This window comes from Erythrolamprus reginae, chromosome 10 (genome assembly GCF_031021105.1).
Source record: "Erythrolamprus reginae isolate rEryReg1 chromosome 10, rEryReg1.hap1, whole genome shotgun sequence".
Lineage (NCBI taxonomy): Eukaryota > Metazoa > Chordata > Lepidosauria > Squamata > Dipsadidae > Erythrolamprus > Erythrolamprus reginae.
The window spans coordinates 6176110-6293651 of NC_091959.1; the positions used below are offsets into that span (position 1 = coordinate 6176110).

The following is a 117542-nucleotide window of genomic DNA, read 5'->3' on the forward strand; positions in this document are numbered from 1 at the left end:
TTTTTGACAGATGGCAGTCTTCTGGAAAGCTGCCAGCTCCCACAACTTCTGAACCCAATTTCTGTTGATTGTCCTCACTGTGAGAAAACTTCTCCTTATTTCCAGGTTGAACCTCTCCTCAATCAGTTTCTAAGCATTATTCCTTGTCTGACCTTCAGGTGCCTTCAAAAATAGCTTGGCCCCCTCCTCTTTCTGGCAGTCCCTCAAATATTAATAATAATAATAATTTATTAGATTTGTATGCCGCCCCTTTCCGAGGACTCCGAGGATATTGGAAGACTGTTAACCTGTCTCCCTTGGTCCCTTGCTTCAGTAGACTAGGCATGGTCAGTTCCTGCAACCACTCATCGTTGAGTTGACAAGTTCTTTAAAGGTATGAAATAGACATTTTTATGCTAGGGTTTTCTATCCCCATTGTTATCTGGATCAACTGGATCTTTATCTTATAGCTAAGCTTGAATATTATGGCAGGAGTCACCTCAAACAAAATATGCCATCACTTCTGCTGTTATATTCCAAGCTCTGTATTTTTGATTTTTAGTGAAGAAGAAAACAGCGTTGACATCCAGTTCTATACAGATAATTTCAAGATTCTTCTTACTTATTTATTTATTGTTAGAGTTGAAAGGGACCATGAAGACCATCGAGTTCAACCCCCTGCCCAAGCAGGAACCCCTATAGTACACCAGTCAAGTGGCAGTTCAATCTTCTCTTAAAAATGTCCAGAGTGTTGGAGTTCACAACGTCCGCTGCTGGTAGGTTGTTCCATTGGTTGATCGCTCTGACCGTTCCTCCTTATCTCCATGTTGAATCTCTCCTTGGTCAGCTTCCAGCCGTTGTTCCTCGTCCGGCCTCTGGTGCCCTGAAGAATAAAGTGATCCCCTCCTCTCTGTGACATCCCCTCGTATACTTGTAGACTGCTATCATGTCCTAGACTGCTATCATGTCCGCTCTGGCCCTCCTTTTCTCTAGGCTATCCATGCCCAGTTCCCTCAGCCTCTCTTCGTAAGTCTTGGTTTCCAATCCCTTAATCATCTTGGTTGCTCTTTTTTGCACCTTCTCCAGAGTTTCAATGACTCTTTTGAAGTGTGGTGACCAGAACTGAATACAGTTATGCTTGATACAGAATCACTTTAAAAAAAACCCACCCAACTGGACATTGCCTGAAGTGTTTTACAATTTTAAAATTTCCATTTCAGTAGTGGCTCTTTTCCCCCTATGCAATTGGACAAATACACTTCACGTACAAGGATAGTGTAGATAAATTATGTTGCTTTCTTCTGCTGTGGCTGGAGGCAAGAGCTTTTTTTAAACTCCCAAACTGTTCAACCTCAGAGGGTCCATGAAAAGGCCAGGGGCCTTAAATGGCGTTAGTTGGGTCACACACTGTTGTGGTTAGCTCTGGCCCAGCTCCTGCCCCAAGGACTGTGGATGTGGGGGAGACATCCACATGCTGCAGGCCTGTTTTGCCCCCGGTGGCATCTGCTGATGAAGGCTCCTCTGACCAAGAAGACATGAGTGACAGGGAGGAGGAGAGTGTGGCAGACAGCTCAGAAGGATATCAATTATCTAGCTCCTCCTTGGATTCAGAACAAGAGTTAATGATACAGCCACGCATGCGGAGAGCGATGCATAGGCAGCAACAACTGAGAGATTATTATCAAAGAAAATAAGGCCACCTGTGGTTTGGTGGGGCTGTGGTAATTAGTGAGGCTGCTATAAATAGCAGCCTGTGGGTTTGGCCATTGTGGAGGATTATCTGATTGTTGTGTTTCATGACTACTTTACTGACTTTGACTTTTTGTGTGCTGATTTTTCCCTGCTTTGAAACTAAACCAGAGCAAAGTGTGTTTCACTTTGTGAAAGAAGAAGGACTGTGAATTGCCTCACAGCTGCAAGCTAAGTATCACAGGACTGATAAGGGACTTGTATAAATTACCAGTTTGTTTGGAGACGAGTGCTCTTTGCTCTACAAAAAGAGGGCTTGGTTTAAGTGCATTTTCATTATAAAGAACATTGTTTTGAATTTTCAAACGTGTGTGTGTCTGAAATTTGTACCTGTGAATTTTTGGGAGGATTCTACCAGAGAGCCCGACAGAACAAGTTCTAGGCTGCATTAACCGATTTTTTTTGTCTAGCTTCCCAGTCCATTAACCATCGATGTAGACAACAATCTTCTCAAAGCATCCACTCTCCAATTAGCCAACAGCAGAAATCCATCAGTCCTGACAGTCAGGTAAAACTTCTAAGAGAAATCGGTTCTTTAAGTTGAGAAATTAAACCAGCTTCTCTATCTGTAGAAATAGAGAATCTCCATTTGATACTGGAATGGAAGCTACCAAAATTAATCTCACCTCTCAGGGCTTCTGGGCTGTCTATCAAGTTACAAATAGACCATGATCTAAAGAGTGGCATACATGTATAAATGACTCGGTGAAAGAATGACATTTCTAAAACCAGGGATGAAATAAAGTGACCATTCAGGCATTAGCTCTGCTCTTGATGTCATCAAATATTCAAGCCGACACCAAAAAATGTTGATGGACACAATATTAGATCCTACAAACATAGAAACATAGAAGATGGACGGCACAAAAAGACCTCCTGGTCCATCTAGTCTGCCCTTATACTATTTCCTGTACTGTATTTTATCTTATGTTTATCCCAGGCATGTTTAAATTCAGTTCATGTGGATTTACCAACCACGTCTGCTGGATGTTTGTTCCAAGCATCTACTACCCTTTCAGTAAAATAATATTTTCTCACGTTGCTTCTGATCTTTCCCCCAACTAACCTCAGATTGTGGCCCCTTGTTCTTGTGTTCACTTTCCTATTAAAAACACTTCCCTCCTGAAACTTATTTAACCGTTTCACGTATTTCAATGTTTCGATCTTGTCCCCCCTTTCCCTTCTGTCCTCCAGACTATACAGATTGAGTTCATTAAGTCTTTCCTGATCAGTTTGATGCTTAAGACCTTCCACCATTTTTGTAGCCCGTCTCTGGACCCGTTCAATTTGATCCCATCTCTTTTTGTAGGTGAGGTTTCCAGAACAGTTTCCAACCTCAGGTGCATCCTGCGTTCTCCGTGCAAAGAGAGCCTGTGGACCACAAATGGTCCACCCAACATGGGATTTTCATGCAGGCCTCGAGCCCACGGCTTCTGAGCCCTTTGGTGCAAGTCACTGCTCTGCGGCCAGGCAGTTGGAGGGCTGAGTAGAGACTGGGTAGAGCAAGGACATGTGTTCAGCTCCTTGGATGGGCAGCTTGTGGCTGACATAGTGGTGGATGACTTCTGGAATGTTGTTGAAGGGAGGGCTGTGCTGGCCCAAGACAAACTTGTTGTCTTCTGTCTGCAGGAGTTTCATGTGAAGGAACCCTTGGCTGCTCCTAGGGAGAGAGAAAGAAGAGGAACACAGCACATATCAGATATTGCATTTGAGGAAAGTAGCCTGTTTGTGCCCGAGCAGCAAACCAGTCCAGCCAACCCACAAACCCAACCTGCCAGCCAGCCACAGACCAGTAGAAAGGGAGTTGAAGTCTTCAATGAAACACAGCAGCAGCAGCAGGAAGTTTGTTTGTTTGTTTGTTTGTTTGTTTAATTTATTTATTTTATTTATTTTATTTATTTTATTTATTTTATTTATTTTATTTATTTTATTTATTTTATTTATTTTATTTATTTTATTTATTTTATTTATTTTATTTATTTATTTTATTTATTTTATTTATTTTATTTATTTTATTTATTTTATTTATTTATTTATTTATTTATTTTATTTTATTTATTTTATTTATTTTATTTATTTTATTTATTTTATTTATTTTATTTATTTTATTTATTTTATTTATTTTATTTATTTTATTTATTTTATTTATTTTATTTATTTTATTTATTTTATTTATTTTATTTTATTTATTTTATTTTATTTTATTTTATTTATTTTATTTATTTTATTTATTTTATTTATTTTATTTATTTTATTTATTTTATTTATTTTATTTATTTTATTTATTTTATTTATTTTATTTATTTTATTTATTTTATTTTATTTATTTTATTTATTTTATTTATTTTATTTATTTTATTTATTTTATTTATTTTATTTATTTTATTTATTTTATTTATTTTATTTATTTTATTTATTTTATTTATTTTATTTATTTTATTTATTTTATTTATTTTATTTATTTTATTTATTTTATTTATTTTATTTATTTTATTTATTTTATTTATTTTATTTATTTTATTTTAATTTATTTGTTTGTTTGTTTATTTACTACTACTACTACTACTACTACTACTACTACTACTACTGTCTACATAAAATAAACTAGTATCTTACCTTGCTACAACTATCTTAGTTCAATAACTCACAGGAACCAACTTTTACAGTGTTACAGCTTCTTCAAAGCATACTTCCACAAACAGCACACAGCTAACAGCGAACAGACAGAGAGAAAGAGCAGGGAACTCTTGCCTAGTTAAATACTTTTCACATAATTGCTAGGTTGCTGCAGGCTCAACTGCCTCTGAATGACTCAGCATTCTGAACTGAGGCCTACTTTCTGCATTAGGATATTACCTAGGGATTTTTAATTCCTGACAGCACGTACCCCCCCCTATTTTCCTCACCCCAAAACTAATGTGCAGTCTTATACTCCATTGTGTCTTATATTCCGAAAAATACAGAATGTGTGATCAAGGCCACAGCCATTCCCTTTAATGATTGTAATACCCCCTCCTACCAAGAGGAGGCATCATTTGTATAATTACACTCACTTGAGGGAGAGGGAAAAGGCATCGTGGCTACTTTCACTGTTCCGAACCAGGTAACTGGCTTCCCGGCAAAGTCGGAGAAGGCTCTCAGCATCCACCCGACTCAAGGTCCCATGATACCATCTGCAAAAAGAGAGAGAGAGAGAAAAATTCTCTTTTTTTCCCTTAAAAAAAAGTATTCAAAAAGTTGAAATGCAATATTTTTTTCCATCGTAATCAGTAGTGGGTTGCTACCGGTACGGTAAAGAATGGCATACCGGTAGCGATCGCCATATTGCACTCGCACTTCGGTTATCTTGCATGTATAGAAACATAGAAACATAGAAGATTGACGGCAGAAAAAGACCTCCTGGTCCATCTAGTCTGCCCTTATACTATTGCCTGTATTTTATCTTAGGATGGATATATGTTTATCCCGGGCATGTTTGAATTCCATGTCTGCTGGAAGTTTGTTCCAACCATTTCTGCTGGAAGTTTGTTCCAAGCATCTACTACTCTTTCAGTAAAATAATATTTTCTCATGTTGCTTCTGATCTTTTCCCCAAATAACCTCAGGTTGTGCCAGTGTTCCCTCTAATTTTTTGGGGGGGTGGGCGGAAAAGTATAGTGTCTGAGAGGCAGTCCCTTTGGGACTGGGCGGCACAGAAATAATAAATAGATAGATAGATAGATAGATAGATAGATAGATAGATAGATAGATAGATAGATAGATAGATAGATAGATAGATAGATAAACAAACAAACAAACAAACAAACAAATAAAAAACCCACCCTGTTTTGCTTCAGAGAATTTCAAAATAAATTACTGTACTGTGTGTCTATAACAGTGAGCTCATAATAGGGCAACTCTATCAATATCAAAATGCCACTTAAATAGTTGAGCTAGTTTCAAACTAGATTTTGATTTTCTTTCTCTCTTCCTTACTCCCATTCTTTTTCTTTCTCTTTTCCTTCCTCTCTTTTTTCTACCTGTTTCTCTTCCTCTCTTCCTCTCTCTCTCCTTCCCTCTCCCTCTTTCCCTCTCGGCTTCTGGGCAGGTTTGGAAAACTCTGAGTTGATGATGATTTTTAAGTGAGCGATTGCTCACTGCTCAGCTTAGAGGGAACTATGGGTTGTGCCCCCTTGTTCTTGTGTTCATTCTCCTATTAAAAACACTTCCGTCCTGAACCTTATTTAACCCTTTAACATATTTAAATGTTTCGATCATGTCCCCCCTTTTCCTTCTGTCCTCCAGACTATACAGATGGAGTTCATGAAGTCTTTCCTGATACGTTTTATGCTTAAGACCTTCCACCATTTTTGTAGCCCGTCTTTGGACCTGTTCAATTTTACCAATATCTTTTTGTAGGTGAGGTCTCCAGAACTGGACACAGCATTCCAAATGGGGTCTCACCAGCGGTCTATGCAGCAGGATCACAATCTCGCTCTTTCTGCTTGTTATACCTCTAGCTATGCAGCCAAGCATTCTACTTGCTTTCCCTACCGCCTGACTGCACTGTTCACCCATTTTGAGACTGTCAGAAATCACGACCCCTAAATCCTTCTCTTCTGAAGTTTTTGCTAGCACAGAACTGCCGATACAATACTCAGATTGAGGATTTATTTTCCCCAAGTACTGTACATTATTTTACATTTGGAAACATTAAACTGCAATTTCCGTTGGTTTGAGCACTTATGTAGTGATTTCTCTATGTAGGTCAGGGTCTCCCTGGGAGTGAGGGGTGGTGGTTTTTAAATCATCCTACTTACCCTTGGCTCTCCAGTGGCAGTGCAGGATTGACATATTCGCCAAAAGCTGCCCCATCCTCTGGGCTCAACCAGCAGGGGGCGCCCTTTCCCTCTGTGCATGCCGGCACATGGTTCTTCACGGCACCTTGGAGCAGAAGCACACAATGGAATGTGAAAGGTGGAGTTGTGGGAGGCGGCTGCAGGACAAGAGGGAGAGGCAGGATCAGGCCCCGGGGGGGTGGGAGAATATGGGAAGGGGGGAGCAAATGAGACGGAGATAAAAAATATAGCCAATGCGCTGAGGATTTGGCAAACATGGGGGTATGTGCGGCGGGAGCAAGAGGATCTTTACAATTTTTTATTATTGGATTGTACATGTTGTTTTTATTATTGTTGTTAGCCGCCCCGAGTCTACGGAGAGGGGCGGCATACAAATCCAATAAATTATTATTATTATTATTATTATTATTATTATTATTATTATTATTATTATTATTATTAACTGAGCTCCCCACCCCTTTTCAATCCATTGCACATTGGAGAACTGTGTACAGTTCTGGTCACTGCACCTCAAGAAGGATATAATGGAACTGAAAAAGGGGCAACAAGAATGGTCAAGCGAATGGAACCCCTCCCTTATGAAACCAGGTTGCAACGCCTTGGTCTCTTCAGCCTTGAAAGACGGCGTTGAAGGGGTGACTGGATCGAAGTGTATAAAATCATGCATGGGATAGAAAATGTGGATAGAGGAAAATTCTTTTCTCTATCACACAATACTAGGACGAGGGGGCCCTCCCTAAAGCTCACAGGTAAGAAAGTGAGGACAAATCAAGGGAAATATTTCTTCACCCAGAAGGTCCTTGGTTTATGGAATTCACTTCCAGAAGAAGTCACAACAGCTGTCAGCCTGGAGAGCTTCAAGGCAGGATTAGACAGATTCATGGATGCCAAGTGTATCCACGGTGGTTATTGAAATGGATGTCCAAGTGCTGCCTCTATGTTGCTTGAGGCAGGCAGGATTCCCTTGAGTACCATTTGTTGGGGGTCAAGGGAAAGGGAGGGTCTTGCCTTCTCTTTCTGCTCAAGATCCCCAAGGACAATTGGTGGGCCACTGTGGGACACAGAATGCTGGACTCGATGGGCTTTGGCCCGATTCAGCATAGCTCTTCTTATGTTCCTATGTGTTAGGTGAGGAGGTGGATTCCCTCGGACAGAGGGGCTGCGTTATGAAGGAGCAAGAGGCAACTGAGCCCAGAGAGTTTGTGTGAGAGAAAGAGGGCGAAGACAACTCCTCCTCAGTACATTTCTCATATCACAGATGCAAATAGCAGAGCCTTCAGTCCGGCAAGATTCTGTCTATCAGTGTGGAACAATAAATAACTCAGCTGGGTCAGAATTGTCATGTGTCTTTCTTGGTTTCGGGCCATTCTTGGTTACAGTGACTGAGGTGTTGTGGGACTTGAAGTCCACACACATGAATTCTGGGAGTTGAAGTCCACCAATGACGTGATAGAAGGTAAGAGGATGAAGACATCTCCTTCTCAATAGGTGCCAGAGTATATTGTAGATGGAAAGAGGAGAGTCTTTAGTCTGGCAAGATTCAGTCTATCGTTGTGGAACAATAAATAACTCAGTTGGGTAAGAATTGCCATGTGTCATTCTTGGTTTTGGGCCATTCTTGGTTACGGTGACTGAGGTGTTATGGGGTTTGAAGTCCACACACATGATTTCTGGGAGTTGAAGTCCAACTATGGCATGATAGAAGGTAAGAGGATGAAGACATCTCCTTCTCAATAGGTGCCAGAGTATATTGTAGATACAAAGAGAAGAGTCTTTAGTCTGGCAAGATTCAGTCTATCGTTGTGGAACAGTAAATAACTGAGCTGAGTAAGAATTGCCATGTGTACAAATCAGAGGCGACAGAGTGCTCAGTTATATTATTTTAAGGGCTGAAACACACATACATACACCTTTCTTCAATAGGCTTACTCACTATTGTCTTCCAGAGGAGAAGAGTCTGGAGCACTGGCACCGGCATTCTGGAGGCCCGGCGGAGCATCTCTGGTGCTTTGGAGAAGGAGATGTTTCTCGGGCTCAGAGTGGTTAGTCGAACCATCCAGCTGTCCCACCGGAGGAGGCCACGGCAAGTCCTTGATCCCTTCAATCTCCACTGGGTTGAACCATCAAGAGAAAACAATTTCAGGAGGAGGAGAGGCTGGCTGAAGACATTCAGAGAGCAGGAGGAGGCCACCGGGGTAGGTAGCCTTGTGACCACGGGTGGGACAAGACCACCCGAGTCCAATTCTCAGGACCTCTCCCATTCAAGACCAAATGAAAGAAAGGTGGAGAGAATCAGAGGTGGGTTCTGTAAGCTACAGGCAACATATCTTGCAATGGGGTGGGTGGGGTGAGGAGGGAGGTTAAGTAGAGAACGGACAAATTGGTGGAAGGGTTTTGGCCTCCGTTTTATTCCTGCTCTGATCTACACTTAACCAGAGATGCCTTGTGGGAGGGAGGGAGGAGGAGGAGAAGGAAAAAGAAGGAGGAGGAGGAGGAGGGAGGAGGAGGAGGAAGAAGAAAGAGTAGAAAGAAGAGGATGAGAAAGATGAGGAGGAAGAGGAGAAAGAACAAGAATAGGAGGAAGAGGAGGAGGAAGAAGGGAGGAAGAGGAGAAGGAGAAGGAGAAGAAGAAGAAGAAGAAGGGGGAGGAGGATGAAGAGGAGAAAGTTGAGGAGGAGAAAGAAGAAGAAGAGAAAGAGGAGGAGAAAGAAGAAGAAGAGGAGGAAGAGGAGGAGGAAGAAGGGAGGAAGAGGAGAAGGAGAAGGAGAAGAAGAAGAAGGAGAAGAAGAAGAAGAAGAAGGATGAAGAGGAGAAAGTTGAGGAGGAGAAAGAAGAAGAAGAGAAAGAGGAGGAGGAAGAGGAAGAAGAGGAGGAGGAGGAGGGATTCGACATCTGGACTTCTACTGGTCCCTCAGGTACTAACCAATGGTGGAGCATCTTATCTTGGCTCACCCGCAAAGACTCTGGAGATCCTCTCCTTCTTCCATTCCCACGGCTGGTCATACTCCTCTGGAGGCCTCTCGTCGTCTTCCGGCAACCAGGAGTAGCGACAGGAGACGGCAGGCTGGGAAGACGGCTGGTCCTCTGGGCCCGATTCGTCCTCCGGGGCTTCGTAGGGAGTGTCATACAAAGGCAGAGGCTTCGGAGTGGCAGGTTCTTCCTTGGGGCCATCCTTCTGAACCTCTAGGTTGCAAAGGGGAGAAGAGAGTCCCGGGCCTGGTTATGCACGATGTTCAGTCGGTTTGAGTGTGTAGTACATAATTTTTTTTATAACAATGTGTTTTAAATTAGTTTTTTAATTTTTTAACACTAGATTTGTATTTATAGTGTACTGATGTTATGTTGTGAGCCGCCCCAAGTCTTCGGAGAGGGACGGCATACAAATCTAATAAATAATAATAAATAATAATAATAATAATAATAATAATAAATAATAATAATAACAACAACAATAATAAAACAACAACAATAACAACAATAACAACAATAATAATAATTAAGAGATAATAACAATCTCTTTATTGTTGTTGTTGTTGTTGTTGTTGTTATTGTTGTTGTTGTTGTTATTATTATTATTATTATTACAACACCAACTCTCCCCTCCAAATAGAACTTCTCGTAGTATCATGGAAGGACTTTCAGTGGTGGTAGTGGAGGAGGAGTTAAAGGAGAACTGTGGGCCCCTTGATGTTCAAAGCCCCTACATAGCATTGTACCAGATTATTTATGAGACCATCTTCTGCCTCACATATCCCAGCAACAGGTTAGGTCGCACAGAGTCGGCCTTCTCCGGGTCCCATCGGCCAAACAATGCCCACTGGTGGGACCGCAGGGAAGGGCCTTCTCTGTGGCGGCCCCAGTCCCCTGGAACCAACTGCCCCCAGAGATTCGTACTTCCCTGACTCTCCTTCCCTTTCGAAAGGCATTAAAAACACATCTATGTTGCGAAGGTAATCTGGTCCTAAGCCTGGTAGGGCTTTATAGGTTAAAGGTTAATTAAAATGCCTCCCTTACCTGTCAGGAGCTTCTGAGCATCAAACGGTTCCATGTACCCTTCGTTTTTATCTCTTTGCTGCTCCTGCGTCCGACTAGGAGTGTCTTGCCTCGTGTCGAATGGGTCTGAATAGTCTTGCAGGATGGTCATCTACAAAAGGAAAGGACCATTTAAACTGTGGATTCGGCCATATCAGGATGGGGAGGCTCCGAGTCTGCGGAGAGCGGCGGCATACAAATCTAATAAATAATAATAATAATAATAATAATAATAATAATAAGTAGCACCCTCCAAGCCAAGATGCATCCCTGTCTTTAACTCCGAGAATCCAATTCGACTTATTTTATCCTGACCACGCCAGAGGATTTTGAGATCTAAGGGAGAAGTAAAATTGCTTGTCCACCCTTTTCATTCATCAGCAACTCAAGGAGAGATACTTTAAACTGCAACAACATCGCCAAAAAGGCTTCAAGAGTTGTTAACCTAATCCTGCATAGCTTCTGCTCTGGTAATCTCACACTACTAACCAGATCATACAAAACTTTCTCCAAGCCAATCCTTGAATACAGCTCATTTGTCTGGAACCCACACCTCATTTTGGACAGAAACACTCTAGAAAATGTCCAGAGATACTTTACGAGAAGAGCCCTCCTCTCCTCCACTCGCAACAGAATACCCTACTCAATTAGACTCACTATCCAATGTTTAGAAAGCTTAGAACTACGTTGCCTTAAACACAACGTAAGCATAGCTCATAAAATCATCTCCTACAACGTCCTTCCTGTCAACGACTACTTCAACTTCAACCACAACAACACATGAGCACACAACAGATACAAACTTAAAGTAAACTGCTCTAAACTCGACTGCAGGAAATACGACTTTAGTAACCCAGTAGTTGATGCATGGAACTCACTACCGGACTCTGTAGTATCATCACCTGACCCTCAAAACTTTACCTTTAAACTATCCACTATTGACCTCTCCTAAGAGGTCAGTAAGGGGCGTGCATAAGTGCACCAGCGTGCCTTCCGTCCCCTGTCCTAATGTTTCTCTCTTACTAGTATCATGTATATAAATATTATTATATCTTTGTATACCACCAATACTTACTTGAAAAAATAAATAAATAAATAAGTAAATAAGTAAATACGGTGAGTAAATAAGTAAATACGGTAAGTAAATAAGTAAATAAGTAAATACGGTAAGTAAATAAGTAAGTAAGTAAGTAAGTAAGTAAGTAAATAAGTAAATAAGTAAATAAGTAAATAAGTAAATAAGTAAATAAGTAAATAAGTAAATAAGTAAATAAGTAAATAAGTAAATAAGTAAATAAGTAAATAAGTAAATAAATAATCACTAACATGGAGGCAAACTTTATAGTAACGGAACACCTGTTTCTGCCTGTCCATTCAAAAGAAAGGCCCACAAATAGGATCCCTAAAATCTACAAAACTTAAAAGAGCTACAAAAAGCTACACAAAATAGCTAAAAGAAACTTAAGTGGTTTGTGCAACTCCGGGCTTGGTCTGTGCATGTTGTGTGAACCAGTCTGCCACTTCAAGCTACCAGATGTGAACCCAGCATTGGTGTTTTAAGGAAGATTTAGCTATCTGAGCCCAAGAGTTTATGGGTTGTTAGGGGGTTTTTTTTAAGATAAAAGGATGCCTTTAATTAATTCATGCATGTAAATGCAGCCCAACTGTGTTTGTTTTGGGTTTGCTAAAATGCAAACAAAATACCTGATTTAATTTGGATTAATTTGGATTTAATTTGGAATGTTTTTCCAGTTTTTCTCCCCCCCTTCTCAATCTGTTTAATTTGTCTATAAGGGTCGTGCATAAGTGCATCAGCGTGCCTACCGTACCTGTCCTAATGTTTCCCTCTTATTAGTACCAATATCATGTATACAAACCATGTTATTTCTTTGTATACTTATTTATTTATTTATTTATTTATTTATTATTTATTTATTTATTTATTTATTTATTTATTCATTCATTCATTCATTCATTCATTTGTCCAATACACAAATACATAGGAAGAAAAATGGACATGTGGTAATATATATGGTAAAAGTGAACTTAGAGGAGAGGATATATGAAAGGAAGAGAATATACTGTATATGATAGGTGGAAGAGAGGAAAGACAATTGGACAGGGGACGAAAGGCACACCAGTGCACTTATGTACGCTCCTTACTGGCCTCTTAGGAACCTGGAGAGGTCAATCGTGGAGAGTCTAAGGGAGAAATGTTGGGGGTTAGGGGTTGACACAATTGAGTCCGTACCATTGAGTACTACCAACATGTACTTGACAAACAAACAAACAAATAGAGAAATAAAATTTAGCATGCCTCCTCTTTATTTTGCTTTCCGGAGCAGCCCTAAAACCCATCATCCACACTTGAATTCCAATCCATGCATCCAAACCAACACACCCCCTACCCACACCATTCCTTGCCCACTAACCTCCTTTCTGCCACAAAGGGGGAGTGGGCGTCAAAAATATGGCAGAGTGTGCCCTGCCCCAAATGCTTTCCAAGACCAACTCCATAGACCCTTCGCCTTTAGCAGTGGCCCATGGAGCTTGGAGTCACCCAACCGCTCCGCCTCTGGAGCAGCCCAGCCAAAAGAACCCACAAGCCCCAACATTTTTCCCTTAGACTTTCCACGGGTGACTTCTCCAGGTTCCTTAGAGGTCAGTAAGGGGCGAGCCTAAGTGCACTGGTGTGCCTTCCGTCCCCTGTCCAATTGTCTCTCCTACATTTTATATATCTTTTCTCCCATCCATATGTCCTTCCTCTACTCTTCATTGATGTACAGTATTCTATTCTCATATCTCTTCTTCGATCCCTTCCCTGATATTTACTACTACACGTTTTTATTCTCCTTAACTTTCCATTTGTATTGGACAAAATAAATAAATAAAATAAATAAATAAACAAGACCCAATTTGCCCCCAGCCCTGGAAGGCGAAGGGGGGTCTTCCCACTCATCCCCTCCAGGGAGAAAGGATGCCCAGCCCTTCCTCTTCTTCCTCCTCCCTTCCCTAGACCCCCACCCCTCAAATTCAAGACCTTGTTCTCCTTCTGGTCCGTCCCGGGGGAGGGGGCGGCCCTCTCGGCTTCCACCCGGATGAGCCTGCGGCGAGGCGAGCGGCAGCGTCGGGGGGCGGCCGGGGGGGCCTCGTGGGAGCCCCCGCCGTAGGGGTCCTCGAAGTCGCGCTCGCGTTGCAAGCGGTAGGCGGCCAGGAGGTCGGGCTGCTCGGGACCCGCCGCGTAGTCCGGCTGCGGGGGCTCCGGCCGGGCGCTGCGGAAGAGGAGGCGGTCGCGGAGCCAGCGAGCCATGGCGATGCGCGGAGCGAGCGCCGGTCCGATCCAGCCCGGGCCCGGTTCCGAAGCGCAAAGGGGCTTTTAGCCGGCCGGTTCTTCCAGTAGCATCACTAGCAGCAGCATCCCTGATTCTGGCTGGACCACTCCAGCATCACCACTAGCAGCATCTTTCCCCGATTCCGGCTGGACCGCTCCGCTGCGGACCCCCGCGGGGACTGCTCCGCCCCCGCCCCGGCCGCCCAACCCACCCACTCTTTGCCCACCCGTCTTTTCAAACCCGCATCCTCCGCCTTTTACTACCTCCCGAGATGCTGCCCCGGACTACAAAGCCCGGCAGTCCCAGCGGCTCTTGGGTGAGGGATGATGGGAGCTGTAGTTCGTCAACTCCGGAGGGGGGGGGGTGTCTTCCCATCCCCGGGCGCTCAGCAGAAAATTGACGGCAGAAAAAGACCTCCTGGTCCATCTAGCCTGCCCTTATTTTATCTTAGGATGGATCTATGTTTATCCCAGGCATGTTTAAATTCAGTCACTGTGGAGTCTTCCTTCTTTCTTTCTTTCTTTCTTTCTTTCTTTCTTTCTTTCTTTCCTTCCTTCCTTCCTTCCTTCTTTCCCTTCCTTCCTTCTCTTTTTTTCCTTCCTTCTTTCTTTCCTTCCTCCCTTCCTTCTTCATTCATAGAAGATTGACGGCAGAAAAAGACCTCTTGGTCCATCTAGTCTGCCCTTATAGTATTTCCTGTATTTTATCTTAGGATGGATCTATGTTTATCCCAGGCATGTTTAAATTCAGTGACTGTGGATTAGTGGTTCCCAAACTTGGCGACTTTAAGACTTGTGGACTTCAACTCCCAGAATTCTCCAGCCATCCATGCTATGCTATGCTGGCTGGAGAATTCTGGGAGTTGAAGTCCACAAGTCTTAAAGTTGCCAAGTTTGGGAACCACTGCTGTGGATTGACCAACCACGACTGCTGGAAGTTTGTTCCAAGCATCTACGACTCTTTCGGTCAAATCACATTTCCTCACGTTGCTTCTTATCTTTCCCCCAATTAACCTCAGATTGTGTCCCCTTGTTCTTGGGTTCACTTTCCTATTAAAAACACTTCCCTCCTGAACCTTATTTAACCCTTTCGCATATTTAAATGTTTCGACCAACTCTATTATTCCATTCCATTCCATTCTATTCTATTATTTCATTCCAAAATCTATTCTATTCTATTCTATTCTATTCTATTCTAGTCCAGTCCAGTCCAGTCCAATAATTATTCTATTGTATTCTAATTATTATTTTATTCTATTAATTATTATTCCATTCCCTTAATTTATTCTATTGCATTCTAATTATTATTCTATTCTATTAATTATTCCATCCCATTCCAGTCTATTAATTATTATTCTATTCTATTGTAATTATTACTCTACTCTATTAATTATTATTCTCTTCTATTCTATTAATCATTCCATTCTATTCATTATTACTCTGTTGCATGCTATTAATTAATCTATTCCATTCCATTCCGTTCTATTTATTATTGTATTCTAATTATTATTCTATTCTATTAATTATTCCTTTCCATTCCATTCCATTAATTATTATTCCATTCTATTAATTATTCCATCCCATTCCAGCCTATTAATTATTATTCTATTCTATTGTAATTATTACTCTACTCTATTAATTATTATTCTCTTCTATTCTATTAATCATTCCATTCCATTCATTATTACTCTGTTGCATGCTATTAATTAATCTATTCCATTCCATTCCGTTCTATTTATTATTGTATTCTAATTATTATTCTATTCTATTAATTATTCCTTTCCATTCCATTAATTATTATTCCATTCTATTCATTGGCCTTAAATGGGTTAAATAATCTTAAAAATAGCAAAATGCACACCTCCTGAGCAAAACGCAGCCGGGGCTTTTTGCGCCTTGCTTTCCAGCAAGTTTACACCGATATTTCCAGCAAATAATGCCCGCAAAACATACACTCCGAATCTAGAAGGGGTTTCTGGCTGTAATCCAAGTTTCCTTTCTGACCCGACGTTGGGCTTTATTGCTGCATTGAATTTTGCAAGAGTCTTCCTGTTTTCCTTTGCTGTCGAATAATTTTAAAAGCCCCCAAAAAAGTCCCTTGTTATTAAACATTTACAATCCGAATTCAGAAGGAAAAAAGGAAATGCACCCTTGCCGTGACTCGGATTCGAACCGAGGTTGCTGCGGCCACAACGCAGAGTACTAACCACTATACGATCACGGCGAGCCACCCAAGTGCCTGGGAAATAGCTTGGCAACCGCCTTCTTCATTTCTATGGTCCCCTGACGTCATCGCTTCTTTGAATGGGGATTCGTGTTTGCTTCGCACAGCGCCACCTTTGGTGAGTAGGCTGCAAAACAGGATGGAAGCAATTATTAAACTGAATTTATTTTTATTTTTTTTGGACAATATATAATTTTCAGTGGCCGGCAGTGACTTTTAAACAGTACAGTACTGCAGAGTCCCGAAGGGATTCTTTGTATCTTTCCGTCCCTGCAATGATTATTTCCCCCTGCATCTTTAAGAATTTTGCATGCTTGGCTTTGCAATTTGGCTGTTATCTAAAGAAACCTAAAGTCAAGAAAAGAAGCAACCGATGGAAATTAATCAAGGAGAGCAGCAACCTAGGACTAAGGAGGAATTTGCTGTCCATGAGAATAATAAACCAGTGGAACGACTGGCCTCCAGAAGTTGTGGTTGCTCTAACACTGAAAGTTTTAAGAAAAGATTAGATAGCCATTTGTCTGAAGCGGGTTGGACTAGATGACCCTTAAGGTCCCTTCCAACTCTGTTATTCTGTTATTTGCAAACACACTGCTAAAGTTCAAGGCACTTTACTCAGGGTGGAAATATACATCCTCCTCCCCTTTACATACACATTCTCTTCATTGTCACTTATTATACCTATGACAGCTTTGGAAAAAGCCAGTCTCAGATGAGGATTTATCACAAAGAATTTAGCTGTAACTTGTGTAATGATACAGATGTCTACTTTCTACAGCTTTTCCCTTGGTGGGTTGCGATGCTGCAAATTGCTTTTCCATCTCTCTGCAGAAAAAAAAACAATTGCTGCCAACCTGCCTTCCATTGAGGACCTGTGTACGAGTCAAAAAGTGGCCCGTGAAAATATTTACTGACCCCTCGGATCTTGGACATAACCTGTTTCAGCTTCTACCCTCAAAACGTCACTACAGAGCACTGCACACCAAGACAATTAGACAAGAACAGTTTCCCCCCGAATGCCATCATTCTGCTAAACCAATAATTCCCTCAACACTGTCAAGCTATTTACTAAGTCTGCACTACTATTACTACTAGTTTCATTCCCATCATCCATTTCCTCCCACTTAGGACTGTATGACTATAACTTGTTGCTCGTATCCTTAAGATTTTTTTTATTAATATTGATTGTTTCTTCATTGCTTATTTGACCCCTATGACAATCATTAAGGGTTGTACCTTGTAATTCTTGAGAAATCTATATTTTCTTTTATGTACACTGAGAGCAGATGCACCAAAGACAAATTCCTTGTGTGTCCAATCACACTTGGCCAATAAAATTCTATTCTATTCTATTCTATTCTATTCCATCTATATTCTATTCCATTCTCTGTCCTATCCTATTCTATTCACTATCCTATCCTATCCTATCCTACTCTATTCTACTCTACTCTACTCTACTCTACTCTATTCTATTCTATTCCATCTATATTCTATTCTATTCTCTGTCCTATCCTATTCTATTCACTATCCTATCCTATCCTACTCTACTCTACTCTACTCTATTCTACTCTATTCTATTCTATTCTACTCTACTCTATTCTATTGTTTAACAAAAATATTTGGGGCTTTATTGTGGTCCTAAGGTTGAGAACGACAGGTACCTGTACCTGTGAAGGTACAAGGTTGGGTTGTGAGATTGATTAAGAAACCTTTTTTTTTTATCTGGGTGGCACCCAAACATAAAGTCTACCAGACATTGTGGCATCTAAAATTGATATGGGATGTGTTTCAGTGAGTTGCACACATACACACACACACACACACACACACAGAGACCTTTTAATGGAGCTGCTGGGTTGCACTTCTGGTATCTGGTTGTTATCTCCACTGTCCAAAGTTGATGGTTATGAAGTTGGCACCTACAACATGCGAATGAAATCCTGCAAGGAAGCTTTGCTGCATTGCGTTCTCCTTCAGTGACTATCGAGAAGCTTAAAGGTCACTCTTTGGCTTCTGATTGCATGTTTGTGTTGGTCCTTATCATTTTCTCTCGAATGCCCTTTGATGCTAGTCATTTTTGCAAGCCAATGTTCAATTTTTCGTATATTCATCGTATCTGGCCTTCGTTTGGCATGCCACAGCCTCCCGGAACACATAAATATTAGGTACGAATACTACGGTAATAAAATTATGGCGCGTCATCCTATAAGTGAGAACTGGCCTAGAACTGGGCTTTATCCCACGCAGGAATAAAGTTTATTTGCCTTCTGATTGTTTTCAAGCTATCCGAGAGTTGCGTGGTTTAATGTGTAACAAGAACCAAGGTTCTTGTTGAAACCTCAGCATGTTTTACACTTCCCAGAGTACAAGGGGGCACACGCTTGTCCTGTTGAGCACATGGTCTAAAATTATGGGATTGTGGTGGTTTAGAGGGATTTTTTAAAGAGATCCAAGCATTGCAAGAATTACTGGAATTCCATTTTATTTGATTGATAGATAGATAGATAGATAGATAGATAGATAGATAGATAGATAGATAGATAGATAGATAGATAGAGACAGACAGACAGACAGACAGACAGACAGACAGACAGACAGACAGACGAGAGTGTGTGAGAGAAATAGAATTATAATAATATACTGCTCAAAAAAATAAAGGGAACACTCAAATAACACATCCTAGATCTCAATGAATGAAATATTCTCATTGAATATTTCATTTGCACAAATATTCCATTTGCACAACAGCATGTAAAATTGACTGTCAATCAGTGTTGCTTCCTAAGTGGACAGTTTGATTTCACATAGGTTTGATTTACTTGAAGTTATATTATGTTTTTTAACTGTTTCAAATATGTTTTTGAGCAACGTATCATCTTGAAAACCTGCTGAAGTCTACTTCTATTCCTTCTTTCACCAAATAAAATCAAGGCAGGGTTATTTTACTTTTCTTTTTTTCATGCTTTCCATTTACCCAAACCTGAGTGGGTTTTTCCCTTAATTGCTCTTGGGTATTGAGGTGACCTTGGAAAGAAAAGATCAAGATGATTTTTGCCTTTTTCTACAAGGGTTACACCGAAGGCGCTGCCTAAAATATAACCTGGAGAAGATCACAGAGAGCAAAAAATATTGACATCCGTTCTAGCCCTTCTCTGCTTATGACCCTAAGTTATTTATTTGTTTGTTTGTTTGTTTGTTTGTTTGTTTGTTTGTTTGTTTGTTTATTGATTGATTGATTGATTGATTGATTCATTCATTCATTCATTCATTCATTTATTTATTTATTTATTTATTTATTGGATTTATATGCCACCCCGCTCCGTGGACTCGGGGCGGCTAACAACAGTGATAAAAACAATATATAGCAATCCAATAATAAAACAACTAAAAACCCTTATTTATAAAACCAAACATACATACAAACATACCATGCATAAACTGTAGAGGCCCAGGGGGAAAGAACATCTCAGTTCCCCCATGCCTGACAGCAGAGGTGGGTTTTAAGGAGCTTACGAAAGGCGAGGAGGGTGGGGGCAATTCTGATCTCTGGAGGGAGTTGGTTCCACAGGGCCGGGGCCGCCACAGAGAAGGCTCTTCCCCTGGGGCCCGCCAAACGACATTGTTTGGTTGACGGGACCCGGAGAAGGCCCACTCTGTGGGACCTAATCGGTCACTGGGATTCGTGCGGCCGAAGGCGGTCCCTGAGATAATCTGGTCCGGTGCCATGAAGGGCTTTATAGGTCATAACCAACACTTTGAATTGTGACCGGAAACTGATTGGCAACCAATGCAGACTGCGGAGTGTTGGTGTGACATGGGCATGGATGTATTGTTGGCCTTTATCCCTAGGTAGCCTTTCCTTCTTCTACCCGTTCTGTATTTAAGGAGTAGGGTCCCTTTGCTGTCTAAAACCAGGTGTGCTTCAAATCCAGGTGTGTTCAAAGGACAACAAGAAGACCTCAGGAGAACCAACAAGTCTCCAGCAAACCTTCCTGGAGATTTTTTCCTGCCATCTACTATGTCCTCTCCACATAGTTGTTGGGAAATGGATTTTGACTTTCACTCAATTGGGATCTTGCCTCTCAGTTCCCAGGGGGGAAGGAATGAAGTTATTCCTGGAAACAGGTAAGTAAAAATAGTGGGATGTTGAAACATAATAAAACTCCCAGGTGGGTGAGTATGGGGAGGAGCAGGGTTTTTATGAGCTAATAAATCTATCGCCAGGTCTTTGGACTGTGCAGTTAATTGATGACCGATTTACGATCCGGTCTTAAGGATAAGTTGTAAAAGCAGGACTTCTTGGGTTCTGAAGGTAAGTTGGGGAGAGACTGGTTTTTTTTTCTGGGAGTTCTTTACCATGGATATGGGTAGGATTACTGTCAGGATTGGGGAGAGAATTAGACCCACTAAAGGGGGATTAAGGGACAACTGGTTCGCCTAGACGAAGGAGCCAGACAGCAAAAACTGTGGGGGCTGGCTTGGGACCCCCAGAAGTGTGGGAGGAATTACAGTGGAAAGAATCGTGGTGCGTTTTGCTGGCTGAGAAGGAGAGCTGCACATTGGCGCAACCAATTCACCATCCGGTATGCTCAACTGAAATAGGTAGTGTCTGGTAATTGATTAACTCATCAGGTTTGTAGCCCCTGCAGAGCTTTTCGGCCCATGGACAGCCGGACTCTACCTGGAACTGGGATTATAGGATTAGAAACATAGAAACATAGAAGTCTGACGGCAGAAAAAGACCTCATGGTCCATCTAGTCTGCCCTTATACTATTTTCTGTATTTTAGCTTAGGATGGATATATGTTTATCCCAGGCATGTTTAAATTCAGTTACTGTGGATTTATCTACCACGTCTGCTGGAAGTTTGTTCCAAGGATCTACTACTCGTTCAGTAAAATAATATTTTCTCACGTTGCTTTTGATCTTTCCCCCAACTAACTTCAGATTGTATCCCCTTGTTCTTGTGTTCACTTTCCTATTAAAAACACTTCCCTCCTGGACCTTATTTAACCCTTTAATATATTTAAATGTTTCGATCATGTCCCCCCTTTTCCTTCTGTCCTCCAGACTCTACAGATTGAGTTCATGAAGTCTTTCCTGATACGTTTTATGCTTAAGACCTTCCACCATTCTTGTAGCCCGTCTTTGGACCCGTTCAATTTTGTCAATATCTTTTTGTAGGTGAGGTCTCCAGAACTGAACACAGTATTCCAAATGTGGTCTCACCAGCATTCTATATAGCGGGATCACAATCTCCCTCTTCCTGCTTGTTATACCTCTAGCTATACAGCCAAGCATCCTACTTGAAGTGCTCTGGGGAGGGAAGGAGTTGGGAAAGACAGGGGGTGTGACCATGGTTATTCTGACAACAGGAAGATGCTCTGGGATGCTACTTGCCAATTGACAGCTGATCTTGTCTTCCAGACTCAGCAAGGGGGGAGGTAGCAGCTTCTGAAGACGATGGACGAAATAAAGAGTTCGTCCAAAAACAGCCACAAGGGCTTGGAAAACCCAGCATATGAGGATATGGTAAATTTTTCTTCTTCTCTTTAACTTTGTCCTTCTACACTTTCCCCAAAGATGGTAATGGTGTTTGTGGTTTTGGCAGGAATCAGAGACAAATGGAATAGAAGAAGTCAAGAATTCACCTAAAAACAGCCACAAGGGCTTGGCAAACCCAGGATTTGAGACTACGGTAAAAAAAAAAATCTTCTGTTTAGCTTTGTCCTTCACACTTTCCACAAAGATGGTAATGGTGTTTGTGGTTTTGGTAGGAACCAGAGACAAATGGAATCGAAGAAGTCAAGTATTCACCTAAAAACAGCCACAAGGGCTTGGCAAACCCAGGATTTGAGACTACGGTAAATTTTTCTTCCTCTTAGTTTTGTCCTTCATACTTTTTTTATATATATATAAAAGTTTTTATTTACAAGTATACAAAGAGCACGTAAAAGACAATGATAACAGCTGACAATTGAAACCTAATACATTACATCGTGAATTTGAACGATATGTCTGAATATAAAAATACAACAATCAGTAGACATATAGACTTACAAAGAAAGGATAGAAGAGAAAGTAGAGAGAAGAAGAAAAAGGAAAAAAAATAAGGCAAAAGAGAGGAGAGACAAAGAAAGTAAGAAAAGGGTGGGCGAGTGTACAGTGGAGCTGTGTTAAGAATATGAACTAGTTTTAAATTTAGTAGCTCATTACCTTACATCAAGATTGGTAGTATGGATAGGTAGGAGCTAGCGTTGAATAAATCACGGTATAGAGATTTTTAAAACTAGAAGTTATATTTCATATTTGTATATCTAATATTTCTTACAACAGTCACTCATGCCCTCATCACCTCGAAGCTCGACTACTGTAACGCTCTCTACATGGGGCGACCTTTGAAAAGTGTTCAGAAACTTCAGATCGTGCAGAATGCAGCTGCGAGAGCAGTCATGGGCTTACCTAGGTATGCCCATGTTTCACTAACACTCCGCAGTCCGCGATCAGTTTCCGGTCACAATTCAAAGTGTTGGTTATGACCTTTAAAGCCCTTCATGGCACTGGACCAGAATATCTCCAAGACTGCCTGCTGCCGCACGAATCCCAGCGACCGATTAGGTCCCACAGAGTGGGCCTTCTCCGGGTCCCATCAACTAAACAATGTCAGTTGGCGGGCCCCAGGGGAAGAGCCTTCTCTGTGGCGGCCCCGACCCTCTGGAATCAACTCCCCCCGGAGATTAGAACTGCCCCTACTCTCCTTGCCTTTCGTAAGCTCCTTAAGACCCACCTTTGTCGTCAGGCATGGGGGAAGTGAGTCATCTCCCCCGGGCTTATACAATTTATGGATGGTATGTCTGTATGTATGTTTGTTTAGAAAATGGGGGTTTTAAAAATATTTTCAAACTGTAATTTAGATTTGTTGTAAATTGTTTCACTTTGTTGTGAGCCGCCCCGAGTCTGCGGAGAGGGGCGGCATACAAATCTAAATAATAAATAAGTAAGTAAGTAAGTAAGTAAGTAAGTAAGTAAGTAAGTAAGTAAGTAAGTAAGTAAGTAAATAAATAAATAAATAAAAATAAAAAAATTGGAAAAAAAGAGGAAAGGTTTTATACCAGATTTGTATCTAATCTAATATATACAGTTCATTCCATTAAGCAAATTGTTCTCTTTTTTTTAACCACCTGTAGAAGGGATCCCAACAATTGTTAAATGAAGACTCGGTTTCATTCTAACTGCCATGGTTAACTTAGTCATCTCTGCACAGTATTTAATTTTCTTTACTATTGCATCTTCTGGGAGTATATTCTTCCTCTTAGTTTTGTCCTTCATACTTTGCTCAAAGATGGTAATGGGGTTTGTGTTTTTGGCAGGAATCAGAGACAAATGGAGTGAAGAAAGTCACGTTTTCCCCTAAAAACAGACACACGAGCTTGGCAAACCCAACATCTGAGGCTACGGTAAATTTTTCTTCCTCTTCTTTGTTTTGTCCTTCCTACTTTCCTCAAAGATGGTAATGGTGTCTGTGTTTTTGGTAGGAATCGGAGACGAATGGAAAGGAAGCGCTATCTCTTGAGCTTGGGGAAGGAAATCCTGTCCAGGGCAGTCATTTTGCAAGGTACTAACTATGAAATGACCGGTAGAGTCAACTGTTGTTTAACACTGTAAGATCTCCAGATGTTCCTCTTCTTAGAACTGCTGTTTTGTGTGTGAGACCTTGTAGATGGGCAGTCACAATCTTGAGATTCTGGTTTGTCTTTTCATCCCAACTCTTGTAAGAAAGAAAGAATAAGTATTTATTTATTTTATTTATTTATTCATTTGTCCAATACACAAATACATAGGAAGAAAAATAGACATGTAGTAATATATATATGATTAAAGTGAACTTAGAGGAGAGGATATATGAAAGAAAGAAAATATATATGATATATGAGATAAAGGAAAGACAATTGGACAGGGGACGAAAGGCACACTAGTGCACTTATATACGCCCCTTCCTGGCCTCTTAGGAACCTGGAGAGGTCAATCGTGGAGAGTCTAAGGGAGACATGTTGGGGGTTAGGGGTTGACACAATTGAGTCCAGCAATGAGTTCCACGCTTCGACAACTCGATTGTTGAAATCATATTTTTTACAGTCAAGTTTGGAGCGGTTCGTATTAAGTTTGAATCTGTTGCGTGCTCTTGTGTTGTTGCGGTTGAAGCTGAAGTAATCATTGACCGGTAGGACGTTGCAGCATATGATCCTGTGGGCAATACTCAAATCGTGTTTTAGGCGCCGTAGTTCTAGGCTTTCTAGGCCCAGGATTGTTAGTCTATTTTCATAGGATATTCTGTTTCGAGTGGAGGAGTGAAGGGCTCTTCTGGTGAAATATCAGTACCTCTCAGAAATGCTGTAGAAATATGATAGCTCCTTTGGATATTGTTTATTATTATGGGCATTGTTTGCACGTTGCTCAATTTCCAGAAACTCTGAGCTGTTTACTGTATTAATGTAGTGAATTTTTTAAAAAGAAGAAGAATGAAGTCATGGGTTTAATCAATTTGAAGTGGCCCTATATGGAAAGAGCCTGATTTTATTCATCTTTGGAGAAAGTTCTATTTTAATGGCTCACCAAATATGTTACAGTGATGGATTGGACCAGATCTTTGGAGGTTAAGCTATTACACTAGGGGTCTTCCCATTTTTAAACTTGAAGAGTTGTGGACTTCAATTCCCAGAATTCCTCAGCCAGCTCCTAAAGTTACCAAGTTTGGAGAGCCCTGTAATTACCCAGTAGGGACAGTAGAGAAGAGCTCTTACAGAGGAGTCTCCGAAGATGTTATTTCACTGGTGATAGGATCTTTAGCTATCTGTCGCATCAAGACAAACAAGGCAAATAGATTCATCTTGCAGAGCACAGTCACTGAGATATACAGGCAACCTAACCTTGTCTAATCATAAATATCTGAAATGGGACTCCCCAAAATTATCACATTTTTTGGGACTAAAAGACACACCGGAGTACAAGATGCACCTTAGTTTTGGGGGAGGAAAATAAGAAAAAAAATTCTGTCTACCAACATCCGCCCCGAGTCTTCGGAGAGGGGCGGCATACAAATCCAAATAATAAATAAATAAATAAAATAAATCCATCTGGCTAGAGTCCTGAGCAAATAGCTTGGAGCAGGTATATTAGCCTTGCAAAGCTCCGTTTGAGAGGTTGTTTTCAGCCTCCAAAAACTTCATTTGAGAGGATGGGCAAGGCTACATTCAGTGTATAAGACACACCCAGATTTTCGCCCTCTTTTAGGAGAGAAATAGGTGCGTGTTATACTCCTAAAAATACGTGGGTTTTTTGTTTATAAATTTCTTTATTGAGTTTTCACATATAGTTCAAATCACACATTATTCTGTTTTGCAGATTATAAACCATCTCTTTTAAAATTCTTATAATAAATTTTTACCTGTTACATTCCATTATATACATTATATTTCATACTTTTATATTCTAATATTTATTATATTCAATAACTGGTAAATAAAACTTTTTGCAAGGTAGCTGTAGATTGTTTCCATTGTACTGTTGCTTCTTATTATATTGTTTCTATATTCTCTTTTGAACCCATTCATGCCATTTTTGCCATGTTCGTTTTGATTCCGTGATTTTGTTTCCCTTAATTGAGTTAGTGAGTTCATCCATCTCCACGCGTGTATATATCTTATCTATAATTAAATCTTCCATTGGGGTCTGGTCATTTTTCCAGAGTTGTGCTATTGCAATTCTCGTTGCAGTGTTTATGTGTGTTGTAAGAAGCATTGTTTGTTTTGAGTAGTGTTTTTTCCAAACTCCTAATAGCATAGCTTCTGGAGTGAATTCTATTTCCTCTTTTGTAATCTCTGAAAGCCAAGTATTTTTATGAGCCTTGGTGGCACAGTGGTTAGAGTGCAGTACTGCCAGCTCCTTCTGCTGACTGCTGGCTGAAGTTCATCAGTTCAAATCTCACCAGGCTCAAGGTTGACTCATCCTTCCATCCTTCCAAGGTGGGTCAAATGAGGACCCAGATTGTTGGGGGCAAGAGGCTGAATTCTGCAAACCGCTTAGAGAGGGCTGTAAAGTCCTGGAAAGCTCTATGTAAGTCTAAGTGCTATCACTATATCCCTTCCAGATGTTCTGTAACGTTGATTTTCTTGATGTGCCTTTCAGCAGGTTCAAGAAGGTGACTCAACCTTTCTCTAAAGCACAGACATTTTACAAGGCTCATGATAAATTATTCAGAAAGGTCATCTACAGCATCTTATGCGCAGGTAAGTCTTTCATTCTCAGGTCAAAAATGGTGACCCCATGACTCTGGGAAGCTGCAGCTGTTATAGATACAGTATATTTATTTATTTGCTGATTTGTTTCTTTCGTCAAGCAATTCAATAACTGGTAAATAAAACTTTTTACAAGGTAGCTGTAGATTGTTTCCATTGTACTGTTGCTTCTTATTATATTGTTTCTATATTCTCTTTTGAACCCATTCATGCCATTTTTGATTCTGTGATTTTGTTTCCCTTAATTGAGTTAGTGAGTTCGTCCATCTCCACGCATGTATATATCTTATCTATAATTAATTCTTCCATTGGGGTCTGGTCATTTTTCCAGAGTTGTGCTATCGCAATTCTTGTTGCAGTGTTTATGTGTGTTGTAAGAAGCATTGTTTGTTTTGAGTAGGGTTTTCTCCAAACTCCTAATATATATATAAGATTACAGAAAAAGTAGAAACATGATTGGGAATATATAAAATGTACAAACACGGTTACAAATACATTTATTTTATTTTATTTATTCATTAGATTTGTATGCCGCCCCTCTCCGAAGACTCGGGGCGGCTCACAACAGCAATAAAAACAATATAACAGTGGAACAAATCTAATATTAAAAACATATAAAACCCTATCATTACTTAAAAACCAAACAGCAACATTCATACCAAACATGAAGCAAAGTATAAAAATAGCCTGGGGGGAAAGTGTCATGCTGTGCGAGGCTCCACACCGCCTGCCTAGACGCTGCCATTTGGGTTATTTTACCCTCTGAGCATGCACAGAATGCTAAGTGCTATTGCCTTCGTTCCTTCGTTCCTTCGTTCCTTCGTTCCTTCGTTCCTTCGTTCCTTCGTTCCTTCGTTCCTTCCTTCCTTTGTTCCTTCATTCCTTTGTTCCTTCCTTTGTTCCTTCCTTCCTTCATTCCTTCCTTCCTTCTTTCTTTCTTTCATTCGTCCGTTCGTTCCTTCGTTCCTTCCGTCCTTCCTTCCTCCCTCCTTCCCTCCCTCCCTCCCTTCTTTTCTTCCATCACACTGGTTAGAATGCAGTATTGCACGTTGACACTGCCCACTGCCAGAAGTTCAATCCTGACCTGCTAAAGGTTGACTCAGCCTCCCATCCTTCCGAGGGTTGGTAAAATGAGGACCCAGGTTGTTGGAGGCAATAGGCTGACCCTGTAAACTACTTAGAGAGGGCTGTAAAGCACTGTGAAGCGATGTATACCTCTAACTGTTATTCCTGTTCTCATTTTAGGCTACCTGGCCTACTTCATTTATGCTTGTTACCTGGACTACCATCGAGCCTTGGCGCTGATCATTCTAACAAGCCTGGTCCTTGCTTTCTTGGCTTATAGCGTAGTCAAAAAATGGTTGGGAGCCACAATTATCCAGATGTTGAGCCCCTGCAGGAAATGCTGTCAGAAGGCCTGGCCGTGGCTGAAATGGTAAGGGGTTGACTGACTGCACCGGTCAGTTTTATGATCAGGTCTTTTTCAAGAAGCTGCGGTGAGCCAATTGTCACTTTGCTCCTTGGGACATTAGAGCATTTTATAGCATTTCTAGAGCATTGAGCTGGTGGGTAGATAGTCAAGTCAAGTCAAAAGTCAAAAGTCAAAAGTCAAAAGTCAAAAGGCAAAAGGCAAAAGGCAAAAGCCAAGCCAAGCCAAGCCAAGCCAAGGCACAATGAAAGAAATAATATAAGTGAAGAAACATAAACATAATATAGTTGATTTTAAAAAGGTTTAAATTGCATTCTGCCCTAGGATCCTCAGCAAGTAAACACCAATATTGTGGAAAGTAAGATGGGATAAATTTAAATACTGCAATAAGGACTTTTTCTTATATCCCAAACTATTATCTTTTGTTCCTCCTCCTCCCCAAGGCTTATCAAGAATGTATATTTAATAAATGGCTTCTTGTGGACGTATCTTTGACCATGTATACATTATTCTGCTCCCCCTATAATTTTCCAGGGTTTTGTGCGCCATTCTTGTCATCGCTTTGATCGCATGGCTGGTTCTGGACATGTCCCAGAGGAAAGAGCAGCTGGTCTCACTGGGCGGCTTCTTTGTTCTGGTCTTCTTGTTATTTCTCTTCTCCAAGCATCACATGGCGGTAAGCACCATCATCATTATATATATATATATATATATATATATATATATATATATATATATATATATATATTTATTTATTTATATTTATTGGATTTGTATGCCGCCCCTCTCCGCACCTTTGGCACCTTAAACCTAACCAAGATTCAATGTAACAGGCTTCATCTTTTGTGGTTGCTTGTTTCTTCACTCTACCTCCAGCCATACTTCACAGAGCAGTCTTTAAATTGGGGATGGGAGATGAGCTTTTGACCTGGATGTAATCTTAAGGGACCTTAGTTTGGAATAAATCATACAGAATCCCAATTGGCTTTGTTAATAAATCGGACCCTGCGCTAAAAAGCATAGACATGGAAGTTGATTTATTTCTCAGATGCTATTTGGTTCGCTGACAATCAATTCCAACGTAAGTCTCCCGAAAGCTAAGATGAGGAAATAGGATGAAGTGTATGTAGTGCTTGGCTTCACTGTGACTATGGTGGGAGACGAGGAAAGACCGCTATGTTTACTGTGTCTAAAAATGTTGGCAGCATACAGCATACAAATAAATTAAGGCGCCCACCTTGGCCATGTCAAACACCCTGGCCCACCCAAAGTCCATACAACTCTGATGCGGCCCTGAATGAAATCAAGTCTACATTTGATGGTTTAGAACAGTGTTTCCCAACCTTGGCAACTTGAAGCTATCTGGACTTCAACTCCCAGAAGTCCCCAGCCAGCATTCGCTGGCTGGGGAATTCTGGGAGTCGAAGTCCAAATACCTTCAAGTTACCAAGGTTGGGAAACACTGTTCTAGAAGATGTTCACAAAACGTCTTGGGTTGCAGGTATCGTGGAGAGCTGTTTTGTGGGGCCTTGGCCTACAGTTTGTGCTTGGACTCTTCATCATCCGAACTGAACCAGGATTTCAAGCTTTCCAATGGCTGGGCAGTCAGATTCAGGTATGGTGGAATAACGTTTGACCACATTATATCCAGGGGTGGATTTATTTAATTTATTCATTTGTCCAATACACAAATACATATGGAAGAGAATAGACATGAAGTAATATATATAGAGATAAATGTAAAAATAGAGGAGAGGATATATGAAAGGAAGAAAATATATATGATATATGAGAGAAAGGAGAGACAATTGGACAGGGGACGAAAGGCACACTAGTGCACTTATGTACGCCCCTTACTGGCCTCTTAGGAACCTGGAGAGGTCAATCGTGGAGAGTCTTAAGGGAGAAATGTTGGGGGTTAGGGGTTGACACAATTGAGTCCGGTAATGAGTTCCACGCTTCGACGACTCAATTGTTAAAGTCATATTTTTTACAGTCAAGTTTGGAGTGGTTAGTATTGAGTTTGAATCTGTTGCATGCTCTTGTGTTGTTGCGGTTGAAGCTGAAGTAGTCATTGACCGGTAGGACGTTGCAGCATATGATCTTGTGGGCAATACTTAAATCGTGTTTTAGGCGCCATAGTTCTAAGCTTTCTAGACCCAGGATTGTTAGTCTATTTTCATAGGGTCTTCTGTTTCGAGTGGAGGAGTGAAGGGCTGGTGAAGTATCTTTGGACGTTTTCAAGGGTGTTGATGTCCGAGATGTGGTATGGGTTCCAGACAGATGAGCTGTATTCGAGGATGGGTCTGGCAAAAATTTTGTAGACTCTTGTGAGTAGTGTGAGATTGCCGGAGCAGAAGCTACGTAGGATCAGGTTAACAACTCTAGAAGCCTTTTTGGCGATATTGTTGCAGTGGGCTTTAGCACTTAGGTCATTTGATATTAGTATTCCAAGGTCTTTTACTGAGTGGGGGTTGGCTGTGAGAATTTGATTCCCATTCCCGTTGTTAACAGTGTGCTACATGCACAGCTTTGCTTCTCTGGCATGTGTGTGTATGTGTGCACATCCCAGCAATCAACCAGTGGAACAGAAGTTGCCTTCGGAGGTTGTGGGAGCTCCGACACTTGAGATTATCGAAGGGAGATTAGACTGCAATTTGTCCGAAATGGTGTAGGGACTTATGCTAGAGCAGGGGGTTGGACTAGGTGATCCTTCTAACTGTAATAATAATCTAATCTAATTATCCAAATCAACTGTTTGGTTTCATACAGGACAGCAGAAGCAACATGAGAAAATATTACTTTACTGAAAGAGTAGTAGATCCTTGGAACAAACTTCCAGCAGACGTGGTTGGTAAATCCACAGGAACTGAATTTAAACATGCCTGGGATAAACACAGATCCATCCTAAGATAAAATACAGGAAATAAAAGGGCAGACTAGATGGACCATGAGGGGTTTTTTGGCCATCAATCTTCTATGTTTCTATCCAACTTAGAAACATAGAAGATTGAGGGCAGAAAAAGACCTCCTGGTCCATCGAGTCTGCCCTTCTACTATTTCCTGCATTTTATCTTAGGATGGATCTGTGTTTATCCCAGGCATGTTTAAATTCAGTTCCTGTGGATTTACCAACCACGTCTGCTGGAAGTTTGTTCCAAGCATCTGCTACTCTTTCAGTCAAATAATATTTTCTCACGTAGCCCAACTAACTCCAACTAACCTCAGATTGTGCCCCCTTGTTCTTGTGTTCGCTTTCCTATTATGATGGTACTTATGATGGAGTAGACTTAGACCAGTTCTCGAGCAACAAGGACGGTGATTTTGAACAATTCTCACGATTCTCATTGAATTTGCCCTTATGCTTCCGTAGATCAAAAGGCTGCTAACATGATTTGGGATCCTTTGTGTTGAATCACAGGTGTGCCCTAATTTTTTTTTTAAAATGAACACGGCTCTATTTCCAAAAGTTCCTTCTAATATTGTTCCTCTTACAGACATTCCTTAACTACACGACGGCGGGATCCAGCTTTGTCTTCGGAGAGAAACTGATTCAAGAAAGTTTTGCCTTTCAGGTGAATGTAGATAACCATATATTCCCTCCCCTCCTCTTTCTGCCCTCCCCCCCCCCCGCTTCCTTTTGAAGGTCTTAAAAACAACTTGACAACTGCCTCGACCAGGTCGTCGGTTCTTTATATGCTCGGGTGAAAGATGGAGTCGGACAGCTAAGCTGATCCCTCTGTCCACTTCTGTCTGCTTTTGTCAACAAGGGTGTTACGCCATGCCCAAAGATCCTCCAAACTGTGGCCGGGGTGGTGGTGGTTCGTACGTACTGCTGCTACCAGTGTTCTCCATGCGCAGCTCTGGGTGACCACAGGGGTGGGCAGTAGGCAGGACGGGGTGGAACGCAGTTCCACCAGTGGAAATGTTTATATTATTATTATTATTATTATTATTATTATTATTATTATTATTATTTATTAGATTTGTGGAAATGTTATTATTATTATTATTATTATTATTATTATTATTATTAATTAGATTTGTATGCCGCCCCTTTCCGTAGACTCGAGGCGGCTCACAACACAATAAAACAGTTCATGACAAATCTAATAATTTACAATTTAAAATATTTTTAAAAAACCCATTATTAAGCAAACATACATACAAGCATATCATACATAAATTGAATTGAATAGGCCCGGGGGAGATATCTCAGTTTCCCCATGCCTGACGACAAAGGTGGGTTTTAAGGAGTTTACGAAAGGCAAGGAGAGTAGGGGCAGTTCTAATCTCTGGGGGGAGCTGGTTCCAGAGAGTCGGGGCCGCCACAGAGAAGGCTCTTCCCCTGGGGCCCGCCAACCGACATTGTTTAGTTGACGGGACCCGGAGAAGGCCCACTCTGTGGGACATAACCGGTCGCTGGGATTCGTGCGGCAGAAGGCGGTCCCAGAGATATTCTGGTCCGATGCCATGAAGGGCTTTAAAGGTCATAACCAACACTTAGAATTGTGACCGGAAACTGATCGGCAACCAGTGCAGACTGCGGAGTGTTGGTGTAACATGGGCATACCTTGGGGAAGCCCATGATTGCTCTCGCAGCTGCATTCTGCACGATCTGAAGTTTCCGAACACTTTTCAAAGGTAGCCCCATGTAGAGAGCGTTACAGTAGTCGAACCTCGAGGTGATGAGGGCATGAGTGACTGTGAGCAGTGAGTCCCGGTCCAAATAGGGCCGCAACTGGTGCACATTATTAATCATATTGGCTGGGGACGATTGGAGCTGTCACTCAGCAACATCTGGAAAGCTGCAGATGCCCCGCGCTAAAGATGCATCCTTCTCTCTTCTGTCTCCAGGCTCTGCCGATTATTGTCTTCTTCAGTTGTGTGATGTCCATCCTCTACTACTTGGGAGTTATGCAGTTCCTCATCCTGAAGGTAAGGCTGAGTTTTAGGATTCCAAGAGTAAGTTTGTAATTTTCCTAATGGAGCTAAACAGTACAGGGGTACCTCTACTGACGAACTTAATCCATTCCGTGGCCAGGTTCTTAAGTAGAAAAGTTTGTAAGAAGAAGCAATTTTTCCCATAGGAATCAATGTAAAAGCAAATAATGCGTGAGATTGGGGAAACCAAAGGGAGGGTAGAGGCCCTGTTTCCTCCCAGGAGATTCCTAGAGAGGCCCCAGGGAGGCTTCTCCCCACCTTTTCTGGCCCTGTTTCCTCCCAGGAGATAATTAGAGAGGCCCCACGGAGGCTTCTCCCTGCCTTTTCCAGCCCTGTTTCCTCCCAGGAGATACTTAGAGAGGCCCAACGGAGGCTTCTCCCCACCTTTTCCAGTCCTGTTTCCTCCCAGGAGATTCCTAGAGAGGCCCCATGGAAGCTTCTCCCTACCTTGTCCGGCCCTGTTTCCTCCCAGGAGATTCCTAGAAAGGCCCCACGGAGGCTTCTCCCCACATTTTCCGGCCCTGTTTCCTCCCAGGAGATTCCTAGAGAGGCCCCACAGAGGCTTCTCCCCACATTTTCCGGCCCTGTTTCCTCCCAGGAGATTCCTAGAGAGGCCCCACAGAGGCTTCTCCCCACATTTTCCGGCCCTGTTTCCTCCCAGGAGATTCCTAGAGAGGCCCCACAGAGGCTTCTCCCCACATTTTCCGGCCCTGTTTCCTCCCAGGAGATTCCTAGAGAGGCCCCACAGAGGCTTCTCCCCACATTTTCCGGCCCTGTTTCCTCCCAGGAGATTCCTAGAGAGGCCCCACGGAGGCTTCTCCCCACATTTTCCGGCCCTGTTTCCTCCCAGGAGATTCCTAGAGAGGCCCCACGGAGGCTTCTCCCTGCCTTTTCCCATTACAGTTTCGGAGGCCCAGGTTTGTAAGTGGAAAATGGTTCTTGAGAAGAGGGGGAAAAAATCTGGAACACCTGGTTCTTATCTAGAAAAGTTTGTAAGTAATGGCATTTTTAGGTAGATGTACCACTGTATACCATACATCCAGAGGTGGGCTGCTAAGGTGGAACGGTGACATGTACTCACCCCATGGCTCTGAGTGCTAGCAGAGTCCAGCGCAATTATGCTACTGCACCTGGGCAGGTAGCAAAATCGTGCGTGAATACGCGGTGTGCCATGGGCAGGTAGCAGGTAGTGAAATCGGCCCATTTGTGAACTTTCGGTAGGCCCGCAGGGTCTGTTTTTCGCCATCCACAGGCTCCAGATTCTTTCCTGAAGCTTGGGGAGGGCGAAAACAGCCTCCCTCCACCCCTGGAAGGGCAAAAATCAGCTGCCCAGCACACTGCAGCTGACATAGGGTAACACCTCGTGTACCTTCCGATATGGCTCCGCATGCCATCGGTGGCACGCGTGCCATAGTTTTGCCATCACATGTGTAGATATTTTGGGCAATGACCCATAAAGGAAGAGCCGGGGTGGCGCAGCAGGTAGAGTGCTGTACTGCAGGCCACTGAATCTGACTGTAGATCTGTAGGGCAGCGGTTCAAATCTCATCACCGGCTCAAGATTGACTCATCCTTCCATCCTTCCGAGGTGGGTAAAATGAAGACCCGGATTGTGGGGGCCATAGCCTTGCTCTGTTAAAAAAGTGCTATTGCTAACATGTTGTAAGCCGCCCTGAGTCTAAGGAGAAGGGCGGCATAAAAATTGAGTAAGTAAATAAAAGTAAATAAACTTCCAGTCTCCTCCAAGTCACACTCTCCAACCTTCTTCCAACAGTTGTCCTGGCTCCTGCAAATCACAATGGGCACAGCGGCCACCGAATCGCTTAGCGTGGTGGGGAATGTATTTGTGGGGATGGTAAGTGGTAAGTGATCTTGACTTCCTCCGCGAATGTCCACGAATGGTCCTCTCAACCTTTCCAAGCAAGAGAGGGAACAGACTTCCGTTTGAATTCCTTTCTGTTTTTCTTATTTTGTTTCTGTATTTTTTCTCTTTTATTTTTTCTCCCCCTGACGATTTGGGAAAAAAATTGCCGGGAAAAAGGATGCATACTTTTGATTTGAAAATACATACATACCTGTTCTGTTGGGCTCTCTGGTAGACTTCTCCCAAAAATTCACAGGTACAAATTTCAGACACACACACGTTTGAAAATTCAAAACAATGTTCTTTATAATGAAAAGTCACTTAACCTAAGCCCTCTTTTGGTATAGCAAAGAGCCCTCGTCTCCAAACAAACTGGTAATTTGTACAAGTCCCTTATCAGTCCTGTGATACTTAGCTTGCAGCTGTGAGGCAATTCACAGTCCTTCTTCTTTCACAAAGTGAAACACACTTTGCTCTGGTTTAATTTCAAAGCGGGGAAAAATCAGCACACAAAAGGTCAAAGTCAGTAAAGCAGTCACGAAACACAACGGATCAGATAATTCTCCATAATGGCCAAACCCACAGGCTGCTATTTATAGCAGCCTCACTAATGACCACAACCCCACCCAACCACAGGTGGCCTCATTTTCTTTGATAATAATCTCTCAGTTGTTGCTGCGTATGCATCGCTCTCCGCATGCGTGGCTGTATCATTAACTCTTGTTCCGAATCCAAGGAGGAACTAGATAATTGATCTCCTTCTGAGCTGTCTGCCCCACTCTCCTCCTCCCTGTCACTCATGTCTTCTTGGTCAGAGGAGCCTTCATCATCAGATTCCACCGGGGGGCAAAACTGGCCTGCAGCATGTAGATGTCTCCCCCACATCCACAGTCTTTGGGGCAGGAGCTGGGCCAGAGCTAACCACGACACATACCGTATTTTTCAGAGTATAAGATGCACCAGAGTATAAGACGCACCTTAGTTTGGGGGAGGAAAATAGAGGGGGGAAAATATACATACCAGGTTGTTCTGCCGGGCTCTCTGATAGGAGCCTCCCGAAAATTCAAGGGTACAAATTTCAGACACACACGCACGTTTGAAAATTCAAAACAATGTTCTTTATCACAAAATTCAAAATAAACAAAGCGCTCTTTTTGTATTGCAAAGAGCAATTTTCCCAAAACAACTGGGTAGTCTGTACAATTTCCCTTAAGCAGTCATTAAGTACTTAGCTAGCAGCTGTGAAGAAACTTCACACCCCTTCTTCTTCCAACGAAGTGACACACACACACACACATATGTTGCTCTGCTTTGGTTTCAAAGGCGTGAAAAAGCAACAAAGTCCAGCAACACAAGATTCCTGACGAACTCTGATCAGATATTCTTCCACAACGGCCAAACCCACATGCTGCTATTTATAGCAGCAGCCCTAATTACTGGAGCCCCACCCAAACACAGGTGGCCTCCCTTATTTCCTGTAATATGTTCTTACTTGGTCTCTTCTACGCATAATTCTGCGCTTGCGTGGGTCCAAAATGTCATCATCTGAATCAACGGAAGATAAGGGAGAGTGACTGCCTGGGCTGTGTGCCAAGCCCTCCTCTGCCGAGTCACTCCCACCTTCTTCTTCGTCCGAGGAAACTAAACTCTGAACTGATTCTGTCGGCCATAACACAGGCCTGTGACATGTTGAATTTTCCCCTGCATCCACCTCCCCATTCCCTGGGGCAGGAGCTGGGCCAGAGCCAACCACAACACAGGTATTCATCTGGCTATAGTCCTAACTCTAATACTATTGCCATTAGAATTCTGAGATATATTTCTGGGGTCTATAGATTTCTTGTCAAACCTTTATTTGATTTTTATCTTTTGTCCTACAGACCGAAGCCCCACTGCTCATCCGCCCCTATCTGGGGGACATGACACTTTCAGAAGTCCACGCTGTGATGACTGGTGGTTTTGCTACCATTGCTGGTAGTGTGATGGGCGCATACATTTCATTTGGGGTGAGTCTGATGAAATACGATATCCATTCAGTCGTATCTGATTCTATGGGCCTCTTCACATCTTCTGATCTTGCACTACTTCTTTGAGTTGTTCCATGCTCTGGTTGGTGCCGGCTTTGATGGTGGGGGTGACGTTATATTGTCTGTATTTTCTTGTGTCTTCCTCTAGATGTTGTACTTACTTTTCTCCAGTAGATATCTGTCAATATCTCTCTCGGATCTCTGTACTGTTTCATCTTCTTTTCTTTTCAAAATATCAACAAGTTTTAATTCCATTTCAATGGCGGTTATTTTTCTTCTTCAAATCTTTTCTTTTTTGTTCTGTTCAAGCATCTCCAATTCCATTTTAATACAATTTTACTTAGCCTTCTACTTTATCACTCCCACTTTTCAATTTTTCTCCATACTCCAGATCTCAGCCACTGTTTTAATCGTTAAAATTTTTAGAATCCATATTTTAAGTTTCTTGTTCTCATAAACTGGCAAATCTCTCTCCGGCTCCAACCATTTCTTTCAAACACCGCTCCTGCACGATACTTTAGTCCCCTTGCCCCAGCTAAAGAGCACTCATTAAAAATGGCCACAACCACCCACCACCGATTTGAAGAGTTTGTTTCTGAGCTTCTGGGCAGCTTGCCTTGTTCCCCATGATCTCCAAAATGCCTCTTCTTCTTCCCCCATCCCTCCAGGATGGTTCTGATCCAAAGACCTCTTGATGGCAGTTTGTCTGACTGGATTTTCATGTGTATCTCATTGAAGCTTCACTATTTTCCAGCCAGTATTGCCACAATGCTTCCACTTCCTCCACCCTTTTGTGTATTCTGAACCAGGCTATTTGACAGGTGCAATATTGGGACATTCTTTAGGTCCTTCCTAAATATAGGCCTTGGGATGAATTTCATTTAATCAGATGAAGGTTGTCTAGAAAAGGCATTTGATTGGGCCAAATGGAGCTTGGATGAACACTCAGAGGACATAGGCTGGGGTGAACCACTTTTGACATAGCCAATATACTTGGACTATTAGTACAACTCAGTTGAAAGTAAATTTTATCTTTAATTATGGTCTGGTCTTTGGTCTGAGTTGTTTTATCAGGGGAGGGGAAAATTGTAGTGAAAGGTCATCTCGTGATGTGTGATTTGGTATTATCAGTATCATATTCTAATAAACTGTGTAGGAACCTGGGCAAAATGCCTTGTATTTCCTAATAAGCTAATCACCTTTTGATTAGCACTGATTGGAACAATGAGTGTATAATTATTCCACAGAAAAGAATAATTACATCATTTTTAACTGCCTGGAGAACTTTTAAATTACTGTTTGGGAAACAAAACTCCGGAGTTAAATCTCTCGGATGAAAGAACACCGTATTTGTCAACTCTTCTGTGGCAATTTGCAATTCTTCTTGCAGATCGATGCCTCGTCTTTGATCGCAGCCTCAGTAATGGCAGCACCTTGTGCTTTAGCGATGGCCAAACTTGTCTACCCAGAAGTGGAAGAGTCCAAATTCCAAAGCCAGGAAGGCATCACAATTGCTTGCGGGTGAGAGCAGCTAAAACCCATGAGGTTCCCATGGCTTGTAGAAGGATCTGGGAAGCAGGTTTCAAGGAGAAGGTGGAGAGGATAGAGGAGAAGACTGATGAGTCAAGCACGACAGGGTGGGGGGATGATGGGAGGGGTACCAAGGGAAGAAGGTGTGGCCCCAAGGAAGGAAAGAAAAAGAAAGAGGGAAAGGCAATGGAGGGGGGAGGGAGGAAGGAAGGAAGGAAGAAAGAAAGAAAGTAAGAAAGAAAGAAAGAAAGAAAGAAAGATAGTAAGTAAGAAAGAAAGAAAGGAAGGAAGGAAGGAAGGAATAAAGAAAGAAAGAAAGAAAGAAAGAAAGAAAGTATGTAAGTAAGTAAGAAAGAAAGAAAAAAGAAAGAAAGAAAGAAAGTAAGAAAGAAAGAAAGAAAGAAAGAAAGAAAGTAAGAAAGAAAGAAAGAAAGAAAGTATGTAAGTAAGTAAGTAAGTAAGAAAGAAAGAAAGAAAGAAAGAAAGAAAGTATGTAAGTAAGTAAGAAAGAAAGAAAGAAAGAAAGTATGTAAGTAAGTAAGAAAGAAAGAAAGTAAGAAATAAAGAAAGAAAGTAAGAAATAAATAAATAAAGTAAGTAGGTAAGTAAGAAATAAATAAATAAAGAAAGAAAGAAAGTATGTAAGTAAGTAAGTAAGAAAGAAAGAAAGAAAGAAAGACAGACAGACAGACAGACAGACAGACAGACAGACAGACAGACAGACAGAAGATATGCTGCTGTGACCTAGAGGTGAGCTCTTGCCTCACGATCAGGAGGTTGTGAGTTCGATCCTAGGTAGATGCAGATGTAGGGTCTCCTGCTTGGACAGGGGGTTGGACTACATGACCTGCAAGATCCCTTCCAACTCTGTTAATCAGAAGGAAGGAAGGGAGGGAGGAGGGAGGGATGGAGGGAAGGAAGGAATTCTGGACCATCTCTCCATTTCCTTCTCTTTTTGTACTTTCCTGCAGGGAGGAAAAGAACATTCTGGAAGCTGCTGGCAACGGTGCCTCTGTCTCTGTGGGGCTGGTGGCCAACATTGCAGCCAACCTCATTGCCTTCCTGGCTGTGCTGGCCTTCATCAACGCTGCCCTCAGTTGGCTAGGAGGCATGGTCAACCTGCCCGAACTCTCCTTCCAGGTATTTTTATTTATTTATTCATTCATTTGTCAAATACACAATACATATAGAAGAGGATAGACATTGAGTAATATATATATAAAGATAATATGTAAAATAGAAGAGAAAATATATGAGAGGAATAAAATATATATGATAAGTGAGATAAAGGAAAGACAATTGGACAGGGGACGAAAGGCACACTCGTTCACTTATGTACGCCCCTTACTGGCCTCTTAGGAACCTAGAGAGGTCAACTGTGGATAGTCTAAGGGAGAAATGTTGGGGGTTAGGGGTTGACACTATTGAGTCCGGTAATGAGTTCCACACTTCAACAACTCGATTGTTAAAGTCATGTTTTTTACAGTCAAGTTTGGAGCGGTTAATATTAAGTTTGAATCTGTTGCGTGCTCTTGTGTCATTGCGGTTGAAGCTGAAGTAGTCATTGACCGGTAGGACGTTGCAGTATATGATCTTGTGGGCAATACTTAAATCGTGTTTTAGGCGCCGCAGTTCTAAGCTTTCTAGACCCAGGATTGTTAGTCTATTTTCGTAGGGTATTCGGTTTCGAGTGGAGGAGTGAAGGGCTCTTCTGGTGAAATATCTTTGGACATGAAATATAATAAGCCTGGGGGAGATGTCTTAGTTCCCCCATGCCTGGCGATATAGGTGGGTCTTAAGTAACTTGCGAAAGACAAGGAGAGTGGGGGCTGTTGTAATCTCCGGGGGGAGTTGATTCCAGAGGGCCAGGGCCACCCCTGGGGCCCGCCAAACGACATTGTTTGGTCGACGGGACCCGGAGAAGGCCAACTCTGTGGGACCTTATCGGCTGCTGGGATTCGTGCGGTAGAAGGCGGTTCCGAAGGTATTCTGGTCCAATTTATTTATTTGAGTTGAAAGGGACCTTGCAGGTCATCTAGTCCAACCCCCTGCTCAAGCAGGAAACCCTACACTACCCCAGCCAGATGGCAGTCCAATTTCCTTTTGAATGTGTCGAGTGATGGGGCTGTTCCACTGGTTGATCACTCTCACCATCAGAAAGTTCTTCCTTATTTCCAGATTGGTCAGCTGCCATCCGTTGCACCTGGTCTGGCCCTCTGGTGCCCTGGAAAATAGTGTGACCCCCCCTCCTCTCTCTGGCCACCCCTCAAATATCTGTACACTGCTATCATGTCCCCTTTGGCCCTCCGTTTTGCTAGACTATCCATGCAACCATGCTAGGGTTGCAAAAGATGGCAAGAGACCAACCAGAATGTGTTAGCCGAAGAGTTTATTTACAATGGCTCTTAAAAAACAATTGTCTTCTGGCTTTCAGCTGATCTGCTCCTACGTCCTGATGCCTTTAGCCTTCTTGCTAGGGGCCAGCTGGCAAGAGGCTTCCCTGGTAGCCAAGATGCTGGGGATCAAGTTCTTCTTGAATGAATTTGTGGCCTATCAGGAATTGTCGGTCTACAAAAAGAACCGTCTGATGGGGCTGCCGGAGTGGAACGGTACTCAAAAGCAGTGGATTTCGGTAAGTATGATATAATATAATATTGCATGGGAAAGAAAGCTACGGCTCTTTCTTCTCCAAGCTCACCTACCCTACCCTAGTTCTTGTTTTCTTGGGGTGGGGTTGGGGGAATCTCAGAAACGAAGTGGAGAACACACAAACCAACGAACGAAACTGAAGGAGGAATGAATGGGTGGCGGATTTATTCTTTATCACAATACTGATTTCTCTCTCTCTCTCTCTCTCTCTCCCCCCCCTCCTTTTCTCCCACCATTTCCCCTTCCCTCTCCATCCCTCTCCATCCCTCTTTCCCACTCCCTCCATCTCTTTTCATCTCCCTCCCTCTCTCCCTCTCTCTCCCTCTCTCTCTCCTTCTCTACCTCTTCCTCTCCCCTTCATCTCTCTCCCTCTCTCCTCCTCCCTCCTTTTCTTCCTCCATCACCCGCACCCTCTCCCTCCCTCCCTCTCTTTCTCCCTCTCCCTCCCTCTCTTCTTTCCCTCTCCATTCCTCCCCTCCCGTTCTCTCCCTCTATCTCCCCCTCCCTCCTCCCTCTCTCCCTCCATCCCTCTTCCTCTCCCTCCCTTTCTCCCTCTCTCCCTCTTCCTCCCTCCCTCTCTCCTACTCTCTTCCTCATTCTTCCTCTCCCTCCCTTCCTCCTCTTCCCCTCTCTCTCTCCCCCTCCCTCCTTCTCTTCCTCCCTCCCTCTTCCTCTCTCTCCCTTCCTCCCTCTCTCCTTCTCTCTCTCTCTCCTTAGCCCAGAGCTGAAACCATCGTAACCTTTGCCCTGTGTGGATTCGCCAACCTGAGCTCCATTGGGATCATGCTGGGTGGCTTGGGTAAGTCAACAAACCAGTGAGGGCCATGGAGACTTCATGGCCGGAGGAAAAAAAGGAGGGTTTTTTGCTGCCCGTGGAGGGGAAGGAATGGACTGCCCCTTAGCTACGTCCTCTGCGGCTTAAGCATCTTAACCTCGCCTTCCAAAGGCCTGGTTATTCTCAAGTTCCCAAAAGTGGGTTGGTCCTGAGAAGAGCAGTTTGGAAAATGTCGGATATTCCTGTGACCCAGTTTCCCTCTGTTTTTCTTTTCAGCTTCGATGGCTCCGCAACGCAAGGGTGAATTTGCCAGCATCGTTGTACGAGCTTTGCTCACCGGAGCCTCCGTCTCTCTGATCAACGCCTGCATTGCAGGTACTGCTGGGGGGGGGAGATTGAGGGGGGGGAACAGGGTTAAAAGCAGGGGGTGGGCTGCTGCCCGGATGGTGGGGGGGAACGCAGAGGGATAGCAAAAATGGAGCTCCACCCCAACTAGCCATGCCCAGTTCCTGCAACCGATCTTCATATATTTTAGCCTCCAGTCCCCGAATCCTCTTTGTCGCTCTTCTCTGCACTTTGTCTAGAGTCTCAACATCCTTTTTGCATCGTGGTGACCAAAACTGAATGCAGTCTTCCAAGTGTGGCCTTACCAAGGCCTTATAAAGTGGTATTAACACTTCGTGTGATCTTGATTCTGTCCCTCTGTTAATGCAGCCTGGAATTGTGTCGGCTTTTTTGGCAGCTGCTGCACACGGTTGGTTCCTGTTTAAATGGTTGTCCACTTAGGACAGTGTTTCCCAACCTTGGCAACTTGAAGATATTTAGACTTCAACTCCCAGAATTCCCCAGCCAGCAAATGCTGGCTGGGGAATTCTGGGAGTTTGAAGTCCAAATATCTTCAAGTTGCCAAGTTTGGGAAACTCTGCACTAGGACGCCAAGATCCTTCTCACAATCACTCTTGTTGAGCAAGGTAGCACATATACCGTATCCGTGTGTTTTGTTTTTCTTGTCTAAATGTAGAACCTACTGTTCTGTTGGGCTCTCTAGGAGAATCCTCCCGAAAATGCACAGATACAATTTCAGACACACACACGTTTGAAAATTCAAAACAATGTTCTTTATAATGAAAATTCACTTAAACCAAGCCCTCTTTTGGGATAGCAAAGAGCCCTCGTCTCCAAACAAACTGGTAATTGGTACAAGTCCCTTATCAGTTCTGAGATACTTAGCTTGCAGCTGTGAGGCAATTCACAGTCCTTCTTCTTTCACAAAGTGAAACACACTTTGCTCTGGTTTAGTTTCAAAGCGGGGAAAAATCAGCACACAAAATGTCAAAGTCAGCAAAGCAGTCACGAAACACAACGATCAGATAATCCTCCACAATGGCCAAACCCACAGGCTGCTCTTTATAGCAGCCTCACTAATGACCACAGCCCCACCCAACCACAGGTGGCCTCATTTTCTTTGATAATAATCTCTCAGTTGTTGCTGCCTATGCATCGCTCTCTGCATGCGTGGCTGTATCATTAACTCTTGTTCTGAATCCAAGGAGGAGCTAGATAATTGATCTCCTTCTGAGCTGTCTGCCACACTCTCCTCCTCCCTGTCACTCATGTCTTCTTGGTCAGAGGAGCCTTCATCAGCAGATTCCACCGGGGGCAAAACAGGCCTGCAGCATGTGGATGTCTCCCCCACATCCACAGTCCTTGGGGCAGGAGCTGGGCCAGAGCTAACCACAACACCTACAACACAAGAAGTTGGCAACTTCCTTTCTCTTTAAGCCAGGGGTCTCCAACGTTGGTGACTTTAAGCCCAGCAGATGTCAACTCCCAGAATTCCCAGCAAAGGAGTTGAAGTCCACCGGGCTTAAAGTTGCCAAGGTTGGCGAGCCATGCTTTAAGCAAAGGTTTTCTCACAAGTTCTACGTTTCCCGCCTGCAGGAATCCTTTATGTGCCCAGAGATGTGCCCGACTGCTTAGACTTCTTCAACAGTACCACCATCAACTCTACCAGCTACGCTCTGTACGAATGCTGTAAAGATTTGTTCAGCAGGTGAGAGCTTCCGTGTGTGGCTGTTGGTATGTCTCGGTATAGCTAGGCTATGAGACCTTCGACATACACCGAGCAGAGATTAAGGAGAGTGTGGATGTGTGTGTGTTATAGCCAATAACGACACAGACTTAGTTATGCTGATTAAGCACTATTTACATATACAGCGATCCCCCGATTATCGCGAGGGTTCCGTTCCAAGACCCCTCGCGATAATCGATTTTTCGGGATGTAGTGGTGCGGAAGTAAAAACACCATCTGCGCATGCGCGCCCCTTTTTCCATGGCCGCACATGCGCAGATGGTGGAGTTTGCGTGTGGGCGGCGGGGAAGACCCAGGGAAGGTTCCTTCGGCCGCCCAACAGCTGATCTGCTCCGCAGCGCGGCAGCAGCGAGGAGCCAAAGATGGGGTTTCCCCGTTGCCCAGGCAAAGGGGAAACCCCATCTTCGGCTCCTCGCTGCTGCCGCGCTGCGGAGCAGATCAGCTGTTGGGTGGCCGAGGGAACCTTCCCTGGGTCTTCCCGCCGCCCAGGCAAAGGGGAAACCCCAAGATCGCTTGCCGCTTGCCGCTTCTCCGTCACCTGCCCGCCCGGCCGCTCGCTTGCCACTTGCCGCTTCTCCGTCACCCACCCGCCCGGCCGCTCACTTGCCGCTCGAGAGCAAGAGGGGGAGAGATAGAGAAAGAGAGAGAAGGAAAGAAAGAGATGAGAGAGGGAGGAAGAGAGTGTGAGAGAGGAAGAAGCAAGATAGAGAAAGAGAGAGAGAAAGATGAGAAAGGAAGGGAGTGACGTCATCGGGTGGAAAAATCGCGATATAGCGTTTCGCAAAGATCGAGATCGCGAAACTCGGGGGATCACTGTATACATAAAACAGAAACAATCCCTAAACTGCACATAGCAAGCACTAAGCAATACACACTTCCCCCCTCAAGGCAAAGACAAAAGCGAATGAGCAATTCAGCATCATTGTAGGAGAGAGTACTGGCGCCCTCTTATGGCGAACCAGCCAAAACTCTTAAAGTGATATTACTACTTAAATACAAGAAACTACAATAGGCACTTTAACATGGCAATTAGATTAGATTAGATTTATTGGATTTATATGTCGCCCCTCTCCGCAGACTCGGGGCGGCTCACAATGGCAAAAACAGTACATAGTGACAAATCTAATATTTACCAATCTAATTACAGTTTTAGGTTAAAAAATTCATAAAAGCAACCCCAGTATATATATAAAAAACAAGCACACAATCAATCAAACACCAAAACACCATGGGCAAGGGGGAGATGTTTCAATTCCCCCATGCCTGATGGCAGAGGTGGGTTTTAAGGAGTTTACGAAAGGCAAGGAGGGTGGGGGCAATCCTAATCTCAGTGGGGAGCTGGTTCCAGAGGGTCGGAGCCACCACAGAGAAGGCTCTTCCCCTGGGTCCCGGCAGATGACATTGTTTAGTCGACGGGACCTGAAGAAGGCCAACTCTGTGGGACCTAACCGGTCGCTGGGATTCGTGCGGCAGAAGGCGGTCCAAAAGATATTCTGGTCCGGTGCCATGAAGGGCTTTATAGGTCATAACCAACACTTTGAATTGTGACCGGAAACTGATTGGCAACCAATGCAGACTGCGGAGTGTTGGAGTAATATGGGCAATCCTAAACAACCATGTACCATGTACCAACAGTGGCTCATGTGAAATACGTGCTGAAAAAAAGTACCCCCATGTGGGCATGAGTGCCATTGCTCTTCTGGCTTCCAGCGCATGCATGCATGTCAGCCAGCTGATCTTGGCCCATGCCAGAGCCCCAGAAACCCAAAGACCAGCTGGCCAATGCACATGCATGCCTGGAAACCAGAAGACTAGGTGGTCTTGGAGTTTCTGGGGCTCTGACACATGCTCATGCGCTTTCCACTTTGGGCACTCTGTGCCGAAAATGTTCACCATCACTGAACCACCCTAAAAATTCACCCCACATCTTTTTGCTTTGCTTCGACGCCACTTTGCTCGGAGTAGACCACACGGATCTTTTCCACCACCGAGCACCAGTAGAAGACTGTCAGAACACAGAATTTGCAGAGGTGGTGTGGGTCAATGCCTCTTCAATAGCTTTGCATTTGATTCTGTGCTTTTAGGAGACACCCAGGATGATGACTCATCCTGGGTGTGTCAGCCGTCCATCCTTCCAAGTGTGATAAAATGAGGACCCAATTGTCAAAGCGTGGAACTCATTACTGGACTCCATAGTGTCATCCCCAAACCCCCAACACTTTACCCTTAGATTATCTACGGTTGACCCCTCCAGATTCCTAAGAGGTCAGTAAGGGGCGAGTACAAGTGCACTAGAGTGCCTTCCGTCCCCTGTCCTATTGCTCTCCTATATCTCCTATACCTTTCTTCTATTCCTATATCTCTTCTTCTATTCTTTCATTTATATGTCCTATTACTATATCTTCTTTTCTATTATTTCTTAGATATATTTTACTATGAGTATCTCCTCTATAACCTTCATCATGTATTTTACTATGTGTATATAGATATATACCCACTAAAACCCTCATTGTGTATTAGACAAAATAAATAAAATAAAATAAATAAAAATGTTCGCGGTGGTTTTATTTAACCCTTAATCACCAGGTGCAATTGCTTCAGGTGACGGACACTAGAAAGGCTGCTTTTCATTGAAGGGCTGCAAAAATTTTTACTATCACACTGTGTCTTATTTTGTGGGTGTGGCTTGCTGGCCATGTGACGAGGTGGGAGTGGCTTGATGATCATGTGACTGGGGGTGGCTTAAAGGTCATGTGACTGGCTTAAAGATGGCCATCTTGATGTCACTCACGTCAAAGGTTGGGGCTAGGGTGCCTCAAAGAGATACAATTTCCCTCTCTATTTACTATTACTGAACATACAAAATATACTCTTTCATTCTACGTCTATATGCCATTTGTGTACATACATATTACACACAGGCACACAAGAATATACATTATCTACTATATAAACCGTATGTGTATGTATATACGCGCACACGCACAGCTTTTCTTAAATTATACACACATCCAACCTCATTTGTGGTCTTCCATTTCCTTAAAAATCCTTTTTTCAAAATTAAAAAAGTGACCATGAGATGGCACCCTTTTGCCTTAGGAAAAAAAACCACCCCACGGCAAATCAATGCTCAACTTTGCAGTGGCTTGAACGGTTTGTCATCTCTACGGACGGTCATTTAATTTCCAGAAAGAAATATTGCAAATCTATCAAGCGCTGAATAGATTTCCAAATCCCATTTGTTCTTTTTTTGTTTGTTTGTTTAAAGTGAAAAGATGTTCATGACAGGTGCGCCTATGTTTTTTTCCCATGGAAAATTATCCCTAGAAAATTAGAGTCTGGAGAACCACGTTGGCTGCCGATTAGTTTCCGGTTACAATTCAAAGTGTTGGTAATGACCTATAAAGCATGGCATCGGACCATAATACCTTCGGAACTGTCTTCTGCTGCACCAATCCCAGCGACCGATAAGGTCCCACAGAGTTGGCCTTCTCCAGGTCCCGTCAACTAAACAATGTTGTCTGACGGGCCCCAAGGGAAGAGCCTTCTCTGTGGCGGCCCCAGCCCTCTGGAATCAATTTCCCCCCAGAGATCAGAACTGCCCCCACCCTCCTTGCCTTTCGTTAGTTGTTAAAGACCCACCTGTCACCAGGCATGGGGGAATTGAGAAACCCCCCCAGGCTTATATAGTTTACATATGGCATGATTGTGTTGTATGGTTTTAATGATGGGTTTTAGATGTTTTTAATATTGTATTTGTTTCATTGTTATTATTTTGTTGTGAGCCGCTCCGAGTCTACGGAGAGGGGAGGCATACAAATCTAAATAATAATAATAATAATAATAATAATAATAATAATAATAATAACAACAACAACAACAACATTGTTATTGTTGTTGTTATTGTTGTTGTTGTTGTTATTATTATTATTATTATTATTATTATTATTATTATTATTATTGAGAACTACAAGAGAACCCTGATGACGCAGTCATTAGAATGCAATATTGCAGCCTAATTCTGCCTGCATCCAGAAATTCGATCCTTACCGGCTCAAGGTTGACTCAGCCGTCCATCCTTCCAAGTGTGATAACATGAGGACCCAGATTGTTGGAGGAATCACCAGCAGTGGGTTCTAAAACCCGTTGCTACCGGTTTGGTAGAAATAGCACTAGCATTTAGGCTTATGTACCGCATGGGTTAGAACCGCTGGGTGAGATCATCCAAGGGCATGGGGTGAGGTATCATCAATAAGCCTATGATACCCAGTTATACATCTCCACCCCATGTCCAGTCAACGAAGCAGTGGAAGTGATGTGCCGGTGCCTGGAGGCTGTTGGGGCCTGGATGGGTGTCAACAAACTCAAACTCAACCCAGACAAGACGGAGTGGCTGTGGGTCTTGCCTCCCAAGGACAATTCCATCTGTCCATCCATTACCCTGGGGGGGGGACTACTGACCCCCTCAGAGAGGGTTCGCAATGAGCGTCCTCCTCGATCCACAGCTGACATTGGAACATCATCTTTTGGCTGTGGCGAGGAGGGCGTTTGCCTAGGTTTGCCTGGTGCACCAGTTGCGGCCCTATTTGGACAGGGAGTCATTGCTCACAGTCACTCATGCCCACATCACCTCGAGGTTCGATTACTGCAATGCTCTCTACATGGGGCTACCTTTGAAAAGTGTTCGGAAACTTCAGATCGTGCAGAACGCAGCCGCGAGAGCCATCGTGGGGCTTCCAAGATTCGCCCACGTTTCTTCAACACTCCATGGCTTGCATTGGCTGCCGATCAGTTTCCGGTCACAACTCAAAGTGTTGGTCATGACCTTTAAAGCCCTACATGGCATTGGACCAGATTACCTCCGGAACCGCCTGCTACCGCTCGACTCCCAGCGACCGATAAGGTCCCACAGAGTTGGCCTTCTCCGGGTCCCGTCGACTAAACAATCTCGTTTGGCAGGCCCCAGGGGAAGAGCCTCCTCTGTGGCGGCGCCGCCCCTCTGGAACCAACTCCCCCCGGAGATTAGAACTGCCCCCACCCTACCTGTCTTTCGTAAACTACTCAAGACTCACTTATGCTGCCAGGCATGGGGGAGTTAAGATATTCCTTCCCCCTAAGCCATTACAAGTTATGCATGGTATGTTTGTGTGTATGTTTGGTTTTATAATAAGGGTTTTTAGTTGTTTTATTAATTGGATTGTTACATGCTGCTTTTTATCATTGTTGTTAGCCGCCCCGAGTCTACGGAGAGGGGCGACATACAAATCCAATAAATAAATAAATAAAAAATAAATAAAAACGTTTCGTCATCATTGTCCTAAATCTCTCAACTTTCTTTTTCCACAGTTCCAATGGATCTCTCTCCTTCGGTGGCATTTGGGAGAGTCTACACGCCAACACAACACAGGTCTACCTCCAGGAATGTTGCGGTCATTACAACTCCTCCATATGTCCCAAATTTTAACTGACAGAGAACGAAATGGTGGAGCAGAAGAGGGCCATTGGATGGATACGTAGGAGATGAATAAAGTAGGGAGGGGTCAGTTGAAAAAGTTCACAGGGTTGGGTGAGAAAGAGAGACGGAAAAAAAGAGGAAGGAGCAACATTTCACCTTCCGACTGTAAAAGAAAGGATTTTATCAACGCCTGGGAAGAATTGCAAAGGGTTCAAAGATACACCAGGATTGCATAGAAATAATCCTCCATTGTTTTGGTTCAAAGTATTCCAGGCCACGCATCATGCCAATACAACGTTCCTTTCAAGAGTTTGATTTTGTGACAACGCAAGAAAGGATTCAAGCGGCGAAGTTGAAGAAACAGTCAACTCTCTTTTTTGCAATTGAGCCTCCAGAGTTCACCCAACCTTCCTTTTATCTCTTTGCAGTAATTTCATAGAAACATAGAAGATTGATGGCAGAAAAAGACCTCATGCTCCATCTCGTCTGCCCTTATGCTATTTCCTGTATTTTATCTTAGGATGGATATATGTTTATCCCAGGCATGTTTAAATTCAGTTACTGTGGATATATCGACCACGTCCGCTGGAAGTTTGTCTTAAGGATCTACTACTCTTTCAGTAAAATAATATTTTCTCATGTTGCTTTTGATCTTTCCCCCAACTAACTTCAGATCGTGCCCCCTTGTTCTTGTGTTCACTTTCCTATTAAAAACACTTCCCTCCTGAACCTTATTTAACCCTTTAACATATTTAAATGTTTCATTCATGTCCCCCCTTTTCCTTCTGTCCTCCAGACTCTACAGATTGAGTTCATGAAGTCTTTCCTGATATGTTTTATGCTTAAGACCTTCCACCATTCTTGTAGCCCGTCTTTGGACCTGTTCAATTTTATCAATAACCTTTTGTAGGTGAGGTCTCCAGAACTGAGCACAGTATTCCATTAAGTCTTTCCTGATAAGTTTTGTTGGCTCTTCAGCTGTAGAGGTGACTATGTGTCTGTCTACCCACAGATAAGGCCACAAATTTCGATCAGATTCGTGCTTGGGAGAAAACCCCACTCATCACGAAGTTTCTTCCCAAGTCCTTAAAAAAAAACCACCCTCAAACTTGCAGATGGCAAAGTTATTTGTTTTGAAAATAAACCAGTCTCCTCATTCATATCTTCCAAGAAACCGTGTTCTCCCGTCCACGCTTACTAAAGACTTGGCGATCAGCCAGATTTCAACAGAGAAAATGCAAATACTGTACATACAATCTAGAGAAAACCTCAGCTGCTTCCACAAACAAGTTACATCCTGTTTCACTTTATTCAGCAACTCTTGAACCCCAGGTTGTTGTTTGCCCAGGTTCGCCTGGTGCACCAGTTGCGGCCCTATCTGGACTGGGACTCACTGCTCACAGTCACTCATGCCCTCATCACCTCGAGGTTCGACTACTGTAATGCTCTCTACGTGGGGCTACCTTTGAAAAGTGTTCGGAAACTTCAGATTGTGCAGAATGCAGCTGCAAGAGCAGTCATGGGCTTTCCCAGGTTACACCAACACTCCGCAGTCTGCATTGGTTGCCGATCAATTTCTGGTCACAATTCAAAGTGTTGGTTATGACCTATAAAGCCATTCATGGCATCGGACCAGAATATCTCCGGGACCGCCTTCTGCCGCACGAATCCCAGCGACCGGTTAGGTCCCACAGAGTGGGTCTTCTCCGGGTCCCGTCGACTAAACAATGTCATTTGGCAGGACCCAGGAGAAGAGCCTCCTCTATGGCGGCCCCAACCCTCTGGAACCAGCTCCCCCCAGATATCAGAGTTGCCGCCACCCTCCTTGCCTTTCGCAAGCTCCTTAAAGCCCACCTCTGTCGTCAGGCATGGGGGAATTGAAATTTTTTCCCTTCTGCCTAGGCTTATAGAATTTATACATGGTATGTTTGTTTGTATGATTGGTCTCTTAAATTGGGGGTTTTTAGATTATTTTTTAATGTTACATTGTTTTCTTTATTGTTGTTAGCCGCCCTGAGTCTTCGGAGAGGGGTGGCATACAAATCTAATAAATAAATAATAAATAAATAAAATCACTATTGAGTCAGAATTACATAACCCAATCAGTCCAAGTTTCTCCCTGTATTCTTGTAAACTAGGGGTGTCAAACTCAAAGCCTGGCGGACGGATCCGGTCCATGGGGTGCTTAGATCTGGCCAATGGGGCTGCATGGAGAAAGCGAAGGTCCAGCCCATGGAGCCTCTACTGCCAGGAAGCAAAATCTCACAAAGAGACACAGCACATCAAGTAGCAGCGGTAGTGTCAACTCCCGCCTGGGCCATGCCCACCATGGCCACACCCACACCCCAAGGTCAAACACAGCCCTGATGCTGCTCTCAATGAAATCGAGTCTGCCACCCCTGTTCTAAGCCCTTGTCCTGCAGGAGGGCCTGCCACTTCGTTCCTAGCTCCCCCCAAGGAGCTTTGAAGACAAGATTTGGCCCGGCCACGACAACATCACAGCTTCCGCAGAAGTTCTGATGCATTGAATGAGGTTCTACGTGGTTCATTGGATGATCCCACCACCGTGGGGAAGAATCCACAAGGGGAACTCGGCTGCTTGCTTTGCCTTTGGGCAACTCAAGCACGAGTATCAAGCAGCAATATTTAGAATGAGTTGTTTTCGAATTGAACGGCACACGAAGAAAATATTTCAGAAGGACCACCGATGCTCCTTGGCACTAGTCATCCCACCCTCTTGCTTACATCATATTGGGGGGATTCCTTGGGTGTCCATAAGATGTCTAAGGTTATGACAGAGGACAATAAGAGATTTATTCACAAGCAGTAGGTCTCCAGGTTGGGCTGGATTGTACCAGAGGTCCCAAACTTGGCAACTTTAAGAAACATAAAAACATACAAGATTGACGGCAGAAAAAGACCTCCTGGTCCAGCTAGTCTGCCCTGATACTATTTCCTGTATTTTATCTTAGGATGGATCTATGTTTATCCCAGGCATGTTTAAATTCAGTTCCTGTGGATTGGCCAACCCCGTCTGCTGGAAGTTTGTTCTACTACTCTTTCAGTCAAATAATATTTTACTCATGTTGCTTCTGATCTTTGCCCCAACTAACCTCGTTCTTGGGTTCACTTTCCTATTAAAAACACTTCCCTCCTGAACCTTATTTAACCCTTTAACCTATTTCAATGTTTCGGTTTCGATTCTGTGGAATTCATCTCCAGCATAGCTGGGAGTTGAAGTCCAAGTTTTGCCAAATTTGAAGACCTTTGGATTATTCAGTTATCTTTGGTGAAGGAATGGCTGATAGGGCACCCATGTTTTATAGGCTGTTCCAGGGTCTTCTTGCTCAGTGAGATCTCCATCCTCAACCAAGCTCTGGAGGAAAGGAGGGATAAAAGGGCAATTTTATTTTTTGACAGTGGGTGGTGCTTAAGAACTTGCTGGTTGCAGGCGATTGCAAGATTTGCAATCGCCTGCAAGTCTGCTGAGAAGAAACTTGGAAAAAAGCAAAATACAGTGGTACCTCAAGATACGAACCCCTCGTCTTACGAACAACCCGAGATACGAACCCGGGGTTCAGAAATTTTTTGCCTCTTCTTACGAACTTTTTCCTTCTTACGAACCTGCCACCGCCGCTGCCGAGAAGCCCCGCCGCCCAGCTGTCGCTTTTTAAAACAGACGGGGGGCTTCCCAGCGTCCTCCCGAACCCAAACTTTTGCCAAACTTCTGGGTTCGGGAGGCCGCCGAGAAGCCCCGCCGCCCAGCTGACACCTTTTAACACAGCCGGGGGGCTTCTCGGCGGCCTCCCGAACGCCGAACCCGGAAGTTCGGGTTTGGCGTTTGGGTTCAGGAGGACGCTGGGAAGCCCCCCGGCTGTTTTAAAAGGTGATAGCCGGGCGTCGTCGTTTTTTTGCGTTGGTTTTTTTTTCCGTTGCACAGATTTATTGATCTTACATTGTTTCCTATGGGAAACAATGTTTCGTCTTACGAACTTTTCGTCTTACGAACCTCCCCCGGGAACCAATTAGGTTCGTAAGACGAGGTATTACTGTATATAAAGTGAATCGAGAGAACGTTATTCAAGAGAGAGAGAGAGAGAGAGAGAGAGAGAGAGAGAGAGAGAGAGAGAGAGAGAGAGACTACTATCTAAAAGGCTTTCCTTAACTCTATATTCTCATGAGATGGCTGACCTACCCTTCCGGAATTCGCAGGGCTCCGAATCCTGGCTAATCCCAGCACATCTAGGAGAAGTTAGTCTAAGGAAAACTGCAACCCAGGCAGCACACTATAGCTACGTTCATACAATATCCTTGTCCGTTGTAAATTTAGGACCTGCATCCCTACAGGCTGAACTTGGTTCTGGTTAACCCAGTTTCTCTTTGGTGTGTGAATCCAGCTTCTTTGGTTCACCTAATTCAAAGTGTTGGTTATGACCTATAAAGCCCTTCATGGCACCGGACCAGAATATCTTTGGGACCGCCTTCTGCCGCACGAATCCCAGCGACCGGTTAGGTCCCACAGAGTTGGCCTTCTTTCGGTCCCATCGACTAAACAATGTCGTCTGGTGGGACCCAGGGGAAGACCCTTCTCTGTGGTGGCTCTGACCCTCTGGAACCAGCTCCCCCCTGAGATTAGGATTGCCCCCACCCTCCTTGCCTTTCGTAAACTCCTTAAAACCCACCTCTGCCATCAGGCATGGGGGAATTGAAACATTTCCCCCTTGCCCATGTTGTTTTGGTGTTTGATTGATTGTGTGCTTGTTCTTTATATATATTGGGATTGCTTTTATGAATTTCTTAACCTAAAACTGTAATTGGATTGGTGGGTATTGGATTTGTCACTATGTACTGTTTTTGCCATTGTTGTGAGCCGCCCTCAGTCTGCGGAGAGGGGTGGCATATAAATCCAATAAATCTAATCTAATCTAATCTAATCTAATCTAATCTAATCTAATCTAATCTAACCTAACCTAACCTAACCTAACCTAACCTAACCTAACCTAATCTAATCTAATGGGTCTGTGAATTATGTGAATCCAGACATTTTTCTTCTTAGTTCAGGAACCAAGTTAAACCCTTCATGTGAATGCGAACTATCTCTGGTCATTTACCAGGAAAGAAATGTAACAGAACTGCTTTGACTATTCAGCAGCGTGTCCCAGAGTCTTTGATAGCAATGTTTCTCCTGGTCTTGGATCTCTTCACTGAAGATCAAAACATCAACTGAAATTAGAGCTTTCGGTGTGTGAAATAGGCGCTGCATCTGCACCGCGAGTGGATGGAAGAGAAACGGCGGTCGAGCAAGAAGTGTTGAGTCTTCCGTTCATCTCAGCAGCCTCACGTGGTTGACCAAAGGTCCCCTCGGCTTAGCCGTGACATAGTGGACACTTTAATTTATTTATTAATTAGATATTAATTAGAATTGTCCTGAAATGCAGGGGCAAGGAGGTATCGCCGCAGCTACGTCACGTGGAGTCCCGTCGAGGAAGCAACATCTCCCTCTAAAGGAGAAGTCAACTTTCTTCTCCTAGGGCAGTGATGACGAACCTTTTTTTCCTCGGGTGCTGAAAGAGCGTGCCCTTGCCAGGCATAATTCAATGCTTGGGAAGGGCAAAAACAGCTTCCCCCGTCGTCGTCCCCCTAAAGACCCTCTGGTGGCCAGAAACGGCCTGTTTCCCAACTTCTGGTGGGCCCAGTAGGCTTGTGTTTCACCCTCCCCAGGCTCCAAAGGCTTCCCTGGAGCTGGGGAGGGTAAAAACAACATCACCCATCCCCCTGGAGGTTCTCTGAAAGCCAAAAACACCCTCCCAGAGCTTCTGTGCAAGCCAAAAATCAGCTGGCCGGCACCCACATGCATGTTGGAACTGAATTAGGGCAATGGCTCACATGCCATCAGATATGGTTCCACGTGCCACCTGTGGCACCCATACCATAGGTTCGCCATCACTGTCCTAGGGTCTCCTTTGGGTGTGGGGCAGGAAGGGAGGATCGGGCCAAAGTTCATTCTCAAGAGTCTCATTGGGGTTGTGGTGGCCCACCCACCATCCTGGGGAAAGCAGAGAGCATTGGGTCATTGGCAGGCGTCGTCCTGCAGTCGAGGGCATGAGTCCTGTATGAGTCCACAGGTCCACCTGGCTCACCTGGCCCCCTCCAGCCCCCGTTGGTGGACTTTAACCTCTCAGGAGCTGCAGGACAGGCTCAATATTCAAAGCACCAAGGAGAAAACACTTAACAAAGGGTGCCAGGCTCCTGTGATGGGACCGCGAAGACAGATGCCGCCAGTGGCGACCACGTGGTTGCGCAATTCACACATCGTCCCTCTGGGGATCCCAATCTTGCCCCAGAGGGCCATAATCAGCACATGGCTCTTCCCCTCAAACACCACACACAGACCTCACACAAGGGAAGGTGGGGGAGCCACAGGAGGACAACGCAACCCCTGTCCCCTTTTCCCCAGGCACACACAACGTGCATGGCTGATGGCTCCCCACTGCCCATCACTGCAGCTGTCCTATCTTGTCGCTGTCTCTTCCTTTGGGCCATGCTGTCGGAGGCGATTCCGCCACCTGTTCTGGGCATTTCCGGGCGTTCTTGGGGCTGACGGACCCTTTCCGGGAAGCCTGGGGGCTAGAAAGGCCTTTCTTTTGGAGCTGAGGGCTGGATTGAGCCGACGAAGATTTTCTGCCCACGTTGGGGCTCCGGGAACCTTTGCTTCTCGGCGGTGGTTGAGGAACCTCAAGGCTCTTCAGGGCAAGGAGCTCACAGTAGCGGTTGCATTGATGGGAGGTCACAAAGTGATTGAGGAGGTTGGGGTAACAGCTCTCCTTCAGGCCTTGGTACCTGGCAAAGAAAGAAGGTTACTCCCCAAGATAAAGTCCCCAATTTGGCAGGAGGATAGATAAATAATAATAATAATAATTTGGCAGGAGGATAGATAAATAATAATAATAATTTGGCAGGAGAGATAAATAATAATAATAATAATTTGGCAGGAAATAGATAAATAATAATAATTTCGCAGGAGGATTAATAATAATAATAATAATAATAATAATAATAATAATTATTATTATTATTATTATTATTATTATTATTATTATTTGGCAGGAGGATAGAAGCTGCTAGTTAATGAGATTGGCAGATTCCTCTATTATTGCCAAAAATATAGAATCATAGGGCTGTAAGGGATCTTGGAGGTCTACTAGTCCAACCCCTTGCTGAAGCTCTAGCCTTGGCTCACTCTGGTTTGAACCAAGTTATGAGTTGAAAAGCTACACAATGTGGTTACTTACCCTTTGGTTTTGGTAGCAATTTTGACATTGGTGACTTTCCACCCAACACCTGCAAGAGAAGCTCTGATGAATTCATAAGGTAGGTCCCAGCAGTCCTCATTTTTTTTCAGCAACAGCATCATGCTTTTAAAATGTCACACAAGCCAGTCTCAATCCATTCATCCACAGCAGAGGTGCAAAACTCTACATTCCTCCCACTGTTACTGACCCACAACAGTGTCCATAATCTCCAGCATTCCTCAGAATATCAGGAGGACAACAGACTACCTAGCAACCCGACCTAGAGAAGCTTCCCTTAAAAGTTAGAGGATGCATCTAGGTGCAAACACAGGAGCCTCACCTGGCACTTTCCCCCAACAAGACTAGCCAAAATGAAACAAAATAACTCAGGAAAAGACACCCGGCACATACTATCTCATGTGGTGGGAATGCCACAAAGCAAATGAGCAGTGGGACAAAATAATACAATGGTTGGAGGGAATACCTCCGGAACCGCCTTCTACCGCACGAATCCCAGCGGCCAATAAGGTCCCACAGAGTTGGCCTTCTCCGGGTCCCATCGACCAAACAATGTCGTTTGGCGGGCCCCAGGGGAAGAGCCTTCTCTGTGGCGGCCCCGGCCTTCTGGAATCAACTGCCCCCAGAGATTAGAACGGCCCCCACCCTCCTTGTCTTTCGCAAATTACTCAAGACCCACCTTTATCGCCAGGCATGGGGGAACTGAGACATCCTCCCCCAGGCTTTTATATTTTATGTTTGGTATGTATGTGTTGTATGGTTTTAAATTGCTGGGGTTTTAGATATGTTTTATTGTTAATATTAGATTTGTTTCACTGTTATATTGTTTCTATTACTGTTGTGAGCCGCCCCGAATCTTTGGAGAGGGGCGGCATACAAATCTAATTAATAATAATAATAATAATAATAATAATAATAATAATAATAATTCTGGAAATGAAATTAGATTTGAAACCTCAACTCTTTCTGCTGCGAATAGCCATGAATAAACACGGGAAAAAACATAATAATAATATGCTACATATCCTCAAACCAGCAAGATTAGCATATGCCCCAAAATGGAAAAGTAAAGATGAAGAAATTCTACTTAAAACTTTAACATGCACAGAGATGGATAGACTAATGAGAGTTGAAGGACAAATTGGACACTCTTTTGAAACCTGGGACAAATTGTATAATTGGATGAACAAAAGGAAAACCAAAATTTAATGCTAATTGGTACTAAAAAATTAAATCAATGATTAATATAAATAGTATTTTGATAACCTGTCAAGTACTTTTTTCTTTTATATTCTATATTTGTTTGTATTATGTGGTATTATTGCATGCGTCTCATGTTTTTGACTGTATTATAAATAAAATAAACTTTTTAAAAATTAAAAAAAAAACAAGACTCACCTTCCAAATCTGTCACCAAGATATTGCCATTTGTCCACTGGTAAAGCCAGTGCTGGAAAGCGGAGCATTTTTGCCCAACCTCAGAAGGGTTGGGTGGAGCCAACCTGTTGCCATCTCCTTCTCGTCCACAGTAGCACTGAAAGGAGCCAGGCAAGTCTTGCTCCATGGTCGCATAAGGAATATTATTGGCTGGGCGATAGATTAGGTAAAGTGGGATTATCCTGTGTCAAAGAAAAAAAGAGGGCCTATTAGAGCTGGAGTCCCCAAACTTTTTACACAGGGGGCCAGTTCACTGTCCCTCAGACTGTTGGAGGGCTGGACTATTAAAAAAAACCTATGAACAAATCCCCATGCACACTGCACATACCTTATTTAAAGTAAAAAACAAAATGGGAACAAATACAATATTTAAAATAAAGAAGAAGTAATAAGTAATTAAGTAATTAATAATTAAGTAATAAAGTAATTTATACTTCTTTATTAACAAGTAAATTTAAACTTAAATCAACAAACTCCATTTCTCCTTCCTTCCTTCATTCCCTCCCTCCTTCCTCTCCACTTCTCTCTTCCCTCTTCCTTTTATCTCATTTCATTTTCCTCTCCCTCGTTCCTTCCCTCCATCATTTTCTCATTTTTCTCTTTCTCTCTCTCTCCCTCTTCCTTTCTCTCTCCCTCTTTCTCTTTCTTTCTCTCACTCTTCTCTCTTTCTCTCACTCTCTTTCTAACTCTCCCTCTTTGTATCTCTCACACTTTCTCTCTTTCCCCCTCTCTCTATTTCTCCCTTTCTCTCTCTCCCTTTCTATCTCTCCTCTTCATTTCTCTCTCCCTCTCTATTTCTCCGTCTTATTATATCGATAGGTAAAATCTCGTGTGCTGTCGCGGGCCGGTTAAAAGACCTCAGCGGGCCGCATCCAGCCCATGGGCCGTAGTTTGAGGACCGCTGTATTAGAGAACTTCAATTGCTGTATTTTTCGGAGTATAAGACGCACCTAGATTTTAGAGGTGGAAAACAAGGAAAAAACTATTCGGAACCAAAGGGTGTAGTAATATATCATTTAATAAAATATCAGTGTAGCAGAATACTTTTTACAACCGTGTACACTTTTTACAAGCTTCAAACCTGACAGCTTTAAGACTTGTGGACTTCAACTCCCAGAATTCCTCCTCCAATCATGCTAAATAAAATAATTAGAAGGCAAAGACAGCCCCAGTTTTTGCCCATTATTTCACAAAAGTTGGTTTTTAACAGGTTTTATCCCTGAGCTACAATGGCACTTAACAATGTACTAGGGGGTCAACATCAATGTACCAGGGGACAATACTACTTGGTCTGTTGGGTGGATGTTGGATGGTTCGGGTGAGAAATTGTGGTGGGTTAAGCATGTTCTTTCGGATGGTTATGTGTTGTGGTTAGCTCTGGCCGAACTCCTGCCCCAAGGACTGTGGATGTGGGGGAGTCATCCACATGCTGCAGGCCTGTTTTGCTCCCCCCGGTGGAATCTGCTGATGAAGGCTCCTCTGACCAAGAAGACATGAGTGACAGGGAGGAGGAGAGTGTGGCAGACAGCTCAGAAGGAGATCAATTATCTCGCTCCTCCTTGGATTCGGAACAAGAGTTAATGATACAGCCACGCATGAGGAGAGCGATGCATAGGCAGCAACAACTGAGAGATTATTATCAAAGAAAATGAGGCCACCTGTGGTTGGGTGGGGCTGTGGTCATTAATGAGGCTGCTATAAAGAGCAGCCTGTGGGTTTGGCCATTGTGGAGGATTATCTGATCGTTGTGCTTCGCGACTGCTTTACTGACTTTGACCTTTTGTGTGCTGATTTTCCCCCGCTTTGAAACTAAACCAGAGCAAAGTGTGTTTCACTTTGTGAAAGAAGAAGGACTGTGAATTGCCTCACAGCTGCAAGCTAAGTATCACAGAACTGATAAGGGACTTGTACAAATTACCAGTTTGTTTGGAGACAAGGGCTCTTTGCTATACCAAAAGAGGGCTTAGTTTAAGTGAATTTTCATTATAAAGAACATTGTTTTGAATTTTCAAACGTGTGTGTGTCTGAAATTTGTACCTGTGAATTTTTGGGAGGATTCTACCAGAGAGCCTGACAGAACATTATTATTATTATTATTATTATTATTATTATTATTATTATTATTATTATTACTACTACTACTACTACTACTACTACTATTATTATTATTATTATTATTATTATTATTATTATTATTATTAAACAACTTACTCAGGTATTGATCCAAAGTCAGCAATGGCTCTGGTCTCTGCAGCAAAGATCTTGCAGTACTCCCGACTTGAATTCTGGATTTTACACTCCTGCCAGGAAACAAAACAGATCTTGACATCTTCAAACCAGACAGGAATGGAACAGAAATTGCCTTCAATAGTAAATGGGAGATTCATTACTGGAAGTTTTCAGGCAGAGATTGGACTGGCATTTGTCAGAAATTGTGTAGGGCAACGTTGGGGCCTCTCTAGGAATCTCCTGGGAGGAAACAGGGCCGGAAAAGGCGGAGAGAAGCCACCGTGGGGCCTCTCTAGGAATCTCCTGGGAGGAAACAGGGCCGGAAAAGGCGGGGAGAAGCCTCCGTGGGGCCCCTCTAGGAATCTCCTGGGAGGAAACAGGGCCGGAAAAGGCAGGGGGAAGCCTCCGTGGGGCCTCTCTAGGAATCTCCTGGGAGGAAACAGGGCCGGAAAAGGCAGGGAGAAGCCTCCGTGGGACCTCTCTAGGAATCTCCTGGGAGGAAACAGGGCCGGAAAAGGCGGGGAGAAGCCTCCGTGGGACCTCTCTAGGAATCTCCTGGGAGGAAACAGGGCCTCCACCCTCCCTGTGGTTTCCCCAATCGCACGCATTATTTGCTTTTACATTGATTCCTATGGGAAAAATTGCTTCTTCTTACAAACTTTTCTACTTAAGAACCTGGTCACGGAACAAATTAAGTTCGTAAGTAGAGGTACCGCTCTACTTTGTCTAATTCTTGATGACTGAAGATCTGGTCAACCACAGAACTGGGGGTCAAGCAAGGGACGCTATTCCACCCACCTGAATGGTGATATCGTAATTCCTCTCCACCAACGTGTTCTCGCTGCGTCCACCAAATGCGATGAGGTTGTGGACCTTAATGATGCCCGTGTGCCCAGACTCGAAGACTGGCTCAAGGCCATAAATGGCACGGGCACGGCACGCCTTGCGTAGAAATCCTTGTCCGACCTCTAGGTCCTCCACCATGATCCGGCCAAAGAGCTTGTCCCCCCAGAAGCCAGAGTCAGCTAGACCTTTGGCAAACACCATGGGAGTCATCTCAATCTCCTCTCCAGCTGAAAAAGAACAGAAGGAGGGACTTAATATTTAAGATTGGAATTCCTAGCATGGAGGAGAAGAAGAGGAGAAGCCACAGGCGGCCATCCGAGGGCATGTCTGCTGCTGCAGCAATGGCTGAAGTAGGAAATCAGCCTTAGGTTGATGCCACCCAGATTTGCTGGTCTGATTCCATAATCAGAACTGCAGAAAAAACCATTGCTGCCAACCTGCCTTCCATTGAGGACCTGTAGACTGCACGAGTCAAAAAGAGGGTGGTGAAAATATTTACTGACACCCCCCGCCCTCTTGTATCCTGGACATAAACTGTTTCAACTCTTACCCATTGACTCACCATACCTTTTTCTGGTGTACTTACCTTCTATTTCTTCCTTGGTGATAAACCCGGAAAGCACTAGGGAGAAGAGCAAGATAGAGAAAGAGATGATGTTATCTTGATGATAGAGATAGATAGATAGATAGATAGATAGATAGATAGATAGATAGAAGATAGATAGATAGATAGATAGATAGATAGATAGATAAAGAGAGAGAGAGAGATGATAGATAGATAGATAGATAGATAGATAGATAGATAGATAGATAGAAGATAGATAGATAGATAGATAGATAGATAGATAGATAAAGAGAGAGAGAGAGATGATAGATAGATAGATAGATAGATAGATAGATAGAAGATAGATAGATAGATAGATAGATAAAGAGAGAGAGAGATGATAGATAGATAGATAGATAGAAGATAGATAGATAGATAGAAGATAGATAGATAGATAGATAGATAGATAGGATGGATAGACAGACAGACAGACAGACAGACAGACAGATGTGAGAGAGAGAGAGAGAGAGAGAGAGAGAGAGAGAGAGAGAGAGAGATGGAGAGAAAGATGCACTGAAAGACATTGAAAGAAAATGCAGGGTGTCCTGTATAAGCCACGCCCACCGTGTGGTACTAAAGAATTTGGTAGCCCTTCACTGGGCAGCGGGGGTTGTATGCTGCACCGGGGAGGTCACTGCATTATGGGTGTGCACACAAGCCCCAAAAAGGTTCTCCATCACTGATGTAGGACCAGTGGTGATCCTGAGGGTGGGGTAAAGCAAGTCATTAGCCTTGAGTCTCTTCACGCCCACAAGAGATCTACTGAGTGACTAAACCTCACCTTCAGAGCTCAGCAGGAAGTCGGTGCTGTCCGTCCCGTATTCATTCCGGATGGTACATTGATACACCCCACAATCCTTCTTGGACATCTGCACAATAGCCAGAGCTGCCTGTCCTTCGTCTCCAGAGCTGAAAGACACGAGATCTAGAGCACACTGCAGGAACGAAAAGGGACTTTAAATAAAACCGTCTACAATGTCCTATTGGAGTTGGGCATTATATATATGGCATATAAATATTTTATCATATCAAAAAATTCTGGCTTTCAGAATGGGCTCATTGATTGTAGTTGACACTGGGATTACTGTTAGGGCAAAAAGGCTAACAAAACAGAAATCGGTTGTGAATCAATGTAAGTTTCTGTTGTGGTTAGCTCTGCCCCAGCCCCTGCCCCAAGGACTGTGGATGTGGGGGAGACATCCACATGCTGCAGGCCTGTTTTGCCCCCCAGTAGAACCTGATGATGAAGGCTCCTCTGACCAAGAAGACATGAGTGACAGGGAGGAGGAGACCCCCGGTAGGCCAACCATGGATAAATACGTTTTTTTTATATATACATATAGAATAAAGGTAAAGAATGATATATGCAAGTGTTATCCATTTTAGATGTCGAAAGGGTTTTGTGACTCCCGATGTTTTCTTTTATGTGGGAAATGGGTCCAAACAGCTCTTTCAGTGTTTAAGGTTGCCGACCCCTGATCTAGAATGTTGGGAAAGGACTGAAGATAGGAGTTTGGGGTGGGTGGGTGGGAAAAGTAAGACAGGGCAAAAATTATGTGGGAGACCGTACTCAGACCATCCCATTTCTACTGCAGCCCACTGGAGACGTTTCCACAAGACTCACCTTCTTTTGACCTCCGCTATGGGCATCTCATCCTTGTACCAGATAAGCTTGGAGTCGCTCAAGATATTGAAGAACTGACACCAGAGTTTCAAGTTCCCGGAAGCGTCAGAGAACTGTTCTGCTCGGATCTTGCGAACGACTTGGGGCGCTAAGAAAAAGGACAAATTGGAGCAGACCATTCCCAATGTGATGTTGGGATTTAAAACAAGCTGCAAGTCCTCAACTCGTTTGGCTTTGAAAAGAACATTTTAGATTCTAGAAGGCAGGGACAGAAGGATCCAGTATCTGATCCAGATTAACAGAGTTTGAAGGGATCTTGCAGGTCATTTAATCCAACCCCGTGACCAAGCAGGAGACCCAACATCTGCCTCGACTGAGGATCGAACTCACAACCTCCTCACTATGAGGCAAGAGGCCACCTCTAGGCCACAGCCACTGGGGTAGGTTTCCATAGGTTTGTTCAACCCACAGGACTTCTTCCAGTCATGGGTTTCACTTCTTTTTGTAACCGTTTTGGAGATGTGTGTAGGTGAGTCGCTTGTGTGTATGCACAGATCGTTGGTGATGACGTCCAGGTGGGTGGGTGGAGCCTCTTGCCATTGCCACTACCAGTTCACCCAGTACAGTAGTACCTCTAGATACGAGCTGCTCCACATGCGAGTATTCCAAGTTACAAGCTGAGACGGGAGCAAAATTTCTGTTCGACACCCGAGCTCAAATTCGGGATACGAGCCGAGCGTCCACTAGGTGGCGCAAGAATTCCATTTTTTTCCAGTTAACTCGGCGCAAAAAGCCAAATCTAAATGCATTCGTTCGAGATACGAATTGATCGACATACAAGGTCGACTCTGGGAAGAATTAAACTCGTATGTCGAGGTACCACTGTAGTTGGTTGCCACTTACCTCGCTACCCGGACAGTCCTTAGCGGGCAGTGCGGGTGCACATGCCCCGTGCAAGATTTGACTTCTGCACATGTGCAGCAAGACAACTCTCGCAAGGTTTCGGCTATTTTCACTGGTATTTTTCCTTCCACGCATGCGCGGAAGCAAAATGCACTGAAAATCAAAAAAATTGTGCGAGCGTGAGCGAGATTTTGGCTATTTTCACTGGTATTTTTGCTTCTGCACATGCGCAGAAGCAAAAGGCGCTGGAAATCAAAAAAATCATGCGAGCATGAGCGAGATTTTGGCTATTTTCACCGGTATTTTGCTTCCACGCATGCGCGAAAGCAAAAGGCGCTGAAAATAAAAAAAATCATGCAAGCATGAGCGAGATTTCAGCTATTTTCGCCGGTATTTTTGCTTCCGCGCATGCGCAGAAGCAAAAGGCACTGAAAATCAAAACAATTATGCGAGCGTGAGCGGGATTTCGTCTATTTTCGCCTGTATTTTTGCTTCCGCGCATGCACAGAAGCAAAAAAACCCAGCTATTTTTGGCAGAAATCTGTCGCTCGCGCATACGACTGACCCACGGTAGCTACAGCTATGTGCGCATCTCCATTTCCATTACCTCGTGGGGGGATCTGCCCATAACTGAGTTTGGCGGAGCCAGGGTGAAATGGTAGCAACCCGCCACTGCCTTCTTCCTACCCCGTTCAGCCTCCCTCCACCTAGGTACATCCCTCAGAGAGGAGGTCCTCTCCAAGAAAGAGGTATGCACACCTACCTTTAAATGGATCGTTGGTTTTCCTTGATTCTCCCACCTTGGGAACACTTTCTTCTACACTCTCTGGAGCCAACGGGGAGCTCTCCTCCTCCTTTGGGCTTTCTTCCGCCGTCTCCTGATACATCTTGGGAACTTCCAGAGTTGCCATCTTCCTGGCAAAATTTGGAGAGCGCTTCTCCACGGGAGGAGAACCCGGGGCCGAGGTTTGCAACAGAGCCTGGCTCCTACGGCCCTGCTGTGGCGACACACTGGGACTGTCCCTTTTGGGCCGTGGCTGACCCTCCAGGGAGCCTTCTTCCATCTCGTCAGCTGTCTTGGTTTTGGGTAGAAAGATCTTCCGACGGGCTCCGGATGCCAGCTCCTCAGGGGTGGCGCTTGGCAGAGCAGTGGGGGTCTCACTAACAATCTCAGAAGAGGGAAGATGAGGGGGAGCTGCCGGTTCTCCTCCAAGGCCCCCTACCACAATCGAGGGGACACAAGGTAGAGGAGGTATCTCTAGTTCAACATTGAGGTTCTTTCGGCAAGCAAGCAGTTCTTGGTTGATCATTCCTGTCAGTTTCCGAGAAGTTCTTGGAGTCAATTGCAAGTTCTCGGCACTTTGGAAAAGTTGATCCGTCTCCACCTGTTCGAAGATCTTCCTGGAAGTCCTGGGAGTTAATCCCACAATGCCCACATCTGGCAGATGTTTTGGAATAGCACTCAGCGGAGCCCTCTCCTCCATCATCTTGGCTTCTTGCTTGGGGCTTCTTGCTTTGCTTTTGTCTGACTCAGAGGTCATCTTCAAGAGCAAAAGCAAATAATTTTTCAACGAAGAAACAAGGTCACTGTTCTGGTCTTTCTCCAGGGTTTGATTCTCCTCCACCACAACCTCAGCGGGACGAGAGTTATCTCTTAAAAGAACATCAGAAGCTATTTTGTCCTTTTCCTTATCTCTAACTTCTGTCTTCTTGGTGTTCGTTTTAGACCCTTGTTTATCTTTTTTACTCCTTGGAGGAACCAGGAATTCTTTCTGCACAGAGACCTCTTTGCTTTCTGACCTGGTGACCTGCTGGGTAGGTTCTTCTGAATCCACCATCTTACCCAGTTCCCGAGATTCTGTTTCTCTCTTGATATCTTTTAGCAAGTGGGCTATGGATTGGTTCCTCTCCACGGGGTCTTCTTTGACTGGAGAAAACAGAGCTGGTTCTTGGGTGTCGTGAAGCCCAGAAGGGATCATCTCTGTTGAAGCTGGAGGAGGACTCTCCGAAACAACTTGAGAAAGACTTGAGGTTGTTTTGGAAACTTCTGAGATCAGTTGGGACTTCTCCATTGCTTCCGATGATCTCTTCCTCTCAGGAGCTAAATGCATTTGAGGAGTGGGTGCATTGTCTCTCAGTAACTTAGGGGCTTCTTCTCGTTCTTCTCCTCGCGTGCCTTCGGTCCAAGGAGCAACTTGGTCCAATTCATCCATGGGTCGACCCTGAAAATGGGTTTCCTGGGCTGCTAACGCAAGAGCAATTGGGTGTTTACTCTCACAATTAGGAGGTAGTTCACGGGGGATTTCATCCTGGCCCCAACCTGGGGAATGCTTCTCCACGTCTTCCTTCTCAACCCGATTGTCCATCCCATTTGGTAGTGGGGGACCAGAAGAAATGCCTGGGGTATTCTGAGAAGTCACTGGACGATTCTGGAAAATTGTTGGCTGGTGATCTTCCAGGCATTGCATTCCCATTTTTGAGTCCCGGATCTCTGGGCTAGAACCAGGTTTCTTCTCCGGCGATTTTATTCCTAAATCTTCCGAGATATCTTTCCGTATTGATAAGCCAGGGGTTTCTTCTTCCGCTTCTTCCCCAAAGCTGGAATTTGGAGACTGCAAAACAGATGCAATGGGATAAGTTTGGCTGTGAGTTTTCTGAAGCCTGCAAAGAATAGACGGTCATCGTTTCAAAATATGCCCATGTCACACCAACACTCCGCAGTCTGCATTGGTTGCCGATCAGTTTCCGGTGACAATTCAAAGTGTTGGTTATGACCTATAAAGCCCTTCATGGCACTGGACCAGATTACTTCCGGGACCGCCTTCTGCTGCACGAATCCCAGCGACCAGTTAGGTCCCACAGAGTGGGCCTTCTCTGGGTCCCGTCAACTAAACAATGTCGCTTGGCGGGACCCAGGGGAAGAGCCTTCTCTGTGGCGGCCCCGGCCCTCTGGAACCAACTCCCCCCAGAGATTAGAATTGCCCCCACCCTCCTTGCCTTTCGTAAGCTTCTTAAAACCCACCTCTGCCGCCAGGCCTGGGGGAATTAAGACCCTCTTCCCCCTAGGCCTTTACAATTTTATGCATGGTATGTTTGTATGTATGATTGGTTTTTATATAATGGGTTTTTAACTGTTTTTAGTATTGGATTATTGTTATATTGTTATATTCTGTTTTATTACTGCTGTTAGCCGCCCCGAATCTGCGGAGAGGGGCGGCATACAAATCCAATAAATACAAATACAAACCTAAGAATCGAGACCAGCAAAACTTTCCTCTTTCTTTCAATTCTGCATTTGAAAAACTAATAATAACTGAGTTTGCTACCTCGTTTCTCCTCTCCAATGCATCCCTCACTTTTGATACCCCACTGAATTGAGAGTCATAACAGACGCTCAATAACAAAACATAACATTAAAAAATCTGTTAATCTTTTTTTAACAGATTAACAGAGTTGGGACGGATCTCGCAGGCCGTCTACTCCAACCAGTGAAAGTTCAGTGGGGAACATTTGGCCGTATTAAAGGTCCCCCAAAGTCCTGTAATAACCTTTTTCTCTTTAACATTTGGTTCCAAGAACCCAAATTAACCTTGCTGACAACTCTTAAGCTGATGGACGGATCAAGAAGAAGCGAGTCATGACATCCAAACCGTCCATTTGAGTGCATGGCTTAGAGCAGTGTTTCCCAACCTTAGCAACTTGAAGATACAAATGCTGGCTGGGGAATTCTGGGAGTTGAAGTCCAAATATCTTCAAGTTGCCATGGTTGGTGTTCTGTCTGGGTTCCCCCAGACCTCAACACCAACTGGAAAAAACAGCCAGACACGCTGGTAAAAGCAAAAGTACTTTATAGCTTGAAAAATAAACACAGAGAAAAACCTGTTCTTCCCAACAGGCAGGCTATGAGACTTTACAGCAGAGTCCTGATGTCCAGACAATACAGCAGACTTCTTGCTGGCACACCCACCACTGTAGAGCATAAGACCCCCACCTTTCCCCCCCAAGGTTTCAGTATTCAAAGTCACAAACCAGAATTCCAAGACGCCAAAGATCACAGCCAGGTCCCAGGACTCCCAAAGATAATACTCCACAAGCCAGGAAGGGTGGGTCTGCCTTTTAGCCTTTCCAGAGAGCACCACACCCAAACCCAGCTGTTGCCTCTTTAGTGCTGAAAGTACCTAGCCAATTGGTCCCTTCTTTGTGTTGCTCTTCTCTGTCGCAGATCGATTATTGCTTGTGCATTTTCCTCTAAGGAATCCAGGCTGCTTGCTGGGGAGAGCTCCCTCTCAGGGGCCTCTGGCTGTTCCCCCTCTTCCTCAGCCTGGGATTCCTCCTCCTCGTCTGCCTGCACCTCCTGTTCCTCATCCTCCCCCTCTGAGCAGGAAACCGACAGAAGATCAGCCGTTCCCTGAGGGGCCTCGGACGGAATCACAACAGTTGGGAAACACTGGCTTAGAAACACACTCACACAAAACACACGCACACACAAGGCACTGCATTCTTCCTTTTTTTCTGGTTTTGCACAATATATTTAATGGTAAACTGACCAGCTGGGGTTGACCAACCAGCTAGGGGTCAGGCATGGAAACCATTTCGAAGGGCCTTGGATTTTCAGGCCTGCCCTATTTTGTGCTGTGGGAAACTGGGAAGAGGGAATTGCATGGAGCTGGGGAGATACGTAGTCCAAAGAACATTTCTTTCTTCAAGAGTCAAGGTCACTTTGCCCTGCACCTGGAGGGGTGTGACTGGGAAGCATCTTCAGTTAGGATGGTGCATTATTTGTTTGTTTGTTTATTTGTTTGTTTGTTTATTTGTTTATTAGTTTATTGGTTTATTGGTTTATTGGTTATTCATTCATTCATTCAGTTATTTATTTATTTATTAGATTTGTATGCCGCCCCTCTCCGTAGACTCGGGGCGGCTCACAACACAATAAAAACAGTTCATGACAAATCTAAGGGGACACAATCTGAAGTTAGTTGGGGGAAAGATCAAAAGCAACATGAGAAAATATTATTTTACTGAAAGAGTAGTAGATCCTTGGAACAAACTTCCAGCAGACGTGGTAGATAAATCCACAGTAACTGAATTTAAACATGCCTGGGATAAACATATATCCATCCTAAGATAAAATACAGAAAATAGTATAAGGGCAGACTAGATGGACCAGGAGGTCTTTTTCTGCCGTCAGACTTCTATGTTTCTATGTTTCTAATAATTTACAATTTAAAATATTTTTAAAAACCCATTATTAAGCAGACATACATACAAACATGCCATACATAAATTGTATAGGCCCGGGGGAGATATCTCAGTTCCCCCATGCCTGACGACAAAGGTGGGTTTTGAGGAATTTACGAAAGGCAGTACAGTACAGTAATCGAACCTCGAGGTGATGAGGGCAAGAGTGACCGTGAGCAGTGACTCCCGGTCCAAATAGGGCTGCAACTGGTGCACCAGGCGAACCTGGGCAAACGCCCCCCTCGCCACAGCTGAAAGATGTTTCTCTAATGTGAGCTGTGGATTGAGGACGACACCCAAATTCTCCCCCCACCCCCCCACCCCCGGTGATGGACGGACAGATGGGATTGTCCTTGGGAGGCAAAACCCACAGCCACTCCGTCTTATCATGTTGTGTGTGTCATGTTTGTTTTTGAAAAATAATAAAAATACTTTCTTAAAAAATGGGCTGAACTGGCTTGTTGGGTTAGAAAAGGAAGAACAATTACTTTGATAAAAGACTGGAAACCCTTTATGGACTTTTTGCTGGAAATGGACCAAAATGTCCAAAGCCTGGAATTAGCTCCCCCACCAAACCTTGCATGGTTTCCGCCTGGCCCCATTCTTAGCGTCAGGTCCTCATCAAAGGCTGGAGCTCCCCTGCCATCTCCTAAAATGGTGAGAGGCCAGACAAATTCCAAAGAGACTGCAGTCCAATCACCCAAACACTCCCAGGTGCTGAAAGCTGCTTGAAGGGAGCGATAAGAAGAAGAAAGTCAACGGAATACTTCGCTCGACAGGGTCAGAAGCTCTGCTGAACCTGTTCACATTGATTCCAAAACAGTTACACAAAGGAAACTGTTTCTGGGCAAGGGGTGGGGGGATTTACGTGCTTATCCGATTAATTATCGATTTTAATTCCCTTTAATAGGAAAGCGAACACAAGAACAAGGGGACACAATCTGAAGTTAGTTGGGGGAAAGATCAAAAGCAACATGAGAAAATATTATTTCACTGAAAGAGTAGTAGATGCTTGGAACAAACTTCCAGCAGACGTGGTAGATAAATCCACAGTAACTGAATTTAAACATGCCTGGGATAAACATATATCCATCCTAAGATTAAAATACAGAAAATAGTATAAGGGCAGACTAGATGGACCATGAGTTCTTTTTTTGCCGTCAGACGTCTATGTTTCTATGTTAATTAGTGTTTTCCCATACTATAAAAGTCTTTACAAGTTCCACAGAGTTGGCCTTCTTCAGTCCTAATCTCTGGGGGGGGGCTGGTTCCAGAGGGTCGGGGCCGCCACAGAGAAGGCTCTTCCCCCGGGTCCCGCCAGACGACATTGTTTAGTCGACAGGACCCGGAGAAGGCCAACTCTGTGGGACCTAACTGGTCACTGGGATTCGTGCGGCAGAAGGCGGTCTCGGAGATATTCTGGTCCGATGCCATGAAGGGCTTTATATTTATTTAGTGTCGTCAGCAAACTTTGCTACCTCACTATCTACTTCTACATCCAGATCATTAATGAATAAGTTAAGAAATAAAGGTCCCAAAACTGAACCTTGGGGTACAGTAGTCCCTCACCTATCGCTGGTGTTACGTTCCAGACCCGGCCGCGATAGGTGAAATCCGCGATGGGGAATTTATTGACTGATAGTACTTATTTAAGTATTTATATTGTAATTGTTTGGTAAGTTTTCATTTTTTTAAGTGTTTATAAACCCTTCCCACACAGTATTTATTTTAGATACAGTATTTAAATACAGTATTTACAATTTTAGATATATATATTTTTTGAAAAACCTGCCGATCGACTTCGGCGGGCTGTTTAAATCTGCCGATCGACTTCCTCAGAAACCCGCGATGAAGTGAAGCCGCAGTAGGTGAAGCGCGGTATAGCGAGGGACTACTGTACACCCCTTCTCTTCTCCTTGTCTTGGTTTAAAGAAGTTTGTGGACCCAGTTCTGGAACCGAAAACAAAGGAGATTCCAAGGCCAGACATCTACGCAATTGGCTGGGAACAGATGGGCCAATTATCTAACTCAGGACAAACAACAGCATCTGTTCACATTCCAGAGGTCCACCAACCCCTCCGCCCCCACCCCTCGTGGAGATCTGGACTTCCCCAGGGAGGAAATCCTGCATCTTGCAGAAATACGAGACAAGCTTCCTTCTACAGCTTCAGCCTTCCACGTCCAAATGTATCCCATCTACGCGCCTCTCAGCCTCAAGCAGATTTCTTATTTACTTATTTAATTTGACTTCTATGCCCCCCAACCCCAAAGGACTCAACAATATAAAAATTACAAATAACAGCAGCAATAAAAAGAAGAAGTCAAGGAAAAAACTAGCTGCTGAAATCCTAATTAAAACTAAAAACAATTCAGTAACACATGTGAGCATTGCCCACACGATCATATGCTGCAATGTCTTACCAGTCAATGACTACTTCAGCTTCAACCGCAACAACACAAGAGCACGCAACAGATTCAAACTTAATACGAACCGCGCCAAACTTGACTGTAAAAAATATGATTTCAACAATCGAGTTATCGAAGCTTGGAACTCACTACCGGACTCAATTGTGTCAACCCCTAACCCCCAACACGTCTCCCTTAGACTCTCCACGATTGACCTCTCCAGGTTCCTAAGAGGCCAGTAAGGGGCATACATAAGTGCACTGGTGTGCCTTTCGTCCCCTGTCCAGTTGTCTTTCCTTTTCTTTCACCTATCTTATATATTCTCTTCCTTTCATGTATCCTCTCCTCTAAGTTCACCTTCACCCTCTTTTTATATTATCACATGTCTATTTTCTTCCTATGTATTTATGTATTGGACAAATGAATAAATAAATAAAAATAAAATAAATAAATATACAAGTCATTCAAAGCAATTCGGACACAGGGACAAGCTAGCGGTTGATTTAGGGCCTGTAGGCCTGCAGGCATAGCCAGGTCTTCGTGGCCTTATGGAAAGCCAGCAGGGTGGGGGCCATATGGACTTCGGGGGCGGGAGTTGATTCCATACAGGGTGCGTTTCAAAAGTCATGCAATTTTTTAAAAAAGTAATTTATTGAACAGATTTGCACAAACACTTGAAATTCTTCAAAGTACTGTCCTTGGGCCTCTACACATTTTTTTCCAGCGACTCTGCCACGACCGGTACGTGCCCTCGAAGGTGTCGTCGGGGACTTCTCACAAGGTCATCGTCACAGCTGACTGGATCTCTTCTATGGACGAAAAACGGGTTCCTTTCAGGGCTGGAACCGAAAATAAGTCTGCTGGGGTGACGTCAGGACGATAGGGGGCGTGGGGCAGCATGGGCACCTGGTTTTTGGCCAGGAATGCGTGGACTTATAGCACATTGTGGCAAGGTGTGTTTTTCGTCCATAGAAGAGATCCAATCAGCCGTGACGAAGGCCTTGCGAGAGGTCCCCGAAGACGCCTTCCAGGGCGCATACCGGTCACGGCAGTCACTGGAAAAAATGTGTAGAGGCCCAAGGACAGTGAAGAATTTTAAGTGTTTGTGCAAATCTGTTCAATAAATTACTTTTTAAAAAAATAATTGCATTACTTTTGGAAGACACCCTGTAAAGTTGGGGCAGCAGCAGAGAAGGTCCTCTGCTGCGGCCCCGCCCACCTACATTGTTTAGCGGATGGGACCTGCAGGAGCCCAAATTCTGTGTGCTCTAATTGGTCTCTGGGAGGTATGTGGCAAGAGACGGTCCCGTAAATAATCTGGACGCACCGCAGGGCCCACCTACGCACATTCCATGAAGTTCTCAGGATGCCTAGACAGTCAGGGGTGTGAACTTTGCCCCGTGAGACCCCCAGCTAGGAAACCCCCGAGTGACTACTGCGTGCATAGCCACCCACCCACCCTTCTTCACTATGGGCAGAATCGTATGGAAAAACGTGCATCAAAGCGATGGAAATAGATGCCGGGTTGAAGCAGGCTGGTGAGTGTCAGAGACAGCTGGGGCTGGTTGAGAAGGAAGCCTGGAGTTGAGAGTAGAGATTTGAGGGCGGACTCCACACCGGCCCATACGCACACCAAAGCTGGGCTTCCCCCTCTCTCTATGGCTGTACTTGGCCCATTGAATTGCCACCTACCGAAGAACCAAGGGACCAGGGTTGCAATAAATTAAAAGCTTTTCCCTACTGGGTCCTGTGGGCATGGCTTGATGGGCGAGGCAGGGGAAGGATACTGCAAAATCTCCATCCTCTTCCTACTCCAGGGGGAAGGATACTGCAAAATCCCCATCGTCTTCCTACTCCAGGGGGAAGGATACTGCAAAATCCCCATTCCCTCCCCACTCCAGGGTGGAGGATACTGCAAAATCTCCATCCTCTTCCTACTCCAGGGGGAAGGATACTGCAAAATCCCCATCGTCTTCCTACTCCAGGGGGAAGGATACTGCAAAATCCCCATTCCCTCCCCACTCCAGGGTGGAGGATACTGCAAAATCTCCATCCTCTTCCTACTCCAGGGTGGAGGATACTGCAAAATCTCCATCGTCTTCCTACTCCAGGGGGAAGGATACTGCAAAATCCCCATTCCCTCCCCACTCCAGGGTGGAGGATACTGCAAAATCTCCATCCTCTTCCTACTCCAGGGGGAAGGATACTGCAAAATCTCCATCCTCTTCCTACTCCAGGGGGAAGGATACTGCAAAATCCCCATTCCCTCGCCACTCCAGGGTGGAGGATACTGCAAAATCTCCATCCTCTTCCTACTCCAGGGGGAAGGATACTGCAAAATCCCCATCGTCTTCCTACTCCAGGGGGAAGGATACTGCAAAATCTCCATTCTCTCCCCACTCCAGGGGAGAGGATACTGCAAAATCTCCCAACTCTGGGGCCAGCAAGAGGTGGTTTTTGCCAGTTCTCAGAACCACACAAAATTTCCACTATCAGAACCTTTCAGAACCTGCTAAATTTCACCCCTGAAGGACCCCAGCTACCTATTCTGATTGTTTCAAAAGCAGGGATCGGTCCTCCTGCCCCCCCAAAAGGTGACCACTCTCTCATATTTTCCTGGCCTGCCAGCTTCTGCATGTCCCTTCTATAAATAGTGGGACAAGACTCGGGCAGTTGCTGTAGATCTGGCTGGCAAGCATTCTGCATGAGGTCAGCCTCACCCAAGAAGAAAAATAGAACTTACAGTACCTCAGAAGGCCCTGGACCAGGCCACTGTTTCTCCTCCGAGGCTACCGGGGTTAGGGCATGCCGCGGTTCTTGCAAAGGCAGGGGCGAATCCACAGGTCCAGCCTCCGGGAGCTGCATGACGGGCTCGGCTTCAGAGTCCAGCAAGTCTGTTTCACGGATGAAAAGAATTTCCCCTTCTTTCTCCTCTGCAAAGAGAGGTGGGCTTCCAACTCTTGTTGGACCAGCTTGGCCCGGCTGCAGGACATCGTTTTCCGGGGCCTTGCTGCTTGGACCTTCCACCTTCGGTTCTATCGGGACCTCCGTCGTGATGGGCCTCGCTGCCCACCTGGGAGGATGGAATTGCTGGGCGTTCGATTCCCCGTCTGTCCCGGGGGCTTCCGTTTTGCCGTGCTTTATGGCCACTCCCTTAGATATCTGCCTGGCTTGGGTTTCGTTTCTTTTGTCTTCTGCCTTCGCCCTTTTCACGGTTGTGGGAAGAGTGTCCTTTACGTTGGGAAGGTCTCTGGTGGGAAGGGTCTTCTTCTCCGTAGCCCTTGCTTTACTTTCCAACACCGTCTTCTCCTCTCTAGGCTTTGCTCCAGCGTCGTAATACATCTCTTTCAACGAAAAATGCATCTCGGGTTTGGAAGGGGAGGAAGGCAGTAGGGACTCTTCTTGAAGTTGGGTTTCCACCGGCCCTCCGTTGACTGTAGGGGATGTGACTTTTGGGGACGACCCTGCAGGCATTGCTTCCTTCTGCACAGAGACCTTCCTCCTCGGTTGCGTGGCGTCTCCCTCTAGTGGAGAAACATCTCGGCTTGCATTCGGCGGACCCGCCTCGCCTTCCTCTTTCTTTTTCTTCTTCGCCGAACGTTCCTTGGTCACGATCCCCACCGTCTCGTAAATGTACTGAAGAAAACCGTTGTCATTCCTTTCCCCGTTTTCCTCCCCGCGGTCCAGAGAAGAGTCCCCATTGGTGGTGGCCCCTTCCGTTTCCAGATGCCCCGCTATGAAGTCATTGGGGAACAGGGTAGGGGTGGGGGTCACGGAGGCCTCCCGGTTCTTGGCCTTCTCATCTTCGCCAAAGCAGGCCTTCCCATCTGGGATCCGCACCTTGGCCACTTCCTCCTTGTCCCAGAGGGAGGCGCCGGAACGCATCCCGACGTCCCCCGTCAACCGCCGCTTCCTCTGGAACCTGTCTGGGCTGACTCGTCTCAACGGTTCGATCTCCACGTTCTCTTTCCCTCGCTTCCTGCTCTGCTCTATCTCGTACAGCTTGGCTTCCGCATTCCGCTTGAGCTTGGCGAACCACCGCTGGTGGATTTTGTACTCCGTCATGGTCCCGACCTCCAGGACCCCAGAACAGGACACAATGCCCTTGTTGTTCCTGGCAGAAGCCTGGTAAATAGCCGCGTCTTCCTCTTGACACCTGTCAGCAAAAAGAAAGAAATGCCAACCATGAGCCGGAACTCTGAACAAAGAGAGATGAATTTGCTATGAATAATGAACAATGCCAGCGGGCGGGACCTCGGGGAAGAGCCTTCTCTGTGGTGGCTCCAACCCTTTGGAATCAGCTGCCACCAGAGATACGTGCTATCTCCACCCTGCCGGTTTTCCGGAAAGCCATCAAGACCTGGCTTTTCCAGCAGCCCTGGAACTAGGAATGACTGTTTATAAGCATGTTTGTTTGTTTGTTTGTTTATTCGTTCCTTCGTTCCTTCGTTCCATCATTCGTTCGTTCGTTCGTTCCTTCATTCGTTCGTTCGTTCGTTCATTCATTCATTCATTTATTTATTTATTAGATTTGTATGCCACCCCTCTCCATAGACTCGGGGCGGCTAACAACAATAATAAAACAATATGAACAAATCTAATATTTAAGTTAATTTTTTTAAAAAAGAGTTTTACTGTGTTGTTATTGTTGTTATATTTTGTAATTTCTGTATTTTATGACGATTGTTAGCCGCCTGGGGTCCTTTTTGGACAGGGCAGCATACAAATATAAACAGCGAAGGGCTGCTCTTCTTACCTCCTACTGGAACTCCCTCGGAGGATGCCTGAAAGAGTGAGATTTTGGTAATTTTCGCTGATATTTTTGCTTCCATGCATGCAAAGAAGTAAAAAATCACCGAAAATGGGCAAAATCTCACTCTTGCGCAGGTCCTCACGCAACATTTGGCCTGCTGCATGTCACCTGGTTGGTCAATCCACAGGAACTGAATTTAAACATGCCTGGGATAAACATCAATCCATCCTAAGATAACATACAGGAAATAGTATAAGGGCAGACTACAGGGGGTGGACAGAAAAATGGAAACACCTTGCAGCTTTTCTGTGGAATCCAGATTTGTGAATCTCCCTTCAAACAGTTTTTGTGGAAACTGGGTTCTGTACGCGTCTATTGAGCTCTGCAGTGATTTTAGGAGCTGTGGTCTTGCCATCCGCTCTAACAATTTGCTTTAGAGTCCGACGGTCTCTCTCAGACCACTTCGACTTTCGACCAGACCTGTGCTTGGCTGAGGACGTTTTCCTTCTCTTTCAAAAGCAGTCATGACTTTTGAGACATGACCTCTTGAAATGCCAAACATTCGGGCACTTTCCGTTACTCTAGCGCCTGCCATTCGAGCACCAACAATTGGGCCTCTTTGAAAGTCTGAGAGGTCAGCCATTTCTAGAAGGTTATAACCAATTTCCTTAAATTTCTGTTAAAAAAAGGTAGTTTAAAAAAAACATATCAAATAACAGAATTAAAAAAACCAAACATTAAAATATGTCAAGTTTTGATTGATTTGAACTTGTTCAAACATTATGTCAAGTGTTTCCATTGTTTTGTCCACCCCCTGCAGATGGACCAGGAGGTCTTTTTCTCCTGTCAATCTTCTATAGAAACATAGAAACATAGAAAAGACCTCCTGGTCCATCTAGTCTGCCCTTATACTATTTTCTGTATTTTATCTTAGGATGGATATATGTTTATCCCAGGCATGTTTAAATTCAGTTACTGTGGATTTATCTACCACGTCTGCTGGAAGTTTATTCCAAGGATCTACTACTCTTTCAGTCAAATAATATTTTCTCATGTTGCTTTTGATCTTCTTTACAACTAACTTCAGATTGTGTCCCCTTGTTCTTGTGTTCACTTTTCTATTAAAAACACTTCCCTCCTGGACCTTATTTAACCCTTTAATATATTTAAATGTTTCAATCATGTCCCCCCTTTTCCTTCTGTCCTCCAGACTATACAGATTGAGTTCATGAAGTCTTTCCTGATACGTTTCCTGATATGTTTCTATGCTTCCCACTCATGCTCCTTGCAAAAGGATCGATGTCCTCCCCTGCTTTGTACATGGAGGGCCCCCCTCCAACCTGGCCAGGAGACAAGATATTAGGCCGCTAAATCCCCATGGCTTGCAAAGCCACCTTTCTTAGAATAACTGGAATCATCTGCTTGTTTGTAATGGAGCGTTTGACCTTGAGCTTAGGAAACGGTAGACGTTTGGACAGATGGTCTACGGAAGATACCGTTCTGAGCTTAACCGAACAATAGACGGGCTTTTTCCTCCCCTCTCCCCAGAGACAGCTGGCGAATGGGCGTCCCCCAAGAGCTAGGCCAGGGGTGGCGAACCTATGGCACGGGGCCACAGGTGGCATGTGGAGCCATATCCACTGGCACGCGATTCGTTACCCTAGTTCAACTCCAATGGGCATGTGCATGCTAACCAGCTGATTTTCGGCTCCACCGGAGGCTTTGGGAGGGCATTTTCGGTTTCCGGAGAGTCTCCAGGGGATAGGGGAGGGCAAAATATAGGTCTACCAGGCCCGCTAGAGGTTGAGAAATGGGCTCTTTCAGGCCTCCAGAGGGCCTCCGAGGGTGGCAGGGAAGGCCTTTGGAGCCTGGGGTGGGCAAAACACGAACCTATTGGGCCCACCAGAAGTTGGTAAACAGGCTGTTTTCAGCCTCCAGAAGGCCTCCGGGGGTGGGGGAAGCTGTTTCCCCCACCCCCAGCATTGAATGATGGGTGTGGGCACTCGCACATGCATGATATCGCATGCACATGCACTTTCAGCACCCAAGGGGGAAAAGGGTCACCATCACTGCGCTAGGCGCTCCCCACCTTCCTTACTTGTATAACTGCAGGGTGTGTCGGTTCCCATGTCGCAAAATCTCATATTTCGGCAATCCGCAGTATCGATCCATCTCTTCATTATCTCTGTACCAGGTCACCTCTGGCGGGGGGTATCCTGAATAGGACATCACACATTAGCAGAATCAAGGAGCGTTGCCGACTATAAGGGGAGGTGTTCGTCTCTGTTTCAAAGCCATTGAGCCAGTGCTATCCGAAGACATTTCTGCGGTGATGTGGCCAGTATGACATAAGGGAGCCCTGTCACCTTTCCACTGCAGTGGTACCTATTTATCTATTTGCATTTGCAGGCTTTCGAACTGCTGCTTTGGCAGTGGCTGGAGTGAGAATGGGAGCTTACCCCATTCTGCAGAAAAAAACTACTGCTGTCAACCTGCCTTCCATTCAGGACCAGAATACTGCACGAGTCAAAAAGAGTGCGGCGAAAATATTAATTAATAATAATAATAATTAATAATAATAATTTATTGGATTTGTATGCCGCCCCTCTCCGAAGACTCGGGGCGACTAACAACAATAATAAAAACAACATGTAGAATCCAATAATAAAAAACAACTAAAACCCATATTATAAAACAAAACATACACACAAACATACCATGCATAGCTTGTAATGGCCTAGGGGGAAGAGCTATCTCAACTCCCCCATGCCTGGCGGTATAAATGATTCTTGAGTAGTTTACGAAAGACAGGGAGGGTGGGGGCAGTTCTAATCTCCAGGGGGGAGTTGGTTCCAGAGGGCCAGAGCTGCCACAGAGAAGGCTCTTCCCCTGGGCCCCACCAAGCGGCATTGTTTAGTTGACGGGACCCAGAGAAGACCCACTCTGTGGGACCTAACTGGTCGCTGGGATTCGTGCAGCAGAAGGCGGTCCCTGAGGTAATCTGGTCCGGTGCCATGAAGGTCATAACCAACACTTTGAATTGTGACCGGAAACTGATCAGCAACCAATGCAGACTGTGGAGTGTTGGTGTGACATGGGCATATTTGGGAAAGCCCATGATTGCTCTCGCAGCTGCATTCTGCACGATCTGAAGTTTCCGAACACTTTTCAAAGGTAGCCCCATGTAGAGAGCATTACAGTAGTGGAGCCTCGAGGTGATGAGGGCATGAGTGACTGTGAGCAGTGACTCCCGGTCCAAATAGGGCCGCAACTGGTGCACCAGGCGAACCTGGGCAAACGCCCCCCTCGCCACAGCTGAAAGATGGTTCTCTAATGTGAGCTGTGGATCGAGGAGGACGCCCAAGTTGCGAACCCTCTCTGAGGGGGTCAATGATTCTCCCCCCAGGGTAATGGATGGACAGATGGAATTGTCCTTGGGAGGCAAGACCCACAGCCACTCCGTCTTGTCTGGGTTAAGTTTGAGGTTGTTGACACCCATCCAGGCCCCAACAGCCATCTTCCCATTTTATGACTGTATGACTGCAACTTGTTGCTTGTATCCTTAAGATTTTTATTCATACGGATTGTTCCAAACAGGACTTGTAGAGCGGTGGAATCGGGTGATCTTCCCTCCTCAACCTCAACATAGGCCAGGGATGAGAACATCCTCACATTCTAGGAAGTGAGACCGCTTTGGTGGATTTGAGTCCGAGGTTAAAAAACAGACACTTGGTGGAAGGCCAGTTGCTCCATGGAGAACCCTACGTCACGCTCTGTAAACTGAACCCAAAGTTTCCATTGGGCCAAAGCAACAAGAGTTGCATCATAGTCCTCTTGTGTCCTTTAAGTGCCTTTAGTCAGCAGATGTCTTTCCAGGACAATGATATCATACCATCTGCATGACTGCTGGCCGTCTGAGCCAAAAGCAGTCCCAGTGCTCTATTCAGAGAGGGCCAAGCTCAAGGGAGGGATTGTCTATCTCCAGAAGTGTCTTCGACCAAGCAAAATTTTTAAAAAAGGATCCACCTCCCATTGTGGTCCAGCTGGCACCAACTGAGGCTTCAGGTGGGAAGAGAAGACAATCTCTGAAAAGCCTACATGAGCCTACACGAGTTTACATCCTGTTCTGTCGAGCTCTCTGGTAGACTCCTCCCGAAAATTCACAGGTACAAATTTCAGACACACACACGTTTGAAAATTCAAAACAATGTTCTTTATAATGAAAATTCACTTAATACCAAGCCCTCTTTTTCTATAGCAAAGAGCCCTCGTCTCCAAACAAACTGGTAATTGGTACAAGTCCCTTATCAGTTCTGAGATACTTAGCTTGCAGCTGTGAGGCAATTCACAGTCCTTCTTCTTTCACAAAGTGAAACACACTTTGCTCTGGTTTAGTTTCAAAGCGGGGAAAAAGCAACACACCAAGGTCGAAGTCAGCAAGGCAGGCACGAAACACAACGATCAGATAATCCTCCACAATGGCCAAACCCACAGGCTGCTCTTTATAGCAGCCTCACTGATGACCACAGCCCCACCCAACCACAGGTGGCCTCATTTTCTTTGATAATAATCTCTCAGTTGTTGCTGCCTATGCATCGCTCTCTGCATGCGTGGCTGTATCATTAACTCTTGTTCTGAATCCAAGGAGGAGCTAGATAATTGATCTCCTTCTGAGCTGTCTGCCCCACTCTCCTCCTCCCTGTCACTCATGTCTTCTTGGTCAGAGGAGCCTTCATCAGCAGATTCCACCAGGAGTAAAACAGGCCTGCAGCATGTGGATGTCTCCCCCACATCCACAGTCCTTGGGACAGGAGCTGGGCCAGAGCTAACCACAACATGTCCTAAGTTGCATTAACAGAAGGATACAATCAAAATCTAGCATGCAGCCGTGTGAGCTACATTGGGTGTACCTAGGTACACCCATATCAGTCCAGCACTCCGCAAACTGCACTGCTTGTTGATCGGTCTCTAATCACAATTCAAGGTGTTGGTTATCACCTATAAAGCCCTACATGGCATTGGACCAGACCAATAAGAACACACCGAGTTGGCTTCCTCCAGGTCCCATCAACTAAGCAATGGGACCGTGGGAGAGGGCCTTCTCTGTGGCTGCCCTGGCTCTATGGAATCAACTTCCCCAGGGTGGGCAGCAGGCAGGACGGGGTGGACCAGAATATCTCTGGGACTGCCTTCTGCCACACGAATTCCAGCGACCGGTTAGGTCCCAGAGTTGGCCTTCTCTGGGTCCCGTCGACGAAACAATGTCGTCTGGCGGGGCCCGGGGCAAGAGCCTTCTCTGTGTGGGCCCCAGCCCTCTGGAATCAGCTCCCCCCAGAGATTCGCACTGCTCTCACCCTCCTCATCTTCCACAAGGGCCTCAAGACCCACCTATGTCGCCAGGCCTTGGGCAACTTCAGATCGTGCAGAATGCAGCTGTGAGAGCAATCATGGGCTTCCCTAGGTATTCCCATGTCACGCCAACACTCCGCAGTCTGCATTGGTTGCCGATCAGTTTCCGGTCACAATTCAAAGTGTTGGTTATGACCTATAAAGCCCTTCATGGCACCGGGCCAGATTATCTCCGGGACTGCCTTCTGCGGCACGAATCCCACTGACCAGTTAGGTCCCACAGAGTTGGCCTTCTCCAGGTCCAGTCAACTAAACAATGTCGTTTGGCGGGACCCAAGGGAAGAGCCTTCTGTGTGGCGGCCCCGGCCCTCTGGAACCAACTCCCCCCAGAGATTAGAATAGCCCCCATCCTCCTTGCCTTTCGTAAGCTTCTTAAAACCCACCTCTGCCGTCAGGCATGGGGGACTGAGATATTCTTTCCCCCTGGGCTTCTATAATTTATGCATGGTATGTTTGTATGTATGATTGGTTTTATAACAAGGGTTCTTAGCTGTTTTAGTATTGGATTGTCACATGCTGTTTTTATCACTGTTGTTAGCCGCCCCGAGTCTGCGGAGAGGGCCGGCATATAAATCCAATAAATAAATAAAATAGATAAATAAATTAGATCTTGCCCCCCTGACCAATAAATGTGATGCATGGTGTGATTGGATCGTCTGATTGAGTATTCTGTGAGCCGCCTTGAGTTTTCGGAGAAGGGCAGCATGCAAATCTAATAAATAATAATAATAATGATGATGATGATGCAATGCTTTCTGCACCGTCCATCTCGTCACTTAGAAATTAGTGGGGGCCCTGATCCATCACAATAAGGAGGCTACAGAAAGCAGCCCTGAAACCGAAGCAAGGAGAGATGCCATCTGATTTGCCCCCCATGCCTTTTCAGCGATCGTGCGGGCCAACGATCAAAGGAGTGATGTGGTCCAAGACAATGAAACAGGATCCGACTTGCTTGGTCTCACTCTGCTCCAGATTCGTTACCCAGAGAAGCTATCCAAGAACTTGATTGGTCTCCTTCCCAACGGGAGCTCCAATTACACGTCCCAAACCCATTATCACCAGCTGAAGAGTAGGTGGCATCAGCAAGTGACTTATGTGCGGTTGAAATCCATCCCAGATCTATGGAGTATAGAGGTCTGCTCAAACAATAGACCAGTGTTTCCATAGACCAGTGTTTCTCATCCTTGGTCACTCCTGGCTGGGGAATTCTGGGAGCTGAAGTCCACACATCTTCAAGCAGCCAAGACTGAGAAACACAGTGGTACCTCTACCTACGAACGCCTCTACTTATGAACTTTTCTAGATAAGAACTGGGTGTTCAAGATTTTCTTTGCCTCTTCTCAAGAACCATTTTCCACTTACAAATCTGAGTCTCTGAAACTGTAACTGGAAAAGGCAGGGAGAAGCCTCCGTGGGGCCTCTCTCGGAATCTCCTGGGAAGAAACAGGGCCGGAAAAGGCAGGGAGAAGCCTCCGTGGGGCCTCTCTCGGAATCTCCTGGGAGGAAACAGGGCCGGAAAAGGCAGGGAGAAGCCTCTGTGGGGCCTCTCTAGGAATCTCCTGGGAGGAAACAGGGCCAGAAAAGGCAGGGAGAAGCCTCCGTGGGGCCTCTCTAGGAATCTCCTGGGAGGAAACAGGGCCGGAAAAGGCAGGGAGAAGCCTCCGTGGGACCTCTCTTGGAATCTCCTGGGAGGAAACAGGGCCGGAAAAGGCAGGGAGAAGCCTCTGTGGGGCCTCTCTAGGAATCTCCTGGGAGGAAACAGGGCCGGAAAAGGCAGGGAGAAGCCTCTGTGGGGCCTCTCTAGGAATCTCCTGGGAGGAAACAGGGCCTCCCCCCTCCCTGTGGTTTCGCCAATCACACACATTTGCTTTTACATTGATTCCTATGTGGAAAATTGCTTCTTCTTGCAAACTTTTCTACTTAAGAACCTGGTCATGGAACGAATTAAGTTCGTAAGTAGAGGTGCCACTGTACTAATTCAAGCAGAGAAATCAACCATCCCTTACCAAGTGAATGTAGTGTCCTTAGTATGGCCAGCTTTGGCACATTATTTTATCCCCGGTTAGGGCTGGGAAAAAAACCTTATTTGGAGTGAGTAGCAATGAAAAAAAGCCTGCAAAGACTTAGGACTGGAAAAACCTTTTTCGGAGGGAGTAGCAATGAAAAAGCCTGCAAGCCGGGAAGATCGTTAGCACCTCATTAAGGCTGAAAAAAAGCTTTGAGAAAGCTACGTTCAGAGTATAAGACGCACCCAAAACCACTTATTAAATGGGTAATCCTCACTTAGCAATAGAAACTTGGGGCTCAATGGCCAGTTGTATGTTGAGAACTATCTGTACAGGTTTTCAGATTGAGAGAGTCGTAACTTTGAACAGTCACTAAACCAATGGTCGTAAGTAAAGGAACTATCTGTACTCTTTTAATACGTCATATATCCCTTCCTTTGGCTTCAAAGCCACACAAGGTCAAGCTGGATTTCTATTTGCTCTCTACATGGGGCTACCTTTGAAAAATGTTCGGAAACTTCAGATCGTGCAGAGAGCAATCATGGGCTTTCCCAAATATGCCCATGTCACACCAACACTCCGCAGTCTGCATTGGTTGCCGATCAATTTCCGGTCACAATTCAAAGTGTTGGTCATCACCTATAAAGCCCTTCATTGCACCGGACCAGGTTATCTACGAGACCGCCTTCTGCCGCATGAATCCCAGCGACCAGTTAGGTCCCACAGAGTGGATCTTCTCCGGGTCCCATCAACTAAACAATGTCGCCTGGCGGGACCCAGGGGAAGAGCCTTCTCTGTGGCGGCCCCGGCCCTCTGGAACCAACTCCCCCCAGAGATTAGAACTGCCCCCACCCTCCTTGACTTTTGTAAGCTACTTAAAACCCACCTCTGCCATCAGGCATGGGGGAATTGAGATCCTCTTTCCCCCTAGGCCTTTACAATTCTATGCATGGTATGTATGTATGTATGTCTGGTTTTTATATTAATGGGTTTTTAATCGTTTTTAGTATTAGATTACTATTGTACACTGTTTTATTGTTGCTGTTAGCCGCTCTGAGTCTCTGGAGAGGGGCGGCATACAAATCCAATAAATAAATAAATAAATAAATAAATAAATAAATAAAATCGGTTCTGAATTATTGCATAGCAAACCATCCAGAGATCCGTTTTAAGACAACTTTACTTACATGGAAGGAATGAAAGCAGAGCTTATACGGGTTGATCTTGAGAATACCTGATAAATAAATGTATAATCTGCATAAACCCGTTGGTGTATCCATCAGAGCCAAACGCTTGCACACCGAACAGGCTCAGAACGTGTAAATTGGGCTGGTGGGAAGGGATCTCTTTAAGAGCTTTCTCCTAAGCCACGCTGGACTTTTGAAGATCAAATCAAAAGCTTCAGCAGGCATCAATCTTATTATCACGGGCTATGTCTATCCTAGGCATGACAGCAAGAGACAGAGAAACCTTTGATGGTCAAGGCGACGGTGAATCATTCAAGGTGGAGCAAAGATATTTATTTATTTATTTATTTATTTATTTATTTATTTATTTCTTTATTTATTTATTGGATTTGTATGCCGCCCCTCTCCGGAGACTTGGGGCGGCTAACAGTGACAATAAAACAGTGTACAATAGTAATTTGGCATTAGAAATGATTAAATGACACATATCTCATATTTTCAGCCATCAGAGAGGTTCAGAAAGCCACAAACATCTGGGCTGAGAGGCAGCATGTTGGAGAAGGTAGGTAAATATCATTCTAAATATATGTATATATACTGATCAAAAACATAAAGGGAACACTTAACACAATATAACTCCAAGTAAATCAAACTTCTGTGAAATCAAACTGTCCACTTAGGAAGCAACACTGATTTATTTATTTATTTATTTTTATTATTTATTTATTTATTTATTTATTTATTGTTTATCCAATACACAATACATATTGAAGAGGATAGACACTGAGTAATATATATAAAGATAATATGTAAAACAGAAGAGAAAATATAAGAGAGGAAAAAAACGTATATAATATATGAGATAAAGGAAAGACAATTGGACAGGGGACAAAAGGCACACCAGTGCACTTATGTACGCCCCTTACTGGCCTCTTAGAAACCTGGAAATGTCAATCGTGGATAGTCTAAGGGAGAAATGTTGGGGGTTGGGGATTGACACTATTGAGTCCGGTAATGAGTTCCACGCTTCGACAAATTGATTGTTAAAGTCATATTTTTTACAGTCAAGTTTGGAGCGGTTAATATTAAGTTTGAATCTGTTGCGTGCTCTTGTGTTGTTGTGGTTGAAGCTGAAGTAGTCATTGACTGGTAGGACGTTGCTGCATATGATCTTGTGGGTATTCTACTCTACCCTGCTCTATTTTAGTCTATTTTATTCCATTCCAGTCTATTTTCCCAGCCTTAAAGTGGTGCTGATGATCTTCCTGGCTTGCAGGATGTTATCTGAAGTTTTTTTCCCAGCCCTAAATCTTTACAGTCAAGTTTAGAGCGGTTAATATTAAGTTGACCATCAACTTCACCTGCTGTTGTGCACATTCAACTGTGTACAGAACAAAGTATTCAATGAGAATATTGCATTCATTCAGATCTAAGATGTGTTAGTTGAGTGTTCCCTTTATTTTTTTGAGCAGTGTATATCAGGACCTGGCCAGGATAGGTATCAACCCTGTGGTAGTCCAAAGGAAAAATTCAACGCTTGTTCTTGAGAACATCCATGGAAATGTTGAGGTGGGTTAACTCACCTATCACAATGCACGTGAATTTGGCATCGGCGTCCTTCGAGACGGCAAAGGATTTGAGGGTGGTTTCAAAGACCGGCTGGGTCTCTTCGGTCAGCTGAGCAATGATGGCACAAAAGGTGCCCCTAAAAGAATCAAAGGACCCCAAATTAGAACTTGAGCAAGCCGACTAAGGAAAACCTGAAGAGGTCACCTTCTCTCCAGACGCTTCTATTGAGTACTCACGCAGTCCTAGCAGTTGAAAAATGCCTTCTTAGAAAACTTCTGGAGAACTTTAAGAGGCAAAACACTGCAACAAAGCAATCCCAAGTTCATTCCAGACATGGACAGTTCCACGAGGACATGAAAATTGCAACACACAAACTCATCCTGGTTTTTTCCCTCTCCAAGTGCCCAGAGAAAGGAAAATGCTTTGGACTGCCAAAGCCTCCTTAAGCGCCATCGAAAGGCTCCTCTGGCAGCCCAGAAAAGCCTGAGATGGCCGGGATTAAATGGGAAATGGCAGGAAACTGGCCGGGCCTTCGTGCCGCTCTCAAATTTCCTGGGAAATTTTTCCGGGCTCGGGTTCTTAAGTAGAAAATGGATCTTAAGAAGAGGCAAAAAAATCTTGACCACCTGGTTCTTATCTGGAAAAGTTCTTAAGTAGAGGTACCGCTGTATTTATATGCCACCCAACTCCCGAAGGGGGGAAAAAACATTCCAAAATGAGCATTGTACCATCCTGAACATTATAGACATCACAATGTTAAGTGTTAAAAGCAAATTTAAAACCCCTTCAAATCATTTCGTAGTCGGAGCTCACCTATTTCAACCGCAAGATCATTGGCCTCAGGCCTGCCAGAAAAGCCAGGTCTTTACTGCTTTTCGGAAGACCAACAGGGTGGGGGCAGTCTGGATCTGCAGAGGTAGCTGGTTCCAGAGAGCTGGGGCCACCACAGAGAAGGCCCTCCCCTGCGGGCCCACCAGTTGACGGGACCCAGAGGAGACCAACTCTAGGGGATCTCACCAGTCGATGGGAGCTATTTGGCAGAATGCCGTCTCAAAGATAACCTGGTCCTGAGAAGAGGTGGGCAGCCACTTACCTCGCTACCCGGCAGTCCTCAGCGGCTGACTCCTGATAACTGTGCACTCCCCGTGCAAGATTTGGTTCTGCGCATGTACAGCAAGCCAAATCTCGAGAGATTTCGCCTATTTTAGCTGATATTTTTGCTTCCATGCATGTGCAGAAGCAAAAAACCCTGGCAATTTTCGCTGGAAATCTGTCGGGAGGAGCCCATGTCTGGTCCTGAGTAGTGTTGGGTGAACCCAACGAAGTTCATGTTTGTGTTCGGCACCCTAATTTTTTTAAAAAGTTCGTGTTCGGCACCCGAACCCGAACTTTGCCGAACTTTTGGGTTCGGCGCTCGGGAAAGCACCGGGAAGTGCCGTCACCCAGCTGTCACCTTCCAGAACAGCGGGGCACTTCACGCCACTCTCCCAAACCCAAACCCGAACTTTTGCCGAACTTCCGAGTTTGGTGTTCGGGAGAGCGCCGGCAAGCGCCGCCGCCCAGATGTCACCTTCAGAAACAGCCAGGGCGCTTCTCGGCGGTCTCCCGAATGCCGAACTCAGAAGTTCGGCAAAGGTTCTGGTTCGGGTTCAGGCTCCGGAGAATGCCGGGAAGCACCCCAGCTGTTCCGGAAGGTGACAGCTGGGCGGCGGCACTTCCTGGTGCTCTCCCGTACCTGAACCCAAACTTTTGCCAAACTTCTGCAAAAATTCAGGTTCCGGTTCAGTATAATGAACCACGCAAAGTTCGGTACGAACCCGAACTTTGCGCATTCGATTCACCCAACACTAGTCCTGAGCCATATAGGGCTTTAAAGATTATAACCAATATCTTGAAGGATTGTGTCCGGAGACCAATAGAGAACCAGTGCAGCTCACGGAGGATTGGTTTAATGTGGGTGTACCCACGACAGCTCGTGTAGCTACATTCTGGACCAATTGTAGTTTCCGGATACTCTTCAGGGGAAGCTCCATGTAGAATGCATTGCAATAATCTAATCGTGAGGTGACAAGGGCGTGATTGACAGGGAGGAGAGCCTCTTGATCCAGGTAGGGTCGCAGTTGATGCCCCAGATGAATCTGTGCAAAGGTCCCCTTAGCTACAGATGTCACCTTTTGATCTAATTCCAGCTGTGAGTCATAGAAACATAGAAACATAGAAGTCTGACGGCAGAAAAAGACCTCATGGTCCATCTAGTCTGCCCTTATACTATTTTCTGTATTTTATCTTACGATGGATCTATGTTTATCCCAGGCATGTTTAAATTCAGTGACTGTGGATTTATCTACCACGTCTGCTGGAAGTTTGTTCCAAGGATCTACTACTCTTTCAGTAAAATAATATTTTCTCATGTTGCTTTTGATCTTCCCCCCAACTAACTTCAGATTGTGTCCCCTTGTTCTTGTGTTCACTTCCCTATTAAAAACACTTCCCTCCTGGACCTTATTTAACCCTTTAACATATTTAAGTCCCCTTTTCTTTCCCCACGGCATGTTCTCTGGGAATCAGAGTCTCAAATCTGATTTGGCATAACACCCAGTTCGTTGATCCGGTTGCTTTCATGCACTGGTGTACACAAACCCACTCCGATTGTGGGGAGGGGGGGAACAAAGGGAGAGGAGGGGGGAGATGCGATCCCAGAACCCCAGGCTTTGCTTGTGCCGCTATGCTAACGTAAAGACGATCGTGCACGGGTGCAAATTCATCTCAGACGGAAATGCTGGATGATAAACGAAACCACGTTCAGACTACGGGCTACATTCAAACAGTGCAAAACAACAGCAACAACCCACTTACGGCTTTGTGCAAGTCTACACACTTCACACAGTGAGAGGTCGTGCGCAAACAGTGACAAATCGAGTCGCCAGGTGTGTAAGTGGGCTATCCAAGATCGCTTATGTGTGTGTGGGCGGGTGGGAACACCAAAACCTCCCCGGCTAGATTGATACGAAAATATTATTATCATTTTCGTGATAATACATTTTCAAGGTTACATCACCTATCTCTACTCCCTTTTGGACAAGAGTCCATCACCCACTCGCAGGACACATGCTTGGCCTGCCGCAGATCCTGGACTCAACTCTTGGCATCTCCACTTTGAAGGATGACATGACAGGTGACAGGAGTGTATGTTTGCCCAAGAGGACCTTTAAGAACAGATGCCCAGTTTGGATGAACAACAGACCATCGGCTAGATATGATTTAGGGGAACTTCCAAAGTTTAGAAATTAGCTCTGTTCCATCCCCTGTCCTATTCTCTCTCTCTCTCTCTCTCTCTCTCTCTCTCTCTCATCTATCTATCTATCATCTATCATCTATCTATCTCTCTATCTGTCTATCAATCTATCTATCTATCTATCTCTCTCTATCTCTCTATCTCTCTATCTGTCTGTCTATCTATCTATCTATCTATCTATCTCACTCTCTTTCTTTCTATCTATCTATCTGTCTGTCTGTCTGTCTATCTCACTCTCTTTCTTTCTATCTATCTGTTTGTCTGTCTGTCTATCTATCATCTATTTATCTATCATCTATCTATCTATCTCTCTTTCTCTCTCTCTCTATCTCTATCTCTCTATCTCTCTATCTCTCTATCTGTCTATCTATCTATCTATCTATCTATCTATCTATCTATCTATTATCTACCGATCTATCTATCTATCTATCTATCTATCTATCTATCTATCTATCTATCTATCTTGCTTCTATCACTATATCTCTATCTCTTCTTCTACTATATTATTGCTACATCTTCTCCTCTACTCTTCCATTGATTGATGTACTATGTGTATATCCCCTGTAACCTCATTGTGTTTTGGACTAACGGACTAACTAACTAACTAACTAACTAACTAACTAACTAACTAACTAACTAACTAACTAACTAAATAAATCTCGAGAGATCCCCTTCTTTCCAGCCCAAACGAGCTCATAAATCTATTGTCAGTTTTGAGCAAGGGCCCTTTTCCAAACCGAGCTCCATGTCCATGAAGTGGTTGGGCGCTTGGCCCTTGAGCAAACACAACATGGCTTTAGCCAACACTTAGCAAGGAAGGTGCCACCGAACAGAGGAAGGCGGAGGGAGAAGGGTGGGTTGTAAGCTCCCTGGTAAAGTGGGCAGAGCTGTTAGTACCCCTGGACGACAGTGAGCCACACCACAAGTTTTGGATGCCACCGAGTCGCAGTTGGGCAAGACGTAGGAGAAGATTTACCTTCTATAGCTGGTGGGGGACACCCGCTGGGGTAGCAAGCTAAGCAGAAAGAGCAAACAAAAGAATTAGGCTTGAAAATGAGAGAGAAAGAAAGAGAGAGAAAGAGGGAGGAAGGGAGAGAGAGAAAGAGGGAGGAAGGGAGAGAGAGAGAGAAAGATATATATATAGAGAGAGGGAGGGAGAGAGAGAGAAAGAGAGGGAGAGAGGGAGGAAGGGAGAGAGAGAGAGAAAGAGATAGAGAGAAAGAGAGAGAGGGAGAGAGAAAGGGGGGAGAGAGAGAGAGAAAGAGAGAGAGAAAAAGAAAGAGAGAAAGAGAGAGGGAGGGAGGAAGGGAGAGAGAAAGAGATAGAGAGAAAGAGAGAGAGGGAGAGAGGAAGGGAGAGAGAGAGAGAGAAAGAGAGAGAGAAAAAGAAAGAGAGAAAGAGAAAGAGAGAGAGGGAGGAAGGGAGAGAGAGAGAGAGAAAGAGAGAGAGAAAGAGGGAGATGGAGAGAGGAAGGGAGAGGGAGAGAGAGAAAAGAAAGAAAGAGAGAGAAAGAGAGAGAGGGAGAAAGGGAGAGAGAGAGAAAGAGGGAGAGGGAGAGAGGAAGAGAGAGCGAGAGGGAAAGAAAGAGAGAAAGAGAAAGAGAGAGGGAGGGAGGGAGGGAGAGAAAGAGATAGAAAGAGGGAGAGGGAGAGAGGAAGGGAGAGAGAGAGAAAGAGTGAGAGAAAAAGAGAGAGAGAGAGAGAAAGAGAGAGAGGGAGGAAGGGAGAGAAAGACACAGGGGGAGGGAAAGAGGGAGGAAGAGAGAGAGAGAGAATCAGAGAAAAGAAGTGAAATCACAGCATACATCCAATCTTCTGGCCGAGGTCAAGGATATTAATATAATTCAGCTGCTTCTGACGACCAGCGAGGATAAGCAAAGGAGGTTGGCCATGGCAACCGAAGCTGTGAATGAAGAACCTCGTGGAGAACAGCATAAGGTAATTATCACAAGGCCAAATGTGTCCCTCCCTCCCAGCCACCAACAAAGCCCACTAAGCGTTTAGCAGCAGCGGCAACAAAGCAGTCACACGCAAGAGGCAAGAGGAGGCATTGAAACCCTCGCAATGACTCCAGCTTTCTTGAACTCTCCTCTTTGTAAGAGAAGGACTTGACAAAATTTAAAACCTCAGCATTAAAAAAAACCCTCCCATCCATCATTCATTCATAACTTGAGCAGGATGTTGCCGCTCAAAGGCCCCAGGCATGCCATGTTTTTAAAGCCTTTCAAAAGGCAGTATGAATCTCCGAGGGGAGTTGATTCCGGAGGACCGGAGCTGCCACAGAGAAGGCCCTGCTTGGATGACGGGAGCCGGACGAGGCCAACTCTGTGGGATCTCTCCCCTCGGTCACTAGGGCATATGCAGCAGAAGACAGTCCCATGAGAAAGTCACTGGACTTTCTAGTTTTTCTTAGAAGATGCTTTGCTTCTCGTCCAGGAAGATTCTTCGGTTCTGGTCCAAAGGGCATAGCTAAATATCTATGGAGATTATCCATCACCTGGGTCATGATTGTTCCAAAGGCTTTTTTCTTGGAAGACACTTCACGTCTCATCCAAGAAGCTCCTTCGCCTCTGACAGGATAGTGGGGAATGGTAGGATTTATAGTCCTGGCAGACAGCTAAATTCGGAGCTGTAGAAGCTTCTTGGGTGACAAGCAAAATGTCTTCCAAGAAACATAGAAACATAGGAGATTGACAGCAGGAAAAAAACCTCCTGGTCCATCTAGTCTGGCCTTATACTATTTCCTGTATTTTATCTTAGGATGGATCTATGTTTATCCCAGGCATGTTTCAATTCAGTGACTGTGGATTGACCAACCACGTCTGCTGGAAGTTTGTTCCAAGCATCTACTACTCTTTCAGTCAAATCATATTTTCTCACGTGGCTTTTGATCTTTCCCCCAACTAACCTCACATTGTGCCCCCCCTTGTTCTTGGGTTCACTTTCCTATTAAAAACACTTCCCTCCAGAACCTTATTTAACCCTTTAACCTATTTAACCTACTCAATCTGTATAGTCTGGAGGACGGAAGGAAAAGGGGGGACATGATCGAAACATTTAAATATGTTAAAGGATAAATGCATAAGCCACGCCCACAGTGTGATAGTAATTTTTTTTTTTTAATTTTGGTTACACAGAACCGGTAGAAAAAAAATTGATATTTTTTTTTCTTTCCCCCCCCTTCTGGGCTCTGGATATGTCCTATCACAGTAAATGAGGTTGAATATGTATAATTGTAGAACAGCTCTGTGTGTGTATACATACACATACAGTTTATATAGTAGATAATGTATATTTTTGTGTGTCTGTGGGTAATATGTTTTTATATGTATGGCATATATACATAGAATTAAATAGTATATTTTGGATGTTGAGTAATTATTATTATTATTATTATTATTATTATTATTATTATTATTATTTATTGGATTTGTATGCCGCCCCTCTCCGCAGACTCGGGGCGGCTAACAACAATGATAAAAACAGCATGTAACAATCAAATTAATAAAACAACTAAAAACCCTTGTAGTAAAACCAAACATACACACAAACATACCATGCATAACTTGTAATGGCCTAGGGGGAAAGAATATCTTAACTCCCCCATGCTTGGCGATAAAGGTGGGTTTTGGGTAATTTGCAAAAGACAAGGAGGGTGGGGGTCGTTCTAATCTCTGGGGGGAGTTGACTCCAGAAGGCCGGGGCCGCCACAGAGAAGGCTCTTCCCCTGGGTCCCGCCAATAAATAGAGAAGGAAATTGGTTCTCTTTCAGGCCAGGAGAGGCCAGGCATCCTAACCCTAACCCTTGACGTGAGTGACGTCACGTTGGCCACCTTTAAGCCAGTCACATGACCTTTAAGCCACCCCGGCCACATGATCATCAAGCCACTCCCACCTGGTCACATGGGCAGCAAGCCACACCCACAAAATAAGCCACGCCCACAGTGCGGTAGTAAACTTTTTTGCCTGATCTCAGTCCTACTTTTCATCCATTCCTTGACTGTCTAGTGATGGCCGTGAGATCCAGTCAACGTTTTGGCTTTTGGAGAAGAACTTTGGGATCCATTTGGAAAAAACAAATGAAGAGCCGGTCATTTCTGTGCAGGGAAGGGGGTCACAGGCTCAGCCTGGCTTGCAAATAGGCCAGTTGGAGGAGAGACGTCAGAGAGAGCTGTCTAAGGAAGAGCAGACGGGCTATTTATACGCCTGCTTTCCGGAATGCTGCACTCGGACGGGGCCTCCACCAGATAGTGTTCAACCGGCTCTCTGGTTTCCCAAGAGGGTATGTTGACACCTAGGAACCGATTAAGGGTGAACGGTCATATCACACCCAACGCTGCATTGTTCCTTGTGGGTCCACGCTCCATTCTGCACCAAAGGTGTGTTTTTTCCCCCGGTCCAATTTCAAGAATTTAATTTGGACTTTCTGGTTTTTCTGGTCGAAAGACAGGCTACAAAAATGGTGGAAGGTCTTAAGCATGAAGCTGATCAGGAAAGACTTCATGAACTCAATCTGTAGAGTCTGGAGGATGGAAGGGAAAGGGGGAACGCAATTGAAATATTTAACATAGAAACATAGAAGACTGACGGCAGAAAAAGACCTCATGGTCCATCTAGTCTGCCCTTATACTATTTCCTGTATTTTATCTTACAATGGATATATGTTTATCCCAGGCATGTTTAAATTCAGTTACTGTGGATTTACCAACCACGTCTGCTGGAAGTTTGTTCCAAGGATCTACTACTCTTTCAGTAAAATCAAATTTTCTCATGTTCCTTTTGATCTTTCCCCCAACTAACTTCAGATTGTGTCCCCTTGTTCTTGTGTTCACTTTCCTATTAAAAACACTTCCCTCCTGAACCTTATTTAACCCTTTAACATATTTAAATGTTTCGATCATGTCCCCCCTTTTCCTTCTGTCCTCCAGACTATACAGATTGAGTTCATGAAGTCTTTCCTGATACGTTTTATGCTTAAGACCTTCCACCATTCTTGTAGCCCATCTTTGGACCCGTTCAATTTTGTCCATATCTTTTTGTATGTGAGGTCTCCAGAACTGAACACAGTATTCCAAATGTGGTCTCACCAGCGCTCTATATAAGGGGATCACAATCTCCCTCTTCCTGCTTGTTATACCTCTAGCTATGCAGCCAAGCATCCTACTTGCTTTTCATTTGGAAGAGAAACCTTTTTGCTTCGTTCTCCCCTTCTGCTAATACAGGGGGAAAAAATCTACCATCTGCTTCACAGCCAATACTTTCCTAATCCATTTTCACAGTGAACCGACCCGTGGTAGAGTTCCCTGCACTTTCCAACTCGTAAGCTTTTTTTACAGATGGCAGTAAATATGGTAGATACTTTCCTATTCAGAAATACACTGCTCAAAAAAAATAATAATAATAATAATAATAATAATAATAATAATAATAATAATAATAATAATAATGGGAACACTTAAACAACACAATATACTGTAACTCTAAGTCAATCAAACTTCTGTGAAATCAAACTGACCACCTAGGAAGCAGCAACACAGATGGACAATCAATGTCACAATGCTGTTGTGCACATTCAACTTTGTACAGAACAAAGAGTCTAGGGAGAGGGGCAGCATGCAAATCTAATAGATAGATAGATAGATAGATAGATAGATAGATAGATAGATAGATAGATAGATAGATAGATAGATAGATAAATTCAATGAGAATATTTCATTCATTCAGATCTAGGATGTGTTATTTGAGTGGTCCCTTTATTTTTTTGAGCAGTATATATTGAGCAGTATAGACTATTAATATATATATATGCCAAGACTATCATATATATATCACATGTTTTTGCTGATTTTTTAAAAAAATTATGGGAGACTAGGATAGCGCTATTTCGGCCTTGTTCTGGCCTCATCAACTAGCCATACCCTTACTGAGATTTGATCCTGGGGCTTCTGCCTTGTAAGGCAGAGAATTAACCTCTAAGCCACCAGATTTGATCCCTTCAGCTTTGTACCAGGGAGGGGCTATTTGTTTTTTCTGTTGGATCACCATAGAATAGAGATAAAGAGATATAGATATATAGATATTAAAGGAAATTCAATTCTGAAGCAAGCAAACACAACACTAATCCATGATGACTTTTTGATACGACTTGTCACTTGCAGATTCCTGGCTTGACACCAAAGACTGCCAAAGATGGTATGTGTTTATTTATGTGTGTATCCACACAGACAAATCTATTCCGATTTTTTTTCCCCTCTCCCAACTTTTGCAAAACCGGGACACCCTTGCCTTTTTCCTAGGGGCGAGACTGGCTTTGTCTCTGTGGAAGGACTTGAACTTGAAATCTTCTGCTGACTTTAATCACTAAACGAGGCTCCCTGTACCAAGATCATACAGTCTATTGTGGAACGCAAGGGCCGCAGTGGTGCAGTGGTTAGAGTGCTGTACTGCAGGCCACTTTTGCTGCCTGCGGACTGCCTGCAATTTAGCAGTTCGAATCACGCCAGGCTCAAGGTCTTTCCTTCCTTCTGACTTTGCCTGGGACCCGCTTGGGTTTCCTTCATAAAATGCCCATTTTGCAACTCCAGAATCCTCACCCCTTTCCCAATTCCTTTAAAAGTTGGGCGAACTCTCCCCGGGTCTGCAGAAGGGAGGGGGTCTTGGGACCCAGGAACTGAGCCAGGATTTTGTTTCTTGGGAAAAATCCTACAAGCAGCAGCTCCAGCCTGACAGAAATCACCTGTTTCTCTCTCTTTTTAGGGTTGCAGCCCCTCTGCCTTGTACTGGGGGGGGGTGTAGTAGCCACCCCTGCAAAAAAAAGGGAGGGGGAGGCCCTATTTTGGCCACTTTGGCTTTTACTCAGAACTCTTCCAACCACTTGAATCGGCCTACTCCTCGTTCCTTTGGAAATTTGCGAAAGCAGTGAAGTAACCCAACACACACATTCGCAAAAAAATCCCTTGAACTTCAGAACCATCAAGAAAAATAATTCTATACTATAGAGGGGAAAATCTGTCACTGGCTTGAAAGGGGAAAATAATAGAGTGATATAGACGTGAATGGAATGGAGTGGAGTGGAGTGGAATGGAATGGAATAGAATAGAATAGAATAGAATAGAATAATTTTATTGGCCAAGTGTGATTGGACACACAACTAATTTGTCTATAAACCGAAGATACAGAAATGTCGAATGTAAATATGTTTAGGCGGGATATTATATATGTTTTTGTGTTGTGTTTTAAAATTGAATTTAAAATTATTTTTTTTAAAAAAAAAAACCCTGAATCTTGTGGCCGCGAACTCCGCCAGCCCTCGGCTCTTCCAAAGGAATTCCCGCTCAGTCCTACCGCCTTCCACGGGGTTTCCCAACCGAGGGCCACATTTAGGGACCGTCCGAGAAGCGCGTCTCCCGATGAAAAAGACCCCCTGCCTATCCAAGCGCCTGGTAAAGGCGCAGCGCGCGTCTCCCTGTTGAAAAAGACCCCCGGCTACCCACCCACCCAAGCGCCTGGTAAGGGGGCACAGCGCCCTTTGACTTTCAAAGGGGGTTCCCGGAGCTTCCTCGTCCCTAGCGAACCAGCCAGCCGCCCCCTTTCCCCCCACCCCTACCCGAGGCATCCTACCTATTCTCGGGGCGCACGCCGAGCAGGTAGCTGCGCCTATCCGGGCGGTACTCCACCAGGGGCCCGTTATCCTCGCCATCGCTGCCGGGCCCGGGGCAGTAGCCCAAGGAGGAAGACCCGTTGCCCGAGAAGGAGCGTCCCAGGGGTCTCCGGCGGGACCCCATCGCCATCAGCCCGGCTGCGTAAAAGGCGCTCGGTCGGGCAAGTTGGGGAGCAGGGCAGTTGGCGCGCGCGCAAAGGCGGCTCCCGGTCGTTTGCTGTGCGCGCTGCGGGCCACTCCGCGCAACCCCGGGCTCCGCGAGCCGTCAATCACCCCTGGAGGGCCGCGGCCCCGGCTATTTATAGTCGGCCCACTTGGGACCGTCACTCAGGCGGAGCGGAGGAGGGTGGCCGGGCTGGGGGCTCAGCCAGCCGGCGCTGCGGAGGGCCCCTCGCGAGGCAGCAGAGGCCGTCTTGGGGAGGAGGGGGGGGTTCTTGCGCTGCAAGGAGATCGCTTAAAGGGGTCTTTGGCTCTCTACTTTCCGGAGGAGCAGGAAAACGGACCGTCCCCACTGAAGCAGGTTCTGGGGGGGTTGAAGTCTACAACGTATTAAAAGTTGCTAAGGTTGGAGACCCCCAGTCCTAAGGAACTCTTATCAGGTGTTCTTAAACCCACCCACCCATCCCCGCTGGCAAGAGAACTCCGGGCAAGTCCATAATAATAATAATGATAATGATAATAATAATGATAATCATAATAATGATAATCATAATAATGATAATCATAATAATGATAATAATAATAACAACAACAATGAAATCACGATCTGTCAGTGGCGAAAGACTACCATACAGTACTTGGATCTGCACGCATCATATGAAAATACATCACACAGTCCTAGGGAAGTGTTCGACTTGTGATATTGTGATACAAAATCCAGCATATCAATCTTGTTTGCTGTGTATTAATGGTTTTTGTGAAAATTATTATTATTATTATTATTATTATTAATAATAATAATAATAATAATAATAATAATAATAATAATAATAAGTGCTTGGGAAGTGCCCGACTGGTGATAAAATAGGAAATCCAGCATAGTGCTCTCGTTTGCTGTGCTGTATTGTTGAAACAATAATACAAATCCAATAAATAATAATAACAATAATAATAATAACAACAACAACAACAACAACAACAACAACAACAGAGTTGGAAGGAACCTTGGAGGTCTTCTAGTCCAACCCCCTGCTTAGGCAGGAAACCCTACACTATTTCAGACAAATGGTTATTCAACATCTTAAAAACTTCCAGTGTTGGAGCATTCACAACTTCTGCAGGCAAGTCGTTCCACAGATTAATTGTTCTAGCTGTCAGGAAATTCCTCCTTAGTTCTAAGTTGCTTCTCTCCTTCTTAAGTTTCCACCCATTGCTTCTTGTTCTACCCTCAGGTGCTTTGGAGATAGATAACAGAAGGGACTTAAGAGGTCTCCTAGTCCAGTGATTTTCAACGTTTTTTGAGCCGCGGCACATTTTTTACATTTACGAAACCCTGGGGCACATTGAGCAGGGAGGAGGCGGCGGCTAAAAAAAGTTTGGACAAAAAAATCCTCTCTCTCTCTCTTCCTCCCCTTCACTCTATTTCTTTCTCCCTCCCTCTTTCTCTCCCTTCCTTCCTTCCTCTTTCTTTCTCTCTCTCTCCATCCCTCTTTCTTTCTCTTCCTTCCTTCCTCTCTTTTTTGCTCTCTTTCTCCCTCCCTCCCTACCTCCCTCTATGTCTTTCTCTCTCTCTCTCTCCTTCCCTCCCTCTCTTTCTCTCTCTCTCTCTTTCTCTCTTTCTTTCTCTTGTTTTCTCTCTCTCTCTTGTTCTCTTTCTAGCTCTCTCGCGCTCTTTCTCTCTTGCTTTCTTTCTCTCTCTCTCTTGCTTTCTTTCTCTCTTGCTTTCTCTCTCTCTTGCTTTCTTTCTCTCTTTTTTTCTCTCTCTTGCTTTTTTTCTCTCTGAGCTTCGCGGCACACCTGACCATGTCTCGCGGCACACTAGTGTGCCCCGGCACACTGGTTGAAAAACACTGTCCTAGTCCACCCCCTAAGTCAGTGGTTCTCAAGAGGGCCACCCCCGCTGTAAATGCCTGGTTGATTGGATTGTTAAAATATCTTCCAAGACCCCAGAATAGAAGCTTTACTTCCTAACACCATGGGGAATTTGTCTTTTCCCAGGGTCTTAGGCGACCCCTGTGAAATGGTCATTCGACCCCCAAAAGGGGTCCCGACTCCCAGGTTGAGAACCACAGGATCCCAAAGTAGCCAAACACAGCCAGAAATGTGAAAGTGGTAGAGAGGCAGTGTCTCTCTTACCTTCCTGCCAGTCAGCTTAAAGCTCCATTGGGAGAATTGGCACTAGACTTATGGTTGGGGGTCACCACAATATGAGGAACTGTATTAACTGCATTAGCAAGGTTGGGAACCACTGCGAGTACGCCGTGCAATCCATCCAGCCAGTAAGGTGACCGGATGACCTGTTCGGCCGTGAGGTTAATCCCGTTCGACCCTCCACTGTGTGAATGGAGCCGGTGGATGGGTAGGAAGCGTTCAGCTCTTGTTGTTGTTTTTTAAAATTCTTGCATTACAATCCGATTCAACAAGACCCACTTTAAGCTGCATCATGTGCTGGAGGGCTGAGCCTTTCTTGCGTCACCACAACTGGCTAGCTGCCCTCCCTCAATCTACCTCTCTGGATTCCTTGCCTTTGGCTGGGACACTTGTAAATTTTAGGAGCTCTAACCACAGCAGGCATGCTAGGTTTTTTTTTCTTTTTTTTAAAAAGACCAGGGTTTCTTTCCCTACATTTTAATAGTGCGTGGCACTTTTATGAGCCATGTCCACTATGGTGGGGTTGAGAGATGGAGGTGATTTTAAAAGGGTCCTCGTGAACAGCAGATATGACAAAACCTGCAGTTCTGCAGTTCACACGACCTGTGCTTTGATCTTGTCTGTTTCTCCTTCTTTAAAAAAAAATAAATAGATACCTTCCGGGATTATTGTTTAACAGGATTTGTAAACCCCCCAATTTCAGTGGATTCTGGGTGGCTACCAACATATAGAAAAACAGTATAAAATCACAATATAAAATAGTATATAAAAACAATCAATAGTTTGATTTCACAGAAGTTTGATTTACTTGGAGTTATATTGTGTTGTTTAAGTGTTCCCTTTATTTTTTTTGAGCAATTTATATATATATATATACAGTGTTCCCTCGCTTTTCGCGGGGGATGCGTTCCGAGACTGCCCGCGAAAGTCGAATTTCCACGAAGTAGAGATGCGGAAGTAAATACACCATTTTTGGCTATGGACAGTATCACAAGCCATCCCTTAATACTTTAAACCCCTAAATTGCAATTTTCCATTCCCTTAGCAACCATTTAGATTATTACTCACCATGTTTATTTATTAAAGTTTATTAAAAAAAATATTTATTAAAAGCAGACGAAAGTTTGGCAATGACATATGATGTCATCGGGTGGGAAAAATCGTGGTATAGGGGGAAAAACCATGAAGTTTTTTTTAATTAATATTTTTGAAAAACCATGGTATAGACCTTCCATGAAGTTCGAACCCGCGAAAACCGAGGGAACATGTATATATATATATAAGATACCTTCCTCCACAGAATACTGGTCCAAATTTAATCTCCTCCAATCTCCAGCGTTTGATAAAAGTCTCAAAGAGTTCTTGGCCCCAGAATCAAAGGAAAACCCTCCCTTCTGAGGTCTGTCCTAAAAAGCTCCTGCGATTTCGACTCAGCTTCCTGCAACCTATCCAAACGAAAAGCATCCTTTACAAATTGCAGCAGATGGATTTTGCAAAGCGTGTCGAGTCACGCTGGAACAAATCAGATTTTGGCGTGGGTTGTGTTGGGGAACGCCAATCTCTGGAAAGGTTTCTTCATGTTTAGGAATCTAGAGAACCATCTTTCGGCTGTGGCGAGGAGGGTGTTTGCCCAGGTTCACCTGGTGCACCAGTTGCGGCCCTACCTGGACCGGGAGTCACTGCTCACAATCACTCACACCCTCATCATCTCGAGGTTCGACTACTGTAATGCTCTCTACATGGGGCTACCTTTGAAGAGCGTTCGGAAACTTCAGATCATGCAGAATGCAGCTGCGAGAGCAATCATGGGCTTCCCTAGGTATGCCCATGTTACACCAACACTCCGCAGTCTGCATTGGTTGCCGATCAGATTCCGGTCACAATTCAAAGTGTTAGGAATGACCTATAAAGCCCTACATGGCATCGGGCCAGAATACCTTCAGGACCGTCTTCTGCCACACGAATCCCAGCGCCCGATAAGATCCCACAGAGTCGGCCTGCTCCGGGTCCCGTCTACTAAGCAATGTCGTCTGGCGGGACCTAGGTGAAGAGCCTTCTCTGTGGCGACCCCAACCCTCTGGAATCAACTTCCCCCAGAGATTAGAACCGTCCCTACCCTCCTTGCCTTTCGTAAGCTACTCAAAACCCACCTATGTCGCCAGGCATGGGGGAACTGAGTTGCCCCTAGGCTATGCTAAGGCTATGTTAGAATTGTGTATGGTCTGTTTGAGTGTATGGTTTTTTAAAATAATGGGTTTTAATGTGTTTTAATATATTGGATTTGTGACATGGTATTTTTGTTGTGAGCCACTCCGAGTCCTCGGAGAGGGGCAGCATACAAATCTAATATTATTATTATTATTATTATTATTATTATTATTATTATTATTATTATCAGCAGCAGCAGCAGCAGCCGCAGCATTATTTTGGTTTTTTTTAAAAAAAATTAAAAAATCAGGATGAAGTTAACCAGGGTGTGTCCTACCTAAAACCAGCTAAATGTTTCTCTGTCTTAGAGAGATTCTCTCATTGCATTGTTCCCACAGTGATAGAGACTGTTAAAGTGAATTGGGGTCCCGAAGCCGCTGACGTGCATAAGCAGAACAATGCAATCCAAGTCATCTTTTTTCCAAACCAAGAATTAGCATGTGCTGACCCCAGGTGGCAGCTGCGGGAACGGAGGAGTCTAATCAACAGACATAAGGCAGAAGGCCCTTGTCATTTAGAAGAAGAAGAGTCCCTGAAGTTCTACAAATTCTCATGCCGTGCTTAGAAGCCACAAGACACCTATTATCACGTGTGGTGGACATGCATGAAGGCAAGAAAACACACACATAGTTGGAAAAGATGGTGCAGCAGCATATAGATTTAAAGTCAGATTTAAAGCCACTCATCTGCTTGGAACCCATACAGCATCTCAGACATTAACACCCTTGAAAATGTCCATACATACTTCACCAGAAGAGCCCTTCACTCCTCCACTTGAAACAGAATACCCTATGACTTGCAATCCTGGGTCAAGAAAGCTTAGAACTACAACACCTAAAACATGACCTAACCATTGCCCACAAGATCATATGCTACAACGTCCTCCCTGTCAACGACTACTTCAGCTTCAATCACAACAACACAGGAGCACACAACAGATTCAAACTTAATATTAACCGCTCCAAACTTGACTGTAAAAAATACGACTTTAGTAATCGAGTTGTTGAACCAGGGAACTCATTACAAGACTCTGTAATGTCATCCCCTAACCCCCAAAATTTTACCCTTAAACTATCCACGGTTGACCTCTCCCGATTCCTAAGAGGTCAGTAAGGGGCGTGCATAAGCGCACCAGCGTGCCTTCCGTCCCCTGTCCTAACACTTCTCTTATATTTCTACTAACTACATGTACATATTTATGAACTCTATTATTTCTTCCATATTATTCCTATGTCTTTTCTTCTATTGAGATATTTTACTATGATTATATCCTCTGAAACCTACATTATATATTGGACAAAATAAACAAACAAACAAACAATAAATAATTTTTGTTAGGTATAACAGTAGAAAGCTATGATACTTGATGCTTTATGCATTGATAGCAGTAAGAATTGTATTTGCACAATATTGGGAAAATGAGAGCACCCCATCAGACGAAGACATAATTTGGAAAATATTGGACTGTGTAGAAATGGAAGAAGCTAGGGCAACGGCTCGCGTGCCAGCAGATATGGCTCCGTGTGCACTATTCTATCATTTGGTTTGCCTGCAAAACATTCGCAGTGCAGCTTATTTCTCCAGGTAACAATGCAAAGGAAGAGGCTATCACCTAAATTGCTAAAGTCATGGAGAATGAGTTCCAATAAGTACTGCAGATGTCAGGTGAGTTCAGGACCATGGAGAGCAACTCTGCAGCTACTGGATAGACGTTATTCCAGCAGTGTTTCCCAATCTTGATCATTTTCATATCTATAGATTTCAGGTCCCAGAACTCTCAGGAATGGCCCTGCTGGGCATTTGGGCATTTTGGGTACTGATCAAATTTATAACTTGGCCAGGACAGTCCTTTGAGAAATCCCTCTCAAGTGCTGAAGCTGTCTTTTAAAAACCCAGGTATAGGTGTATTCTTCAATTTAACGATTCCAAAATCTTTGTACCTAAATGAGACAGTGGTTGAGTTTTTTCCTCATTTTACAACTTTTCTTGCCACCATTGTTAAGTACAGTAAATCATTGCAGCTGGTTAGTAATATGATTTTTAAATAAATGTGGTGCAGACCAGAATATCTCCGGGACCGCCTTCTGCCACACGAATCCCAGCGACCGGTTAGGTCCCACAGAGTTGGCCTTCTCCAGGTCCCGTCGACTAAACAATGTCGTTTGGTGGGACCCAGGAGAAGAGCCTTCTCTGTGGTGGCCCCGACCCTCTGGAACCAGCTCCCCCTAGATATCAGAGTTGCCCCCACCCTCCTTGCCTTTCGCAAGCTCCTTAAAACCACCTCTGTCGTCAGGCATGGGGGAATTGAAATTTCCCTTCCCCCTAGGCTTATAGAATTTATCCATGGTATGCTTGTATGTATGAGTGGTTCTTTAAATTGGGGTTTTTAAGATTATTTTTAATATTAGATTTCTTTTCATTGTCTTTTCATTGTTGTTAGCCGCCCCGAGTCTTCGGAGAGGGGCGACATTCAAATCAAATCAAATCAAATCAAATCAAATCAAACCAAACCAAATCAAATCAAATAAATAAAATAAAATAAATAAAATAAATAGAATAAATAGAATAAATAAAATAAATAAAATAAATAAAATAAATAAAATAAATAAAATAAATAAAATAAATAAAATAAATAAAATAAATAAAATAAATAAAATAAATAAAATAAATAAAATAAATAAAATAAATAAAATAAATAAAATAAATAAAATAAATAAAATAAATAAAATAAATAAAATAAAATAAAATAAAATGTGGCTAGAGTACAGTCAGCAGTTCAAATTTCACCATCGGCTCAAGGTTGACTCAGCCTTCCATCCTTCCAAGGTAGGTAAAATGACCCAGATTGTTGGGGGCAGTAAGCTGATTCTGTAAACCATTTAGAGGGGGCTGTAAAGCACTGTAAAGCAGTATATAAGTCTAAATATTAAATACTACAAATGCTATTGATCATGTGACCATGGGGAGGCTGTGTGAAAAACAGTCATTTTTTCCCCAGTGCCATTGGTCAAATGGTTACTAAATAAAACTATTGTAAGTTGAGGACTACATGTATGCCATTCTTTTTGATATCTCAGGTTTTTGATATATGTCAAGTGGGAAGAACTGGAAAGGTGAATGGATTTAGTGCTCTTCTTTGGCAAGATTTGGTTAATCAAGACTCCGTCCCTTGTTAGAACTCAATGTAATTAATTTAATCAATATGTTTTTGAAGAAACCCACAACCAATAATTTATCTGGAAGCTAAAGTAACAGAACAGGGGAAATAGGTTTAATATGATCAATGTAGCAGGGGGAAAAAACTCTAATTATGAGATTGTAAGCAAAGTTCCTTGAAATATTGTCACATCAGTGTTCATTTACCACCACATGCCATCAAAGTCAGTAACAATTATTTAGAATGCTTTTGCCCTACTAAAAGAAACAGCATGGAAATTAGCAGACACATTACTAAAGGGCACATTAAAAAATTGGATCTGGACCAATTTCACTTCTTTTACTGTGAATGCTAATACTCTCACCGCAGAAGGGCAAGATTTTACAACATGTTTAACGACAAATTCTCCAAGATATTGTAGGAACATTTTACATCTAACAAGACAGCTTTGAATCTGAAACAAGCATAATATGAATGCAATCCCGTGTGCATTGAGAAGGAGCCATACTGAAAACAGTGGCGTTTATTCTCAAATAAATGTATACAGTGGTACCTCTACCTAGGAAGGCCTCTACTTACGAACTTTTCTAGATAAGAACTGGCTATTCAAGATTTCTTTGCCTCTTTTCAAGAACCATTTTCCACTTACAAACCCGAGCCTCCGAAACTGTAACTGGAAAAGGCAGGGACAAGCCTCCGTGGGGCCTAAGAATCTACTGGGAGGAAACAGGGCTGGAAAAGGTGGGAAGAATCCTCTGTGGGGCCTCTCTAGGAATCTCCTGGGGGGGAAACAGGGCCAGAAAAGGCAGGGAGAAGCCTCCGTGGGGCCTCTCTAGGAATCTTCTGGGAGGGAAACAGGACTGGAAAAGGCAGGGAGAAGCCTCCGTGGGGCCTCTCTAGGAATCTCCTAGGAGTAAACAGGGCCGGAAAAGGTGGGGAGAAGCCTCTGTGGGGCCTCTCTGGGAATCTCCTGGGAGGAAACAAGGCTGGAAAAGACAGGGAGAAGCCTCCATGGGGCCTCTCTAGGAATCTCCTGGGAGGAAACAGGGCCTCCACTCTCCCTGTGGTTTCCCCAATCGCACGCCTTATTTACGTTTACATTGATTCCTAAAAAAAACCCTGTTTCTTCTTACAAACTTTTCTACTTAAGAACCTGGTCATGGAACTAATTAAGTTCGTAAGTAGAGGTACCACTGTACAGGAAGTCTTTGACTTATGACTGTATGGGGCCTGCCCATCATGCTCGTAATTCATGAAGCTCGTAGACCGAGTCATTCACATACTCCCCATGTCCTTCGAAGAGTCATGACGGCCCACATAGGATTTCTCACTAGACATCAGGGCAATGTGCCCTCCTCGTGAGGCATCGAGAAAACCACGAGACGCCGAGAAAACGTTAACCAGATTTCACCCCAACACAAGCACAGATGGCAATCTCAGAAATGCACACGCGCGCACGCACAATCTCTTTGGTTTTCTGCTTGCATTGACATTTTTGTGTCTGTGTATGCGCACCTGAGTGTCAAGCTGATGAAAGAGGGAAGTGATTCAACCTTACAGAAAATTGAGATTAAATGTCCCTGCTGGGATGTTATCATTTTGGGCAGAAAAACAAGTCTAATGAAAAAAGAGAGGGGGCGCTATAGAGCTTTTGCGAAATTCAGTGCTGCTGAAAATGTCCTTTGGTGTTTTGTTTCTCAATCTTGGCCACTTTAAGATGCTTGGACTTCAACTCCCAGAATTCCCCAGCCAGCATGCTGGGGATGGGGAATCCACCCAACTTAAAGTAGCTAAGATTAAAAATCCCTTTTGTTGTTCAAGCTTCAAATACCCGTGAGTCTCCACATTATTTCATTTGCTTTTCTGATTCTTTGAAGCTCTTGGGTGTCTTGATGGGATAGTATTAAGCCAACATCTCTCTCTTTTTTTGGTATAGTCTGACTAAAGCATGGCTGGTTGGGGAATTCTGGGAGTTGAAGTCCACAAGGGGTGAAATTGAAAGAGATGGTATTTGGATTTGGCCTGACCAGTAGGAGAGAAGAGGAAAGGGAGGAGTGGAGAATAGAGGAGAGGAGAGGAAAGAGAGGAGTGGAGAGGAGAGGAAAGAGAGGAGAGGAGAGGAAAGGAAAGAGAGGAGTGGAGAGGAGAGAAAAGGAGATAGAGAAGTGGAAAGGAGTGGAGAATAGAGAGGAAAGAGAGGAGTGGAGAGGAGAGGAGAGGAAAGAGTGAAGTGGAGAGGAGTGGAGAAGAGAGGAGAGGAGAGAAGAGGAAAGTAGGGAGGGAAGAAAAGAGGGGCTTAAACAATCAACCATAGATATCTGACAACCCCCCCCCCCAAAAAAAAAGGGTGTGAAAGACAAGGCAGCCAACATGTGCGTTAAAACCAGACGACTGTTGGAAGGTTTTTATACCATTGTTACATTTTATTGTGTAAACCATCCAGGCTGGGGAGCATACAAAGAGTTGAAATAAACAAGTAAGCCATAACTAGGAGTTATTGTTGTTTTTAATCATATCATGCAAAGTTAACATTCATAGTGTTGTACTTATGGCTCATCACCTGTGGTGGGTTCCTACTGATAGCGTAGGCGACTCCATTCTGGTAGCAGCCGCCACATTGCGCAATTTGCACATGACCGGCCCATTGGGCAGCACCATCTTTTTTTCCTGAATTTTTCACCTTTTTTTGCCCCCTGCACATGCCAAAATCGCACATGCGTGAGATTTGGGTGCGTTTTTGCATCCTGCGCCTGCGTGGAAGCAAAATCGTGCGAGAGGCATGCACGTAGGCACGCCTGAATCCAGATGTATGCGCTGCGCACGGATTCGCAGGTAAGTGCAACCCGCCGCTGCTCAGCACCAAATGCATGGCAGGCCTTAATGCCTTATTAAAACCTCCAGGTTAAAACAGATTTCCTAAGGGCATTGCATAAACTCCACGTGTGTGAATACTAAACTGCACGTCGACTCATTGGCTGGGTTTGCATAGCTAATGATAGCTTGAGCGGAGCATGATGATCTCCGAGAGTTAAGCTTAGTTAATTCTGTGTGGCTTGGCACCTTGTTCAAAGCCAGACCCGCTTAGTTGGTTTCTTAAAAGTTTGTGCAACAACACGCCTCAAACAGGTTAATTTAGTAAGCAGGAGAGACATGTTCCTGGAACCTCAATCTCTCTGTATTTCTTTTTTTTTTTTATTTCAAAAATGATTTTTATATAATATATTAAAATTGCATTGAAAACATTGATTCACTTACAAACGTGCAAAAAAAGAGAGAAAAAACAATAAATAAATAATAAATATTATATTGTATATATAGCAGATATTGAAATATTCATATTAATGATGAAATAGATTGAAAGTTAAGAACTGTAATAGGAATACAGTTTAACTTACTGGAATATAACAACTTTATAGTTTACCGTTAAAAGAAAAGGCTCAGAAGCTTTTTTTTCCTTTTAGATTTATTGGATTTATTTTTTATTTATTTATTTATTTATTGGATTTGTATGCCGCCCCTCTCCGTGGACTCGGGGCGGCTAACAACAGTGATAAAACAACATGTGACAATCCAATAGTAAAACAATTAAAAACCCTTATTATAAAACCAAACATACATACAAAACATGCCATGCATAAATTGTAAAGGCCTAAGGGGGAAAGAATCTCAGTTCCCCCATGCCTGACGGCAGAGGTGGGTTTTAAGGAGCTTACGAAAGGCAAGGAGGGTGGGGGCAATTCTAATCTCTGGGGGGAGTTGATTCCAGAGGGCCGGGGCCACCACAGAGAAGGCTCTTCCCCTGGGTCCCGCCAAATGACATTGTTTAGTCGACGGGACCCGGAGAAGACCCACTCTGTGGGACCTAACTGGTCGCTGGGATTCATGCAGCAGAAGGCGGTCCCTGAGATAATCTGGTCCGGTGCCATGAAGGGCTTTATAGGTCAATGCAAACACTTACTTATTATTATTATTTATTCCTTATATCTCTATCTCTGTATTTCTAATCAACACGCCATGAGGGGCACAGCTCATCACGAATTTCTTATCTCCCCTTGTCGAATAAAAATAAGCTGTAGCATGTAAGGTTGGAAGTTTTATCAAGCCCAATGCACTACCGTCTGCCAGAATCTTTATTGCATTAAATTATTAAAACCAAAGAAAGCAAAGAGGTGCCATGAAGGGCTTTATAGGTCATAACCAACACTTTGAATTGTGACCGGAAACTGATCGGCAACCAACCAAAATTATAAACAAAACCAGAATGACCAAGTTTACACACGGCACACTAAACCACAAACAAGCCAGGCCTAATTGTGGGTTTAGCATGTTGGCCAAACCTTACCCATAGACCAGCAAGCAAGAGGTTGGGCAAACTATACTGGCAGACTTGTAAGCTTTCCAAATCTATAACGAGAACCACAAAGCTATATTTCATTGTTAGGATGACTGGCCCTGCCGCTTGTGAAAACGGGAGCCATAAGAATCCCATCATTTAGAAGTTAGAAACTTTCTTCTCTGCAGGGGGACCATTGGCCACTCGAACTCTCTAAGCATCCGTTGTCATCTTCTTGAAAGCAACTTGATGGGTCTGGGAGAGAGGAGCTGACAAGATGCCAGCCTTCTCTCCGGAGCCCCCAGAAACCCTCCATTTTCGGAGATAAAAGAAGTCATTAGCCAGGCACAAAAGGGCATCACAATTATGTCAATGTGCCTCTCCTTTGGAATGAATGGGATAACCTTTTATATAATCCCATTAGCATTTTCGGGAGGAAATGGTGGCATTTGAGGGAGATGGTTAAAAAGAATGCTGCTTCTTGTCTTGGCAAAAAGGCCAAAAGTATTATCTGATTTACTATCTCAGAATTGATATTCAACGAAGTTAAGAGAGCCTGGGGTGAACAACCTACTAAGAGGTTGTTTTGTTTTGTTTTGTTGTGAAGTATCCTAGCTGCATTTTCTCAGCAAGGGAAAAGTTTGAGAAGACATTGTAAAACTTAATGTAACTATTGCCCTCAGTATACAATGACTGTTTGATTATGAGCCATCCGGTCATTTTCCACTTCTGTTGTAGATTTACTTAATGTATATAAACATATATAAACTGAATAAACAAATTCTCACAGCCAACCCACACTCAGTAAAAGACCTTGGAATGCTAATATCAAATGACCTAAGCGCTAAAGCCCACTGCAACAATATCCAGAGTTGTTAACCTGATCCTATGTAGCTTCTGCTCCGGCAATCTCACACTACTCACCAGAGCCTACAAAACTTTTGCCAGACCCATCCTCGAATACAGCTCATCTGTCTGGAACCCATACCACATCTCGGACATCAACACCCTTGAAAACATCCAAAGATATTTCCCCAGAAGAGCCCTTCACTCCTCCACTCGAAACAGAATACCCTACGAAAATAGACTAACAATACTGGGTCTAGAAAGCTTAGAACTACAGTGCCTAAAACACGATTTAAGTATTGCCCACAAGATGATATGCTGCAACGTCCTACCGGTCAATGACTACTTCAGCTTCAACCGCAACAACACAAGAGCACGCAACAGATTCAAACTTAATATTAACCGCTCCAAACTTGACTGTAAAAAATCTGACTTTAACAATCGAGTTGTCGAAGCGTGGAACTCATTACCGGACTCAATAGTGTCAACCCCTAACCCCCAACATTTCTCCCTTAGACTATCCATGATTGACCTCTCCAGGTTCCTAAGAGGTCAGTAAGGGGTGTACATAAATGCACTAGTGTGCCTTTCGTCCCGTCCAATTGTCTTTCCTTTATCTCATATATCATATACATTTTCTTCCTTTCATATATCTTCTCCTCTATTTTTACATATTATCTTTATATATATTACTTCATGTCTATTCTCTTCCATATGTATTGTGTATTGGACCAATGAATAAATAAAATAAATAAATAGGATATAAACCTGAAGAAATATTACAAGTATAGTATAAGTAAAATGAATGCTGAGTCATGGTGCTTCAGCAGAATGATGCAATGTGTTCTATGATCTGATTGGTCAGTACATGTATATAATGTAAATACCCCTTTGGTGTGGGTGTGGTCTGGTTTAATGGTTTGGTTTAGTTGTTTAGTATACTGTGGTCTGATAGTGGTTTGTTTGTTCTGCAATATAGTGTAAGTAGTTACTTTTTCATATTACCGTAGAAGTAAAAGAGCCTTCTGAAGAAAGAACTCCTACTGTTGTGTCTTTATTGAGAAAATTATCTTGTGCCTGGTATCTGCCATGTTTCCCATACAAATTCAAAATAACTCTGTGTTCTGTCGGGCTCTCTGGTAGACTCCTCCCAAAGATTCACAGGTACAAATTTCAGACACACACACATTTGAAAATTCAAAACAATGTTCTTTATAATGAAAATTCCCTTAACCTAAGCCCTCTTTTGTTATAGCAAAGAGCCATGGTCTCCAAACAAGTTGGTAATTTGTACAAGTCCCTTATCAGTTCTGTGACACTTAGCTTGCAGCTGTGAGGCAATTCACAGTCCTTCTTCTTCCACAAAGTGAAACACACTTTGCCCTGGTTTAGTTTCAAAGTGGGGAAAAATCAGCACTCAAAAGGTCAAAGTCAGTAAAGCAGTCACGAAACACAAAGATCAGATAATCCTCCACAATGGCCAAACCCACAGGCTGCTCTTTATAGCAGCCTCACTAATGACCACAGCCCCACCCAACCACAGGTGGCCTCATTTTCTTTGATAATAATCTCTCAGTTGTTGCTGCCTATGCATCGCTCTCTGCATGCGTGGCTGTATCATTAACTTTTATTATTATTATTATTATTATTATTATTATTATTATTATTATTATTAATTAGATTTGTATGCCACCCCTTTCCGTAGACTCGGGGCAGCTCACAGCACAATAAAACAGTTCATGACAAATCTAATAATTTACAATTTAAAATATTTAAAAAAAAACAAACCCAGACATACATACAGTGGAACCTCGACATACGAGCAGCTCTACTTACGAGCTACTCGAGATAAGAGCTGGGAGGGGAGCGACATTTTTGTTCGCCTCCCGAGCTCACACCCTTTTTTACTGGGTGTGACAGCGCTTCGCAGCTGTCTCCTGAAGCCGAACCCTAACTTCCGCGTTCGGCGGCAGCGGGTTTTTTTGTTGTTGCACGGATTAATTGACTTTACATTGTTTCCTATGGGAAACAATGTTTCGTCATATGAGCGTTCCGACTTACGAGCCTCCTTCCGGAACCAATTAGTCTCGTAAGTCGGGGTTCTACTGTACAAGCATACCATACATAAATTGTATAGGCCCGGGGCAGATATCTCAGTTCCCCCATGCCTGATGACAAAGGTGGGTTTTAAGGAGTTTACGAAAGGCAAGGAGGATGGGGGCAGTTCTAATCTCTGGGGGCAGCTGGTTCCAGAGAGTCGGGGCCGCCACAGAGAAGGCTCTTCCCCTGGGGCCCACCAACCGACATTGTTTAGTTGACCGGACCCGGAGAAGGCCCACTCTTGTTCTGAATCCAAAGAGGAGCTAGATAATTGATCTCCTTCTGAGCTGTCTGCCCCACTCTCCTCCTCCCTGTCACTCCTGTCTTCTTGGTCAGAGGAGCCTTCATCATCAGATTCCACCAGGGGCAAAACAGGCCTGCAGCATGTGGATGTCTCCCCCACATCCACAGTCCTTGGGGCAGGAGCTGGGCCAGAGCTAACCACAACACTCTGACATCCTCCCTCTGACATTGGAGGACTGTCGTTGGTTTGTTTGTTACTTAGTTGGGCAATGAAATAGGGGCAAGCCAACAAACCAAGCTCAGAGAGCACCAAGGACGCCCCAATTCAACCCTGAACTACAATTTATCCTCTTCTGGTTTGCATTCTGGATCTTGGCTCTGGATTTCAGCTTTCGTTTTCTTATGAAACGTTTTGGGAATATCCTGTTCTGTTCCGTCTAATCCTTGGCATACTTAATCTGGATTGCTCAAGCAGTTCCTAGCGTGGAGGAGACAACTGACCTCATTCAAACACAGACATAAGGGATAAATATTTGATCCCCACCCTGCAGAAGATTAAGATATCCATTCCACCCCTTAGTGCCCCATCCCCAAATGGATCCTGGGCCCCATCCTCAGTCATTCTTGACAGTCAGCTCTTTGACCGGACATGTCAAAGGCTAGCTTTTAGAGGCTGCACACTGGGGGCATAGTTCACTCTAAGCTGAGCAGTGAGCAATCGCTCACTTAAAAATCATCATCAACTCAGAGTTTTCCAAACCTGCCCAGAAGCCGAGAGGGAAAGAGTGAGAGGGAAGGAGAGAGAGAGGAAGAGAGAGAAACAGATAGAAAAAAGAGAGGAAGGAAAAGAGAAAGAAAAAGAATGGGAGTAAGGAAGAGAGAAAGAAAATCAAAATCTAGTTTGAAACTAGATCAACTATTTAAGTGGCATTTTGATATTGATAGAATTGCCCTATTATGAGCTCACTGTTATAGACACACAGTACAGTATTTTATTTTGAAATTCTGAGGCAAAACAGGGTGGGTTTTTTATTTATTTGTTTGTTTGTTTGTTTGTTTATTTATTATTTCTGTGCTGCCCAGTCCCAAAGGGACTGCCGCTCAGACACTATACTTTTCTGCCTACCCCCCAAAAAAATTTAGAGGGAACACTGACTGGGGGTGCAAGAAGGAACATAGAAACATAGAAGATTGACAGCAGAAAAAGACCTCATGGTCCATCTAGTCTGCCCTTATATTATTTCCTGTATTTTATCTTAGGATGGATCTATGTTTATCCCAGGCATGTTTCAATTCAGTTCCTGTGGATTTACCAACCACATCGGCTGGAAGTTTGTTCCAAGGATCTACTACTCTTTCAGTAAAATAATATTTTCTCACGTGGCTTCTGATCTTTCCCCCACCTCACTTCAGATTGTGTCCCCTTGTTCTTGGGTTCACTTTTCTACTAAAAACACTTCCCTCCTGAACCTTATTTAACCCTCTAGCATATTTAAATGTTTCTATCATGTCCCCCCTTTCCCTTCTGTCCTCCAGACCAGAGGTCCCCAACCTTTTTAGCACCAGGGACCGGCTTTAAGTTAGACGAGTTTTCCACGGCCCGGGGGGGGGGGGGGCTTTGGTCATATGGGGGTGGGGTTATGGAGGGGTGGAGCTTAGTGACGCAGCCCTCCACACTTCTCCACAGGGCGGGGAGAATCAGGAGGCTCCTTTGGCGGCTGGGGGCTGCCTGGCTTTGTGATTTTGGCTGGGGGGGGGGAGTTAGGAAGGTCCTACTTCTCCCCCCCAGCCAAAAATTCAAAGCCTATCTGCTGGATACGGGCGATGAGTGGGACAGAGCGGCGCGGAAGCCTCTTGCAGCAGCTGCCACAGCCACCGGCTTCGGCGCCGTTCGTCCCGCCCATCGCCCGAATCCAGCAGAAGCTGCTGCCCGAGTGCTCTTGGCCGACGGGATTTAAAGTGCTGGGGTGGGGGGTGTCCCAGCGGGAGGCGAAGCACTGGGGTGGGGGGGCTGTCAGGACACCCCCACCCCAGCACTTTGAATCCCGCCGGCCAAGAGCACTCGGGCAGCAGCTTCTGCTGGATACGGGCGATGGGCGGGACGAACGGCGCCGAAGCCGGTGGCTGTGGCAGCTGCTGCAAGAGGCTTCCGCGCCGCTCTGTCCCACTCATCGCCCGTATCCAGCAGATAGGCTTTCAATTTTTGGCTGGGGGGGGGAGAAGTAGGACCTTCCTAACTCCCCCCCCAGCCAAAATCACAAAGCCAGGCAGCCCCCAGCTGCCAAAGGAGCCTCCTGATTCTCCCCGCCCTGTGGAGAAGTGTGGAGGGCTGCGTCACCGCCCGACGCCCCACCCCGTCCTGCATAATGTTCTCTGCCGGGAGGGCAGCGCCGCCGCGGACCTGCTGAAAACCCCCAACGGCCCGGTCCCGGTCCGCGGACCGGCGGTTGGGGACCTCTGCTCCAGACCATATAGATTGCGTTCATTAACAACAACATGAAGTGTGCTCACAACAACACAAAGTGTGTAAAATCATTTGCGCTCTCGATACTATGAACTACAGATAATCCTCAATTTACAGCCACAGCAGAGCCCAACATTTCTGTTCCTTAACTGAGACATTCGTTAAGTGAGTTTTGAACCACTTCAGGAACTTTCTTGCCATGGTTGTTAAATGAATCAGTTGCAGTTTATAAATTAGGAGCACAATTGTTAAAATCTCCCTTCCCCGTTGCAAAAGGGGATCCCATGACTTTGGGACACAGCAATGATCGTAAGTATGAACCAGCTGTCAAAAGTCTGAATTTTAATCACATGGCCATGGGGCTGCTATACAAAACTCATTAGGTGTGAAAAATGGTCGTAAGTTGCTTTTTTTTCAATGGGGTCACTTTGAATGGTCACTAAATGAATTGTTGCAAATCAAAGACTACTGTACCTGTAATAAAAGATAATGTAAACTTTCCAGATCGGATCTTTTAAATCAAAATAAACAGGCATTCTAAATATACATTCTAAGAAGCTTGCACTACAAGTGAGCTGGGAGGGCTGTATTAAATTTCATAAATAAATAAATAAATGAATGAATGAGTGAGTGAGTGAGTGAGTGAGTAAGTAAATAAATAAATAAAACAAACAAACAAACAAATAAATAAATAGTGTTTCAAAACAAGATCTTTCTCCAACTGTACTGTTCATAAGTGAATCAAGCATTAGTATCTACAATAAACTTTCTGCGTTGGACAGAGAGACAGAAAGAGAAACAGAGGTGTATTAGGACAAAAAAAAAAGGTTTAATACGAATTCTTGGCATAATTGAAGATCTTACTAAAACAAAATCCCCCAAAAGAAATCATGAGAAGCACTTAAGATTTTAATTGCAAGATGCTAGCTGCCTAGCCTCCACCTGTCTGGAATTTCAGCAGGCTTCTTGGCACAATTTGGAGCTGATAATAGAAATATTATCTACGATGGCGTATGTAAATAAATTGGGGAATTAGAACTACTCAGAATAATTTAGCCTCTGCTTTCCTTATAGACCAGCTCATATCAAACCTCTCAAGGCAATTCACAGTAATAAAATCCAATATAAAAATCCAGTAATGATGAAAGTAAACCAAACCACATCTCACAATCAGAGATAATTGAGCAGCTGGGAGGCACCAGCTTCCAAAGATGACTAAGACAGACTCATGCCAGGGTGGCGTCAGGAAGAACCATCGGGGCCAAGGGTAGCATGGTCCTCACTTCTTCTTTTTTTTTTAAGTGCAACTGGGTTCAAAGTGACACTCATCACATTACAATCTTCCTGAGGTCAAACAAAGCATTAGCGACTGCTAGGACTGTTGGAAAGTTGGCATCGCTACTGCCACCCATCTTCCTATATTCTGCAGCTAATGTGACTCTCCACCTTCTGGAGCGAACACCAAAAGTGCTGGACTGCAAAACCCAGCACATCCCACAGCATCAGGGGCTTTCTGGCAGCAAAAAAAATTGAATAGATAATAATAATAATAATAATAATAATAATAATAATAATAAAAAATTTAATAATAATAATAATAAGTTATTAGATTTGTATGCTGCCCCTCTCCAAGGACTTGGATGGATGGATAGATAGATGATAGGTAGGTAGGTAGGTAGGTAGATAGAAACATAGAAGACTGACGGCAGAAAAAGACCTCATGGTCCATCTAGTCTGCCCTTATACTATTTCCTGTATTTTATCTTACAGTGGATATGTTTATCCCAGGCATGTTTAAATTCAGTTACTGTGGATTTACCAACCACGTCTGCTGGAAGTTTGTTCCAAGGATCTACTACTCTTTCAGTAAAATAATATTTTCTCATGTTGCCTTTGATCATTCCCCCAACTAACTTCAGATTGTGTCCCCTGGTTCTTGTGTTCACTTTCCTATTAAAAACACTTCCCTTATTTAACCCTTTGACATATTTAGATAGATAGATAGATAGATAGATAGATAGATAGATAGATAGATAGATAGATAGATAGATAGATAGATAAGCATGCCATACCTACAATAGAATGCCATACCATATCTTCCATGTCAGTCAGGGCTATGCCATGCCTGCCATAACACACCATATCTTCCATGCCAGTCAAGAGGACCATACCATGCCTGCAATAACACAG

The 117542-nt window shown here is 44.2% G+C and overlaps 3 protein-coding genes and 1 non-coding gene across 4 annotated transcripts; 1 reads left to right on the forward strand and 3 right to left on the reverse strand.

Moving 5' to 3' along the window:
* Positions 1-3180: 3180 nt before the first annotated feature.
* Positions 3181-13908, reverse strand: SHF (Src homology 2 domain containing F). Its single transcript, XM_070762069.1, has 7 exons — positions 13639-13908; positions 10581-10710; positions 9519-9749; positions 8500-8676; positions 6528-6651; positions 4782-4901; positions 3181-3388 (listed from the first exon to the last, which is right to left on the reverse strand). The coding sequence occupies exons 1-7, from the start codon at positions 13906-13908 to the stop codon at positions 3181-3183; spliced, it is 1260 nt and encodes a 419-aa protein (XP_070618170.1).
* Positions 13909-16081: 2173 nt separating this feature from the next.
* On the reverse strand, positions 16082-16153 carry TRNAH-GUG (transfer RNA histidin (anticodon GUG)). Its single transcript has one exon. It is a non-coding gene; the product is annotated as a tRNA-His (tRNA).
* A 5463-nt stretch (positions 16154-21616) lies between these two features.
* Positions 21617-49503, forward strand: LOC139173173 (sodium/nucleoside cotransporter 1-like). The gene is made up of 17 exons (XM_070762771.1): positions 21617-21685; positions 21931-22017; positions 26301-26439; positions 27694-27883; positions 28412-28553; positions 29379-29492; positions 31375-31452; positions 32735-32815; positions 34596-34676; positions 36566-36691; positions 38103-38233; positions 39214-39382; positions 40677-40874; positions 41609-41690; positions 41943-42041; positions 43608-43719; positions 49105-49503. Exons 1-17 carry the CDS (start codon positions 21617-21619, stop codon positions 49220-49222), a joined length of 2016 nt encoding a protein of 671 aa, XP_070618872.1. The 3' UTR covers positions 49223-49503.
* Positions 49504-54596: 5093 nt separating this feature from the next.
* ALPK3 (alpha kinase 3) lies at positions 54597-97821 on the reverse strand. The gene is given in 15 exon segments (XM_070762943.1): positions 54597-56053; positions 56506-56554; positions 57922-58142; positions 60172-60260; positions 60988-61262; positions 61622-61657; positions 62421-62548; positions 63264-63411; positions 64930-66796; positions 66798-66827; positions 74562-75969; positions 78665-78782; positions 86752-86873; positions 91009-91047; positions 97652-97821. Coding segments are annotated over 15 exon segments (5043 nt in total). The 3' UTR covers positions 54597-55710.
* Between the last annotated feature and the right edge of the window lie 19721 nt (positions 97822-117542).

Coding starts and splice junctions, on each gene's coding strand:
- SHF (XM_070762069.1), bottom strand. CDS start 13,908: ATGGCTCGCTGGCTCCGCGACCGCCTCCTCTTCCGCAGCGCCCGGCCG. Junction 6,652..8,499: donor TTCTCCTCTGGAAGACAATA/GTGAGTAAGCCT, acceptor TTCTGCTCCAAG/GTGCCGTGAAGAACCATGTG. Junction 4,902..6,527: donor CTGCCACTGGAGAGCCAAGG/GTAAGTAGGATG, acceptor CTCTTTTTGCAG/ATGGTATCATGGGACCTTGA.
- LOC139173173 (XM_070762771.1), top strand. CDS start 21,617: ATGGACGAAATAAAGAGTTCGTCCAAAAACAGCCACAAGGGCTTGGAA. Junction 26,440..27,693: donor CTACAGCATCTTATGCGCAG/GTAAGTCTTTCA, acceptor TTCTCATTTTAG/GCTACCTGGCCTACTTCATT. Junction 43,720..49,104: donor TGTAAAGATTTGTTCAGCAG/GTGAGAGCTTCC, acceptor CTTTTTCCACAG/TTCCAATGGATCTCTCTCCT.